General features: G+C 42.2%; 3 protein-coding genes across 3 annotated transcripts; all 3 read left to right on the top strand.

Annotated features, from left to right (window-relative positions):
* The first annotated feature begins 31,649 nt into the window (after positions 1-31,649).
* LOC135565117 (rho guanine nucleotide exchange factor 28-like) lies at positions 31,650-64,270 on the top strand. Its single transcript, XM_065011151.1, has 4 exons — positions 31,650-33,002; positions 60,826-60,953; positions 63,179-63,456; positions 64,093-64,270. The coding sequence occupies exons 1-4, from the start codon at positions 32,918-32,920 to the stop codon at positions 64,268-64,270; spliced, it is 669 nt and encodes a 222-aa protein (XP_064867223.1). The 5' UTR covers positions 31,650-32,917.
* A 62-nt stretch (positions 64,271-64,332) lies between these two features.
* LOC115112507 (rho guanine nucleotide exchange factor 28-like) lies at positions 64,333-109,460 on the top strand (the record flags this gene model as incomplete). The annotated part of the gene is made up of 26 exons (XM_065011150.1): positions 64,333-64,374; positions 64,605-64,716; positions 68,233-68,275; positions 81,251-81,346; positions 82,612-82,735; positions 85,317-85,470; positions 85,742-85,797; positions 88,864-88,915; positions 89,375-89,495; positions 89,592-89,716; positions 90,018-90,158; positions 90,350-90,600; positions 90,768-90,893; positions 91,136-91,253; positions 91,464-91,724; positions 91,994-92,070; positions 95,505-95,683; positions 95,934-96,022; positions 96,320-96,511; positions 96,645-96,773; positions 97,002-97,129; positions 97,624-97,671; positions 97,839-98,114; positions 103,238-103,489; positions 104,510-104,858; positions 105,359-109,460. Coding segments are annotated over 26 exons (3,738 nt in total), but the record flags the coding sequence as incomplete, so codon positions are not given.
* An 85-nt stretch (positions 109,461-109,545) lies between these two features.
* Positions 109,546-143,233, top strand: osmr (oncostatin M receptor). The gene is given in 18 exon segments (XM_065011791.1): positions 109,546-110,088; positions 110,254-110,420; positions 112,197-112,353; positions 112,937-113,230; positions 123,318-123,447; positions 123,629-123,777; positions 123,983-124,161; positions 124,335-124,482; positions 124,573-124,655; positions 124,801-124,973; positions 124,975-125,029; positions 137,053-137,236; positions 137,418-137,519; positions 137,651-137,818; positions 137,916-138,068; positions 138,824-138,905; positions 139,047-139,131; positions 139,362-143,233. Coding segments are annotated over 18 exon segments (2,958 nt in total). The 5' UTR covers positions 109,546-110,000; the 3' UTR covers positions 139,923-143,233.
* The last annotated feature ends 946 nt before the right edge of the window (positions 143,234-144,179 follow it).

The following is a 144,179-nucleotide window of genomic DNA, read 5'->3' as shown; positions in this document are numbered from 1 at the left end:
ATCACTTTACATGTTGCGTTATATATTTTATATGCAATGCCCACTGGACAAAAAGTGTGGATACGGCATACACCTGTGTATAGAACCCACTATATCACTGAGTACACCCTTCTGTAGTCTTTTTTTAAATGAAATCATACCAAATATTCAGAAAAGTGGATTGGCCGTGTAAGCACAAGCATATTGTCTCATTTGCATATTTTGTTACAGTATTTCAGAAAGATTGTAATATTTTTTATATATATGTATTTGTGTCTACATTCAACTGATAAAGCTTAATTTTGATATACAGTACCAGTCAAAAAATTTGGACACACCTACCATTCAAGGGTTTTTCTTAATTTTTTACTATTTTCTACATTGTAGAATAATAGTGAAGACATCAAAACTATGAAATTACACATATGGAATAATGTAGTATCAAAAAAGTGTTTTATATCTGAGTTTCTTCCACATAGCCAACTTCGTCCTTGATGACAGCTTTGCACACTCTTGGCATTCTCTCAACCAGCCACACCTGGAATTATTTTCAAACATTCTTGAAGGAATTCCCACATGCTGAGCACTTGTTGGCTGCTTTTCCTTCACTCTGCGTTTCAACTCATCCCAAACCATCTCAATTGGGTTTAGGTCGGGTGATTGTGGAGTCCAAGTCATCTGATGCAGCACTCCATCACTCTCCTTCTTGGTCAAATAGCCCTTACACAGCCTGGAGGTGTGTTGGGTCTTGTCCTGTTGAAAACAAATGATAGTCCCACTAAGCACAAACCAGATGAGATGGTGTATCACTGTTGAATACTGTGGTAGCCATGCTGGTAAAGTGTGCCTTGAATTCTAAATAAAGCAGACAGTGTCACCAGCAAAGCACCCCAACACCATCACACCTCCTCCTCCATAATTCACGATGGGAACCACACATATGGAGAGCATCCATTCACCTACTCTGAGTCTCACAAAGACATGGTGGTTGGAACCAAAAATCTCAAATTTGGAATCCTCAGACCAAAGAAAAGATTTCCACCAGTTGCTCATGTTTCTTGGCCCAAGCAAGTCTCTTCTAATTATTGGTGTCCTTTAGTAGTGGTTTCTTTGCAGCAATTCGAACACGAAGGCCTGTTTCATGCAGTCTCCTCTGAACAGTTGATGTTGAGATGTGTCTGTTACTTGAACTCTGAAGTCATTTATTTATTTGGGCTGCAATTTGAGGTGCAGTTAACTCTAACTCTGGGTCTTCCTTTCCTGTGGCGATCCTCAATAGAGACAGTTTCATCATAGCCCTAGATGTTTTTTTCGACTGCACTTGAAGAAACGTTCAAAGTTCTTGACATTTTCCGGATTGACTGAGCTTCATTTCTTAAAGTAATGATGGATTGTCATTTTTCTTTGCTTATTTGAGCAGTTCTTGCCATAATATGGACTTGGTCATTTACCAAATAGGGCTATCATCTGTATACCATCCCTACCTTGTCACAAGGTTGCAAGTTCAAATCCCTGAGTTGACAAGTCGTTCTGCCCCTGAACAGGCAGTTAACTCACTGTTCCTAGGCCGTCATTGAAAATAAGAATTTGTTCTTAACTGACTTGCCTAGTTAAATAAAAGGTAAAATAAAAATATATCAAATTAAAACAACACAACTGATTGGCTCAAATGCATTAAGAAGGAAATAAATTCCACAAATTAACTTTTAACTAGGCACACCTGTTAATTTAAATGCATTCCAGGTGATTACTTCAATAAGCTGGTTGAGAGAATGCCACGAGTGTGCAAAGCTGTCATCAAGGCAAAGGGTGGCTACTTTGAAGAATCTCAAATATAAAATATATTTTGATTTGTTCAACACTTTATTTGTTACTACATTATTCCACGTGTTATTTTACAATGTGGAAAATAGTTTTTTTTTTATTAAGAAAAAACATTGAATGAGTAGGTTGTCCAAACCTTTGACAGGAACTGCATATAAAGCGGAAAAAATTACATGTTAGAGTGTGGTGCCTGACCTTGTATACTATATTCAGCCTAACTATTCAGTAATGTCCATAATACTGAAATTGCCCTCATATTTTAACAGAAATGTATATTGATGTTGTACATCTACAATTCCACATCTATTTTCTGTATGATATAGTGGGATGTGTTTCTAATTGTCTGTGTGTTGTTCCACATGAAATCAATCACCTTTTTGACCTCACTCATGTTGATTTGAACAAGTGATGGGATGGGCTATGCAAAACTTATCAACTTTGACAACCTATATCTCCCGAATGGTTGGACATTCAGGTCTAAAATTCACATTCCGACTATTTCTACTATATGCAAACGTATGTAAAGTGTGTGTGTGTGTTTCTCTCTCTCTCTCGTCAGATTCTGTGGGGATGGAGTTGAGCAGAAGAGAGGTGCCTCTGTATGTGAGTATGTCCCATTATTGAGTTGTGTTCCACCACCATTTTTTTTAAATATTCAGAGCTGGTTCCAGCTAAAATTGCAGACGGCCGGGACATGGATTCGAACTAGAATTCCCGTCTATTGTTATATTTTCTAAGTCCACCACAAAATGGTTTGTATTGGAGTGAACAATGAGAGAAGAAAGAGTGGGTCTCCTCTCCTCCCTCTGTGACTTTGGCAGGTTTTGAGAAGGTCTGAGGCTGGGATGATGTTTATCACCATACACAAGTTTATGTTTTCGTCCCAAATGGCTTCCTAAATAATGCACTACTTTTGACCTGGGCCCATATAGCTCTGGTCAAAAGTAGTGCGTTATGTGGAGATGTATTATTTTGGAATCCATTTAGTAAAACTGATATGTTTAAAGTTTTGTCTCAAGCGTTTAACCCTTTGTGAGAGGGAAGTGATCATTGCCGCTACCTTGTTATCCACGGACTGAGGAGCAAACTGAAAAGGAAAGTCTTTGAAGCTAGTGGAAGTTCATAAAACAATGCTTCTATAGCGATAAAAAACTATGTTTTCGAAGCCGTCTTCAAGAAAAACCGTGATGAAGGCTTGCCTTCTTAAATAAAGGTTTAACGTGTTGGCCGAAACGTGTTGGTTTTTATGAATAAAGAAGCGCTTTTTTTAACATCCACTGCCCTTCAAGATCTGCTGAATTCATTTTCATTGCAACCCTTCATGAGAGCAAAGATATGGGTATGTTGAGGAAATAGTCATGGAATATTGATAGAAAGGTAAGGGTATATTGATTGAATGCAGACCTCTCGTATCTCCCTGAGTAAGGTCAAAGAAAGGTGAGGGGTTGAGGACTTCACTGCATACAGTATAACTACTGTCAGACTCAGACTTCTTATTTCCAAACTTGCATTTGCAATATTTAATGCAACATTCTAGCTTTCAACTCATTGATAAGCTAAAATTCAATAGATTTTTATTGCAATCCTCAGCGCTGGAGATATTTTATGTATTGTTTCTTAGCTCAAGAATGATTTTTAACATCCCTTGTAAACATTACATTCTATTGTACAGAATATTTATAGTATATCAACACACTGACTTTAATGTAACTATTCGAAAAGTTCATTTAAAAAAGTTAATAATTTATTTACTAAGGTGTGTTTTATTTGCTAGTAAACTTACATGACGAAGAAAAGCACTTTATTCTGGTAATGATTTGAAAAGTCGTTTTTTGTTTTTGGTCACTTTGAACAAATGATCAAATTTGTCTATTAGCTTAGCTTAAGCCTCAGCCGTCTCCCAAAAGGCACCCTATTCCCTACACAGTGCACTACTTTTGACCAAATCCCTATGGTAGTGCCCTATATAGGGAATAGAGTGCCATTGGGTGTAACATCAGTCTAATCATGATCGTTTTGGTTCTAGAGCCTTTTGTAGATTTCTGAGACTGAGTAAAGTGAATGAACCAACAATGTATGGTCATTTGAAGATGAAAGTTATATTTTGGAGCCTACAGTGGTTCGTCCTTTAAAAGTTGCAGCATACTGCGACGCAGTTTGAATGGTGCTGCAGAATTCTATGGCACGTTATTTAAGTTTGAACCACTGGTACCATTAATGCTAGTTAGTGCTAGTTTGACCACCAGAGGGCATCTTTGAGAAGCATTTGATAGCCTTCATTACATTTACATTTACATTTAAGTCATTTAGCAGACGCTCTTATCCAGAGCGACTTACAAATTGGTGCATTCACCTTATGACACCTTATGCCTTATTCACCTTATGCCTTCAATAGTGGCTGTGCTAGAGAATGCAGGCATGTGGGAGACCGGGGTTAAATTCCCCGACGGGGAGGAAGGAGTTGGCTGTCCTTGAGCATATCATTTCTACACCTTAATTTTCTAGTTATAGTCTAACCAATACCCAAACAGAGATTCAGTGAAAGTAAAAATCTAATTGATTTATCAAGACCAGTCCCCATGCTTGTCTCAGAGCAGCGCAAAACAGTGCTAAAATGGTTGTAGGCTATTGCTTCAAATCCAATTGCTTCTAACTTCAATATGCTCTTTAAAATAAATAAGACATACACCACTTAACAGCACATTACTCAACACTAGTGAGACTCATGTCGCCTACGGTTGGCCTACAGTATATCGAAACAATATAATGTGACTCTCCACCAATAATTACATATAGCGGATTGGAGGATTCTAAATTAAAACCAAAAGCTGCCTCATGGGTCTCCCAGTGGCGGCCAGCATGGGTATCTGTAGCAACGCATTTTGCATTGCGATGCAGTGACTTAGACAGCTGTGCCACTGGGGAGGCCCCATCCACAAATGATCAAAATACAGAGAGGTGTTGGTAAAGGTTTATTGTCCTGCTAATAGCTCATAATGGTCAATTATGATTCTGTACATGGTGTCCAGATCAGGATAACCAAAACATGTATTTATTCAAGAATATCAGAAAGAATGTTGGTACTTATTTATTTTGATCCAAAGCCATGAATGAGTGAGTCACTCAGCTTTATGTAGGTGCCGGCTATATGACTGTGTCATCAACTTGATAATATATAATGATATTTTGGAGGTTATTTGTTTGTTTTTTTAAATAAAAGAGAGCAACTGCAATCTGAATAAAGGCAAGAATAATATTTGCAAAGGTCAAAATATTTAGTTCTGTTTTTAGGGGCAGAGAAACGCTGGGCCAATTGTGTGCCGCCCATAAAGGCCAAAATATAGCCCTGCTAATAGCCATAATGGCACTGTACAACATGACCTTGTGCATTTGAAAGAGTATTTTTAGCATTATTTTATTAACGAAAGCAAAAAGATGCTGAAGAAATACAGTACTGTATATGCTTTTACATTTGGATAATAAAGCAGTTAAAGCATTTTGAAGATACAGTACATGGGCTTTGGTTGCTATCATGTTACAGCCTAAGCCATCTATGTGATTTGAATTATGCAAAACTGTCATTAAGAGTGGCTAATTTGAAGAATCTCAAATATGAAATACATTTGGATTTGTTTAACACTTTTTTGCTTACTACATTATTTCACGTGTTATTTCATAGTGTTGAAGTCTTCACTGTTATTCTACAATGTAGAAAATAGTAAAATAATAAAGAGAAACTCTTGAATGAGTAGGTGTGTCCAAACTTTGACTGGTTCTGTATATGTATATACAGTTGAAGTCGGAAGTTTACATACACTTAGGTTGGAGTCGTTGAAACTCGTTTTTCTACTACTCCACGAATGTCTTGTTAACAAACTATAGTTTTGGGCATTTACTTTGTGCATGACACAAGTAATGCATGACACAAGTAAGAAAAACTGAGTTTAAATGTATTTGGCTAAAATGTATGTAAACTTCCTACTTCAACTGTATATGTTATTTTGTGGGATTCTTTAGGGGTTGCTGCAGCACCCTCAGCACGCTTCCCTCCCGATCTATGGTTTCACACCCCCAGAGTTCCACCTTTGAGACTTCTGCACCTGGTGTCCTATAGGTTAGGCTGGGTTTATGTTGAGGGCACAAATGAGATTGTTTGATGTAAAAATTGGGTTTATAGTCTGGTTTTTAGGATAGACAGACAGTGTTGGACAGGAGAGTGTGTGAGAGAGTTTGGTGGAGGGAATGACAGCTGTGAGTGCCTGTGTTATGATGGTGGGAGACCAGGTCAGCTGGAGTGGAACAGAAACAGATACGGTGATTCCCCAGTGAGAGAGATACAGGGACAAGAGGTAGACAAAAGGGGCCCCTTTTGTCTACCTCTTCAATTCACCATTATACTGTATCTCATGCAACTTTAAATCCAGGAGCTATCCTGACAAGAATGGAAGACAACCAAGCCCAAAACAGTTGCTCTCCATTTGTCTTATAGGTCTCAAAGAATGACTCGAAACTTGAGAGAGATGGAGATAACTTGAATTTTCATGCAAATATACCATTCACATCAATCTAAGGTCTAATGTGAAAGTGTACACATCTCTAGTTATTTGGCGCACAGCTCCCAGATCAGTGGTCTTATTGTGTTTTGGCCTGTGAAGATCAGGGTAGATCAGAGACTGGAACATTCCTCTTTTTATTGAGTTGGGGGGGGAAAGATGTCTTCATAGAGTTTGCTGAGGTAGGATTTAGTGTATATCTTTACTAGATCATCCTAACTGTAATTTGATCATATCAAATACCTGTCTCGCTGTCTCTATCTTTCTCCCTTCTTTCTCTTCAACCTCTCCTCTCCTCTCCCCACCTCCAACCCCCCTTTGTCTCCCTTACCCCTCCCCTCAGGGGCAGGCCAAGGTGTTTGCATTGCTGCAGGCCCCAGACCCCTTGCCAAAGGAGGCAGAGATCTTCATCGTTCTAGAAGGTTCTACGCTTGCCCATGTGATCAGAGCCCAGAACGATGTCATGCTCTGCTTCATCGTGCCTGGTGAGAGAAACGGTGTAGAGTAAAGTTGTCCCTAGACACTGATCAGTTTAGCATTTCCCTACTAATGGTTAAGGTTAGGATTGGGGAGGAAAAACAAGAAACTTCACCATTGTTTTGTAGGTCATAACCTGGCTGAGACTGTCTCAGTCTGTGCTTACATCTACTCAGAGACCACACCTTTTACCTGTGTGGGAGGGTCCAGGCTCAAGTACGTCCAGGACGACGCCCAGGTAGGGTTGGCACACACACACACACACTCGAGCATGTGCACAAACATACACAGTTACACAAACACACACTAGCAACAGTCATTGAAATTTTTAAAAGGTTTTAAAAACAATTATAATAAATGCAACGGTTGGAACATTTGGATGAAGATACTCCAAACTGAATTTTGTAGAAATGATCAACTTTTATTATCCAGTCAATTGACTGAATTGAAGCACATAAAACATTTTAATGGCTCGGAGAAATAATGAATGAAGTTCAGGGATTTTGGTGGGAATTCAGGTATTACATTTCAGGTAAAATGTCACTATTGTTTTTTGTAGAATGTACTCATACTGTATATACATTTTCTTATTGTACCAGGTATGTTTGTGTGTGTGTAAAAATATAGACAATTATAGGTGCACAATTTGCATAAACATACGGTGTGTATTTGCATAGATGAATCAATTAACATAGAGGGGCGGAACAAAACACCAAACACTGAAGCCTGTCACATGCTTCCTAGTCGCTTATATTATGATTACATTTTGTGACGTATTTGTTCGTTTTGGTGTTCGGCAGGTTTTTTTCCGGCTGGTCGCGCACACAACATTTTTTTCTTGAGGCAAGTCGAAGTTCGGCAGCTTGAGTCTGTGCACCGTCACCGGTGATTGGTCAACAGTACTACTCCTAGTACAAGCATTTCGCTACATAACATTTGCAAACACATGTATGTGACAAATTAAATTTGATTTGATTTTGTAGTGGTGGGAACTGTGGACAGGATTCTTCAATTAAGTGTTTGTCAACGAGAGATCAATCAACGAGAGACTAGTTTTCATGCACATTTTTTTACTTGAGAAATACTTCACCAAAAACCTCAGTTAGATGTAAAATTGCACTACTAAGACCTATGCAAAAACTTGAATGAATTACAGATTTCTTGATTTAGCTGAGACTAATTCAGACTATTTTGAGGAAGTGTATACTGGCTATGTTGTTGCTACATCGTCTCAAGAGGGACATACCATAATATTGCGGGGGGTTTTTCTTCATGTTTTTCATTTTCTTGGAGCCATTTCCTGCAGTCATGTTAGCAAATCACCCTCGAGTGGCCTTATGGGTGAAAAGTTATTCATATTTTTCATAATTTCATGTTTAATCAACTTTTCCTTGTTTTTTTTTAACACTGACAATCCAGTGTTTCTACTGTATGTGAAATGGTTTCATAAAAGTGGGATGCAAAATTGAATACATTTCAACTATATATCTGACATGGTACAGGTGTCTTATTGTTTTATGCCCATAACCATGTGTGTGAGGTGTATTCTTTTGTTTCAAAGTAGATTTGTTTAAGACTACCAAGAAACACTCTGTGGGACCCTGATTTAGCCCACTGCAGAAAAAAGGTTTTAAAGGAGTATTTCCCAGGCACAGAAATTCGCTTAGCCAAGCGAGTTCTGTTAGGAGCAAACGGAACCTAGTATGCGGGCGCCTTTACTCTGTCTACCCTACCTGGACTCACTTGCACTATCTAGACTGCATCATTAATTTCTGTTGTTGTCAATTTCTCTTGCGTATTTCATCAAGTGGGTCAATGGCAGGATACCATCAGATAAAAAAATCTACGCGCTTGGCTCTCGATTATATCTATCTAAACACACCTTACATTGTTTGCGAGATCAGGCATAATATCACTATAATGCGAGTGTTCCTTTTTGGAAGTTTCTTTCATTTCAATTTGTAAACATTTCAACTGTATTAAATTATTTGTTTTTTCAATTCCACAAAAAAAATGAACACTGATCAAAATAAAGTTATCTTTCTTGTGATGTAATTGTCGAGACAGTGCGTTAAATCCCAACAAAACTTTAGCATTCATATACAGCATCAGGCAAAATTTTTGACACACCTACTCATTCAAGGGTTTTTATTTATTTATATATTGTAGAATAATAGTGAAGACACCCAAATTATGAAATAACACATATGGAATCATGTAGTAACCAAAAAGTGTTAAACAATCTAAATATATTTGAGATTCTTCAAATAGCCACCCTTTGCCTTGATGACAGCTTTGCACACTCTTGGCATTCTCTCAACCAGCTTCATGAGGTAGTCACCTGGAATGCATTTCAATGAACAGGTGTGCTTTGTTAAAAATACATTTTGGTAATTTATTTCCTTCTTAATGCGTTTGAGCCAATCAGTTGTGTTGTGACAAGGTAGGAATGGTATACAGAATATAGCCCTATTTCCTAAAATACCCAGTCTATATAATGTCAAGAACAGCTCAAATAAGCGAAGAGAAATGACAGTCCATCATTACTTGAAGACATGAAGGTCAGTCAATCTGGAAAATGTCAAGAACTTAAAAGTTTCTTCAATAGCAGTCGCAAAAACCATCAAGTGCTATGAAGAAACTAGCTCTAATGAGGACTACCACAGGAAAGGAAGACCCAGAGTTACCCACTGACGCAGAGAATAAGTTCATTAGAGTTACGATCCTCCGAAATTGTAGCCCAAATAAATATTTCAGAGTTCAAGTAACAGACACATCTCAACATGAACTGTTCAGATGAGACTGCATGAATCAGGCTTTCATGGTCGAATTGCTGCAAAGAAACCACAACTAACGGACACCAATAAGAAGAAGACACTTGCTTGGGCCAAGAAAAAGGAACAATGGACATTAGACCAGTGGAAATCTGTCCTTTTGGACTGATGTGTCGAACTGCTTTGCTTTATCTTGGCCAGGTTGCAATTGTAAATGAGAACTTGTTCTCAACTTGCCTACCTGGTTAAATAAAAGTGAAATAAAAAAAATAAAAAAATAAAAATGTGTGCAAATATTTGATTTTTGGTTCCAAATGCCGTGTCTTTGTGAGATGTGGATGATCTCCACATATAAGTTCCCACCATGGAAGAGGAGGTGCGGTGGTGTGTGGGTGCTTTGTTGGTGACACTGTCAGTGATTTATTTAGAATTCAATGCACACTTAACCAGCATGGCTACCACAGCATTCTGCAGCAATAAGCCATCCCATCTGGTTTGCGCTTAGCGGGACTATCATTTGTTTTTCAACAGGACAATGACCCAACACACCTCCAGGCTGGAGAATGGAGTGCTGAGGAGAATGGAGTGCTGCATCAGATGACCTGGCCTCCACAATCACCCGACCTCAACCCAACAGAGATAGTTTGGGACGAGCTGGACCGCAGGGTGATGGAAAATCAGCCAACAAGTGCTCAGCATATGTAGGAACTCCTTCAAGACTGTTGGGAAATAATTCCAGGTGAAGCTGGTTGAGAGAATCTGTCTGTCCAAACTTTTGACTGGTACTGTAGATTCAACAGAAAGACACTATATCCAATTGAGCCCATTTCAGCCATTACCGGTTTGTGTTGACAGGTCGTTACAAACATTTAGACGGTCGTAATGTAAATAGGTAAAAACGACCAGCACAAGCAAGAGTGTGAAGGAGTCGCAATCAATCAATCAAAACAGTCAACTTTGCGAGATACAGTGACAAGTGTATTTTGCACCCCTGAAACACAGGAAATAGATTGCTGAAAAAAATGTATCCTCAGGTGAGACATTGCTACACGCACATTGCTACACACACAAACACAAAACCTGTATGGTGATAAAAGCAGCTATGGTGGAATAATATGATCATTATATAATATTGTATGTGAAGCACTTTGCACTGCTACTATTGTATGAAATGTGCTATTTCACAAAAATATAAACGCAACATGTGAAGAAATAAAATATACCAGAAATGTTCCATATGCACCAAAAGTTTATTTCTCAAAAATGTTGTGCACAAACTTGTTTATATTCCTGTTAGTGAGTATTTCTTCTTTGCTAAGATAATCCATCCACCTGACATGTGTGGCATTTCAACAAAAGGATTAAACAGCATGATCATTGCACATGTGCACCTTGTGCTGGGGAAAATAAAAGGCCACTCTAAAATGTGCAGTTTTGTCATACAACACAATGCCACAGATGCCTGACGTCCGCATGCTGACTGCAGGAATGTCCGCCAGAGCTGTTGCCAGAGAATTGAATGTTAATTTCTCTACCATAAAACACCTCCAACGTCATTTTAGAGAATTTGGCAGTATGTCCAACCGGCCTCACAACTGCAGACCACATGAAACAAGCCACCTGAAAAGCTGATGAAACTGTGGGTTTGTACAGGCAAAGAATTTCTGAACAAACTGTCAGAAACCATCTCGAGAAGCTTACCTGTCTCCTCACCAGGGTCTTGACCGGACCGCAGATGGCGCCGTAACCAACTTCAGTGTCAAATGACCTTCGATGGCCACTGGCACCCTGGAGAAGTGTGCTCTTCAAGGAATAATCCAAGTTTCAACTGTGCCGGGCAGATGGCAGAAAGCATGTATGGCGTCGTGTGGGCGAGCATATTCAATGTTGTGAACAGAGTGCCTGATGGTGGTGGTGGTGGGGTTATGGTATGGGTAGGCAAAAGCTAGGGACAACGAACACAATGGCATTTTATCAGTGGCAATATGAATGCACAGAGATACCGTGACAATCTCTTGAGGCTCATTGTCGTGCCATTCATCCGCTGCCATCAACTCATGTTTCAGCATGATAATGCATGGACACAATTCCTAAAAGCTGAAAATGTCCCAGTTCTTCCATGGCCAGCATTCTCACCAGACCTGCCAGACCTGAGTATGTTTAGGATGATCTGGATTTACTTGTACAACATGGTGTTCCAGTTCTCACCAGTATCCAGCAACTTCGCACAGCAATTGAGGAGGAGTGGGGCAATATTCCACAGGCCACAAGATCAACTCGATGCGAAGGAGAAGTGTCATGCTGCAGGAGGCAAATGGTGGTCACACTAGATACTGACTAGTTTTCTGATCCACACCCCCAACTTATGTTAAGGTATCTGTGACCCAGTCATGTAGAAATCATAGATTGGGATCTAATGAATTCATTTCAAATGACGGATTTCCTTATATGAAATATAACTCAGTAAAATATTTGAAATTGTTGCATGTTGTATTTTTGTTCAGTGTAAATAAAGATTGATTTGATATTGTTGTCCCAACCCTACCCACAGGATCTGGCTGAGCACCTAGTAACCCACGGTCACCGCCTGAGCTCCAGCGACCACAGGGAGCTTAGCAGCCGCTTCTGCCTAAGCGAGGAGAGCTCTCGCTGGGCAATGGACCGCCGTGTGGCCCTGGCCATGGCCAACTTGGATATCCCCCACAGCTGGAATGTACTGGCTAGTCCATCTGGAGAGGGTGAGAGTGGGTTTCTTTACATGATACAACTACTAGGTCTAAGTTTCATGTGACATTTTTATTGCTGTCGTACAATACAAGCATCAACATAGAGAGCTGACTGCTAGGTCTAAGTTAAAGCATACAATAAAGAAAATAATTTACAAGTATGGCGTTTCAGATGTATCCACACATGCTACATAAGAATTCTTGTGTGGGATTATTTTGGATGAGTGAAAAGTTGGACAGAATTCTAGTAGTTCTTCTCATTGTTTTGTCTCAACCGTGTCCAAGACTCCAAAGAAGGTGAACTCTTCAACTTTTCTTTCCTCCTTCCATCCCTTTTCTTTATCCCCTTCCATCCCTTCTCTCTTTCCTCTGTCATTCAGTTCATTTTTGCATGCTTGCTGTCCAGCAGTCGGAAGTGGCCATGGCTACATGACACGTGGAGCTCTGTTAAATTCATCAATGCCAATTAACCAGCGTGTTATTTGATTAGGAGAGCTTCACAGACTGGAAGTAGCTCTAGGGTATAGGCAGGGTTAAATAAACATGTGCGTGTGCGCCTGCGTGTGTATTTGTCTCTGTGTGTGTGTATTTCACGTGGGTGTGTGTAGACCTCTAATGTAAATGACAAATCTCATTAAGGCGATAATGTAGTTATGGCAGTCTGTTTCATAGCAAAACGACACAAATGTCTTTCCATTAATTTCCACAGTTAAGTGATCTAATTGGGTAACATGGCCTATGACATCAGCCTATTACCACTGTGAGCAGAATATGAAAACCCCACTTACCCTCTGTTTGAATATTTAGGGTATATTAGGCATAAGTGAATATAGAATCAGTGGTAGAGGTTCACAGCTAAATCATAGTTTGTCTGTTGTTTCCAAACATAAAAAGTGGATATTGTAAAGTTATCCCCTCGACTTGAGACCACCTTTGAGGTACCAGCTTCATGCAAACAACCGGTGGTGTTACCAGGGAGAGTAACAGTTGTAGGGTTATGGGACCATATCAAATCACATTTTATTTGTCACATGTGCTGAATACAACAGGTTCAACTTACAGTGAAATGCTTACTTGCAAGCCTTTAACCAACAATGAAGTTTTTAGAAAATCCCGATAAGAAAAACATATAATTAAAGAGCAGCAGTAAATAACAATAGCAGGGGCTATATATGGGGGGTACTGGTACAGAGTCAATGTGTCAATGTGCTGGGGGCACCGGTGTCGAGGTAATTGAGGAAACGCCGAAAAAATATTACAAATTAGATCCATAATATCGACAAAAACATGGCAAACGTTTTTTATAATCAATCCTCAAGGTGTTTTTCAAATATCTATTCGATAATATATCAACCGGGACAGTTGGCTTCTTAGTAGGAAAGAGAGAAACAATGGAAACAATTACGCACAAATCACTCTGAGACCACCAGCTGACCACTGACGCAATGTTGTCGTTCAGGCTCATTTTTCAAAATAAAAGCCTGAAACTATGTATTGTGACACTAGACACATTAGGGAAGCCATAGAAAAAAGAATCTGGTTGATATCCCATTCACTGCTCAATAGGGACGCATAGGAACGCAGAGCTTTCTAAATAAGAGTCCCTTCCTGATTAAATTTTTCTCAGGCTTTCGCCTGCAATATCAGTTCTGTTGTACTCACAGACAATACAATACAATTTTAGAGTGTTTTCTATCCTAAGATGTCAATTATATGCATATTCTAGCATCTTGTCCTGACAAAATAGCCTGTTTACTTTGGGAATGTTATTTTTCCAAAAATGAAAAGTTTCAAGAGGTTAATGTCCCATTGGTAGGATATATGTGCTTTTAGTTCGTCCCATTAATTTTCTAGCGATTGAACATTAGCCATCAGCACGGAAGGCAAGGGCAGATTAGCCACTCGTCGCCTGATCCTCAAAAGGCATCCTTATCTCTTTCCGCGAAACCTACATTTCCTTTTCCAGCGAATCACAGGGATCTGGGTCTGGTCGGTTGTCTGTAGTATATCCCTCACGTCTAACTAATTGAAAAATAACTCCTCATCCAGTTTGAGGTGAGTAATCCCAGTTCTGATGTCCAGAATATTTTTTCGGTGATAAGACGGTAGCAGCAACATTATGTACAAAACAAGTTACGAACAGCGCGAAAAAACAAACAAAATAGCATGGTTGGTTAAAAGCCGATGAGACGGCAGCCCTACCCTCCGGCGCCATCTTGTTTGGTGCCAGTCAGGCAGTATGTTAGTGGGCCTTTATTAGGGTAAACTGTAAATTGCGTTAACTAGGTTAGTAGAGCAGAGATGTACAGTTTAGCAGAGGAGATCATTGGGACAAACAGCAGTGTTGGAAGTGGGTCTCTAATAAATCCCTCCTGGTCTTATCACTGGATGTTGGTTATTGAGGCTAATTGAAGTTACAAAGCTCTCTCTCTCTCCCTTACACCCTCTATCCATCTCTTTGCTCTCTCTCTCTCTCTCTCTCTCACTTACACCCTCTCTCTCTCCCTTGCATGCTCCATCTCTCTTTCCCCACCTTCTCACTCCTCTTCCATCTCCCCCCCTCTCTCTCTCTCTCAATTAAATGTAATTCAAGGGCTTTATTGGCATGGGAAACATATGTTTACATTGCCAACGAAAGTGAAGTATATAATAAACACAAGTGAAATAAACAATTCAAATTACCAGTAAATATTACACTCACTTCCAAAAGAATAAAGACATTTCAAATGTCATATTATGTGCATATTATCTCTCTCTCTCCCCTCCGCCTCACACCTCTTCCATCTCTACCTTTTTCCACAGAGTTGCGTCCCAGAGAATCCCCTCTTCACTTGGCTGTGCGCTGGGGTCTGTGTTGTCTGGCTGAGCTGCTGCTGTGCCAGCCGGGAGGACTGATGGCAGTGACTCTGCCCAACGAGGAGGGGGTCACCCCACTGCAGCTAGCACACAACAGAGGGCACACACAGCTTCTGGAGCTACTCACACAGTAAGATGTATACCATGACATTATATTATATCTGACTATTACTCTTATATACTGTATCATCTGTATACTATGAAAAAGGGTTAAGCAAGCATGCAGAGCCTCTGGGGCTGCTCACACAGTCATGCCCAATTCCAAATCGACCTCTAGCTCTATATCTTTTTGGAGAAATGTGAGGATTGAGTAGGTGGAAGCAACATAGCAAAAATGTGTAGGTATTAAATAGAAACTCCCTGAAACCTCCTCCAAATCAGATAAGCATGCAAAAAAATATGTGAAAGTAAAAAATGGGAATTTCTAAAGCGGTATGCCCTACCAATCTGGCCCACTCATAAATCATAAAAATAAATAATGATTAAGCCAGTCTTTCCAACCCTTGTCAGAATATTATTAGAATATGGAACAATAGGGACTAGCTCTTCTCTTTAAGGGTTAATTATAACCCTCATGTCTCTATTCCCAAGATGTGACAGGATCATCAATGGCACACTCCGACACTGAACACTGTCACATTCAGTCACACATAGTTGACTGTGTTGGTCTCTTAAGTCACATATTAAACTGAGGGGATCGCATGTGATCACCCTTTCAGCTGCTGGTCTAGTACATGTCCAAAAGTATGTGATTTGGCTATTTCAGCCAATCGAGCACACAGCCATGCAATCCCGATAGACAAACATTGGCAGTAGAATGGCCCATACTGAAGAGCTCAGTTACTTTCAACATGGCACCATCATAGGATGCCACCTTTCCACCAAGACAGTTTGTAAATGTCCTGCTGTGCTAGAGCTGCCCCGATCAACGGAAAGTGCTGTTTTTGTGAAATGGAAACTGCTAGGAGCAACAACAGCTCAGTCTTGAAGTGGTAGGCCAAAAAGCTCACAGAGTGCTGAAGTGCATAGCTCACTACCGAGTTCCAAACTGTTAATTGGGAGCTTCATGAAATGGGTTTCCATGGCCCAGCAGCCACACACAAGCAAAAGATCACCATGCGTTGGCTGGAGTGGTGTAAAGCTCACCGCCATTGGACTCTGGAGCAGTGGAAACGCGTTCTCTGGAGTGCTTCACCATCTGGTAGTCCGACGGATTAATCTGGGTTTGGCAGATGCCAGGAGAACACTATCTGCCCCCAATGCATAGTGCCAACTGCAAAGTTTTGTGGAGGAGGAATAATGGTCTGGGGCTATTTTTCATGGTTCAGGCTAGGCCCCTTAGTTCAAGTGAAGGGAAATCATAACTCTACTGCATAAAATGACATTCTAAACGATTCTGTGCGTCCAACTTTGTGGCAACAGTTTGGGGAAGGCCCTGTCCTGTAACAGCATGACAATTCCCACATGCACAAAGCAAGGTCCATACAGAAAAGGTTTGTCAAGCTCGGGGTGAAAGAACTTGACTGACCCCCAACTCCATCAAAAACCTTTGCAATGAATTGGAATGCCAACTGCAGGCCAGGCCTAATCGCCCAACATCAGTGCCCGACCTCACTAATGCTCTTGTGGCTGAATGGAAGCAAGTCCCCACAGCAATGTTCCAACTACTAGTGGAAAGCCTTCCCAGAAGAGTGGAGGCTGTTTTTATTTAACCTTTATTTAACTAGGCAAGTCAGTTAAGAACAAATTCTTATTTACATTGACGGCCTAGGAACAGTGGGTTAACTTCCTTGTTCAGGGGCAGAACAACAAATGTTTTACCTTGTCAAGCTTTCAGTTACTGGCCCAACGCTCTAACCACTAGGCTACCTGCCTGGATCAGCACAGGGGGGACCAACATGATTTTGGAATGAGATGTTCATTGAGCAGGTGTCAATGAATATACTTTTGGTCATGTAGTGTACTTGTCTCTCTGCCCTAACAATGAGAGTCATTGTCCACAAAGCATTACGGCAGGCTGTCAAACTCCCGCCTATTCCTCTTTTTGGATTGGTGGACACATCTCATTATTTGAAAACATTTTTGAATATTCGATAAGGTTTGTTAAGGTCAACCACCTGTATTCAAGTTGACCATGTGGTGTATATAACATGTTTGCTGTCCATTTCAATTAATTGAGTGTAAATTGTGTGTATTTTTTTGTTTTTGTGTGAGTACTGTTTGACAATCAAATTTCCCTTTGGCATAATTGATTGATTGAATTATTGATTGCCTGTCTTTCATCAGCCCCCCCAACCCCCTGGCCACACCGCCGGCCGGTCTGTCCCAGGTGTGGGCTGTCCACTCTCATCTGCTGAGGTTCTGTCACGACTCAGAGAACCTAACCCTGACTGTCCGACAGAACCCACAGTGGAACCACCAGCAGAACCGACAGGCTGATATTCTTCTCCTGAGAGACAGACTGAGAGATCACAACTTCCTCCGACAGGTCAGTAAAATTCCAATTGAAATGTCACATACACTGTTTATCTCCCAATAGGAGACCAGGGTTCAATCCCTGCGTCCACCCTTCCCATTGTTTCTCACTCTTGCCTGCTTCCCCATCTCATTTAAATACTGTCTGAATAAAGTGTTAAACACCTAAACATATATATTTTAAAAGACTTGATTTTTTTTTTTAGTTGAGAGCAGCAATGAACTGGGTTCACAGGATGACACAACTTAGAGTAAGTAAGGGGTCCAATCTCTAAAAATGAATTTACAAAATGGGACAAACATCCAATCGAAATACTGCATGCAGAGTTTTGCAAGACTGTATTGCAAGTGCAAAGGAAAACTCAAAATAACGCATGTAGAGCAGAATTGGGCCAATATCCCCTTCTCATTCGAATAGAAAAAAGAGCCATCAAATTTTTACAACCATCTAAAAACAAGTGACCCCAAAACATTCCATCACACAGCTCTACAATGCCAAGAGATGAAACAAGAGAAGAGTCCCCTCAGCCAACTGGTTCTGAGGCTCAGTTCACGAAACCAACCCTGTAGAGCCTCAGGACAGCACTCAGAAAATCTGGCCCAACCAAATCATCACAAAACAAAAAGAAAAATATATCACCTATATATCACCTATATATCAACAGACAGTACATGGTGGCAGACTATCTGACCACTGTGACTGATAGAAAACTGAGGAAAATATTGACTAGGTACAGACTCAGTGAGCACAGTCTGGCTATAGAGACCGGTCATCACAGACAAACCTGGCTGCCCAGAGAGGACAGGCTGTGCTCACTCTGCTCCAGGGGAGAAGTAGAGACAGAGCTGCATTTCGTATTACACTGTGACAAATACTCAGACCTAAGAGAATATTTCAATACAAAGAATTTGAAACTATAAAATATGAGGAAAAAATCAAATATTTATTGGGTGAATTGCCAAAATGTGCAGTTTTGGCAGCCAAATATGTGTCCTCCTGCCACAACCTGAGGGACAGCCAGTTTTGTTTTGTCTTTTATGTCATGTGTCTTCTCAGTCATGTTGACACTGGTCTACTACCATTGCTTTAATGTATTGATGTCTACTACCATTTATTTATATATAAATATATATTTTTCGATATGTATACTTTGAGTGAGTGAGTGAGTGAGTGAGAGAGAACCCCTAATAAATGATTGATGGAATAGATGCCAATCTGATGATAACATGATTGAACTGTTCTCATCTATTTGCTCTTAGATCAAGGCCCTGAGAAGAGAGCAGTCAGAGACCATACTGGAGAAAGAGGAACTAGTGGATGAACCAGGAGAGAATGGTACTTTAGTTTTTGGCTGTATCCCAAATGGCACCCTATTCCCTATATACTGCACTAAGGATGCATCATTAGTCTTTGTCTGTGTGATTTGATCAATCCATGCAGTCCAAAGCGCTTATTCAAGCTAACGCAGCCTGTTCCACTCTTAGTACACTCTCCAAATCCTAAACTTTGGGCAACCTACTCTGACTTTGCCAGAACAGAAGGGCCCAATCGAAAATCGACCCCTATATCCTATACATTTGTGGAGATCTGAATAGATTTGACAGGTGTAAACCGTATGGTAATAGCTCCATCTTGCCCTCTGATAGACAAGGTGGAAATCTCACCAATTTGATTTGATTAGGTGGCCTGAGAAGAGGGCAGTCAGAGACCATACTGGAGAAAGAAGAACGAGTGGTTGGGATTGGCTCAGATTGTTTGAATCACTGAACTGTATTGCCCTCCAATGGGATATAGGAGTACTACCAGTCTAAGTAAACCAAGCCCAAGCGGATCTAACTTATTTATATAGTCTGAATCTATCTAGGGCACAGTGAGGCAACTTTATCTTTATGCTCATGACCTTTATGTAAATTATACATTGCACAATAGCTCGAGTTTAGTGCTCAAGATGGGATTCATTCTAAAGTAGGCAATTGGGTGTGTTAGTTTAAACCCATTCTGCACTCATTATTACAGCTTGTAAATAGTATGCATTAAACCAGAGTGACTATTCCTCTCAAAGTTGGATGTAGAATATTCAAAAATATTGGATCAGGCCTGGTAGGCAGGCAGACAAATAGAGGTTTGAAGAATGTTTAGAGACCGTATGAACCCTGGGTCGTTCATACGGTCTCTAAACATTCTTCAAACCTCTATTTAACTGGATCAGGCCTGGCAGATAGACAGGGCAGGCCAAGTGTGAGTTCCAAATGGTACCTTATTCTCTATGTAGTGCACTTCGTTGTCAAGGGTCCATAGGGTCTCTAAATGTTCTCTAAACCTCTATATAACAGGATCAGGCCTGGCAGGCATACAGACAGGGAAGGCCAAGATTGAGTTCCAAATTCTCTTTGTAGTGTGCTACTTTGACAAAAGGCTCAATAGGGTGTCCTAAATGTTCTCCAAACATCTATATGATGTGTCTTTGGCCTCATTAAATTGAAGACTTATTTTATCAAAACAATTCTCTGTAATTATTATTACATGATTAAACTAATCATGTAAATGTAATTAACTAGGAAGTTGGGGCAACAAGGAAAATCTTCAGATTACAAAGCTATAATCTTATATAACTCTTCAGATATTTTAATATCTGATCAATTAGTCTTCTTATTAATTAATTATTCTTTACCTCACGTTAGTCTCATTCCGAACGTTGTAAATCGCTGGTTATCTGCACGAACCCAGCCTTTACTATGAATCATCCATACATCAATTGTCTTAATAATTTATTTACTAACTAAATAATCACAGAAATGCATAAACAAACACATAGTAGATATGGTTACAAGGAAATGATAGGGGAGGTTCCCTAGTGGGCTAAGCCGATATGACAGCTTGGTGGACAAAGGGAAGTGTGTATGGACTGAGAAGGGCGGGAAAGACAAGTCACTACACAGTTGGTAATTGTATTGAAATGATAAATCCTTTGCACATGAATGCTCACTCATTCGGGAATAATTGCAATCAATATATACTTACGCCTAGTGTGTTGTCGGGATCTCTGTTGGAATCGTCCGTCTTTCTGTTGGAAAGTTCATCCAAGCTTCTCTCTGCCTTCCCTGGAGTCTTTTGTGGTTAGAATGGATACTTCAGAGTCCCATTCAGAAATGTTCTTATAGGATAGATGTTTCGACGGTTGTCGGTCTTCGCATTCCAGGTCGACATAATTCCTAGCTGCAGACTAGTAATTAGTATCGAAGATTTGCTCTTATTCTGTCGGTATTTATAGTCTCAGAGTTGAACCATTTCCACCCGTGTAGCCAATGCTCCACGTGGTTTGGTTAGGAATTCAACAAGCCACTACAAACTTAGCTTATACTGAGGTTTTTGTGGTCTCTATTCAAACCTTCGCCCCCCCTCTGTGATCGAGGTTCACGTGGTCTGAAGTGGGTTTCTCCAGGTGGGGGTTTTATTCGGAACTGTAGAAAATGGCTCTCCCATGAGCCAGATCATGTCTGTGTTCATGGGGGCAGGCCAATGACTTAGCTAAACTTCAAAGGGAATACAATTCTCTCACATTAACTGTTTAAAATCACATGACATAATTTCACAAATAGTTTAATCTTTACTCTTTCATTTTATATAATAATTAGACAAAAACCTCATAACGGAGGCTCCTTTATAAACAGAGTTATGGTAATGTGGCTGTATTGTCTTTCATGAGGTCACAGCCTGAAACAAAACGGACCGGGTCGTAGCTGGCTACTCCACCGACCGTTTACACATTCTCCAAAACATGGATATTGTTCAGTTCTCAAGTTCTGTGGTGTAGAAGAAGTTCTTTTGTTTTACTGTGAAACTCTCTCTATACTGCCTGTCCAGGGGTAGAGAGTCTCCTCCAGGAATTTATGACCTGAGATAACAGAACCTGGGTGTATGAGAAGGAGAGAGAGGGGGAAGGTACTCACTATACCCACGTCATGATATATATATATTCTGATCAGTCTTGGCATACAGACAGGGCAGGCCCAGTGTGAGTTCAAAATGGTACCTTATTCTCTATGTATTGCCCTACTTTGACAAGGGTCCATAGTGTCTCTAAACGTTCTCCAAACGTCTATTTATCTGGATCAGGCCTGGCTGTTAGACAGGGCATTTCCAGTGAGAGTTCCAAATGGCACCTTTTTTGCTTTGAAGAGCACTACTTTGACAAGTGTCCACAGGGTCTGTAAACATTCTCCAAACCTCTATAAAACTGGATTAGGCCTGGCAGGCAGACAGGGCAGGTCCAGCATTAGTTCCAAAATGACATCTTATTCTCTGTGTAGTGTACTTCTTTGACAAGGGTTATTCGGTTCTCTAAACTTTCTCCAAACCTTTATAATTCTGGATCAGGCCAGGCAGGCAGACAGGGCAGGCCCAGTTTGAGTTCCAAATGGTACCCTATTCTCTATGAAGTGCACTAATATTACAAGGGTCCATAGGGTCTCTAAACGTTATCCAAACCTCTAAATAACTGGATCAGGCCTGGCAGACAGACAAGGCAGGCCCAGAGTGAGTTCCAAATGGTACCCTATTCTCTATGTAGTGCACTTCTTTGACAATGGTCCACAGGGTCGCTAAACGTTCTCCAAACCTCTACATAAATGGATCATGCCTGGCAGGCTGGCAGACATGAGAGGCCCAGGGTGAGTTCCAAATGGCACCTTATTCTCTGTGTAGTGCACTACTTAGACAAGGGTCCATAGGGTCTCTAAACATTCTCCAAACCTTTAAGAGACCTGATCATGCCTGGCAGGCAGACAGGACAGGCCCAGAGTAGCCTAGTGGTTAGAGCGTTGGACTAATAACCGAAAGGTTGCAAGATCGAATCCCTGTCATTCTGCTCCTGAACACGGCAGTTAACCCACTGTTCCTAGGCTGTCATAGAAAATAATAATTTGTTCTTAACTGACAAGCCTAGGTAAACAAAGGTTAAATAAAAAAGAGCGAGATCCAAATGGTACCTTATTCTCTGTCAAGTGCACTGCTTTGAAAATAGTCCATAGGGTCTGTATATGTTCTCCAAACTTCTGTATGACTGGATCATGCCTGGCAGGCAGAGCAAGCCCAGGGTGAGTTCCAAATGGCGCCCTCTGTGTAGTGCACTTTTTGACAAAGGTCCATACAGTCTCGAAAGTTCTCCAACCCTCTATATAACTGGATCAGGCCTGGCAGGCAGACAGGGCAGGCCCGGAGATGAGTCCCAAATGGTATCTTATTCTCTATTTAGTGCGTTATTTTGACAAGGGTCTCTAAAGTTCTCCAACCCTCTATATAACTGGATCAGGCCTGGTAAGCAGGCAGACATGGGAGGCCCTCATTGAGTTCCAAATTGCACCTTATTCTCTGTGCAGTGCACTACTTTGACCAGGGTCCATAGGGTCTCTAAACCTTTTCTAACCCTGTACATAACTGAATCAGGCCTGACAGACAGGGCAGGCATAGAGTGAGTTCCAAATGGCACCTTATTTTCTATTTAGTGCATTACTTTGACAAGGGTCCATCGGGTCTCTAAACATTCTCCAAACCATTATATAACTGGATCAGGCCTGGCAAGCAGACAGGGCAGGCCCAGAGTAGCCTAGTGGTTAGAGAGTTGGACTAGCAACCAAAAGGTTGCGAGATTGAATCCCAGAGCTGACAAGGTAAAAATCTGTCGTTCTGCCCCTGAACAAGGCAGTTAACCAACTGTTCCTAGGCTGTCATTGAAAATAAGAATTTGTTGAGTAATTTAAGCAATTACAACATGTGATTATGCATAGGGTCATGTATACGGGGCGGCAGGGTAGCCTAGTCGTTAGAGCGTTGGACTAGTAATCGGAAGGTTGCAAGTTCAAACCCCCGAGCTGACAAGGTACAAATCTGTCGTTCTGCCCCTGAACAGGCAGTTAACCCGCTGTTCCTAGGCCGTCATTGAAAATAAGAATTTGTTCTTAACTGACTTGCCTGGTTAAATAAAGGTAAAATAAAAAATGTACAAATGCCCAGTTGCCCATTGTCTTGTATACCATAACTGTGTTATAGCTTCACAACCCATTGCTATATTTTGGATAAAGAGTTACCTCTCTAACAGAACCACATAGGGTGTTCTTTAATGGAAGCCTCTCTAACATAATCCAGTTAGAATCAGGAATTCCCCAGGGCAGCTATCTAGGCCCCTTACTTTCAATATTTTCTAACGACATGCCAGTGTGCCTATGTATGCGGGTGACTCAATATTATACATGTCAGCTACTACAGTGACTGAAGTGACTGAAATACTTAACAAGGAGCTGCAGTTATATTCAGAATTGGTGGCAAGGAATAAATTAACCCAAATATTTCAAAACCTAAAAGCATTCTATTTGGGACGAATCATTCACTTAACTCTAAACCTCACCGAAATCTTCTAATGAATAATGTGGAAATTGAGAAAAGGTCATGGTCAAACCATATTAATACAACAATAGCTAAGATTCAGAGGGGTTGGGTTAAATGCGAAAGACACATTTCAGTTCAAGGCATTCAGTTGTACAACTGACTAGGTATCCCCATTTCCCTTTCCCTAAGATTGGGCGAAGTCTCTCCATAATAAAGCGCTGCTCTGCCTTCTTAACAGCACTATCAACAAGGCATGTCCTACAGGCCCTAGTTTTGTCGCACCTAGACTAATGTTCAGTCGTTTGGTCTGGTGCCACAAAGAGGGACTTAGGAAAATTGCAATCGGCTCAGAACAGGGCAGCATGACTGGTCCTTGGATGTACACAGAGATCTAACATTAACAATATGTACGTCAATCTCTCCTGGCTCAAAGTGGAGGAGAGATTGACTTCATCAATGCTTGTATTTGTGAGAGGTAATCAAATCAAATCAAATTGTATTTGTCACATACACATGGTTAGCAGATGTTAGTGCGAGTGTAGCGAAATGCTTGTGCTTCTAGTTCCGACAATGCAGTAATAACCAACAAGTAATCTAGCTAACAATTCCAAAACTACTACCTTATAGACACAAGTGTAAGGGGATAAAGAATATGTACATAAAGATATATGAATGAGTGATGGTACAGAGCGGCATAGGCAAGATACAGTAGATTGTATTGAGTGCAGTATATACATATGAGATGAGTATGTAAACAAAGTGGCATAGTTAAAGTGGCTAGTGATACATGTATTACATAAGGATGCAGTAGATGATATAGAGTACAGTATATACGTATGCATATGAGATGAATAATGTAGGGTATGTAAACATTATATTAGGTAGCATTGTTTAAAGTGGCTAGTGATATATTTACATCATTTCCCATCAATTCCCATTATTAAAGTGGCTGGAGTTGAGTCAGTGTGTTGGCAGCAGCCACTCAATGTTAGTGGTGGCTGTTTAACAGTCTGATGGCCTTGAGATAGAAGCTGTTTTTCAGTCTCTCGGTCCCAGCTTTGATGCACCTGTACTGACCTCGCCTTCTGGATGATAGCGGGGTGAACAGGCAGTGGCTCGGGTGGTTGCTGTCCTTGATGATCTTTATGGCCTTCCTGTGACATCGGGTGGTGTGGAGGGCAGGTAATTTGCCCCCGGTGATGCGTTGTGCAGACCTCACTACCCTCTGGAGAGCCTTACGGTTGTGGGCGGAGCAGTTGCCGTACCAGGCGGTGATACAGCCCGACAGGATGCTCTCGATTGTGCATCTGTAGAAGTTTGTGAGTGCTTTTACCGACAAGCCAAATTTCTTCAGCCTCCTGAGGTTGAAGAGGCGCTGCTGCGCCTTCTTCACGATGCTGTCTGTGTGGGTGGACCAATTCAGTTTGTCTGAGATGTGTACGCCGAGGAACTTAAAACTTACTACCCTCTCCACTACTGTTCCACCGTTGAGTGTGAGGTTATTTTACTGACACCACACTCCGAGGGCCCTCACCTCCTCCCTGTAGGCCGTCTCGTCGTTGTTGGTAATCAAGCCTACCACTGTTGTGTTGTCCGCAAACTTGATGATTGAGTTGGAGGCGTGCGTGGCCACACAGTCGTGGGTGAACAGGGAGTACAGGAGAGGGCTCAAAACGCACCCTTGTGGGGCCCCAGTGTTGAGGATCAGCGGGGTGGAGATGTTGTTGCCTACCCTCACCACCTGGGGGCGGCCCGTCAGGAAGTCCAGTACCCAGTTGCACAGGGTGGGGTCGAGACCCAGGGTCTCGAGCTTGATGACGAGCTTGGAGGGCACTATGGTGTTAAATGCCGAGCTGTAGTCGATGAACAGCATTCTCACATAGGTATTCCTCTTGTCCAGATGGGTTAGGGCAGTGTGCAGTGTGGTTGAGATTGCATCGTCTGTGGACCTATTTGGGCGGTAAGCAAATTGGAGTGGGTCTAGGGTGTCAGGTAGGGTGGAGGTGATATGGTCCTTGACTAGTCTCTCAAAGCACTTCATGATGACGGAAGTGAGTGCTACGGGGCGGTAGTCGTTTAGCTCAGTTACCTTAGCTTTCTTGGGAACAGGAACAATGGTGGCCCTCTTGAAGCATGTGGGAACAACAGACTGGGATAGGGATTGATTGAATATGTCCGTAAACACAGCAGCCAGCTGGTCTGCGCATGCTCTGAGGGCGCGGCTGGGGATGCAGTCTGGGCCTGCAGCCTTGCGAGGGTTGACACGTTTAAATGTTTTCCTCGCGTCGGCTGCAGTGAAGGAGAGTCCGCATGTTTTAGTTGCGGGCAGTGTCAGTGGCACTGTATTGTCCTCAAAGCGGGAGCAAGACATCCTGGTCCGTGACGGTGCTGGTTTTCTTTTTGTAATCCGTGATTGACTGTAGACCCTGCCACATACCTCTTGTTTCTGAGCTGTTGAATTGAGATTCTACTTTGTCTCTATACTGACGCTTAGCTTGTTTGATTGCCTTGCGGAGGGAATAGTTACACTGTTTGTATTCGGTCATGTTTCCAGTCACCTTGCCCTGATTAAAAGCAGTGGTTCACGCTTTCAGTTTCACGCGAATGCTGCCATCAATCCACGGTTTCTGGTTTGGGAATGTTTTAATCGTTGCTATGGGAACGACATCTTCAACGCACGTTCTATAGAACTCGCACACCGAATCAGTGTATTCGTCAATGTTGTCGTCTGACGCAATACGGAACATATCCCAGTCCACCTGATGGAAGCAGTCTTGGAGTGTGGAATCAGATTGGTCGGACCAGCGTTGAACAGACCTCAGCGTGGGAGCTTCTTGTTTTAGTTTCTGTCTGTAGGCAGGGATCAACTAAATGGAGTCGTGGTCAGCTTTTCCCGAAAGGAGGGCGGGGCAGGGCCTTATATGCGTAGCGGAAGTTGGAATAGCAATGATCCAAGGTTTTTCCAGCCCTGGTTGTGCAATCGATATGCTGATAAAATTTAGGGAGTCTTGTTTTCAGATTAGCCTTGTTAAAATCCCCAGCTACAATGAATGCAGCCTCCGGATATATGGATTCCAGTTTGCAAAGAGTCAAATAAAGTTTGTTCAGAGCCATCGATGTGTCTGCTTGGGGGGGAATATATACGGCTGTGATTATAATCGAAGAGAATTCCCTTGGTAGATAATGCGGTCTACATTTGATTGTGAGGAATTCTAAATCAGGTGAACAGAAGGACTTGAGTTCCTGTATGTTGTTTTGGCCACACCACGTCACGTTAACCATAAAGCATACGCCCCCGCCCCTCTTCTTACCAGAAAGATGTTTGTTTCTGTCGGCGCGATGCGTGGAGAAACCAGCTGGCTGCACCGTCTCCGATAGCGTCTCTCCAGTGAGCCATGTTTCCGTGAAGCAAAGAACGTTACAGTCTCTGATGTCCCTCTGGAATGCTACCCTTGCTCGGATTTCATCAACCTTGTTGTCAAGAGACTGGACATTGGCGAGGAGAATGCTAGGGAGTGGTGCACGATGTGCCCGTCTCCGGAGTCTGACCAGAAGACCGCTTCGTTTTCCCCTTTTTCGAAGTCGTTTTTTGGGGTCGCCGGCTGGGATCCATTCCGTTGTCCTGGGTGAAAGGCAGAACACAGGGTCCGCTTCGCGAAAGTCATATTCTTGGTTGTACTGATGGTGAGTTGACGCTGCTCTTATGTTCATTAGTTCTTCTCGACTGATGACAACATGGAACTTTATTCCACATCAAGTAACTAATGCAAGCAGTAAAATTAGATTAAAAAAAACAGATAAAAATGCACCTTATGGAAGAGCGGGGACTGTGAATAGACACAAACAAAGGCATAGACATATGCATACACACACACAAGATAACATATGCACTATCCACACACGTACACATGGATTTTGTGTTGTAGATATGTGGTAGTAGAGTAGTGGCCTGAGGGCACACACTTAATGTGTTGTGAATGTATTGTAATCTTTTTTAAATGTTATAACTGCCTTCATTTTGCTGGACCCCAGGAAGAGTAGCTGCTGCCTACCAAAACAGGATCCATAATAAATACAAATACCATGGCTAGAAGAAGATGTCTCTGTGACTTTGAAAGAGGGGTCTCAAAGGATAATAGAGGGTTTAAAGTGTGTGTGTGTGTGTGTGTGTGTGTGTGTGTGTGTGTGTGTGTGTGTGTGTGTGTCTCAGTCACCAGATCTCAACCTAATTGAACACTTATAGGACATTTGTTTTCCACCACCATCAAAAACCCAACGTTGTTGCCACGTCATTTCAACCCAAAAACGAATTGGATTTGCAAAAAGGAATCAACTTAAGGGCATTTTGTCTAAATACAATGACATGTTGAAATGTTTTGATTTATGTTTTGAAATCACTTTAAGTTGACAACTCAACAAAATGTAAATCAAAACTAGACGTTGAACTGACATTTGTACTTAGTGTCAAAACACCAAATAAATGGTGTTGGATCCCTCCAATAGAGTTCCAGACACTTGTAGAATCTATGCCAAAGTGCATTGAATCTGTTCTGGTAACCCAACACCTTATTAAGACACTATGTTGGTGTTTCCTTTATTTTGACAGTTACCTGTATGTCATAGAGCAGTCTTTGAACAACTACTGGACTTGTTTTGAATGGTTGTTTGAAATGTTATGATTTCTGTATGACATCATCATCATGCTTATTTTACCATTTCTTTGTCGAGGTTTGTATCCTGTCATCACTGCAGGCAGTACCGCTACAGTAGACAATGTGAGTAGTGACCAAGAAATACCTTTTATTCTTTGAGTATTACCTATATTATGACCCCAATGTCTTTACCTTACTCCATGTTACATGCTGTATATGAAAGTGAATTCAACCGGCTAAATGGTAGAATGTTGGGGATTTGTGTTCTGATTCAATATTCTACATTGTTAAATTCTGAAGTATTGTTAGGATGTTGAAGTTGGCATCAAACTGGTGAAAAGTGGCTTGTATGAGAGGTGTGTGTGCTCGTGTTTGTGTTCATGCTCATAGTGTGCTACATCCTTCAGGATAGATTTATGTGATGCAGGTGGTAGGAAATTGACTACACACACACACACACGTGCACGCACACACACACAAACACACAGACATGGGCGCGTGCACAACACACACACAGAGTCCAGGTACCATGCACAAACTTACTTCTCACTCCCATTTTTCTCAGTGTGTGTAGCATTGTGAAAAGCCTCTTTGTGTCTCCATTCAGGACATGGAGGAGCACCTCATGTTTTGTCTAAAAGAAGAAGAAGAATCACTGACATACTCTGGTAAGGGTTTTTATGTCTCATCAGATCACAGTATTTCTGGGCCCTTGTTCATAAAGCCTCTCAGAGTGCTGTTCTAGGATCTGCCCGTGTAAACGTATTCATTATAATCTAAAAGGCCAAACTGATCCTAGATCCTACTCTGAGACGCTTTATGAATACAGGGCCAGGTGTATCATGAAATAATTGACACAAAATGAATGTCACAGTGAATGTGGCCTATAGCTTCCTTCCTACCATAGATTATTATGTTTGTAACTGAACCTAGAAGGAAAAGAGAGTGAGAGTTGAAGTGTCAGACTTTGACGCTGCTCAAGTGAGGAGACCTCATCTGTAGGATCTAATTGGCGAACAGAAAAGGAAGATTTAAGCTAGCAGACTCCACAAGGGCACCATTACTGTACTATACTTCAGAAAACCACACACTTCTCTCTTTCGCGTACTCTCTCGCCACTTCTTTCTCTCTCTCTTCTAGTCTCTCTCCCTCTTTCCTTTCCTTGTCTCCCCTAGCCATAATCTCTCCACAAAATGTATGATCATGTTTCTGCTTGCTGGCCTCCACTGGGCCCTTCCACACATTTCCTGGAGTCCTTTTGCTCTGGATTAGCACAGATATGGGATCAGCTTCCCCTTCACCAGATTCTTACCTTTACCATTTGAAGAGAAAACACAAAACTCACCTTAGATCAGGGTCTAGTGGTACTGGGTTTGGCTGACCTTTGGTTGGAGACTGTGTGAACATCCTGCGAGTTAATGATTGGCTGGTGAACATCCTGCGGGTTAATGATTGGCTGGTGTGAGCTGCGTCCTAAATGGCCCCTTATTTCCTACATAGTGCATTACCAGCCCTGGACAAAGGTAGCGCACTATGCAGGGAATAGTGCGCTACCATTTAGGAATCAGACACATGTTTCTGGGTAAGAATGTTGTGGCTGCATGCTCAGGGCTCGGGTTTTAACATTTGGCACTGGCAGCTGTAATTGTAATATCCCGCGGTCTGTGTTGTTTTCACCCTGTATGGTTAAGCCATTTTAGTGACTAAAATGTGTGTGCATGTTTGTGTGTCGATGGTTGTGTGTATGTGTGTGCAAGCGTGCGTGCGTGTGTGTGTGTGTACATTTTATGTATGTGTTAACAGATTTACTAGTCTCTCTGTTCTTTGTATTGGTTACCACACATACACTATCACACACACAACTGTAGTGGAATAAAGTGGACACACATGCAATCCAATGAAATTCCTTATCACAAATACCAAACATGACATGTTCAAAATATTTGTCAGGCTCTCAAGCGTTACAAATGACCTCCAGTATTTTTGTTAACAAGTTTGTGGAGTATGACAAGTATCCACAAAGCGATATGTATACCTGAAATATGGTGCTCTGACTGCACTTAATTTGGTAGCTAATAGACAAACATTACTCCAATAGATGAAGGTTCAGTCAGGGGATGAGGAATCTGGAGTGTAGTTTTCATGTTCTTCCTGTTCCTCTTGATAAGCTGTCTCTTTATTGCTCTTTACCTCCAATTAACACATGCCGCTCTCTAACCCTCTGTCCCTATCCCTTTGCCCCCTCTTGCTACTACTCTCCCTCCTTTTGTTTGCTCTCATCCTCCTCTACACCTTGATTTTTCCTCACCCCCTCCACAGGGAAAGAAAGCGAGTTGTTAAAGTGCCAGACTTTGACGCTCCCTCTTTCCTCTCCTCGTCTCCTCTTAAGGTTTTTGTCTGAAGGTTTGTTGCAGCCAACTGTGGTGGAATAGAGTGGACACACATGGTCTCTGTTTTTAGCTCTCGATCAGACCTCCAGGGGGAGTACAAACTGTGTTTGGATATAGAATACTGCACTGGCAACTTGGTGTGTGTGTGTGTGTGTGTGTGTGTGTGTGTGTGTGTGTGTGTGTGTGTGTGTGTGTGTGTGTGTGTGTGTGTGTGTGTGTGTGTGTGTGTGTGTGTGTGTGAGAATCTCTGACAGTCTCTTGGTTTCTTTGTGCTGCTACTGCCTGTTTCCACTTTACTGACATGGCAATCTGCCTTGAAACCCCTCTGTTTCTCAGTCACTATCCTCTCCAAGAGCTTTCTTCCTTTCTGAAGACTGCTGAAGACTCTGGTTACGTCTACTTTGACCCTATGGGCCCTGGTCAAAAGTAGTGCTCTGTATCAGGAATAGGGTGTCATTTAAGGATACAGCCTCTCTCTGAGGATTCATTTAGAACATTTCTCTGTGCATATGTGTGGTGAGGCCGTGTGTTTAGTGAGTAGTGTTGTGCCCTGGGCTTGTGCAGTAGGGGGATGTGTAGTGTTGCCGTGTGTGTTGTGTTCTCTACACAGCGTTAACTCTAGGACTGAGATTCATTATTCTTATCTCTGACTCGTCTCACTCTGACCTCCTTGTCGATTCCTCAGGTCAGGACCAGCTGTCTGGCCCTGTGTTTGTCTTTCAAGATGGTCTGTAGGCGGGCACTCCTCTCTACTCTGTTTCTCTCTCTCTCCTTCGCCTTTAGTCATTTTTATCCCTGTCACTCGTTCCTCCTCCCCTCATGTTCTGGTCTCTCCCCCTCTCTGCTGAGTGTGGTGGGTGAGTGAGGGAAAAGGAAAAAAAGAGAGTCTGGACTGGAGAGGGTAGGATAGAGCGAGGGTTGGGGGAAGAAGGGATTAAAAAGAGAAAAGGAGGAGGAGAAGGAAATAGACTGGACGGGAGAGGGTGGGTTAGAGAGAGGGTTGGGGAAGAAGGGAGAAACAAGATAACAGAAGGAAATAGAGACTGGATGGGAGAGGTTAGGATAGAGCGAAGGTTGGAGAAAAATGTGAAAAGAAGGAAAGAAAGAGAGACTGGACAGGAGAGGGTAGGATAGAGCGAAGGTTGGGGAAGAAGGGAGAAAAAAGAGAAAATGATGAGGAGAAAGAAAGACAGGACGGGATAGGGTAGGATAGAGTGAGGGTTGGGGAAGAAAAGGAAAATAGAAAAGGAGGAAGAGAAGGTGAGAAAGAGAGACTGGATGGGAGACGGTAGGATAGAGCGAGGGTTGGGGAAGAAGGAAGAAAAAAGAGAGAAGGAAAGAAAGAAATAAAAAAGAGAGACGGGACAGGAGAGGGTAGGATAGAGCAAATTTTGGGGAAGAAGGGAGAAAAAAGTGAAAAGGTGGAGAAGGCAAGAAAGCAAGAGAAAAAAGAGACAAAGTGAGCAGTCTCGATATGCTAGATGATTTGGAGTTTTGAGGGGAAGAGGGTAGGAGGGGCGTTTGGAGTCAGGGAGGGGGAGATGTGGGAACATGCTGGCTCACTGCTGAAGTGTCAGTGTCTGCACTCTGCTGAGACTCAGACGGAAGGAAGGAGTAAACTGGTTCAACATCAGTCCAACCAAGACTCCTGAAGAACTGAAGAACACACTCAATGTACAAGAGATAGTCAGGAATATCCAACCTGGAGGAAAATTGAGGTTCAGTAAAATATGTTTATTTTTTTCATTAAAAACTAAGGTGTTTTGGTGTTAAAGCCTTGGTCAGGCTGCAGGGTGCTCTGAGACTCATAGACGAAACACAGAGTCATGGATTCATACTCTGACTCTCCTTTTAACTACTCCTGGCCCTCTTTCCCCAAGACGAGGATACACAAGAAGATGGACAAGCAAGGTAACACTGGGACTATTTGACATATTTTCATTTAATTTTATGAAACCTTTATTCATCCAGGTTGGTCCGGAATAAATTTATTTTCAAGAAAGACCTTGGAGTCTCCTGTGCTTTAACTATCCATTGATTGCAATTTACATTGATGGTTAGATGTGGTTCAATGGATTGTGAGAGGATCACTTTCCATGTGGACTAAATGCTTGAATTTGGAATCTTTTTCAGAATGTGTTTTCCCTTTCCAATATTTTCCCTCAGTGGAACATCTCCTTGAAAACAATCTGGTCACTGACATGTTGAGAGCAATGTCCAAAGATTTGTGACTGCACCCTTACTTTGTTGCAGAGTAAGACCAAGTTGAAGGGATAGTTCACCTAAATTACAAAATGACATATGGGTTTCCTTACCCTGTAAGCAGTCTATAGACAAGGTATAACAGCCGTCAATGCTTTGGTTTTGATTACCTTGATACTATCTCCAAATGCTATTTATTTTTGCCCCCAAACCCATTCCAGTCAATATCCCAGATATTATGTTCTGTTTGTAATTAGTTGGTATATAGCAGAAGCTGTGCAGTAAGTCTGTGTTTCCTTGCCTATCCTTCATGTCCCTAAGTCATACAAGGTTTACAGGAAAGCTTAGAGTGGTAGTCACAATGCTATATTCCACAAAGACATCAGCAGAATGAAGAATGATAATCAGTCTTTTTGGCAGTGATGTTTCAATGTTTTTTTCTTCTTCTTCTTACCCATATTTAGCTGTATACAGTTGCAGTGAGAGTGTGTTTGCTAATGATGTAACTAGGATACCTGACAACTAATAGTGGAATGTCAGACATTCTGTCTAGGATAACGGATTGGCTTGTATCTTGTGGACAGACATCTCCTGAGGCCAGATCACACGCACTTCCTATGATGGCAGGGAGAACATAAATGTTGCCCTCTGCGTGACTGTTGTACTTCATTGACAGTGACTGACACTGTCTGTGGCTACTCAACCCAGTTGAACTATTTGTGTTTTCTTACTATAACTGATTTCCCTGATCAGCTGCTTTACTGAGGAATGTTTTCTTGCAATGACTGTGATATTTGGTTGTCTTACCTCCCTTATTTTAGTTGAGTTTATTAATTTGACGCACATAAAAGCCATACATGCACATGAGTAAAATCATTGAGGATGACACACAATAAAGTCTGGGATTTATATCAATTGTGGTCATCTTGAGGCAAGATGACGAGGCAAGATCGAACATGTTTGAACACAGTATGGAGTGAGATAATAAAACATAAAAACAAAGAGGAGGAACATCTATCTCATCATTGCAGTTACACAGAAGACATCAAACTGTTTATTTTTAAAGCTGCCCAGAGAGGATGTAATGTTTATGGGCAGAGGCAACTCATTCCACGCTGTGATGCTCCAGTATACAAGTACCTTTCCTAGCATTACTCCTGAACCTGTATAAGCACACATTAGCAACACCTGATCTGGTGCTGTGATTTTGTGCATCCCTAACATTGGGAAAGTAATCAGTTAGATATCTGGGTGCAGAACCATAAATTCTCCTGTAAACCAAACCCAGTCTTATCTGGGACACCCTAACCTCAACATGCAGTAAGTTGAGTTTCTGAAAGCAGCTCCTGCCTTTGTGACTATGTGGACTCACCTTCAATACTACCCTGATCAGCTTATTTTGGATACCTGGAGTTTCCCCTTCAGAATTTTCAATAAGCCCCCAAACCAGGAAGCGTAGTCAAAATGGCATTGAATGAGAGCAGTGGCACGCACTCAAAGATTCCTTATCAAGCAGCTTGGACATTCTAGACAAAAACTTGTTTCTGGCATAAACCTTCCCTAGCACTTTAGTGACCATGTTCACACCCCCCAAGCAGAAGTAAATTAAAAGAGTTAAATTCATTGGCAACCTCTGCTTTGTCATATACCATCTCCGCCCTGATGCTCAGTCCAATACTGTTTAGTTTTGTTTTTCGTAGTAGTACTACAGCCTAGTTCCTTGAATGATTTCCAAAGCTTTTTAATGGTAATTTTTGTACTCAATGATTTTATCAGCAAAGTAACCTCTTAGCTTCATCCATCCTGCTCTGTGCTTCATTTCTGTGACGTTTACAGTGCATTCGGAAAGTATTCAGACCCCTTAAACTTTTCCACATTGTGTTACGTTACGGACTTCTAAAATTGATTAAATGTAAAAAAATAAAATAAAATAAAACTCGTCAAGCAACACACAATTCCCCATACTGACAAAGTGAAAACAGGTTTTTAGAATTGTTTGCAAATTTATTACAAATAAAAATAGATACCTTATTTACATAAGTATTCAGACCCTTTGCTATGAAACTCTAAATTGAGCTCAGATGCATCCTGTTTCCATTGATCATCCTTGAGATGTTTCAACAACTTGATTAGAGTCCGCCTGTGCTAAATTTAATTGATTGGACATGATTTGGAAAGGTACACACCTGTTTATAGAAGGTCCCACAGTTGACAGTGCATGTCAGAGCAAAAACCAAATCATGAGGTCAAAGGAATGGTCCGTAGAGCTCCAAAACAGGATTGTGTCGAGGCAGAGATTTCTTCAGCATTGAAGGTCCCCAAGAACACAGTGACCTCCATCATTCTTAAATGGAAGAAGTTTGGAACTAACAACACTGTTCCTAGAGCTGGCCGACCGAACAAACTGAGCAATCAGGGGAAAAGGGCCTTGGTCAGGGAGGTGAAGATGGGAGAACCTCCCTCTGTGGAGATGGGAGAACCTTACAGAAGGACAACTGTCTCTGCAGCACTACACCAATCAGGCCTTTATGGTAGAGTGGCCAGACAGAAGCCACTCCTCAGTAAACGTCACATGACAGCCAGCTTGGAGTTTGCCAAAAGGCACCTAAAGGACTCCCAGACCATGAGAAACAAGATTCTCTGGTCTGATGAAACCAAGATTGAACGGAGCAAAGTACAGAAAGATCCTTGATGAAACCCTGTTCCAGAGCGCTGATGACCTCAGACTGGGGAGAAGGTTCAACTTCCAACAGGACAACGACTCTAAGCACACAGCCAGGACAACATAGGAGTGGCTTCGGGATAAGTCTCTGAATTTCCTTGAGTGGCCCAGCCAAAGCCCATACATGAACCCGATCAAACATCTTTGGAGAGACCTGAACATAGCTGCGCAGCAACTCTCCCCATCCAACCTGACTGAGCTTGAGAGGATCTGCAAAGAAGAATGAGAGAAACTCCCCAAATACAGGTGTGCCAAGCTTGTAGCATCATACCCAAGAAGACTCAAGGCTGTAATCGCTGCCAAAGGTGCTTCAACAAAATACAAAGAGTAAAGGATCTGATTACTTATATAAATGGAAATGTGTTTAATTGTATACATTTGAAAACACTTCTAAAACCAGTTTTTGCTTAGTCATTATAGGGTATTGTGTGTAGATTGATGAGGAAAAAACAATTTTATCAATTTTAGGAAAAGGCAGTAACGTAACAAAATGTGGAAAAGTGAAGGAGTCTGAATACTTTCCGAATGCAGGAGAAAATCAGGCTGCTCTTGAGTGTTCTTACAACTCTTAAAACCTTTTTTGGGATAGGGGGCAGCATTTTCACTTTTAGATGAAAAGCGTGCCCAGAGTGAACTGCCTCCTACTCTGTCCCAGATGCTAATATATGCATATTATTATTAGTATTGGATAGAAAACACTGTGAAGTTTCTAAAACTGTTTGAATGATGTCTGTGAGTATAACAGAACTCATATTGCAGGCGAAAATCGGAGAAAAATCCAACCAGGAAGTGGGACATCTGAGGTTTGTAGTATTTCAAAGCTTTGCCTACCGAGTACCCATTGAGATATGGATGAGGTTGCACTTCCTAGGGCTTCCACTAGATGTCAACTGTCTTTTGAAAGTTGAATGAGGATTCTACTATAAAGGAGGGGCTCATGAGACCTGTTTGAGGCAGTGGTCTGGCATAGTACCTCGGTCTCATGACGCGCGCTCCCGACAGAGTTGCCTCTCGTTCCAGTGCCTTTTCTGTAGACAAAGGAATTCTCCGGTTGGAACATTATTGATGTTTTATGTTAACTAGTTGGATATAGGGGGCGCTCTTTTAATTTTTGGATGAAAAACGTTCCCATTTTAAACAAGATATTTTGTCACGAAAAGATGCTCGACTATGCATATAATTGACAGCTTTGGAAAGAAAACACTCTGATGTTTCCAAAACTGCAAAGATATTGTCTGAGTGCCACAGAACTGATGTTACAGGCGAAACACAGATAAAAATCCAATCAGGAAGTGCCGCATTTTTTGAAACCGCCTCATGCCAATGACTCCTCAAATGGCTGTGAAGGAGCTAGGAGTCCGCTTACGTTTTCCCCAAGGTGTCTACAGCATTGTGACGTCTTTTTAGGCATTTCCATTGGAGAATGGCTGTAAGAGACCATATAGGGTGAGTGGTCGCATGGTGTCTCCCGGAGAAAACCTTGCGTAAAATACTGAGGTAGCCATTTTTCCAATCGTTTCTTATGAGAAACCAACTGCCTTGACGGATATATTATCGAATACATATGTTAAAAACACCTTGAGGATGGATCCTAAACAACGTTTGCCATGTTTCTGTCGATATTATGGAGTTAATTTTAAAAAAGTTTGGCGTTATAGTTGAAGTATTTTTCGGTCTTTTCTCAGCCAAGCAGGATGAACAAACGGGACGTTTTTCACCTACAAAAATATTATTTTGGGAAAAAAGGAACATTTGCTATCTAACTGGGAGTCTCCTGAGTGAAAGCATCTGAAGTTCTTCAAAGGTAAATGATTTAATTTGGTTGCTTTTCTTATTTTTGTGAAAATGTTGCCTGCTGCCAGCAGAGCCTAGCATAGCATTATGCCATGATAAACTTACACAAATGCTTGTGTAGCGTTGGCTGTAACGCATATTTTGAAATTCTGAGATGACAGTGTTGTTAACAAAAGGCTAAGCTTGTGTTTGAATACATTTATTTCATTTCATTTGCCATTTTCATGAATAGGAAAAGTTGCGTTATGGTAATGCGCTTGAGGCTATGATTACGCTCCCGGATACAGGATTGCTCGTCGCTAGAGGTTAAAAACATCCTAACGATTGATTCCATACATCGTTTGACGTGTTTCTAAAGGACTGTAACGGAACTTTTTGAGTTTTTGTCTGGATTAAATGCTCGCGCCTCATGAAGATGGATTACTGGGCTGAACACGCTAACAACAAGTGGCTATTTGGACATTAATGATGGAACTTTATGGAACAAATCAGTCATTTATTGTCGAACTGGGATTCCTGGGAGTGCCTTCTGATGAAGATCATCAAAGGTAAGTGAATATTTATGGTGTTGTTTCTAACTTTGTTGATTCCAAAATGGTGGCTATTCCTCTGGCTCTTTTTGGTTCTGAGCGCCGTTCTCAGATTATGCTTTTTCTGTAAAAAAAAATGTAATAATCTGATACAGAGGTTGCATTAAGGAGAAGTCTATCTTTAATTATGTGAATAACACTAGTATCTTTTATCAATGTTTATTATGAGTATTTCTGCTAAAATCACCGGATGTTTTGGAATCAAAACATTACTGCGCGTAAGGCGCCAATGTAAACTGAGATTTTTGGATATAAATATGCACATTATCGAACAAAACATATGTATTGTGTAACATGATGTCCTATGAGTGTCATCTGATGAAGAGCATCAAAGGTTAGTGATTCATTTTCTCAGTATTTCAGCTTTTTGTGCTTTAGCTGTAAAGCATTTTTGAAATCGGACAAGATGGGTAGATTAACAAGATGTTTCTTTCATTTGCTGTATTGGATTTGTTAATGTGTGAAAGTTACATATTTCAAAAAAATATTTTTTAATTTCGTGCGCTGCCTTTTCAGCGGAATGTTGTCAAGGTGTAAGTAATCTTTAATGTATGATAATGTAATCCCATGTTTTGTTCTAGATGAACTCCACCAGAATAAGGTTAAATGCCAGAAGGGCTGGTAGTCCTGTCTAAATTGGGGGGTTTGCACAGCATGATCATGACTTGGCTGATAATAGGGGCCTCGAGAAGCCGGTATGGGGGCCTCAAGGGGATCAAATGGGCTGGTGTCTGTTAGAAATGCACGTGTCGATATCTGTAGTGTATGGAAAGAGTTTTGTAGAATCACAGTATTTTGGTGTCAAGATATTCTCTCTGTAATGATTTAAACAGTTCAGCTTTGGGAGAGATTAAGTTACTGCCATGTCTGTTTCATCACTGCTGAACTCTCTTCTCCTCCTGTTGCACTGCTGAATGTGATAGGCGATAACACACATTATTGCCTGATAATTGAGAATGATACTGTAAGATGATGCTGTAAGTGTTATTTCTGTTATGCATATGAAGATTAGGTGAATGGAATCCAGCCCACAGTGTATTCTTCTTAATATATTGTTAACTGCATAAACATGACTGGCGGACTAAATTATGATATATGTCCAATTTAAGTGTTCATTTTGTATATGCAAAGTGTGTGGAAGTCAGTTTTCCTGTTTGTTTTTGCACCCCTCCCATGCATCTGTGAGGTAACATCAGGTGTGCAAAAGGGTATTTCTTAATTATTTGTGAATTTGAGCTTTCCGACTGAGAAATATGTGAAAACGCTTAAACACACACATTGTAATGATCAGGATTATTTGACTGCACAGGTGTCATAGCACAGAATAGTTGCTTGGACTTTAGAGGTTGTTTGAACGATTGACCTATTCCCAAGAACAGTTCAATTGAAATAATTATAGTTATCTTTTATCCAAGATTTTGTTATTTTGCACTCTCCCATTTCAAATTCCATGATGTATGCTGGTCTTGAGCAATTGTAACTATTCACTCTATGATATTGTGATATTGATATTGTGACACTGTGTACTCATTTGATTTCACAGTCAAATCAGGTTTTTACAGTCTTGATAAATAAGCCCCACAGGTGATCATTGTTTAAATCTTGTGTTTTTCAAGGGGTTCTTTTCTCAAATGAAGCACAACAGCTTCTAAACAGAACAGAACCTTGGAAAAGGCCCGTGACAGCTCTGCCCCCTCCCTCTCTTTCTCTCTCTCCCTCCATCTCCATCTCTCTCCCGGGGGTCTGTAAGCTGGTTGGAGGGCACGCTCTGTTTTACTGGAAACTCTAGAAACCTGGCTCTAACTGCTGTCTTTGTCTTTGCCTCTGTTGGCTGTTGGTGCTCTAGTTGGGCTGATGCCCTCAACTGGAAAGTTCATGCTCATTCTACAGTGGGGCAAAAAAAGATTTAGTCAGCCACCAATTGTGCAAGTTATCCCACTTAAAAAGATGAGAGAGGCCTGTAATTTTCATCATAGGTAGTACACTTCAACTATGACAGACCTGTAACTTCTTCTTTAAGTGGCTCTTATGTCTCTGTATTAATGCCACCTGTTTGAACTTGTTATCAGTATAAAAGACACCTGTCCACAACCTCAAACAGTCACACTCCAAAGGCAACCTGTAGTCATTTAGACAGGTGGTCTGCTTGAAAGATGTTGGTATTACAGACTCAATCAGGGACATGTTGAAAATGTCAGTGAAGACATCTGCCAGTTGGACAGCACATGCCCGGAGCACATGTCCTGGTAATCCGTCTGGCCCCGCAGCCTTGTGAATATTGACCTGTTTAAAGGTCTTACTCACGTCGGCTACGGAGAGTGTGATCACACAGTCGCCTGGAACAGCTGATGTTCTCATGCATGCCTCAGGGCTGCTTGCCTCGAAGCGAGCATAGAAGTGATTTAGCTGGTCTGGTAGGCTTGTGTCACTGGGCAGCTCGCGGCTGTGCTTCCCTTTGTAGTCTGTAATAGTTTGCAAGCCCTGCCACATAAGACGAGCGTCGGAGCCAGCGTAGTACGATTCAATCTTAGCCCTGTATTGACGCTTTGCCTGTTTGATGGTTCGTCGCAGGGCATAGCAGGATTTCTTGTAAGCTTCCCGCAAAATGAAAGTGGCAGCTCTACCCTTTAGCTCAGTACGAATGTTGCCTGTAATCCATGGCTTCTGGTTAGGGTATGTACGTATAAGGGCACGACATCCTCGATGCACTTATTGATAAAGCCAGTGACTGATTGGGTGTACTCCTCAATGCCATCGGAAGAATCCCGGAACATATTCCAGTCTATGATAGCAAAACAGTCCTGGAGTTTAGCATCTGCTTCATCTGACCACTTTTTTTATAGACCGAGTCACTGGTGCTTCCTGCTTTAATTTGTGCTTGTAACCGGAATCAGGTGGATAGAGTTGTGGTCGAATTTACCAAATGGAGGGCGAGGGAGAGCTTTGTATGCATCTCTATGTGTGAAGTACAGGTGATCTAGAATTTTTTTCCAGTCTGGTTGATGATGACTTGATAATTTGAATGCGCTGTGTAGTGCTAAAGCAAAAACAAAGACGTGCACCCGTTTGAGTTCCCAGGATCAGGACTGAGAACCGCTGCTCTTCATTGGAAACTCTTAATCTGCATACACGCTTTAGCATACACGCATAGCTCTCTGTATCTGAGGACAGAAAACCTTACAAGAAATAGACTTCATTGTATTCTCTCTGTCACATGGATGACGCTGGAGAGACGAAGCAGGTACGGGGAGCCAAACATTTAATGAGGAACGGACATGGAACGAGACAGTAATAGCGTCAGCATACAAAGAAAAAAACGATCAATGTATCAGCAGGGAATAGAGCAGGGAAACTGACAAATATAGGGGAGGTATTCAACAGATAAGTGAGTACAGAGTTCAATATCGCTGAAGCGTGTGACGATGGAAGGCAGATGTGAGTAATTGATGCCAGGAATGCGTGATGCAGGGCAGCCTGGCGCCCTGTTAAAAATATCATGTGTCCAGCCTAGTAGCTGGTCATATGTAATTAACTTAGCTAGCTATCTATATAGTATGTAAATTAGCTAGCTACGTAAGTAGCTCATTTGAGTTCAAATGCACTGTGGCTAGTTACTGTAGCTAATAATACATCTGTCACGACTTCCACCGAAGTTGGGGCCTCCTTTTTCGGGCGGCGTTCTGCGGTCGTCGTCACCGGCTTTCCAGCTGCCACCGATCTACGTTTCTTTTTCTATTAGTTTTGTCTTGATTGTACACACCTGGTTCCCATTACATTATAATTATTTTCCCTATATAACCCTCTGGTTCCCAATATGTTTTGTGCGTGATTGGTCCTTGTTGAGTGTTATTAGACTGCTGTGTTGTGGTGTGTTTTCCCTGCGTGGAATTTTATGGTTGTTTCTTTTCGAGTAAAGTAAGTTATTTTACTCAGTTCTGTGTCCTGCGCCTGACTCTATCCTCACCGCTGCACAATGACACTTGACAGAATCACGCACCAACTAATATGGAGTCAGCCGGTGCACCCAGTCCTCCGGTACCAGTGGAGGAAGGCTCACCATGGAGCGATGGGAGAGAGGGGGTTTTCCCACGCCCCCATCAACTTCACCCCGACCAACACCACAACCCATTCCGCTGTCCACTCCTCCTTCACCTGGACCCAGTGGGATTCGGCTTTTGCTCCCGAGCGCATATGATGGGACGGCTGCCGGGTGCCAGGGGTTCCTGCTCTAGTTGGAGCTCTACCCGGCTCCCTCGGGATACAAGAGCATGTCCGCCCTCATCTCCTGTCTGTCGGCGAAAGCGCTTGAGTGGGCCAACGCTGAATGGGGAAGTATAGACGCAATGAGGAACGCTTGTTCCATCTCAGACAGAGGATGAGGAGCGCACAGGAATTCGCACTGGACTTCAGGACCCTGGCTTCCAGCATGGGATGGAATGAGAGGGCCCTGATCGACCATTACCGGTGTAGTCTACGTGAGGACGTTCGTCGGGAGCTGGCCTGCAGGGACACCACCCTTACCCTCGACCAGCTGGTGGATTTATCCATCCGGCTGGATAACCTGTTTGCCACCCACGGACGTCCGGATCGGGGTCCGTCCATTCCATCTCCCAGCACCTACGATCCTACACCTATGGAGCTCGGAGGTGCTGCTCTAAGGGTGACCAGAGGGGGGAGGGGGCGTTTCCTGCACTACCTGTGGCCGCAGAGGACACACTGCTGGTGGGTGCTGGAGAGGTTCCCCATGAAGTCGAGGCAGCAGGCAGGGCACTGGTGGATCATCCCAGGTGTGTAGGCACCCAACTCACCCAGAGCTTCCTGTTGTGCACGTGTGTATTTATAGAATTTCCTGAGTTTTCCCCGCATTCCTAGAATAAGGCGCTAGTAGATTCAGGCGCAGCTGGGAACGTTATTGACCGTTCGTTTGCTCTTAGATTAGGGATCCCTATTGTTCCTGTTGATGTGCCCTTTCCTGTACATTCCTTAGATAGTCGTCCTTTAGGGTCGGGCCTGATTAGGGAGGTCACAGCTCCACTATGTATGATAACGCAGGAAGGTCATGAGGAGAGAATTAGTCTCTTTCTGATCGATTCTTCTGCGTTTCCTGTGGTGTTGGGGCTTCCCTGGTTGGCCTATCATGACCCCACTATTTCGTGGCAACAGAAGGCCCTCAAGGGAGGGTCACGTCAGTGTTCAGGGAGGTGTATAGGTGTTTCCATAGGTGAAACTACGGTGGAGAGTCCAAACCAGGTCTCCACCATGCACATCCCCCCTGAATATGCCGATTTGGCTCCGCCTTCTGTAAAAGAAAGGCGACTCAACTACCACCCCATCGACTGGGGGATTGTGCGATAAATCTCCTGGTAGACGCAGCACTTCCCAGGAGTCACCTGTATCCTCTGTCACAGGAGGAGACGGTGGCTATGGAAACATATGTCACCGAATCTCTGGGACAGGAATACATTCGGCCTTCCACTTCACCTGCCTCCTCGAGTTTCTTTGTGAAGAGGAAGGATGGAGGTTTACGCCAGTGCATTGACTATAGGGGTTTAACCTGTTGCTTCTACTCGGGACGCTTGCGTCCCAACTAGAGCTCTGGAAATGCAAATGCGCTACGCTAAATGCTAATAGTATTAGTTAAAACTCAAAAGTTCATTAAAATACACATGCAGGGTATCGAATTAAAGCTACACTCGTTGTGAATCCAGGCAACAAGTCAGATTTTTAAAATGCTTTTCGGCGAAAGCATGAGAAGCTATTATCTGATAGCATGCAACACCCCAAAAGACCCACAGGGGACGTAAACAAAATAATTAGCATTTCGGCGTTACACAAACCGCACAATAAAATAGAAAACATTCATTACCTTTCACCATCTTCTTTGTTGGCACTCCTAGATGTCCCATAAACACTATTTGGGTCTTTATTTCGATTAAATCGGTCCATATAAAGCCTAGATATCGTTATATGTAGACTGTGTGATAAACTAAAAAAACATTGTTTCAAAACGTAACGTCATTTTTTAAAATTCAAAAAGTCGACGATAAACTTTCACAAAACACTTCGAAATACGTTTGTAATGCAACTTTAGGTATTAGTAAACGTTAATAAGCGATAAAATTCATCAGGAGGCGATGTAAAGATCATTAGCTGTCCGTCTGGAAAAATGTCCGGCTAGAAACTCAACGAAAATATCCGGTCCTAGACCGGAGGAGATACGGTGTCCTGCATGTGTTTGACCAAGAAAAAACTCGAAGGGAAATGACAAGACTCTAGACACCGTGTGGAAGCTGTAGGTACTGCAACCTCAGTCAATTAATTGTGGTTCACCTTTATCAATGGGATCAAGTAGCGCATGGATATATTTTCCCATTTTCAGTGATCAGTTTTTCCTGTGCTTTTCGATGTAAATGCCGTTCTGGTAAAGCCACAGCAGTGATTTAACCAGTTTTTTAAACGTCTGAGTGTTTTCTATCCACACAGACTAAGCAAATGCATATACTATATTCCTGGCATGAGTAGCAGGGCGCTGAAATGTTGCGCGATTTTTAACAGAATGTTCAAAAAAGTAGAGGGTCGACTTAAGAGGTTAAATCAGATCACGGTGAAGTATAGTTACCCGCTGCCTCTCATAGCCAGTGTGACCGAGTCATTGAATGGGGCGCGCTTCTTCACCAAATTGGTTCTCAGGAGTGCATACAACCTGGTGTATATCCAGGAGGGGGATGAGTGGAAGACGGCATTTAGTACCACCTCTGAGCACTATGAGTACCTCTTCATGCCTTACGGGTTGATGAATTCTCCACCCATCTTCCAATCCTTTCCAGACGAGATTTTCAGGGACCTGCACGGGAAGTTGTGTATATAGATGACATTCTAATATACTCCGCTACATGCGCCGAGCATGTGTATCTGGTGCTCAAGGTGCTTGGTCGACTGTTGGAGCATGACCTGTACGTTAAGGCTGAGAAATGTCTGTTCTTCCAACAGTCCGTCTCCTTCCTAGGGTACCGCCTGTCCGAGTCAGGGGTGGAGATGGAGAATGACCGCATTTCAGCCGTGCGTAATTGGCTGACTACAACCACTGTAAAGGTGGTGCAGCGGTTCTTAGGGTTTGCCAACTACTACCGGAGGTAGTTGTGTGGTTGTGGTCAATAGTTGTGGTCAATGATTTTGGTCAAAGTTTGTGGTCAGTAGTTTTGGTCAGTAGTTTTGTGGTTGTGGTCAGTAGTTGTGTTTTTGTGGTTAGGAGTTGTGCTCAAGAATTTTGTTCAGTAGTGTGGTTATGGCCATTAGTTGTGTGTTTGTGGTTAGTAGTTATGGTCAGGGATTTTGGTCAATGTTTGTGGTCAGTTGTTTTTGTCAGTAGTTGTGTGGTTCAGTAGATTTGGGGTCACTAGTAATCTGTTTGTGGTAAGTAGTTGTGTGTTTGTGGTCAGTATTTATGTGCTTGTGGTCAGTATTTGTGTGCTTGTGGTCAGTAGTTGTGATCAGGGATTTTGGACAATACTTGTGGTCAGTTGTATTTGTCCGTAGTTGTGGTCAGTAGTTGTGGTCAGTGGTTTTGGTGAGTAGTTGTGGTCAGTTGTGGTGTGGTTATTGTAAGTAGTTGTGTGGTTGTGGTCAGTAGTTGTGTGGTTTTGGTCAGTAGTTTTGTGGTTGTGGTCAGTAGTTGTGGCCAGTAGTTGTGTGGTTTTGGCCAGTACTTGTGGTCAGTAGTTGTGTGGTTTTGGCCAGTACTTGTGGTCAGCAGTTGTGTTGTTTTGGTTAGTAGTTGTGTGGCTGTGGTCTGTGATTTTGATTAATGTTTGTGGTCAGTAGTTGTGATCAGTATTTGTGTGGTTCAGTAGTTCTGTGGTTGAGGTTAGTAGTTTCATTGTAGTTGTCAGTGGTTTTGGTCAGGAGTTTTGTTCAGTATTTGTGTGGTTGTGGTCAGGAGTTTTTCTTCTGAAGATGTGGTCATTGGTTGTGGTCAGTAGCTATGGTATGTTGTGTTGTTGGGGTTAATATTTGCGGTCAGTTGTTGTGGTTGTTGTCAGTAGTTTTGTGGCTGTGGTCAATAGTTTTGGTCAGTGATTGTGGTCAGTAGTGGTGGTCAGTAGTTTCAATGTTTAGTAGTTGTGGTCAGTAGTTGTGTGGTTATTGTAAGTAGTTGTGTGGTTGTGGTCAATGATTTGTTAAATGTTTGTGGTCAGTAGTTAAAAGATATCAAAAAGTTGTATGTAAGCCCACTGGTCCGAGCCAGTCTACACATTTTAAAGTTTGAATAGCATTTCTTAAGGAGTAGCCTGTTAAACAATTATTATTATTATTATTATTATTATTATTAATCAGAAGTAAGTTGAAGATGTAAGTATTTTGAAGATTTAAGTGGGGGGTTTTGCTTTGCAAACACCACAATAATAATAATGGATGGAGGGATTAACATATGAAAGGAGGTTGAACTGGACTGATTGGTACGATAAAGGAATCAATGTATTGTTGAAGGGAGGTTGTGGGGGGATTGGTAGTAGTTATTGCTGTTCTGATTTCAGATTTGAATATAATAGAAGTAAAGCAAGGTGTCATACCCTTTACATTTTTTGTCTACGAAACGTTGTTGGGAAAAGTGGTCAAGGTAGACGAAGTCACAATGTTTACTCATTGTCTCATGCTTAGAATGTGCTCCACCGTTATTATAATTTGAAAGTTCTAAAAAGTTCCATGGCAGTTATTCAACAGTGGGAAGTTACCTAAATTAGTTGATGTGGTTACTAAACAGCTGTACCTATTGACTGGTAGTAGATATTTCCGTTCTTATTTCAGATTTGAATAGCAAAGAAGGAGACAAAGGTGTCATACCCTTTAAGATTTTGCTACATTGTTAGGAAAAGTGGGTACGGTAGCTGATTTTCGTCAAGTTACTGTGTTTGCTCATTGTCTCATGCTTAAAATGTGCCATCCCACTGTTATAATTTGAAAGTTTTGAAAGGTTTCATTGTCTAACTTGTTCGGAAAGTGGTCAAAACGGCAGTTTTGTATAGAAAAAGTTGTTGATGCCATTACTAAAACAGCTGTATCGTGAGATCTGTGTAATATATTTCTGTTCCAATTCCAAACTTCAGTGTAAATTAAGTTTGATTTTAGTTGAAGTTGAAGTTTGATTTTGGTTGATTGATAGGATAGTCTGAACATGTGAGAGTTGTGTTGTGTGGTTGTGGTCAGTAGTTTTGGTCCGTAGTTGTGGTCAATCATTTTGGTAAGTGTTTTAGTAAGTACTTGTGTGGTTCAGTAGTTGTGTGGTTGTGATAAATAAGTGTGGTCAGTCATTCTTGTCAGTAGTTGTGGTCAGTAGTGTTGTGGTCAGTAGTTGTGGTTTATTAGTTGTGGCCAGTAGTTGTGTGGTTGTGGTCAGTAGTTGTGTGGTTGTGATCATTAGTTGTGTGGTTCAGTAGTTGCGTGGTCAGTAGTTGTGTGTCTGGAGTTGTGTGCAGTAGTTATGGTCTGTAATTGTGATGTTGCGGTCAGTAGTTGTGTGGTTCATTAGTTGTGTTCAGTAGTTGTGTGGTTGTGGTCAGTAGTTGTGGTCAGTAGTTTTGGTAAGTAGTTGTATGGTTGTGATCAATAGTTGTGGTCAGTAGTTGTGTGGTTGTGATCAATAGTTGTGGTCATTAGTGTTCAGTAATTTTACGTAATTATGACATAACATTGAAGGTTGTGCAATGTAACAGGAATATTTAGACTGATGGATGCCACCCGTTAGATCAAATACGGAGCGGTTCCGTATTTCACTGAAAGAATAAACGTCTTGTTTTCGAGATGATAGTTTCCGGATTCGACCATATTAATGAAGGCTGGCATTTCTGTCTGTTATAATTAAGTCTATGATTTGATAGAGCAATCTGACTGAGCGATGGTAGGCAGCAGCAGGCTCGTAAGCATTCATTCAAACAGCACTTTTGTGCGTTTTGCCAGCAGCTCTGCTGTTTATGACTTCAAGCCTATCAACTCCCGAGATGAGGCTGGTGTAACGATGTGATGTGAAATTGCTAACTAGTTAGCGGGGTGCGCGCTAATAGCGTTTCCAACGTCACTAGCTCTGAGACTTGGAGGGGTTGTTCCCCTTGCTCTGCATGGGTAACGCTGCTTCGAGGGTGGCTGTTGTCATTGTGTTCCCGGTTCAAGCCCAGGGAGGAGCGAGGAGAGGGACGGAAGCTATACTGTTACACTGGCAATACTAAAGTGCCTATAAGAACATCCAATAGTCAAAGGTTAATGAAATACAAATGGTATAGAGGGAAATAGTCCTATAATTCCTATAATAACTACAACCTAAAACTTCTTACCTGGGAATACCTGGGAATATTGACTCATGTTAAAAGGAACCACCAGCTTTCATATGTTCTCATGTTCTGAGCAAAGAACTTAAATGTTAGCTTTCTTACATGGCACATATTGCACTTTTACTTTCTTCTCCAACACTTTGTTTTTGCATTATTTAAACCAAATTGAACATGTTTCATTATTTATTTGAGGCTAAATTGATTTTATGCTTGTATTATATTAAGTTAAAATAAGTGTTCATTCAGTATTGTTGTAATTGTCATTATTACAAATACATTTTAAAAATCGTCGGTATCGGCTTTATTTGTCCTCCAATAATCGGTATCGGTATCTGCGTTTAAAAAAAATCATAATCGGTCGACCTCTAGTTGTGATCGTTAGTTGCGTGGTTCAGAAGTTGCTTGGTCAGGAGTTGTGGTCAGGAGTTGTGTGCAGTAGTTTTGGTCTGTAATGCTGATGTTGCAGTCAGTATTTGTGTGGTCGGTAGTTGTTTGATTGGGGTCCGTAGTTGTGTGCTTGTAGTTAGTAGTTGTGGTCAGTCGTTATGTGGTTGTGGTCAATAGTTGTGGTTCAGTAGTTGCATGGTCAGGAGTTGTGTGCAGTGGTTATGGTCTGTAATTGTGTTGTTGCCATCAGTAGTTGTGTGGTCAGTTGTTTATACAAAAAAATATATGTTTTCTCTGTAATTTTGTGGCATCCAATTGGTAGGTACAGTCTTGTCTCATTGTTGCAACTCCCATACAGACTCGGGAGAAGCGAAGGTCAAGAGCCATGTGTCCTCTGAAACATGACCCTACCAAGCCGCACTGCTTCTTGACACAATGCCCGCTTAACCCAGAAGCCAGCCACATCAATGTGTCGGAGGAAACACTGTATACCTTGCAGCAGTGTCATTGAAAAATATATATATATTATTATTATTTATTTTTTTACCCCTTTTTCTCCCCAATTTCGTGGTATCCAATTGTTTAGTAGCTACTATCTTGTCTCATCGCTACAACTCCCGTACGGGCTCCGGAGAGACAAAGGTTGAAAGTTATGCGTCCTCCGATACACAACCCAACCAAGCCACACTGCTTCTTAACACAGCGCGCAACCAACCCGGAAGCCACCCGCACCAATGTGTCGAAGGAAACACTGTGTACCTGGCAACCTTGGTTAGCGCGCACTGTGCCCGGCCCGCCACAGGAGTCGCTGGTGCGCGATGAGACAAGGATATCCCTACCGGCCAAGCCCTCCCTAACCCTTACGACGCTAGGCCAATTGTGCGTTGCCCCACGGACCTCTAGCAACTGTGATGCAGTGCCTTAGACCATTGCGCCACTCTGGAGGCCTGTATGTATGTGACCAATACAATTTGATTTTATATGATTTGAAATATGAAGAATTGTAGTCAGTGGTATGTTGTGTTTGCCCCAAAAATAACATTTTGTATTCAGGACATAAAGTTAATTTCTTTGACACATTTTTTTGCAGTTTTACTTTAGTGCCTTATCGCAACCACGATGCATGTTTTGGAATATTTGTATTCTGTACAGGCTTCCTTTTTTTCACTCTGTCATATCAGTAAGCATTCTGGAGTAACGATAATGTTGTTGATCCATCCTCAGTTTTCTCCTATCACAACCATTGCCCTCATGATGAAATCCCTGAGCGCTTTCCTTCCTTTCCGGCAGTTGAGTTAGGAAGGACACCTGTATCTTTGTAGTGACTGGGTGTATTGATACACCATCCAAAGTGTAATCAATAACTTCACCATGCTCAAAGGGATATTCAATGTTTTTTTGTTTTTTGTCCCCATCTACTAATAGCAGTGGTGGAAAAAGTATCCAATTATCATACTTGAGTAAAAGTAAAGCTGCCTTTAATAAAGAAAATTACTCAAGTAAAAGTCACCCAAGAAAATTCTACTTGGATAAAGGAAGGACAGTATTTGGTTTAAAATATACTTAAGTATCAAAAGTAAAAGTATAAATAATTTCAAATTCCTTATATTAAGCAAACCAGATGGCACCATTTAAAAAAACATTTTTTTACGGAAAGCCACGGGCACATTCCAACATTCAGACATAATTTACAAACGAAGCATGTGTGTTTAGTGAGTCCGCCAGATAAGAGGCAGTAGGGATGACCAGGGATGTTCAGTTGATAAGTGCGTGAATTTGACTATTTTCCTGTCCTGCTAAGCATTCAAAATGTAATGAGTACTTTTGGGTGTCAAGGAAAATGTATGGAGTAAAAAGTACAATATTTTCTTAAGGAATGTAGTGAAGTAAAAGTAGTCCAAAATATAAATAGTAAAGTACAGATACCCCAAAAAATTACTTAATTAGTACTTTAAAGTATTTTTACTTAAGTGCTTTACACCACTGACTAATAGGTGCCCTTTGCGAGTCATTGAAATACCTCCCTGTTCTTTGTGGTTGAATCAGTGTTTGAAATTCACTGCTCGACTGAGGGACCTTACAGATGTATGTGTGGGGTGCAGAGATGAGGTAGTCATAAAAACATCCTCCCGAGTCAAATAATTTCCTACATTTAGTGTATATTTGTACTGCAAGAAATGCTTAATTCTGCAGGAGTTAATATTAAGGCTATGCGAAAGGTTATAGACCTAGAGTCAGTGTCCATATTTCAGTTTTCATTTGACCCTTCTGAACAGTAAGCTACAGTTCCCTTGACGTGACATAGGCCTGTTTGATGTCTTGTGACTGTCTAATCTGTATAGCAATTCGACAGTCACAATCATCTCACATAACATAGCCAGCACCGCTATCATCCTCTTTTAACACTTCAAACATTACTTTTCTGGCTGTACCTTCTCTTTATTTTCAACACTCATTTCACAGCTTTTCTCTTATTGAATTAAACTCTGACATTGTCCTTTTTGCCTCTGTGGATGACATTAACTTTTTCTGCCCATTCCCAAAATCAAATGGCAATTGTCATGTGGGCTATTTGGCTCGTGTACAGTTAGGCCCTAAAGTTTAGGCTTACACACTAATGCCAGATAGCCTAAAATAATGAAAGAAAAAACTAAATGTAGCCTAAAGACATAAATTGCACAAGAATTACACATTTATGGATTTTTTAAGGTATTGTTTTCTTTGTATTCAAACTGACTGCCACCCACCTGCCCACATAATATTTCATGACCCTAAACCTTCCCGACCAAGCATATTTAACTGCGGAACTGTGGGTTATGAGTCAACCCATGTATCACTACCCTATATGGAACCAATTTTAGTTCAGTGAACAAGAACTCCTGGGGTTATGATCAAAGAACCCTACAACATGTGTTCTATATAGAATCATTAGGGGTGCTATATATGAAGCCAACAAAATAACCCTATTTGGTTCTATCCATAACCTTTTTTTCGAAGAGTGGGGTTGTGGTCAAATGTCTACACTGCAGTTTTTGCGTGTAAAATTGAATGAAGTGCGATAAGAAGTTACAGGTTGAAATATGAAGCAAGTGAACGGATACAGGTTATCTCTATCTAATCAGAGCAGCAGGATCAATTTACAGCCTGCGCTTCTCTTTACAGACAGGCAAACTAGCGGTTGAGTTATTTCGAGCATGGGGCATGATCCTGGGAAGGAGGACAAAGCTAGTGAGCATTTATACATTTTCTCTGTATCATTCCAAGGATGTTGATTTATGGTCTGGTCTGGATCAAATCTGAATCAAGCATAGACATCTATGTTCGGTTCAGATTTATTCTGAACCGGAACAAATTACAGACATCTTTGTTTCACAAGTTTGAACAGCACAGTACAGTATAGTACAGTAGAACACAGCAGTACAGTAGAGCACTACATCACAATTCAGTACACAGTACAGTAAAGAAAGGTATTATATACTACAGTATAATACAGCAAATCAAAATCAAATGTATTTACATAGCCCTTCGTACATCAGCTGATATCTCAAAGTGCTGTACAGAAACCCAGCCTAAAACCCCAAACAGCAAGCAATGCAGGTGTAGAAGCACAGTGGCTAGGAAAAACTCCCTAGAAAGGCCAAAACCTAGGAAGAAACCTAGAGAGGAACCAGGCTATGAGGGGTGGCCAGTCCTCTTCTGGCTGTGCCGGTTGGAGATTATAGCAGAACATGGCCAAGATGTTCAAATGTTCATAAATGACCAGCATGGTCAAGTCAGCACCTCAGGAGTAAATGTCAGTTGGCTTTTCATAGCTGATCATTAAGAGTATCTCTACCACTCCTGCTGTCTCTAGAGAGTTGAAAACAGTAGGGCTGGGACAGGTAGCACGTCCGGTGAACAGGTCAGGATTCCATAGCCGCTGGCAGAACAGTTGAAACTGGAGCAGCAGCACGGCCAGGTGAACTGGGGACAGCAAGGAGTCATCATGCTAGGTAGTCCTGAGGCATGGTTCTAGGGCTCAGGTCCTCCGAGAGAGAGAAAGAAAGAGATAATTAGAGAGAACATTAAATTCACACAGGACACCGGATAAGAGAGGAGAAGTACTCCAGATATAACAAACTGACCCTAGCCCCCCGACACAAACTACTGCAGCATAAATACTGGAGGCTGAGACAGGAGGGGTCAGGAGACACTGTGGCCCCATCCGATGATACCCCCGGACAGGGCCAAACAGGAAGGATATTACCCCACCCACTTTGCCAAAGCACAGCCCCCACACCACTAGAGGGATATCTTCAACCACCAATTTATCATCCTAAGTATAGCCCACAAATATCTCCGCCACGGCAAACCCAGGGGGGAGCGCCAACCCAGACAGGAAGATCACGTCAGTGACTCAACCCACTCAAGTGACGCACCCCTCATAGGGATGGCATGAAAGAGCACCAGTAAGCCAGTGACTGTAATAGGGTTAGAGGCAGAGAATCCCAGTGGAAAGAGGGGAACCGGCCAGGCAGAGACAGCAAGGGCGGTTCGTTGCTCCAGAGCCTTTCCGTTCACCTTCCCACTCCTGGGCCAGACTACACTCAATCATATGACCCACTGAAGAGATGTGTCTTCGGTAAAGACTTAAAGGTTGAGACCGAGTCTCTCACATGGGTAGGCAGACCATTCCATAAAAATGGAGCTCTATAGGAGAAAGCCCTGCCTCCAGCTGTTTGCTTAGAAATTATAGGAACAATTAGGAGGCTTGCGTCTTGTGACCGTAACGTACGTGTAGTTATGTCGGCAGGACCAAATCAGAAAGATAGGTAGGAGCAAGCCCATGTAATGCTTTGTAGGTTAGCAGTAAAACCTTAATCAGCCCTTGCCTTAACAGGAAGCCAGTGTAGGGAGGCTAGCACTGGGGTAATATGATACATTTTGGTTCTAGTCAGGATTCTAGCAGCCGTATTTAGCACTAACTTAAGTTTATTTAGTGCTTTATCCGGGTAGCCGGAAAGTAGGACATTGCAGTAGTCTAACCTAGAAGTAACAAAAGCATGGATACATTTTTATGCATCATTTTTGGGCAGAAAGTTTCTGATTTTTGCAATGTTACGTAGATGGAAAAAAGCTGTCATTGAAACAGTCTTGATATGTTCGTCAAAAGAGATCAGGGTCCAGAGTAACGCCGATGTCCTTCACAGTCTTATTTGGGACGACTGTACAACCATCAAGATTAATTGTCAGATTCAACAGAATATCTCTTTGTTTCTTGGGACAAAGAACAAGCATCTCTGTTTTGTCCAAGTTTAAAAGTAGAAAGTTTGCAGCCATCCACTTCCTTATTTCTGAAACACAGGCTTCTAGCGAGGTTATAGCGAAATTTGGGGCTTCACCATGTTTCATTGAAAGGTACAGCTGTGTGTCATCCGCGTAGCAGTGAAAGTTAACATTATGTTTTCGAATGACATCCCCAAGAGGTAAAATATATAGTGAAAACAATAGTGGTCCTAAAACGGAACCTTGTGGAACACCGACATTTACAGTTGATTTGTCAGAGGACAAACCATTCACAGAGACTAACTGATATCTTTGCGACAGATAAGGTCTAAACCAGGTCAGAACTTGTCCGTGTAGACCAACTTGTGTTTCCAATCTCTCCAAAAGAATGTGGTGATCGATGGTAGCAAAAGCAGCACTAAGGTCTAGGAGCATGAGGACAGATGCAGAGCCTCGGTCTGATGCCATTAAAAGGTAATTTACCACCATCACAAGTGCAGTCTCAGTGCTATGATGGGGTCTAAAACCAGACGGAAGCATTTCGTATACATCTTTTGTCTTCAGGAAGGCAGTGAGTTGCTGCGCAACAGCTTTTTCAAAAAATGTTGAGAGGAATGGAAGATTTGATATAGGCCGATAGTTTTTTATACTTTCTGGGTCAAGGTTTGGCTTTTTCAAGAGAGGCTTTATTACTGCCACTTTTAGTGAGTTTGGTACACATCCGGTGGATAGAGAGCCGTTTATTATGTTCAACATAGGAGGGCCAAGCACAGGATGCAGCTCTTTCAGTAGTTTAGTTGGAATAGGGTCCAGTATGCAGCTTGAAGGTTTAGAGGCCATGATTATTTTCATCATTGTGTCAAGCGATATAGTACTGAAACACTTGAGTGTCTCTCTTGATCCTAGGTCCTGGACAACTGAGCTCAGGAGGAATAGGCAGATTTAAAGAGGAGTCCGTAATTTGCTTTCTAATTATTATTTACCTTTATTTAATTAGGCAAGTCAGTTAAGAACAAATTCTTAACTGCCTACGAACAGTGGGTTAACTGCCTGTTCAGGGGCAGAACGACAGATTTGTACCGTGTCAGCTCAGGGGTTTGAACTTGCAACCTTCCAAGTACTAGTCCAACACTCTAACCACTAGGCCGCCCCAGGGTAGCCTCAAAGAAGTTCATGAATTTATTACTGCTGATTGGTGTGGCGCCATTTCCGTTACAATTTTCTGGAAGCTTGCTTCAGAGCTTGGGTATTTTCTGTATACCAGCGGGTGCAACTGCATCTAGGGTATTGCGCAAGGTGAAATTGAGTTCCTCAGTTAGGTGGTTAACTTCTTGCGGCGAGCCATCCCGGATCCGGGATCGTGAATACAGCCTTAAGCTCATTACCATAACGCAACGTTAACTATTCATGAAAATCGCAAATGAAATGAAATCAAGATGCTAGCTCTCAAGCTTAGCCTTTTGTTAACAACACTGTCATCTCAAATTTCAAAAATATGCTTCTCAACCATAGCAAAACTAGCATTTGTGTAACAGTATTGATAGCTATTGATAGCTAGCATTAGCATTTAGCGTTAGCATTCAGCAGGCAACATTTTCACAAAAACCAGAAAACCATTCAAATAAAATCATTTACCTTTGAAGAACTTCGGATGTTTTCAATGAGGAGACTCTCAGTTAGATAGCAAATGTTCAGTTTTTCCTGAAAGATTATTTGTTTAGGAGAAATCGCTCCATTTTGTGCGTCACGTTTAGCTACTAAAAAAACCTGTCTCCAGGATTGTGTAAATCTATCCGCAAGCTCATTAGCATAACACAACGTTAACTATTCATGAAAATCGCAAATGAAATGAAATCAATATGCTAGCTCTCAAGCTTAGCCTTTTGTTAACAACACTGTCATCTCAGATTTTCAAAAATATGCTTCTCAACCATAGCAAAACTAGCATTTGTGTAACAGTATTGATAGCTATTGATAGCTAGCATTAGCATTTAGCGTTAGCATTCAGCAGGCAACATTTTCACAAAAACCAGAAAACCATTCAAATAAAGCTCTCAGTTAGATAGCAAATGTTCAGTTTTTCCTGAAAGATTATTTGTGCAGGAGAAATCGGTCCGTTTTCTGCGTCATGTTTGGCTACCAAAAAAACCCGAAAATTCATTCGTTAAAACGCCAAACTTTTTTCCAAATTAACTCCATAATATCGACTGAAACATGGTAAATGTTGTTTAGAATCAATCCTCAACGTGTTTTTCACATATCTCTTCGATGATATATCGTTCGTGGAAGTGTGCTTTCCCCTCTGAATCCCATGGGAAAATGCCTGCAGCTGAAGTTTACGCACCAATTTAGACAAAGGACACTGGGCGGACCCCTGGCAAATGTAGTCTCTTATGGCCAATCTTCCAATGATATGCCTACAAATACGTCACAATGCTGCAGACACCTTGGACGAACGGCAGAGAGCTTATGCTCGTTCATGGCACATTCACAGCCATATAAGGAGACGATGGAAAACAGAGCCTCAAAAATTCTGCTAATTTCCTGTTTGAGGTTTCATCTTGGTTTCGCCTGTAGCATGAGTTCTGTGGCACTCACAGATAATATCTTTGCAGTTCTGGAAACGTCAGAGTGTTTTCTTTCCAAAGCTGCCAATTATATGCATAGTCGAGCATCTTTTCGTGACAAAATATTGCGCTTAAAACGGGCACGTTTTTTTATCCAATAATGACATAGCGCCCCCATAGGTTGAAGAGGTGAACTGATTTTTGTCCTCTGACGTCCTTGGGTAGGCAGAGGGAGTCTGGAAGGGCATAAAGGAATCTTTGTGTTGTCTGAGAATTTATAGCACAACTTTTGATGCTCCTTGTTTGGGGTCTGAGCAGATTATTTGTTGCAATTGCAAATGTAATAAAATGGTGATCCGATAGTCCAGGATTATGAGGAAAAGCATTAAGATCCACAGCATTTATTCCATGGGACAAAACTAGGTCCAGAGTATGACTGTGACAGTGAGTAGGTCCAGAGACATGTTGGACAAAACCCACTGAGTCGATGATGGCTCCGAAAGCCCTTTGGAGTGGGTCTGTGGACTTTTCCATGTGAATATTAAAGTCACCAAAAATTTGAATATTATCAGCTATGACTACAAGGTCGATAGGAATTCAGGGAACTCAATGAGGAACGCTGTATATGGCCCAGGAGGCCTGTAAACAGTAGCTATAAAAAGCGATTGAGTAGGCTGCATAGATTTCATGACTAGAGCTCAAATTGAAATGTGCTATCGTAAATGTTAGCAACACCTCTGCCTTTGCAGGATGCATGGCGGATATAGTCACTAGTGTAACCAGGAGGTGAGGCTTCATTTAACACAATAAATTCATCAGGCTTAAGCCATGTTTCAGTCAGGCCAATCACATCAAGATTATGATCAGTGATTAGTTCATTGACTATAACTGCCTTTGAAGTAAGGTATCTAACCATAAGTAGCCCTATTTTGAGATGTGATGTATCACGATCTCTTTCAATAATGGCAGGAATGGAGGAGGTCATTATTCTAGTGAGATTGCTGAGGCGAACACCGCCATGTTTAGTTTTGTCCAACCTTGGTCGAGGCACAGACACGGTCTCAGTGGGGATAGCTGAGCTGACTACACTGACTGTGCTAGTGGCAGACTCCACTAAGCAGGCAGGCTGGCTAACAGCCTGCTGCCTGGCCTGCATCCTATTTCATTGTGGAGCTAGAGGAGTTAGAGCCCTGTCTATGTTGATAGATAAGATGAGAGCACCCTTCCAGCTCGGATGGAGTCTGTCACTCCTCAGCAGGCCAGGCTTGGTCCTGTTTGTGGGTGAGTCCCAGAAAGCGGGCCAATTATCTACAAATTCTATCTTTTGGGAGGGGCAGAAAACAGTTTTCAACCAGCGATTTAGTTGTGAGACTCTGCTGTAGAGCTCATCACTCCCCCCTAACTGGGAGGGGGCCAGAGACAGTAGAGAACAGTAGAGCTGTAAAGTAAAGGTCAAGTATAGTGTACTGTATTGTACCCTACCTTACTCTAATGGACTCTCCTCTACTGAACTTTACTGTACTGGACCTTATTGTACTCTACTGAATTAAAATACACTGTACTCTACTGTACTGAATAAAACAGAACTGTACCGTAGTGTACTGTGTTCTACTGTACTCTACTGAATAAAACTTGACTGTCCTGTACCGTACCATGCTGTACTGTACTCTATTTTGCTCTAATGTACTAAACTGTGCCGTACTGTAATGTGATGTTCAAACTGTTTAAACATTGCCTGGACATTTGTATTAATTCAGATTTGGATCTGGGCCACAACGACCAAATGTGTACTTGTTTGGGAGCTGAGCCCATTGGAATAATTCCCAACATGCTTTGCTTTGTTTGTATTTACATTTACATTTTGGTCATTTAGCAGAAACTCTTGAGGCTATCTACATTTTAAGGTAGTACATTTTCTTCTTCTTCATTGGCTTATTGCTCCCAACTCATAGGAATCCCCACCCAGTTGACTCCTCTAAAATGGCAATGTCCATGCTAAAACATGTTATATCCATGATGAGTCCTCTATCTTCATGACAACAGGCACAACCCCGAAATGCCATGTGAATCAACTTATGTCAGTGCATTCGTAACAACCTAACCATTACGAAAATGATTTTAGATCAAATAAGCCTCACGTAGCAAATTAGCAATTACATTTCTATTGACCAAATTCTACACTTATTGACCTCCATTCAAAAAATATTATTATTTATTTTGGTGGACAGACTTTGGGCTGCGTAAAACCTTTCGCTTCGCCTCTTCCGCTATGTGTTATGCTTGAATTTGACCCAAAACCAACGAGGTAGTCTGCCGCAGTGTTGAGAGCGGTTATATGAAACCAATTGGTATATCAAGCAAAGGTCTTAAGCGTGCCAGCCCGTTCTTAATTGACACTGATCAAAAATATAAACGCAATATGTAAAGCATTGGTCCCATTTTTCATGAGCTGAAATTAAAGATCCCAGAAATGTTGCATAAGCACAAAAAGCGGATTTCTCTCAAATTTTGTGCACAAATTTGTTTACATCCCTGTTAGTGAGCATTTCACCTTTGCCAAGAGGTGAAATGCACCTGACAGGTGTGGCATATCAAGAAGATGATTAAACAGCATGATCTTTACACAGGTGCACCTTGTGCTGGGGACACATACAAAAAAGGACACACTAAAATGTGCACATATGTGACAAGTTTTGAGGGAGTGTGCACTTGGCATGCTGACTGCAAGAATGTCCACCAGAGCTGTGTCCAGATAATTTAATGTGAATTACCATAAGCATCCTCCTCCTTTGTTTTAGAGAATTTGGCAGTGCGTCCAACCGGCCTCACAACCGCAGACCACATGTGCAACAATTTTACCTGTTTCATATAAGGAAATCAGTCAATTGAAATGAATTAATTAGTCTATAATCTTTGGATTTCATGGGAATATAGATATGCATCTGTTGGTCACAGATACCACAGATAAAAAAAAGTAGGGGGGTGGATCAGAAAAGCAGTGTCTACTGTGACCACTTTTTCCACATGCAGTGCAACACATCTCCTTAGCATAGAGTTGATCAGGCTGTTGATTCAGGATATCGTCACGATATCTTTGTGCATTCAATTTGCCAACGATAAAATGCAATTGTGTTCATTTTCCATAGCCTGCCTGCCTGCCTGCTTGCCTGCCCATACCATCTTTTGAGACATTTTTTTTGCTGTACTGTGCTGTCCAAACTTGTGAAACCAGACCCAATCTGAACCAATCATAGACATCTACTGTATGTTTGGGCTAAAGCAAGGCCGTTCTGGCCGTTCTATGTCAGTTGACGTTGAAATCAAGGCCGGTCTGGACCGCACCAAAAAAAAAGACCAAATTAAGAAAGGGAACCAGTGACCCTGTTGTGCACAACCTTCTGAGCCATTAATATCAATATCATGTTGGTAGGAGGCCATAGATGAGAGGAGAAGGGAAGTGAGGAGAGGCCACCTACATTATTGCGGTACAGCCCTAGTCTGCGTTGGAGTCATGCAGAAACACTGGGTGTCAGGCTCCTGTTCCCAAACAAAGACAAGCTACCGTGCAGGATGTATGATGTCACATCCTGTGTTTGTGAAACATGACAAGGCATTTCTTTGGAAACCACATGGAAAAACAGGACTTTCACATATTGAGAGGAACATTCTGTAGTTACATACTGTACTAATGTACTAAACTGACCGTAACTGATGCCTTTAGTGTTTATATTTGTTTTTTATATTGTCAGTGTTGTGTTTGTCCTCTTTGAAGTACCCTGTCAGCCCGGAATGAATTGCCCCTTGAGATTAATGAAGTTGTATTGTACTAGTAGGAAAGGTAACTAATAATGTAATATAAAATGTTCCCCCTCTCTCGGTGTGTAGAGAAGAGCCAGTCAATGAGGAGGGCCCAGGCTCTGTCCTCTACTCTGGCTGCTGCCTCCAGACTCTCAGCCATGATCCACCAACCAGGGAAGGACCAGATGCACACTAATGCCATGCTGGTGGACCAGGTGAGTTGTCATACCCAGGTTTTTAGGGCTCCGGGCAGCCGAGCGGAAATGGAGGAAAACTCGCCTCCCTGCGGACCTGGCATCCTTTCACTCCCTCCTCTCTACATTTTCCTCTTCTGTCTCTGCTGCTAAAGCCACTTTCTACCACTCTAAATTCCAAGCATCTGCCTCTAACCCTAGGAAGCTCTTTGCTACCTTCTCCTCCCTCCTGAATCCTCCTCCCCCCCCCTCCTCCCTCTCTGCAGATGACTTCGTCAACCATTTTGAAAAGAAGGTCGACGACATCCGATCCTCGTTTGCTAAGTCAAACGACACCGCTGGTTCTGCTCACACTGCCCTACCCTGTGCTCTGACCTCTTTCTCCCCTCTCTCTCCAGATGAAATCTCGCGTCTTGTGATGGCCGGCCGCCCAACAACCTGCCCGCTTGACCCTATCCCCTCCTCTCTTCTCCAGACCATTTCCGGAGACCTTCTCCCTTACCTCACCTCGCTCATCAACTCATCCCTGACCGCTGGCTACGTCCCTTCCGTCTTCAAGAGAGCGAGAGTTGCACCCCTTCTGAAAAAACCTACACTCGATCCCTCCGATGTCAACAACTACAGACCAGTATCCCTTCTTTCTTTTCTCTCCAAAACTCTTGAACGTGCCGTCCTTGGCCAGCTCTCCCGCTATCTCTCTCAGAATGACCTTCTTGATCCAAATCAGTCAGGTTTCAAGACTAGTCATTCAACTGAGACTGCTCTTCTCTGTATCACGGAGGCGCTCCGCACTGCTAAAGCTAACTCTCTCTCCTCTGCTCTCATCCTTCTAGACCTATCGGCTGCCATCGATACTGTGAACCATCAGATCCTCCTCTCCAGCCTCTCCGAGTTGGGCATCTCCGGCGCGGCCCACGCGTGGATTGCGTCCTACCTGACAGGTCGCTCCTACCAGGTGGTGTGGCGAGAATCTGTCTCCTCACCACGTGCTCTCACCACTGGTGTCCCCCAGGGCTCTGTTCTAGGCCCTCTCCTATTCTCGCTATACACCAAGTCACTTGGCTCTGTCATAACCTCACATGGTCTCTCCTATCATTGCTATGCAGACGACACACAATTAATCTTCTCCTTTCCCCTTCTGATGACCAGGTGGCGAATCGCATCTCTGCATGTCTGGCAGACATATCAGTGTGGATGACGGATCACCACCTCAAGCTGAACCTCGGCAAAACGGAGCTGCTCTTCCTCCCGGGAAGGACTGCCCGTTCCATGATCTCGCCATCACGGTTGACAACTCCATTGTGTCCTCCTCCCAGAGCGCTAAGAACCTTGGCGTGATCCTGGACAACACCCTGTCGTTCTCAACTAACATCAAGGCGGTGGCCCGTTCCTGTAGGTTCATGCTCTACAACATCCGCAGAGTACGACCCTGCCTCACACAGGAAGCGGCGCAGGTCCTAATCCAGGCACTTGTCATCTCCCGTCTGGATTACTGCAACTCGCTGTTGGCTGGGCTCCCTGCCTGTGCCATTAAACCCTACAACTCATCCAGAACGCCGCAGCCCGTCTGGTGTTCAACCTTCCCAAGTTCTCTCACATCACCCCGCTCCTCCGCTCTCTCCACTGGCTTCCAGTTGAAGCTCGCATCCGCTACAAGACCATGGTGCTTGCCTACGGAGCTGTGAGGGGAACGGCACCTCAGTACCTCCAGGCTCTGATCAGGCCCTACACCCAAACAAGGGCACTGCGTTCATCCACCTCTGGCCTGCTCGCCTCCCTACCACTGAGGAAGTACAGTTCCCGCTCAGCCCAGTCAAAACTGTTCGCTGCTCTGGCCCCCCAATGGTGGAACAAACTCCCTCACGACGCCAGGACAGCGGAGTCAATCACCACCTTCCGGAGACACCTGAAACCCCACCTCTTTAAGGAATACCTAGGATAGGATAAAGTAATCCTTCTCACCCCCCTTAAAAGATTTAGATGCACTATTGTAAAGTGGCTGTTCCACTGGATGTCATAAGGTGAATGCACCAATCTGTAAGTCGCTCTGGATAAGAGCGTCTGCTAAATGACTTAAATGTAAATGTTTTTAACCAGGTAGAATATGGTGGACCAGGTGATCTGCCACAATGAGGTTACAACCAGGTAGATGCTGGTGGACCAGGTGAGCTGTCATAACCAGCCATAACCAGGGATTGGACTGCTTTTGTCCCAGACACTGACCTCTCACCTGTGCCCCTGCTCAGGTGGATGACCTGGATATAAAGTACCGTTCTTCAGTGGAGGAAGAGGTGAGCTCTGTACCACAGAGGAACAACCCTGCCTGGGACTCCTTCTTTGGAAGTCTCCCTGGCTCCATGGCTCCTCACAGGGACCAGGCCTTCCCCCTTCCTTCCTCTCCCTTGGCCTACCCCTTTCCTTTCTCTGGTGGTGGAAATAGGGGGAGGATACAGCCGTCCGTCTCCCTCTCCTCTGGGCTCAGTCACAGAGGAACCAGTCAGCCTGAGAAGACCTGTGTACTGAGGTAAGTACCACACCCAAACACCCGCGCTCTGCTCTACCATGCTTGGTTAGTTATAGTTAAGTAAGGTCAAAAGCCGACCCAAAATATTTTTGGGGGTTTCATAATATGTTACTGTTGCATACTTACTGGGGTCTCAAAGATCTCCATGTTAATGTATTTTACAATGTAATTCCTCTAAAGGTGTCAATCAAAAACCAAAACTAACTTAAATGTAAAATAAGCTTTCTGGTCCATTACTGTATCCAGCACAGTAGCTGTAACAGCAGTAGGGATGAAAGTCACAGGAAGTCACAATGAACCATTCTCTTTGGTCAAGATGCCGAGGTGAGCAGACACTGAACAGTGCAATCATTCTGCATCCAAGGACTTGTGGTTTCAGCTTCTTTTACGAAAGACCTAATGCAATATGCAATAAAATGCAAATTAATTACTTAAAAATCATACAATGTGATTTTTCTGGATTTTTGTTTTAGATTCCGTCTCTCACAGTTGAAGTGTACCTATGATAAAAATTACAGTTTAAGATTAAGTAGGAAAACCTGCAAAATCGGCAGTGTATCAAATACTTGTTCTCCCCACTGTGTGTATGTATATGTGTGTGTGTGTGTATATATATATATATTCTTTCTCTCTCAGTTCCAGTCTGGAACCAGTAGAGTGTGACAGTTGGGAGGAGGCCACCCTGTGCCAGACTCCCCCCTCCCTCCCCAACTTCTCATCTCCCTGGCAACGCTCCGACCTGCATACTATCTCTGGGGACGAGAGGGACTCCTTTGACAACTCGTTGCACTCCGTAAGAAGTTTGTTAACCTAAAGAAAAGGAGCCCTGAAACCTGAAGGATCTGGAGAAGTATAGGAGTGGGCCAAAATCCCTGAACCAACCGTACACACTCTAACAATTCACACACACCTTCCAAGGTATTTCACACACATACACCCCGACTCCACGTACACACCTGCCAAGTTACTTCACAGATATACACTCAGACTGCACACACTCACCTGCCAAGGTGTGATTGTATTGTGCTGTTATAGTTGTCCCCACATTCGGTTACTGGTTAAATGTGGCTGAAAGCATCACTTATTTTCTCTAATTTTAGTGATACTCCCTTCCCTAATAATCTATGTTTCTTGTGTGTTTCGCTCAGGATCAGTCAGACCCACAGCTTCGTCTGCGCTCTTACTCCTACTCCTCCCCCAAGACCCAGCTTTCACGCCCCCTGTTCACCCGAGATGCAGCGATCTCTGACCTGACAGAAGGTCAGTCACCTTTAACCCCTGACCCCTGACTTCTCTCTTCCCAGGGCCATCCGCCATTTGTCAGACAGAAGCCTGTTTAGGATAAGTTGCAGCTGGGTTCTCTCCGTAGCTCTTCAGGACCTGGGGTCAACACAGTGAACACTCGCTGTGTGTGTGTAACTCCTACTCAGTGCATTCAGCAGCAGTGGCTGCTCCCTTCTTCAGGCTCTCTCTCTCTCTCTCTCTAAACTCTCTCCTCAACCCAGTTAGTAAGTACAGTCTTGAACAGCCCTTTTTGAAACACCGGTCCCCCGAGTTCTGCTATATGAATCTATGGTTGCGCTTGCTGATGTATGGGGCTGACCATATCGTCACTATTGTTGCAGTGATGTAGCCTGGGTGCCTGACTTCTATATTCAGCAGTCTATGAATCTATGGTTGCGCTTGCTGATGTATGGGGCTGACCATATCGTCACTATTGTTGCAGTGATGTAGCCTGGGTGCCTGACTTCTACATTCAGCAGTCTTAACAACATCATTATCATATCAAGACAAACTGGCTGAAACAGGAACTAGACTGGTGCCCAGGCTATGGTGGGAGTGTAGCTATGGTTACAAAGTGCATGGTCCTATCAGAATCCTATTTTGAATATAAATCTCACATTAACTTGAGGCCAGTCTAATACAATGATAACAGGATATGAAATGAACATGGGCTTGTCCCAAATGGTACCCTATTCCTATTTAGCATAGGGCACTGGTTTATACTACTGTACTATATAGGGAATAGGTTGCCATTTGGTATGCAGTACATGTGTTTTGTACCTTGAGGCTTGACAGTAATTCTCTTTGAGGGTTGGTTTGGTTTTGTTTCGTGGAAATGCTTTTGGTTCTTTATGGGGAGATGGTTTTGTTTCTCTCATGGGGAAATGTTTTGGAATTGCTACCGTTTGTCTGTTACCTTTTTCTCCTCCTGTTCTCTCTTTCTGTGACCTGTTCTTCCTCAGCAGCTCTTTCCTGTGTGTGTTTCTTCTCACTCTGTAGGGGTCTGCTGGACCTGGGGCTTTATAGATGTCCTAGTTTACCTCCCAAATGGCACCCTGTTCCCTATATAGTGCACTACTTTTGACAGGTCAATGGAAGTGCACAACACACTCGCCTGCCAAAGTTTAACATAGACAGATGTGTGATTGTATTTGTAGCCCTAATGTTGACCTTTTTCTTCACAGATGACATACTCAAACTGTCAATGTTTGTGTCAATCTAAGTAACAAAATTAAAAAATCCCCATCAAAATCCATCACTTTATTAAGCTATAGATATATATTTTTGCATGGACTGGTCTAAATCCACTGCATCCGCCTATGTCGGCCTTCCGCATCTGCGGTGGAAGGTGGCCGAGCTACAGTGGTGTTTAAGAACATGAGATCCCGAATATCACAAAAACGTCTCATCTCTTTAAAAATATGAATTTCTCACAAACACGATCGTGTTCTCCGTTTTGTTCTACGACCCCCACAAGTGTCACTGGACTCGTCTGACGGTAACCAGCTACCGGTTAATAAAACATTATGGAAGTATGAAGGTACAGTTGAAGTCGGAAGTTCACATACACTTAGGTTGGAGTCATTAAAACTCGTTTTTCATCCACTCCACACATTTCTTGTTAACAAACTATAGTTTTGGCAAGTCGTTTAGAACATCTACTTTGTGCATGACACAAGTCATTTTTCCAACAATTGTTTACAGACAGATTATTTCACTTATAATTCACTGTATCACAATTCCAGTGGGTCAGAAGTTTACATACACTAAGTTGACTGTGCCTTTAAACAGCTAGGAAAATTCAAGAAAATTATGTCATGGCTTTAGAAGCGTCTGATAGGCTAATTGACGTCATTTGAGTCAATTGGAGGTGTACCTGTGGATGTATTTCAAGGCCTACCTTCAAACTCAGTGCCTCTTTGCTTGACATCCTGGGAAAATGAAAAGTAATCACCCAAGACCTCCACAAGTCTGGTTTAGCCTTGGGAGCAATTTCCAAATGCCTGAAGGTATCACGTTCATCTGTACAAACAATAGTACGCAAGTATAAACACCACGGGACAACGCAGCCTTCATACCACTCAGGAAGGAGACTTGTTCTGTTTCCTAGAGATGAACATACTTTGGTGCAAAAAGTGCAAATCAATCCCAGAACAACAGCAAAGAACCTTGTGAAGATTCTGGAGGAATCAGGTACAAAAGTATCGATATCCACAGTAAAACGAGTCCTATATCGACATAACTTGAAAGGCCGCTCAGCAAGGAAGAAGCCACTGCTCCAAAACCGCCATGAAAAAGCCAGACTACGGTTTGCAACTGCACATGGGGACGAAGATCGTACTTTTTGGAGAAATGTCCTCTGGTCTGATGAAACAAAAATAGAACTGTTTGGCCATAATGACCATTGATATGTTTGGAGGAAAAGGTGGAGGCTTGCAAACCGAAGACCACCATCCCAACCGTGAAGCACAGGGGTGGCAGCATCATGTTTTGGGGGTGCTTTGCTGCAGAAGGGACTGGTGCACTTCACAAAATAGTTTTACTGCCTCATGATGCCATCTATGTGGATATATGAAAGCAACATCTCATTCCATCAGTCAGGAAGTTAAAGCTTGGTTGCAAATGGGTCTTCCAAATGGACAATGACCCCAAGCATACTTCCAAAGTTGTGGCAAAGTGGCTTAAGGACAACAAAGTCAAGGTATTGGAGTGGCCATCACAAAGCCCTGACCTCAGTCCCATAGAACATGCGAGGCAGAACTGAAAAAGTGTGTGCGAGCAAGGAGGCCTACAAACCTGACTCAGTTACACCAGCTCTGTCAGGAGGAATGGGCCAAAATTCACCCAACTTATTGTGGGAAGCTTGTGCAAGGCTACCCAAAACGTTTGACCCAAGTTAAACAATGTAATGGCAATGCTACCAAATACTAATTGAGTGTATGTAAACTTCTGACTGACTGGAAATGTGATAAAAGGAATAAAAGCTGAAATAAATCATTCTCTCTAATATTATTCTGACATTTCACATTCTTAAAATAAAGTGGTGATCATAACTGACATTAATCAGGGAATCTTTACTAGGATTAAATGTAAGGGAAAAACGGAGTTTAATTGAATTTGGCTAAACTTCCGACTTCAACTGTAGGTTTGTAGCATCAAAAAAGGGGGTTAAATATGTGTCCAAAACACAAATATTTCCTGAGCTTCTTATATCCCCTAGATGTAGGACAGACACTTCAAAACCTTATTCCTTATGATTTATATTTTGACTGTCTGTTTTGCCATTTATGAATGTGATCTTCAATACATTTCAGTGCACTACTTAGAGTATTATCTGCCCTGGTCAAAAGTAATGCACTATATGGGAAATAGGGTGCCATTTGTGACGTATAAATTAACTCTGCTTCTGGTGTTTATTAGTTGATGGGGACTCCTGGTGAGTCTCACTTTCCTTGTTACTCACATTACTGTCATTCATTGTTACCCTTCCAGAGCATAGAGACTTCAACTTGACTGAGACACCCAGAGAGAAGAGGTATGGACAATCTTTCATTCTACTGTATTTATTTTAGAGTCTTTGCAATGCCCCACCTCTCTAGTGTGTGTATGCATGCGTGCTTGTTTGTGTGTGTGTGTGTGCGCATTTGTGCGTGTGCCTGTGTGTGTGTGTGTAACACGGTCTTAGTTGCCTCTCTAGTTTAGCCCTGTGGTCAGTGACTGGCTGGGCAGGATGTGACATACTTCCCTGTTACATGGCCCACGGGTCAGAATAAACTCGGATTACAACCTCAAAATAACCCCAAATACAACACACACACAGACACCACAAACAGGGCTTTCCTAAACATCTGAACTCATACACAACTTTTTGAATGCTGTAGTTTTGGAAGTGATACTAATACAATAACAACATGCATCATCATTTGAAACAGATATAGTTGTTGATTTACTTGTAATTATTTACTTGTCCATAATATTTTATTTATCTGTGTGACATTATCAGATTGTTTGTAAAGAGTCTTTTCCATGTGTTTTTCTTTTTTAAATCATTCATGATGACTCATACTTGAGTCTCAGTTCATCTCACTAACGTCTCATAACGTCTCGTTGAAGAAACATTAATGCATTGCTAACAGCACAGAGAGCATATGGGATGATGGTATAGCTAGTTAAACTACATACATTATCTCAGTTAATACACAGACAGTCTTACTCCGTCTCTACAACATCGACATTCTAAAATGGTATTCCATTTTAACACAGACGGATGATGTCCATATTATTGCCAATATGCAAGTCTTGCTAAGTGGATGGGTCTCTACAGAAGGTGTAAACTGTTCAGCCAAATGGTTACTTGCATAGTAGCAATATATGAAATAGATGGTATCAATATAAATAAAATAATATGCAGTATGTACAAGAACAATATCAATAACAATATCAGTGATAGACGAGGTAGTTACATTCATAAAATCAGGGGTAAAGTGGCTGAGCATCAGGATTTTAAAAAATTAGTAGCAGCAACGTATGGCGTGTGTTAGGAGAGATTCATTTGAATAGAGGCAATGCAGATTGTACTGATGACTGGTCCGTCCGAACCACGCATGAACAAGGGAATCTATATTAACAGAGCCTGTTAATGTCCTGCCCTTGACTTTGGTTTAGGGCATGTGATGTCCATAGCTTTTTTGGCGCAAAACTCCTAGGTGTGTCCAGTCCAGGTGGTGCTTGTACAGGCTGAACATCTATGGGAGGAAGAATGTCAGCATTGGGCAGCAGCTGAAACCTCGTCCAGACTGAGTACGAACACTCCTTGGCGACAACATCACCAGGTTCCAGAGAATCGAAGATGTAAAACAGGGAATAACAACAAATCTGAAGACATTACAACCTTGCAAAACATCAATTCAGCTCCCAAGTTTATATAAGAAGAATAACCTCATACGATGCAATGAAAATTATTGCCGGTACTGGTTGATCTGTGGCAGCGGCCTGAAGTATTGAGTCAGGTGTTGTTGCCAGCCGTAGCTTTCCACCAGCACCGTACCATCCTCCAATCCAACCAGCTATGGGATGGGGACCCCTGTGACAGTGCTGTCCTTCACAACACCATGACGTGCCTTCATAAATCAAGTTGTTGACTTGTTGTGGTATTCCTTCCCAGCAGACATCAAACAAGCCGCACTTGCGAGGAGTTAAAAAGTAGATGGGACCTGGCTGCATAGGGTCAGAAGGATAGAGCACCTGCAAACAACAAAAGAACAGTAAGACAAATTATAATTAATTGTCTCACCCCTGTCAGTCTGTCTTTACGCAGCTCAGTAAAAGGGATGGTGCCAACAGAGCTCTAAGGAAACTTTGCAGTATTTTTTTTTTTACATTATTTGCTCAGGAAATGTTTTGTGTTATTATGTACAGCCGGGAAGAACTCTTGGCTATTAGAGCAGCGGTAACTCACCAGAACGACCAGCATTACGACCAGGAATAATGACGTTCCCTGGAGCAGATCCTTAGTTCACTCTCCCCAGAGCAATTTAACTTATTCCAGAGGCCGACCCAAAATATTGCAGGCGGAGGAGTCACTTGAGGTGGCCTGCTTGTTCGACTTAGGAGTATATTACTCGCTAATGTTCAGTCTTTGGATAATAAAGTAGATGAGCTGAGAGAAAGGATTTCTTTCTAGAGAGACATCGGGGCATGTAATATACTTTGTTTCACGGATACATGGCTCTCTCGGGATACTCTGTCGGAGTTGGTAAAGCCAGCAGGATTCTCAGTACATCGCTCAGACAGGAATAAATATCTCTTCAGGAAGCAGAAGGGCGGAGGGGTGTGTTTCATAATTAGCGACTCATGGTGTAATTCTAAGAACTCAAGTCCTTTTGTACACCCGACCTCGAATACCTTACAATCAAATGCCGACCATATTATCTCCCAAGAGAATTCTCCACCGTCATTTCCACGGCCATTTACATCCCCCATCAAGCCGATACCACGACCGCCCTCAAAGAACTTCACTGGACATTATGCAAACTGGAAACCACATATCCAGAGGCTGCATTTGTTGTATCTGGGGATTTTAACAAAGCAAATTTGAGTACTAGGCTGCCGAAGTCTATCAATATACCGACTGTACTACTTGCGCTGCTAAGACTCTCGACCATTGCTATTCATACTCCGGAATGCTTACAAGGCCCTCCCCCGCCCTCCTTTCGGCAAATCTGACCACGACTCCATCTTGCTCCTCGCTTCCTATAGGCAGAAACTCAAACAGGAAGTACCCGTGCTAAGAACTATTCAAAGCTGGTCTGACCAATCGGAATCCATACTTCAGGATTGTTTTGATCATGTGCGCTGGGATATGTTCCGGGTAGCTTGCGAAAATAATGTAGGTGCGTACACGGATATGGTGACTGAGTTTATAAGGAAGTATATAGGAGATGTAGTACCCACTGTGACTATCAAAACCTACCCTAACCAGAAACCGTGAATAGATGGTAGCATTCACCGCATTTAACCATGGCAAGGTGATGTGGAATATGGCAGAATATAAACAGTGTAGTTATTCACTCCGCAAGGCAATCAAACAAGCTAAACGTCAGTATAGAGAAAGTGGAGTCGCAATTCAACGGCTCAGACAAAAGACGTATGTGGCAGGGACGACAGACAATCATGGACTACAAAAGGAAAACCAGTCACATCGCCAAGAACAACGTCTTCGTTTTCGGACAGGCTAAACACATTCTTCACACGGTTTGAGGATAACACAGTGCCACCGACGCGGCCCGCTACCAAGGACTGTGGGCTCTCCTTGTCTGTGGCTGACGTGAGTAAAACATTTAAACATGTTAACCCTCGCAAGGCTGCTGACCCAGACAGCATCCCTAGCCGCGTTCTCAGAGCATGCACAGACCAGCTGACTGGTGTGTTTACTTGCATGTTTAATCTCTCCCTATCCCAGTCTGCTGTCCCCACATGCTTCAAGATGGCCACCATTGTTCCTGTAGCCAAGAAGGCAAAGGTAACCGAACTTAATGACTATCGCCCCGTAGCACCCACCTCTGTGATCACGAAGTGCTTTGAGAGACTAGTCAAGGATCATATAACCTCTACCTTACCTGCCACCCAAAACCCACTTCAATTTGCTTACTGCCCCAATAGATCCCATGCCCCAGTACTTTGTATCTGGCCATTTTGAACCTGTAATCGAACCCACAAATGCTGATGCTCCAGATACTCAGCTAGTCTAAAGAAGGACAGTTTTATTACTTGTTTAAAATTAGAACAACAGTTTTCAGATGTGCTAACATGATTGCAAAAGGGTTTTCTTATGGTCAATTAGCCTTTTAAAATGATAATCTTGGATTAGCTAACACAACGTGCCATTGGAACACAGGAGTGATGGTTGCTGATAATGGGCCTCTGTACGCCTATGTAGATATTCCATAGAAAATCTGCTGTTTCCAGCTACAATAGTCATTTACACATGAATAATGTCTACACTGTATTTCAATTGAATTTGATGTTATTTTAATGAACAAAAAATGTGCTTTTCTTTCAAAAACAAGGACATTTCTAAGTGACCCCGAACTTTTGAACAATAGTGTACATATGCAAACTATGCAACCTGTTTTTGCTCTGTCATTTTGGGGTATTGTGTGTAGATTGATGGGGAAAAACTATTTTATCCATTTTATGTACTAAGGTACAGTAACTTATGGTATTGTTTTAAGATGGTCATAAAATTAATAATTTAGCCATTTGATTTTGAATTAGGCCTTTATTGCTGTAGCCCATAGAAATGCATTGAATATCTTGAAAAACCATGAACAAAGGCTCCAAAAACACTAAAGTACATAATTTTAGAAATGGCAAAACCCTCAGTATAGTGATGCAGGTCTTTAGATGTTGTATACGGACACACCCGGCCTGCACAGCTGTATAGGGGAAATGGCTTGAGTCGCACAAAATGGAATATAACATTGCAGATATAGTTCGGAATGAAACAAGCACAACATCTAAGGAACTCCATCACTATACTGAGAGCTTTGTCATTTCTAAAAGGGCGTTATTAGGGTGTTTTTCGAGCCTTTGTTCATGTTGGATGAGGAAGTGAATCATAATAAAGGTGTCTAGACCCTTCTATAACATGCCATTTACATGTAAAATAATTGTAAAGGGAACTGCAGCTGCAAAGTTAAAACACCCTATCACCCAAATATTGTTGCTTTAAAGGGTAGGAAGCATTTCTAGTTTTACCTCACCAGTGTGTGGTCAAAGACTTAGTAACTTATACTTAGTAAGTTGTAGTCACAATCTGGTTACTTATAAGTACAAACATAATGTTTTTGGGTTATTACATATTTATTAACTTATTTCCGTATATCTTCTAAAATACCCACAATGCGCTATTTCTCAACATCATGTGGAGGATCTACTCTGGGTTACTGACTTCATATGCTTGCTCAGTAGCTAACTCAAGCTAGCTAATGTTAGCCACACCTCATGCTCTTCACACCTCATGCTCGGTATTATCTTGTGGGAACCCGCTCTGGTGCCTTTTTGCCTTAGGATCAAAACGAAGGAGAAAATCATATCTGCTTGCTCTAATTGTACTAGGAGTCCTCATCGGTTCTCCTTTTATTTATTTGTATTTTTCGCCATTGTTCTCTGTGAAAAAGGCTACGGTAGTTTTGTAACTTTTTCAACCTTGGCTTAGTGCTGCACGCTAGCTGACTGAGCAAAGCGGATTTAACTTTATTAAGAAAACAGCCCTAATGTTGGAAACAAACATCATTATGTTGTCATCCAAAATCGCATTTATTTATTTTCCTAGCTGTAGCACACAATATTTTACATATAGCATTTATTTTAAGGGCGAACAAGTTTTGTCTGCTTCATGTTTTCATTTTTGCCATGGAACAAATATCGTGATACTCGTATCGTCACATCCCTATCTGGAATCAATCTATTTTTCTCACTATATAGCTAGTTAACGGATTTCCCTGACTCTCCCTAGGCCCGGTGAAGCGTTCGTGAGCCCCTCACTTTGATAACTCGGCCTGTGCTCTATTAAAAGTGTTGTCATTGAATTGGCCCTAGCCTTAAATCTGTATGTCTCTGCTCTCTCTTTGTTTTTGATCTGTGGTTATGTTTTAGTTGTGTTGTGTCGTGTGGTCTGCAGTAGTTGGGCTCTAGGCTGGTAGGGCAAACGTTAGCAGGCTAGTTGGCTAGCAACCTTGCAAGTTGTTTTGTAACAATAAATTCATGAAGTAGTTGCTTGTAAGAAAATGTAATTGAAACCAGTAGTCATACAATTTAGTTTAATTTGAAGTTACACATTGTAAATTACTGTATTTTTGTTGGAGTTTATATTATAGGGAATAAGCTGGCTTGCCGGGTCCTCTATATTACATCACACCCCAGAAAAACATTTTCCGACATGACGTTGGCATTCTTCAGAATTCTGATTGGCTTTAAATCAAATCAAATCAAATCAAATTGTATTTGTCACATACACATGGTTAGCAGATGTTAATGCGAGTGTAGCGAAATGCTTGTGCTTCTAGTTCCGACAATGCAGTGATAACCAACAAGTAATCTAACTAACAATTCCAAAACTACTGTCTTATACACAGTGTAAGGGGATAAAGAATATGTACATAAGGATATATGAATGAGTGATGGTACAGAGCAGCATACAGTAGATGGTATCGAGTACAGTATATACATATGAGATGAGTATGTAGACAAAGTAAACAAAGTGGCATAGTTAAAGTGGCTAGTGATACATGTATTACATAAGGATGCAGTCGATGATGTAGAGTACAGTATATACGTATGCATATGAGATGAATAATGTAGGGTAAGTAACATTATATAAGGTAGCATTGTTTAAAGTGGCTAGTGATATATTTACATCATTTCCCATCAATTCCCATTATTAAAGTGGCTGGAGTTGAGTCAGTGTCAATGACAGTGTGTTGGCAGCAGCCACTCAATGTTAGTGGTGGCTGTTTAACAGTCTGATGGCCTTGAGATAGAAGCTGTTTTTCAGTCTCTCGGTCCCAGCTTTGATGCACCTGTACTGACCTCGCCTTCTGGATGATAGCGGGGTGAACAGGCAGTGGTTCGGGTGGTTGATGTCCTTGATGATCTTTATGGCCTTCCTGTAACATCGGGTGGTGTAGGTGTCCTGGAGGGCAGGTAGCTTGCCCCCGGTGGTGCGTTGTGCAGACCTCACTACCCTCTGGAGAGCCTTACGGTTGAGGGCGGAGCAGTTGCCGTACCAGGCGGTGATACAGCCCGCCAGGATGCTCTCGATTGTGCATCTGTAGAAGTTTGTGAGTGCTTTTGGTGACAAGCCGAATTTCTTCAGCCTCCTGAGGTTGAAGAGGCGCTGCTGCGCCTTCTTCACGACGCTGTCAGTGTGAGTGGACCAATTCAGTTTGTCTGTGATGTGTATGCCGAGGAACTTAAAACTTGCTACCCTCTCCACTACTGTTCCATCGATGTGGATAGGGGGGTGTTCCCTCTGCTGTTTCCTGAAGTCCACAATCATCTCCTTAGTTTTGTTGACGTTGAGTGTGAGGTTATTTTCCTGACACCACACTCCGAGGGCCATCACCTCCTCCCTGTAGGCCGTCTCGTCGTTGTTGGTAATCAAGCCTACCACTGTTGTGTCGTCCGCAAACTTGATGATTGAGTTGGAGGCGTGCGTGGCCACGCAGTCGTGGGTGAACAGGGAGTACAGGAGAGGGCTCAGAATGCACCCTTGTGGGGCCCCCGTGTTGAGGATCAGCGGGGAGGAGATGTTGTTGCCTACCCTCACCACCTGGGGGCGGCCCGTCAGGAAGTCCAGTACCCAGTTGCACAGGGCGGGGTCGAGACCCAGGGTCTCGAGCTTGATGACGAGCTTGGAGGGTACTATGGTGTTCAATGCCGAGCTGTAGTCGATGAACAGCATTCTCACATAGGTATTCCTCTTGTCCAGGTGGGTTAAGGCAGTGTGCAGTGTGGTTGAGATTGCATCGTCTGTGGACCTATTTGGGCGGTAAGCAAATTGGAGTGGGTCTAGGGTGTCAGGTAGGGTGGAGGTGATATGGTCCTTGACTAGTCTCTCAAAGCACTTCATGATGACGGAAGTGAGTGCTACGGGCGGTAGTCGTTTAGCTCAGTTACCTTAGCTTTCTTGGGAACAGGAACAAAGGTGGCCCTCTTGAAGCATGTGGGAACAGCAGACTGGTATAGGGATTGATTGAATATGTCCGTAAACACACCGGCCAGCTGGTCTGCGCATGCTCTGAGGGCGCGGCTGGGGATGCCGTCTGGGCCTGCAGCCTTGCGAGGGTTAACATGTTTAAATGTCTTACTCACCTCGGCTGCAGTGAAGGAGAGACCGCATGTTTTCGTTGCAGGCCGTGTCAGTGGCACTGTATTGTCCTCAAAGCGGGCAAAAAAAGTTATTTAGTCTGCCTGGGAGCAAGACATCCTGGTCCGTGACTGGGCTGGGTTTCTTCTTTATGTAATAACTCGAAAAATAGAAAAGTGAGGTGTAACTTTGAATTGGGACCTTTGATGCATACACTAAAGCAAATATATCTGTTACATGTGGTTACGTTTATGCTTCACGCACACCTGTCCCCTATTCCCACTGATGAGTATTTGTATATACAGTGAGGGGGGAAAGAACAACTGACAAAGAAATGATAAGTCTATCATTTTAATGGTAGGTTTATTTGAACAGTGAGAGACAGAATAACAACAACAAAAATCCAGAAAAACGCATGTCAAAAATGTTATAAATTGATTTGCATTTAAATGAGGGAAATAAGTATTTGACCCCTTCTCAATCAGAAAGATTTCTGGCTCCCAGGTGTCTTTTATACAGGTAACGAGCTGAGATTAGGAGCACACTCTTAAAGGGAGTGCTCCAAATCTCAGTTTGTTACCTGTAAAAAAGACACCTGTCCACAGAAGCAATCCATCAATCAGATTCCAAACTCTCCACCATGGCCAAGACCAAAGAGCTCTCCAAGGATGTCAGGGACAAGATTGTAGACCTACACAAGGCTGGAATGGGCTACAAGACCATCGCCAAGCAGCTTGGTGAGAAGGTGACAACAGTTGGTGTGATTATTCGCAAATGGAAGAAACACAAAAGAACTGTCAATCTCCCTCGGCCTGGGGCTCCATGCAAGATCTCACCTTGTGGAGTTGCAATGATCATGAGAACGGTGAGGAATCAGCCCAGAACTAGAGGGGAGGATCTTGTCAATGATCTCATGGCAGTTGGAAATATAATTACCAAGAAAACAATTGGTAACAAACTACGCCGTGAAGGACTGAAATCCTGCAGCGCCCGCAAGGTCCCCCTGCTCAAGAAAGCACATATACATGCCCGTCTGAAGTTTTCCAATGAACATCTGAATGATTCAGAGGACAACTGGGTGAAAGTGTTGTGGTCAGATGAGACCAGAATTTGGCATCAACTCAACTCGCCGTGTTTGGAGGAGGAGGAATGCTGCCTATGACCCCAAGAACACCATCCCCACCGTCAAACATGGAGGTGGAAACATTATGCTTTGAGGGTGTTTTTCTGCTAAGGGGACAGGACAACTTCACCGCATCAAAGGGATGATGGATGGGGCCATGTACCGTCAAATCTTGGGTGAGAACCTCCTTCCCCCAGCCAGGGCATTGAAAATGGGTCGTGGATGGGCATTCATTACGGCCCATCATTACGCACACCTGTCACCATCATTACGCATATCAGCGCTTCATTGGACTCATCTGGATTCCATCACTTATTGATTGCCTCCCCTATATCTGTCTATTCCTCAGTTTCATCCCCATGTCAGCATGAATGTTGTTTTTTTGTTCCCTTTGTCCAGACGCTGTCCTTGTTTTGTTTCATGTCGGTTATATATTAAATGTTCACTCCCTGTACTTGCTTCTCGTCTACCAGCATCTGTCCCTACAGAATGCTGACACCATAATTGGAAGCATCAGGGAGTTTTTTTGTTGGTAACGTTGGATCCGGGTGCCCTGCCGAAGGAATCTGGGGGTGCCTCAGCTGGTTCGTCAGACTTCCATGCCTGGGCTGGCTCGAGAGGTTTTTCTTACCTCGGTTGGTTCAGCAGGCTCCCATCCCAAGTCATACCTCAGCCGGCTCGTCGAGCTCCCACGCCTCGGCAGGCTCTCAAAACTGGTGACTCTAAAACAACGTTTAATGGCTGTGATTGGCGATAACATTGTTGTTACTCCACAATACTAACCTATTGACAGTGAAAAGAAGAAAGCCTGTACAGAATAAAAATATTCCAAAACATGCATCCTGATTGAAATACGCCACTAAAGCAACGTTTTGGTTTTTGCCCTGACACTACAAAGCTGATGATTATTTGATTATTTGAAGCTGTGTAGTGTAAGGGCAATTACCAAAATGTACTTCCCTTGGGGTCCCGAGGACCGAGTTTCATAAACTCTGCACTAAAGTAATGCTGCAAAAAATGTGGCAAAGCAATTCACTTTTTGTCCTGAATAGAAAGTGTTATGTTTGGGGTAAATCCAATACACTTTACTGAGTACCACTCCACATATTTTCAAGGATAGTGGTGGCTGCATCATATTATGGGTATGCTTGTAATCGTTAAGGACAGCGGAGTTCTTCAGGATTTAAAAGATATGGAATGGAGCTAAGCACAGGTAAAATCCTAGAGGATAACCTGGTTTTGTCTGCTTTCCACCAGACACGGGGAGATTAATTCCCCTTTCAGCAAGACAATAACTGGGGTTGCTTTCCAAGAAGACAGTGAATGTTCCTGAGTGGGCAAGTTACAGTTTTGACTTAAATCTTCTTGGAAATCTATGGCAAGACCTGCAAATGGTTGTCTAGCAATGTTAAACAACCAATTTGACAGAGCTTGAAGAATTTCGAAAATAATAATGGGTAAATGTTGCACAATCCAGGTGTGTAATCAGTTTTTGTAATCCGTGGCTCTATTGGAGGTGGAGTGGTTTCACCTCTTTTCCTCCATCTCCATCTCAGTGTGCTTCATTCTATAGCTTGACGACTCCTGATATATCCAGGAGTGATACGTATACATTTTGTCTTCATCTGTTATTGTCTAGTACTGTTTCTTTGCTAACTAGGTCAATCTACTTTAGTAGGCTGCCTGTCTTCCCATTAGCCTACTTACTGTGTGAACTGCAGACTGCTATTAACTTGCAGATGATTGTTGACACATCAACCAGGATTAAGGGGTATGGCAATTTGTGACTATTGTTTTGGTGGCTCAATCTACAAGGCATTCAAAGTTGATCACCAAACATTTCTGTAAAAAACAACAACGATAAAGCCTTGCGTTCCTAATGATTATTTTTTGCGCTGTTGGCAGTAGGTGCATTTGATTCAGCAGCCCTAGCGCCGAGGAGGTAAAGTGTTCCCATTTTAAACCATTTCATGTGTCTGAAGGTAGAACAAAATATTTGTTTAACTATCCCAAGATAGACCAGAGCCTTTCGTTTCCAATGAGAGCAAAGGAATCATAGTGGGCAGAACACGGTGGGCAGAGCCAAGCACGAGCTAGTGAGATCCTATTGGCGCATTCTAACATTTATTTGCATATGTTCGATAGGGAAGGACTACTCTGTAAAGAGTATGTGTGAAATAACTAAAAACAATTTTTTGAAACTTTGGAAAAGGTCAAGTCTACAATGCAGTCCACTCTGTTTTGTACATATTATAGTTTTGGAAACAGAAAACTGTATGGAGATCGAATGTTTCATTGATGAGAAAATTTGAAGAATGTCAGCCAAAATCCATCTCCTCCCAGTGCCGGCCACTGGGCTTCCACTATTCACCATATTTGGTAGTGGAAATACCAATTGGATGCTTCACATTTATTTCTAGTGAAATGTCTGTCTCTTTCTTCTATCTGTGTTATACCTGGCAGGCCCAGAGAGCAAATCAAGTGCACCTATAGGCCTACCGCTGGTCATTCAGATAGCGAAGATCACTGTTTCTCCACAGTTTCCTTGCGCCATGGGCTGTAAAAAGAACAGCAAATTTGATACTGTAGGATTTAAAAACATTTAAAACCATGACTAGAGACTCAATTAATATAGCAAAAAATATGCTGTTTTTATATGTTCATTTTTAAGTTGTTATTCAGCACTGTCAACAATTTGTTCATCACTTTTATAAGCCATAAAATGCACGTTCTCCCTACTTTCACTAAGGCTACAACCAGCTCTGCAGCTGCAATGAATGAGTAGAGCAAAGTGTTTCAATAAGCTTGGGTTGTTATTATTAACACCTTGTCTATTTTTTCACATCAAGGAATATTTCACTTTCTCTGGTCATACGAGTAACAACATGAATTGGTGCATGTGGCAGAAATAATGCAATGCGACTTGAGTTTCACCAACAGCTGGAAGACTGTGTCCCCTTTTCTGAGATGAGGAGGAAGGGAGAGAGGAGGGACGGTGAGTCGGGTGAGAGGCAGCCTCCCTGCTGCGCTCTCCCTCCCTCCCATCAGATGCAGGCCATCAGTCCAGTAAAAAAAAATTAAAAAGCAAATTATTACGCTCACTCAGCTGTGCCTCACAAGTAATACAACAAATTATCCATACCAGTGTGATCATATACTTAACATTTTGAAATGTAATTTAAAAATGGTCTGAGAACAACATTGGCAGGGCAGTTCAATCATAGCCAATATATAGTGATAATGTATTGGGCTTATAGCCTACTGCACAATGTCACGCCCTGACCATAGAGAGCCTGTTATTCTCTATGTTGGTTAGGTTGGGGTGTGACTAAGGTGGGTCATCTAGGTGATTATATATCTATGCTGGCCTGGTATGATTCCCAATCAGAGGCAGATGTTTATCCTTGTCTCTGAATGGGGGATCATATTTAGGCAGCCATTTCCCCTTTTGTGCTTTGTGGGATCTTGACTATGTATAGTTGCCTGTGAGCATATTTGTAGCTTCACATTTAGTTTTGTTTGTTTATTGTTTCGTTTTGCTTTGAGGTTCACATAGCAATAAAGATGTGGAACCCAGATCACGCTGCGCTTTGGTCCAGTTATTATGACTGATGTGACACACAATCCTTATTGCTATAGAACTGTTTTTAGTAGATTAATATTGCATAGGTTTATGTTTTTTAAGTCATGTTTAAAAAATCTGAGCGGTACTCAAAGTGATCATGACTCAGAAAAGGTTGGTGACCAATGCTCTAATCAAATCCAGACATATTTAAATGTAATATGCTTCAGAATGACAGTTATGGTTTTGGCTGGAAATACCGGGAAAGGTGATTTATTCTCAGGATGGAACATTTGTAAAATACCTGGAAAATATTCAACCCTAGCGTACATGTGCTTAGACCACCAGGGCATGAGGCCTGTGCAGTAGCTTCAAGATCTGTGGAAAAGGGTTCAAGACAGACCTGGTAAGCAGTGACCTCCAGAACTCAGTCATTCAGTGTGTTTCACCATAGGGATGTGGGTTTCCGTAAGAGGGTCCAGTCTGCTGAGGACGAAGGCAGCTCGTCATCATCACTCCAACACCTCACCCTCTCAGAGTTCCTCAAAGAGTATGTCCCATTTCACTAATCTGGCTCCCATGCCACGCATGAGTAGCGCAAGACCCACCTATAATAACCCATTAACCCTGGCCACCATTTTCTTGGACTAAGCCTGGTATGCTCCTGGGTGAAGTTTCCACTGGTTACAGATCTAGGATCAGATTACCCTCAGCCAATCTTAACCTTAACCATTAGTGGGGTAAAGGCGAAACTGACCTATGATCAGTGTCTAGTGGCAACTTCACCTTACTCTGTCTTGTTCACCCGATCTCATTTTTTTTAAACTAATCTAATAACTCAATATGACACCTACCTCTTTACAAAACTGAACCATACCGCAACTTCTTAACTAGCCACGATACATACAGTTTTTTTTATATCTATATATTACTTTATTTTACCTTATTTTACCAGGTAAATTGACTGAGAACTCATTAGTTACAGGGGAGAGGAGTAACCCTTCATCGCTACTTTGTCCATCTGAAGACAGGTGGAGCTCCTCCCTGATGTCAACTATGATTCTAGCCAATGGCAGGATAGTTAAGGAACCTCAAATGGCACCCTATTCCCTATGTAGTGCCCTACTTTAATTTATTTTTCATTTTACCCTTATTTTACCAGGTAAATTGACTGGGAACACATTCTCAGTCAACTTAATGACCAGATCCCAACGGGCTTTTGTCTAAAAGTAAGGCACTATATATGGAATAGGGTGCGATTTGGGAGGCAGCCCTTTTCTTTGAAGTCTGTTACACCAGATGTTATCAGTATGGCTCAGTTCTGCTTTGACATGGAAAGACTGTGTATTGCATTGCATGTACTCTTAACTGTCCTCCTGCCTCTAACAGAATACCTATCACCTGGAATGTCTACTCTACCTACCAGTAGTGTTATGAATAGCTGACATTATGTGTCAAGGTCATGCCTTGAATAGCATCGATGCATAATTTAAACTGTTGGGTTATTTCCAAGTATGTTCCAAGTAAGAGTGCTGGTCTTTTTGACCAGGGGTGGCCAATCCTGGAGGCCAATCAATTTATCATGGTCTTCAATCTCTACACCCTGAATAGTTTTACTCAGGTGTTAAGGTGTTTGAGTTGACCACTCCTGGTCTAGATTAATGAGATAAACCTAGCTAGCCTTGTCCCAGATCTGTGTGTGCTCTTGCCAACTCCATGGCTCACTGTCAAGCCAGAAACAGACTGTAACCCAGGCTAAAACCTAGCTTTACTGTACTATGGAATGTCATACTGAAATTATTTTCCTAAAAACAGGATTGAGGACGAGGAGTGGGATAAATACATAATTCCCTCCAAAGTTGAGTCAGAGAAATACAAAGTCAGCAGAACCTTCAGCTTCCTGAAGAGCAGGATGTCCAGCCCACGTAACAAGATCAAGGTGAGAGCTCCGGGGTGAAGTTTCCCCTAGCTACAGATCTAGGATCAGCTTCCCCTCCCCCAATCATAACCTTAACCATAAATAGCAGAAATGCAAGAATGACCCAAGATCAGCATCTAGGGGCAAATTCAACCTACGTACACCCAAGTGAGATAGACAACAAACACTCTGTTGGTTATTCTCCAAGTTACAACAAAATATACTGTAGTACTACAGCAAAATCCAGTTCTTGGGTTAAAAGTTTAAGATAATCCACACTAGACGTGCTACTGGACCTGTTGGACTCTCCCACACAAACCTTTAAACACCTCTGTCAGGATTACTATTCTGCTGGGAGCCATTGTTTGGGAATGGTGCCTTTGCTCGGGGAAGGGAAAATTCCCTTTCCATACATCTTAGTAACAGGACACAATGAAAACATCCTCTAAAATAATCTACAGACCCCCAGCGCAGGGCCGGGATCCAAAACACATCCCATTATACTCAATCAGTAATATACCCATGTACACTGAAAAGAACACAAAAATCCAATAAACTTTTATTTGTTGCATGCTTCCTGAACAACAGGTGTAGACTAACAGTGAAATGCGTACTTAAGGGCCCTTCCGACAATGCAGAGAGAAAGAGAAAAAATAGAAAAATAATAACACGAGGAATACAATGACAAACAATAACTTAGCTATACATACAGTTGAAGTCGGAAGTTTACATACACTTTGGCCAAATACAATTAAACTCAGTTTTTCACAATTCCTGACATTTAATCCGAGTAAATATTCCCTGTTTTAGGTCAGTTAGGATCTCCACTTTATTTTAAGAATGTGAAATGTCAGAACAATAGTCGAGCATGATTTATTTCAGCTTTTATTTCTTTCATCGCATTCCCAGTTGGTCAGAAGTTTACATACACTCAATTAGTATTTGGTAGCATTGTCTTTAAATTGTTTCACTTGGGTCAAACATTCCGGGTAGCCTTGCCACAATAAGTTGGGTGAATTTTGGCAGAGCTGGTGTAACTGAGTCAGGTTTGTAGGTCTCGTTGCTCCTTCCTCGCTCAAACTTTTTCAGTTCTGCCCACAAATGTTCTATGGGACTGAGGTCAGGGCTTTGTGATGGCCACTCCAATACCTTGACTTTGTTGTCCTTAAGCCATTCTGCCACAACTTTAGAAGTATGCATTGGGGTCATTGTCCATTTGGAAGACCCATTTGCAACCAAGCTTTAACTTCCTGAGTGATGTAATGAGATGTTGCTTCAATATATCCATGTCATTTTCCCCTCTCATGATGCCATCTATTTTGTGAAGTGCACCAGTCCCTCCTGCAGCAAAGCACCCCCACAACATGATGCTGCCACCTCCGTGCTTCACGTTTGGGATGGTGTTCTTGGGCTTGCAAGCCTCCCCCTTTTTCCTCCAAACATAACAATGGTCATTGTCACCAAACAGTTCTATTTTTGTTTCATCAGACCAGAGGACATTTCTCTAAAAAGTAAGATCCCCATGTGCAGCTGCAAACCGTAGTCTGGCTTTTTTTTATGGCGGTTTTGGAGCAGTGGCTTCCTCCTTGCTGAGTGGCCTTTCAGGTTATGTCGATATAGGACTTGTTTTACTTTGGATATAGATACCTTTGTACCTGTTTCCTCCAGCATCTCCACAAGGTCCTTTGCTGTTGTTCTTGGATTGATTTGCACTTTTCGCACCCAAGTACGTTCATCTCTAGGAGACAGAACACTTCTCCTTCCTGAGTGGTATGACAGCTGTGTAGTCCCATGGTGTTTATACTTGCGTACTATTGTTTGTACAGATGAACGTGGTACCTTCAGGTGTTTGGAAATTGTTCCCAAGGATGAACCAGACTTGTGGAGGTCTACAATTATTTTTCTGAGGTCATGGCTGATTTCTTTTGATTTTCCCATGATGCCAAGCAAAGAGGCACTGAGTTTGAAGGTAGGCCTTGAAGTACATCCACAGGTACATCTCCAATTGACTGAAATAATGTAAATTAGCCTATCAGAAGCTTCTAAAGCCATGACATCATCTTCTAGAATTTTCCAAGCTGTTTAAAGGCACAGTCAACTTAGTGTATGTAAACTTCTGACCCACTGGAATTGTGATACAGTCAGGCAACCTGGTATCACACCAGAGAACACACACAGGAAATAAACCTTTTAGCTGTGAGGACTGTGGAAAGAGTTTTACGACATCTAACCATCTTATTGTACACCAGAGAACCCACACTTAATTATGTGAAATAATCTGTCTGTAAACAATTGATGGAAAAATGACTTGTGTCATGCACAAAGTAGATGTCCTAACCGACTTGCCAAAACCAGAGTTTATTCATATGAAATTCCTGGAGTGGTTGAAAAAGGAATTTTAATGACTCCAACCTAAGGGTATTTAAACTTCCGACTTCAACTCTACATATTACTGTGCAATAGAATATGTCACTGTCTACACAACAGTAGCAGGTAATAGCAACATCTGACTGTGCCTTAATCTCTCTCTCAAGTTCTCTCTTCCTCACTAAAACACCCCCCACCCATGGCTTTGGCTTCTCTGGGGCTTTCTGCACTGCAGGTGAAGGAGGGAAAAGAGAAGACTGGAAAGGAGAAGACAGGAGCAACTAACGTACACCAGTTTGTGCCAGTCTCTCCCTCAGGACCCTCTGGGCTGTCTGTATATGTGGCCTGTGACAAGCCTTTCCCTGGGAAAGAGTTTCTGCAGTGTACCAGTGAGTACTGTACTTTTTGTCGCTCTCTATTCCCTGTAGGGGACTATTGCTCAGGTCTTTGGCCATGTCTAATAACAAGGCAATTTGATAGCAATTCCAATCCCTTAATTAAGATTGCTAATTATAATTTTTTTAATCAAATCTTTAATGCTAACATGGAGGATAGTTTGGTCAAACTCTGTGCACAATTAGCTCTGCTGAGCACTAGTATCTGATTACTGTGACAATTAACATACTGAGTGAAAGTCATAAAATGTCACTTCCTCCCTAGACTGCTCTCTGAGTGTCCATAAGGGCTGTCGTGACTCGACTGCAGCCTGTGGGAAGGTATGGGTCACCTACTGAACATATTCTTTCACCTTTGACCCCATGAGTACTGTATATCACTGAGAACTAATGCTACATTCATGCCATGTGTTCAGAAATACAACTTCTAAATTCAGAGCAACAAGTTGTTTGCGTTCATGTGCTTTGAATTCAGAGAGAATGACAATTGACTAACACCTGACTAGTTACTTCAACCATAAACGAGAATTACGGCTAACATGCTCGCAAACAAACAAATTATAGTGTTCTAAAACATATGTATGTAAATGTTTTTGATGAATAACATTTTGTTGTTTATAATTAACTGCTGAAAACATTTTGTCATCAACGGTAATTTCCTTGGTAGGCGATATCAGAGTTCAACATGTCGGAGAAGTGGGAGTACTCTGATCTTATCCGAGTTTCCGATTTGTAATTAAGAGTTGGAGGGCCATTCAAATAGATTTTTTTACCCTTGGAAACTACAATTTCCGAGTTTCAGACATGTTTTGAACGCGTCATAAAGAACATGGAGACCTATGCTAGGATCCTATTCACACTATAGCTGAACTGGGAGAATACATGGCATCCAGTCTAGCTTTGTCTTGTAAATGTACTCGCCAGTGTCGATTTTAGCATGTACATCTTGGTGTGGCAAACCAAAAAATGCATGCCAGCAAAGCCACTACACAACACAACACTAAACAATACATTAATTGCACTATAACGGTGAGAAACGGTGCCAACAAACTGTTAGGGCCTGCATAGAGCTGTCCAAACAGCAGTCCCAACTTACCACTGCTACACCTGGCTATCAGCGAAGCCTTGTCTAGCAGGGCAACAGTTCATTCAGCCTTATTTACTGCCTTTAAAAAAACATAGCTGATATGGCTGATTTGCTTAAAACCTCTTAAAGGATTAGCCCCTTTTTTCAAATGTTCGCCTAAAATGACATACCCAAGTCTAAGACCCTGGAAGCAAAGATATGCATATTCTTGGTACCATTTGAAAGGAAACTTTGAAGTTTATGGAAATTTGAAAGGAATGTAGAAGAATAGAACACAGTAGATCTGGTAAAAGATAATACAAAGAAAAAAAAACGTTATTTTGTATTTTTTTGTACCATCTTTGAAATGCAAGAGAAAGGCCATAATGTATGATTCCAGCCAGGGGCAATTTAGATTTTGGCCACCAAATGGCATCGGTGTATGTGCAACGGTTTAGACTGATCCAATGAACCACTGCATTTCTGTTCAAAATTGTGTCATACCTTTTCATGTTCTTAATTATGCACTCTCCTCAAACAATAGCATGGTATTCTTTCACTGTAATAGCTACTTTAAATTGGACAGTGCAGTTAGATTAACAAGAATTACAGACCATTGCTCGTATTTCTTGGCCCAAGCAAGTCTCTTCTTATTATTGGTGTTCTTTCGTAGTGGTTTCTTTGCAGCAATTCGGCCACGAAGGCCTGAATCACACAGTTTCATCTGAACAGTTGATGTTGAGATGTGTCTGTTACTTGATCTCTGTGAAGCACTTATTTGGGCTGCAATGGTTTTTGCGACTGCACTTGAAGGAACTTTAATGCATTAAGAAGGAAAGAAATTCCACAAATTAACTTTCAACCTCTTGGAACTACCCATCCCGGATCCGGGAGAATTGTCAGCAACTACACTAATTAGCATAGTGCAACGGTCAAATAATCTTACTAGAAAATATTCATATTCATGAAATCACAAGTGAAATATAGCGAAACACAGCTTAGCCTTTTGTTAATCACCCTGTCGTCTCAGATTTTGAAATTATGCTTTACAGCGATAGCAAGACAAGCGTCTGTGTAAGTTTATCGATAGCCTAACATAGCATTATGTCCAGCTAGCAGCAGGAAGCTTGGTCACGAAAATCAGAAAAGCAGTCAAATTAACCATTTACCTTTAATGATCTTTGGATGTTTTCACTGACGAGACTCCCAGTTAGACAGCAAATGTTCCTTTTGTTCCATAAAGATTATTTTTATACCCAAAATACCTCTGTTTGTTTGTCACGTTATGTTCAGAAATCCACCAGAAATAGCGGTCACGACAACGGCGAAAAAAAAATCCAAATTATATCCATAATATCGACAGAAACATGGCAAACATTTTTTATAATCAATCCTCAAGGTGTTTTTCAAATATCTATTCGATAATATATCAACCGGGACAGTTGGCTTTTCAGTAGGACCGGGAGGAAAAATGGCTACCTCTCTTTTACGCAAGAATCACTCTGAGAGCCATCAGCTGGCCACTTACGCAATGTGCTCGTTTACGCTCATTCTTCAACATAAAGGCGTGAAACTACGTCTAAAGGCTGTAGACACCTTAGGGAAGACGTAGAAAAAGGAAAAAAATTGAAAACATTTTTAAAAAATGGTCCAAAACACACTTTTTACGAGGTAAAATGTATTTTTTAAATTTTGAAGATTTCACGTTTGAGACCTGACTTTCTGACCATTTCATATATGAAATCCTACGGCGCAGTGCGCTCGCCAGCTTTTGTATTTTTGGTTTATAACACCTGGCATTTGACATGTTCATCTTGCAATATGTTTTTGACCACCATCCAATTGAGTGGTATTTGCGATTGTGTGTATGGTTGGCCCAAAGCCAATAGATGCCATTCATTTTTGTCCATTTCATGGGGTTCTTCCTTTACCAACCCCTACGCTCTGTATTTTCCACTGGCTGCCCCACCAGCACAGAAAGCACTGAGCTAGGCTGAAACACCAGCATTTTGGAGCTGCCTTACCCATGAAAGCAAAAAAGACACCTAGTTTGTGTGCGGCTTTATTAACACAATTATTATTTCATTTTTTATATTGTTTGCAAACTGATATGTGACACATATTAATGGCAAAATAACATGCCCCACCTGCCCTGAATGACGCGTCGCCACTGCATATGATAAACTACAGATTTATCGGGACCACCCCCATACTGATAAGTCAATCTCATGTGCAAATTAGAGAAGGCTATTAGATGTACTGATAATGAACTACTAAGTAAGTGCTACTAATAAATCTTGATTTGATTATCCTGTCCTCAGAGGCCTCTGGAGAAGAATGTGGCGATGTTAAAGTCCAAATCTCTCCCACACAGTAAGTTTGCCATTCCTCCTCTCCTCTACTATCTCCATTCATCAACATCCTCCTCCTCTTCTCCTTCATCTCTCCTGCCTAGTAAGTTAGGTATACCTTCTCCCTTCCTCCCTCCTCCTCTCTGATAATGTGTTAAAGTTTAATGGGGGCCAGGTGCGTGTGCCTGCAGTGTGAGAACATTGAGCATTTCTCACACACTGAATGAATGCGCCATTGCGCTATAACTACAGTGTGAGGTTTTGTCCCTGTTATGGGTTTTGTGACACAGAGGTCAAGTTAAGAAGTCAAGGTCAGATCAGGTGACTGAAGGAGACATTCTCAGTTTTGATCATTTGAAACACAATTAGTAGAATTGTTGTTGTTATATACAACTCTAATGGAGCTGGATGAATGTTGTCATCTTTGACATGTTCCCTCTTCTCCCCCCTCTCTCCTGTCCCCCCACCCCGCCATATTCAGTGATGAGGGAGGGTTCCCCTGCCTCCCTCACCTCTTCCTCCTCCCTCCTCACCATGCTGCCAAGAGGCAGAAAATATATGACTGCTCCCCTATCTAAGAGCCCCTCTGAGTCTACAGACCGGTGAGTACACACACACACACACACACACACACACACACACACACACTGCACAGGTCTCTCCAGCTTCATTAATAGATCCCGTCTCGCTCTCTCTAGGAGGCTGAGGGATGCTGTGGGGGTCAGTGTGGACAGTGACGTGTGGAACAGCTGCTCCCTTAATGAAGAGGGGTTACAGGTCACAGGGACCACATCATCCACAGACTACCATCTCACCACACAGGGTAATGGCTTGAACTGTACAACTGCACAACACCAGGGTATTAGAAGGACCAGACCTGTTAAAGTACATCATCAACACATACTGTAAACATACAAAACAGACAAGATTCAACAGCAGAAGTGTGTGTTAAGTTTCTCAGATGGAGCCTTGTACAAGCCAGAATGGCCCATAGGGCAGGATCTGTTTCTGTTCCATCTCCTGTTTCTGTAGTGTGAGGCAGCTGAAAGCACAAATACACCCCTGGACAGGACGCTAGTCTATTGCAGTGCCTTTCCTAATAGAATTTGACCTATCTCCATCAGAGTCGGTCGATACCCCCCTGCTCAGCGACCTATCGGCTGACCTGGTGGGGTTTGAGGTGGAGTCCTGGAGTCTGGCCGTCACAACTGAGTTCTGCAGAAAACACGACAAACACACCGTCAAACGTCAGGATGTCATCTACGGTGTGTTAGTGTGTGTGTGTGCATGTGTGAGAGTGTGTGTAAGGAATGGCAACACATTTCAGTGTCTCATATCTACGGTGTGTTGATGTGTGTGTGCGCATGTGTTTGTGCATGTGCACCTGTGTGCGTGTGCGTGAACAAGCATTTATACATAATCCTCTCTCTGTCTGTCTCTCTCTCTCCCCGTGTAGAGCTGATGCAGACAGAGTTGCACCACATCCAGACACTGACGGTGATGTCCGAGGTGTTTCGTCGAGGGATGCTGGATGAGCTCCAACTGGACTGGGAGTGTGTGGCTCGCATCTTTCCCTGTCTGGATCCTCTCCTGCTCTTCCACAGGAATCTCTTCGGATCTCTACAGGAGCGGCGATATGCTTCAGCCCAGCCCGGACACCCACACAACTACTGCATCCACAGTATAGGGGATATACTGTTGCAACAGGTTGACACCCACACACAACAACAGATGCAAGCACATGCATGTATGCTTATTACTCACAAATGCACATTCACTGTTAACATACAAACACAAACACCACATCATACAAACACCACATTTACACACTTCTGGACAACTCAAGGCCTATTCATATTCCCTATTTCTGTTAGTTCTCAGAAGACAACGCTGTGAAGATGAAGCAAGTGTACGGAGAGTTTTGTAGTCACCACACGGAGGCTGTCAAAGTCTTCAAAGAGCTGCAGCAGCAGAACAAGAAGTTCCAGGTGTTTGTCAAAGTATGTTTCTGATGGAAGCTTTCTTTTTTAGTCCAACTTGGTTTTTATGTTTGGTCAATAATGTCCTTAAGGAGGGACTGAACAGGATGATTTTACCTTGGTTTTGTGTGTGTTATTACACTTTTCTTATGACTACCGATGCCACTGAGGCCGTTTTTAACTGGAAAAGTTGTTTGGCAACTGCTCCTGTTTAAAATGTCTATCTTTCACTCAACACACACCAGTTGTTGTCTCTTCTTCAGCAACAGAGTAACAACTCTCTGGTCAGAAGAAGGGAGGTGCCAGAGTTCATCCTGTTAGTGACTCAGCGCATCACCAAGTACCCTGTACTACTGGAGAGGATACTGCACTATACACCCGGTCAGTTACAAAGAGGGGGGAAGGAGGGAGGGAGAGAGAGAGAGAGAGCAAAATTGAGAGAGAGAGAGAGAGAGAGAGCGAGCATAAAAGCAAGAGAGGGAGAGAGCATGAGAGAGAAAGTATGTTCTTCTTTGCACTATGTATACAACTATACAATGAAACTTTGTCAATTATGCCAGTATAGATCGTTTTTGTTCCTTCTACCTCCAGAGGGCAGTGAGGAGCACACTGAGCTGTCGCGGGCACTCACTCAGGTGCGTGACATCATCACTGCAGTGGACACGAGTGTGAGCAAGTACGAGAAAGCCCAGGAGCTGCAGGAGGTGTTGAGTCGCGTGGAGAACAAGAGCCTTTCCAAGCTGAAGAGCGGCGAGGTGTTCCGCAAGGACGACCTGCTAGGAAAACACCAACAGAGGGAGCTGCAGCACAAGGGACTTGTCTACTGGAAAACCGCTACGGGACGACTGAAAGGTAGGGTGAGGTCACTGTGTGTGTGTATAACATTATTTATTTTTTCTGTTCTTTTTTTTTTTTAAGGAATGTGGCAGTCCCACTCTTTTTATATGATAGGATAGATCAAGTGGAAAGATGGAGGAAAGAGTTTCTGAAATAGCAGTGGGCCGATTTCGAACCCATGCTGCAGCGGAATGCATTCCAGAGGCAGTGGCTTATACTGCGGCACCAACCTAGGTCGCAACAGTGTCTATTCTAACACTCTCCCTCACCCACTCTCTCTGCAGACATACTGGCTCTGCTGCTGACTGATGTCCTGGTGTTCCTGCAGGAGAAGGACCAGAGACTCATATTTGCTGCCGTGGTATGCCGGTTTGGTCAATCTCGTTACATTACACTTCATTCATTATTTCATTGCCTCGTGCCTTATCTGCAATTAGATTACATCCCTAAAAAATCCCCCAAAAAGTAACAAAAAGGATTCGTTAAAGGGATGCTTCGGGATTTTGACAATCAAGCCCTTTGCCTACTTAAGATGAATTCATTAGTGTTAGCATGCTAGCATGATTGGCTCGCGAAACTACCTCTAACTGGCATCGCGCATGCCCCGCCCACCAGAGGGTCTGTCTTTTTTAGCCATCTATTTCCTGTGTTTGAGGGGTGCAAAATCCACTTGTAACACTGGCTTGATTGCTTCCATTTTACTCCTGCGACTCTTTCATTATTTTGCTTGTGCCTGTCGATTTTTCCCATCAATGTTTGTAATGACCTCTCAAACACATCCTTGTAATGGCTGAAATGGATTCAATGGGATACATTGGCTTCGTCAGGGATCTAACGTACCATCTCGACACTTACATTACCGTTCAAAAGTTTGGGGTCACTTAGAAATGTCCTTGTTTTTGAAAGAAAAACAAAATAATTTGTCCATTAAAATAACATCAAATTGATAAGAAATACAGTGTAGACATTGTTAATGTTGTAAATGACTATTGTAGCTGGAAACGGCATATTTTTTAAATGGAATATCTACATAGGCATACAGAGGCCCCTTATCAGCAACCATCACTCCTGTGTTCCAATGGCACGTTGTGTTAGCTAATCCAAGTTTATCATTTTAAAATGCTAATTGATCATTAGAAAACCCTTTTGCAATTAAGTTAGCACAGCTGAAAATTGTTGTTCTGATTAAAGAAGCAATAAAACTGTCCTTCTTTAGACTAGTTGAGTATCTGGAGCATCAGCATTTGTGGGTTCGATTACAGGCTCAAAATGGCCAGAAACAAAGCACTTTCTTCTGAAACTCGTCAGTCTATTCTTGTTCTGAGAAATGAAGGCTATACCTTGCGAGAAATTTTCAAGAAACTGAAGATCTGGAACAACGCTGTGTACTACTCCCTTTACAGGTCTCTCCAGAGATGTTCAATTGGATTCAAGTCCGGGCTCTGGCTGGACCATTCAGAGACTTGTCCCGAAGCCACTCTTGCATTGTCTTGGCTATGTGCATAGGGTCTTTGTCCTATTAGACTGGGCCAAAGGTTCACCTTCCGAGGTCTTGAGCGCTCTGGAGCAGGTTTTCATCAAGGATCTCTCTGTACTTAGCTCCATTCATCTTTCCCTCAACCTGACTAATCTCCCAGTCCCTGCTGCTGTAAAAACATCCTCACCACATGATGCTGCCACCACTATGCTTCACCGGAGGGATGGTGCCAGGTTTCCTCTAGATGTGATGCTTGGCATTCAGGCCAAAGAGTTCAATCTTGTTTTCATCAGACCAGAGAATCTTGTTTCTCATGATCTGAGAGTCCTTTAGGTGCCATTTGGCAAACTCGAAGTGGGCTGTTGTGCCTTTTACTGAGGAGTGGCTTCCGTCTGGCCACGCTACCATAAAGGCCTGATTGGTGGAGTGCTGCAGAGATGGTTGTCCTTCTGGAAGGTTCTCCCATCTCCATAGAGGAACTCTGGAGCTCTGTCAGAGTGACCATCGAGTTCTTGATCACCTCCCTGGCAAAGACGTTTCTCTCCCGATTGCTCAGTTTGGCCGGGTAGCCAGCTCTAGGAAGAGTCTTGGTGGTTCCAAACTTCTTGCATTTAAGAATGATGGAGGCCACTGTGTTCTTGGGGACCTTCAATGCTGCATAAATGTCTTGGTACCCTTCCCCAGATCTATGCCTCGACACAATCCTGTCTCGGAGATCTACGAATGTGCCATTCCAAATCATGTCCAATAAATAGAGTTTACCACAGGTGGACTCCAAGTTGTAGAAACATCTCAAAGATGACCAATGGAAAGAGGATGCACCTGAGCTCAATTTCGAGTCTCTTAGCAAAGGGTCTGAATACTTATGGAAATAAAGTATTTCTGTTTTTACTTTGTAATACATTTGAAAACGTTTCTAAAAACCTGTTTTCACTTTGTCATTATGGAGTATTGTGTGTAAATTGATGAGGAAAAATATTTATTTAATCAATTTTTAGAATAAGGATGTAATGTAACACAATGTGGAAAAGGGGGAGGGGTCTGAATACTTTCCAAATGAACTGTACATGGCATAAGAGCAATTTAAACTCTTCGGGCTTGTGGGCAGTATTTTCACGTCTGGATGAAAAGCGTGCCCAATGTAAACTGCCCGCTACTCAGGCCCAGAAGCTAAGATATGCATATAATTGGTAGATTTCGATAGAAAACACTCTAACGTTTCGAAAACTGTTAAAATAATGTCTGTGAGTATAATAGAACTGATATGGCAGGCAAAAAACTGAGAAGAATCCATCCAGGGAAAATAAATTGAGGTCACTCTCTTTTCAATGGGGTTTCTCTATGGATCTAGATTTCTCTGGCTCTTGCTTGCAGTTCCTATCACTCCCACTAGAAGTCAACAGTCTTTAGAAATTGGTTGATGTTTTTCCTTTGAGAAATTAAGAAGTAGGGTTGTTCAGAACGAGGGTCGAGTCTAGTGTACTGTTGTGGTTGGGGCACGCAACCTGAAAGCACGCTCCACTTTGTTTTCGTCCGCTTTTGAACACAGTAATATCCCATCTTAAATTTGATTGATTATTTACGTTTAAAAATACCTAAAGTTGTATTAGAAAAGTTGTTTGAAATGTTTGGAACAAGTTTACAGGTAACTTACATATTTTGTAGTCATGTTGCACGAGTTGGAACCAGTGTTTTTCTGGATCAAACGTGCCAAATAAATTGACATTTTCTGAATTTATCGAACAAAAGGACCGTTTGTGATGTTTATGGGACATTTTGGAATGCCAACAAAATAAGTTATTCAAAGGTAAGGCATGAAATATATCGCTATTTCTGAGATTTTGAAATCTGACATGTTGGCTGGATTAACAACAGGTGTAGCCTTAATTTGGTGTATTGCATGTGTGATTTCATGAAAGTTTAATATTTATAGTAATTTAATTTGAATTTGGCGCTCTGCCATTTCACCGGATGTTGTCAAGGGGTTCCGCTAGCGGAACGTCTAGCCGTAACAGGTTTTAAAGGGGTAAACTGTGATTGGTACTATCATTTTAATTTCATGTATGGTCAGTCCTTGCATCCATAGTTCCGTCTATTAATTTTAAGAGTGTATACACTTCTCCAGCCCCATCATTTAGCTGTTTACCAAATAATTTTTTGCAGAACTCTGGTACTTCACAGAGAACAGGCTAAAAAGGAGAACGAAAAAACGAAGAACTATTCAACTAAACAGGGAGCCAGGGAGAACCGTCAGTCAGACAGGACGCCAGTAGTGTTCTTTCCCGGAAAATGACCTTATTTAAACTGTCCCTCTCCAGGACCAGAAGCCCCCAGTCATCCCCCTGCAGAAGCTAATTGTGAGAGAGGTAGCCAATGAGGAGAGAGGGATGTTCCTAATCTCTGCCTCCTCAGTGGGGCCTGAGATGTACGAGGTTCACACCTTCTCGAAAGAAGAGAGAAACGCCTGGATGAGACACATACGACGGGCCGTAGAGAGGTGAGGAGTGTGTGTGAGTGTTTGTGTGTTAATAATATAACAATAATAAGCCATTTAGCAGACACTTTTATCCAAAGCGACATACAGTCACACATTTTACATAATGGTGGCCCCAGCGGGAATCAAACCCACGACTATTGGCGTTTCAAGTGCTATGCTCTACCGACTGAGCCAAACAGAGCGTGTGTGTGTGTGTGTGTGTGTGTGTGTGTGGATGATTTTGTCCCTAATCCCCTGTGCTGTGTGTTAGTTGTCCTGAGGAGGAGGAAGAGAGAAGTGTTGAGACTGAGGTCAGACGGAACACTGAGCTGAGAGTTCAGAAGATCTACAAACTCCAAGGTAAGACATCAGTCATCCCTACACATTCATCATGGACTTAACCATTCTCATTTCAGACACTTTGTAGCGTTTTCCCCCCCCCAAAAAATTATCTGTGAGCCAGGAGAAACTGTAGTCCATTGTTTGGTTTTCTTATAAATAGCCATTACAAACTTCAGCTGACTTTATTACCATAGATTACATTTTCTCCTGGCCAATAGACCAATTTCAGGTTGAGGAACCATCCAATATTATGTTGCAATTTACAGGACTTCCATTTAAACTGAGTGTGATCCATGATCTGTATTGTTCTTTCAGACACCCTGGCAAGTCAGGACCAGCGTATCTGCAGTGGTCTGGAGGAGAAGCTACAGCTGTATGCCGAGCTGACAGAGTTAACCCTTCATACACCAGAGCCCCTGCCACAGCACCACCTACTGGTCCAACCAGACCCTGATGCTCAAATGCCACCGCAGACCACTGCACTACTCACAGCTGCACTCAAAGAGGGTGAGAACCACACACAGGAGCACTACGCACAGCTGCATCCTCTCCTTTTATATTAGAGAGTATATTGAGAGATATCTCTTCTCTCTTTCCTCGCTCGCTCTCTTGTTCTCTCTCGCGCTCTCTTTGTATGTAGCGGAGAAGCTGATGTCTACCTTGCAGGCCAATGAGGCCCACACTGAGCCCAGCCACAGCCCCCCTGTCAGAGTCCCAGAGTACTGCAGCTACAACAGCCATTACAGGATCCAGGAGTCACCCGCTGAGTGTGAGTCAATACACTAACCCTAATAACCCCCAAACTCTAACCCTAACCACAACCCCCAACGACTATGGAATTACCCATGAATCGCCTACAGAGAGTGAGTATGAGACACAACCACACAGTAAAGGAATAGTTTACCCCAAAATAGAAAGAATGTCAAAAGTGTTCGATTCTACTATAATCATGAACTGTTTCTTTAAATGGACTGTTTTTGGTGTCCTCTTACTGTAGTGGACTATCCGAGCAGTGTGAGCTCGGCCTCTCTGGTGTCGGATGGTGAGTGGGCAGGGCCAGACACCATCTTGTGGCACTCTATAACCGAGCTGAGGAGAAGAGACACCAATGGAGAACCAATGAAGGTGTGTGTGGATAGGTGTGGGTCCTTGTGGGGACCTAAAATCCCAAAAAGTCAAACAAGAAAAATTATCTTGGGGACATTTCTCATGTCCCCTTGATGACAAAGGCTATTTTTAGTTTAGGGGTTAGGGTTACAATTAGGATTAGATTTACAATTAGGATAAGGGTTAGTGGTTAGGGTTAGGGTTAAGAGTTTGGTTTAGGTTTAGGGTTTAGATTCGGGTTACGGGTTAAGGTCAGGGGTAAGGGTTAGGTTTAGTGTTAGATGTTAAGGAAAATATAATTTTGAATGGAAGTTAATTTTAGGTCACCACGAGGGATAGAGAGAGAGAGAGAGAGAGAGAGAGAGAGTGTGTGTGTGTGTGTGTGTGTGTGTGTGTGTGTGTGTGTGTGTGTGTGTGTGTGTGTGTGTGTGTGTGTGTGTGTGTGGCAAAGGAGTGCCAACAGATTTCATCGTTTTGTCTGTCCTCTTGTAATGGCATATTTTATCCTGCAGGTGGCAGAGAGTGTCCAGAGCCTGACCCAGCTGCTCTATAGTCTGCAGGTGAGAAACGTCACACACTCTTTAACCCTAGTGCCCAAACAACCACCTGGCGGTAGCATCCCTTAGCCTGGAAGGCCATCACCAAATTACTTAAACCGATTTTGATCAATTCAGATCCGCCTACACCAAAGGGTCTGTTTGTAAATACCATGTATTGGTGTGTGCAGGCAGCTGTGACCATCCAGGACAGCTGGTATGAGGTTCAAAAGCTCCTCCTACTGGAGCTAGAGCACCCGCTCCCACACACCCCCTCCTGTCTCCATGGCAATGTGGCCCAGGAGCAGGAGAAACAGCGGAGTACTGAGAAGAAAAAGGAGGAGGTAGAGAGGATGAGTGTGGAAAGGAAGAGAGAGGAGGTGGAGGGAATTCAGAAGCTACAGGGGAGGCTGAGACAGGACCAGCAGCGCTGGGAGAGAGAGTGCCTGGCCAGGGAGAGACAACAGGTAAGCACTCACAATACATAATCTTGTCATAACACTGACTTTAGAATTACATAGGGTGACATCGTACTGTCATCTGATAGGAGATTTAGGTCAAAGAGAACACTACGTAAGCCCCTCATACCAGTCAAAAGTTTGAACACACCTTCTCAATCCAGGGTTTTTCTTTATTTTTACTATTTTCTACATTGTAGAATAATAGTGAAGACATCAAAATTATGAAATAACACATATGGAACGATGTAGTAAACAAAAAAGTGTTAAACAAATATTTGAGACTCTTCAAAGTAGCCAACCTTTGTCTTGATGATAGATTTGCACACTCTTGGCCTTCTCTCAACCAACTTCATGAGGTAGTCACCTGGAATGCATTTCAAATAACAGGTGTGCCTAGTTGAAAGGTAATTTGTAGAATTTCCGTCCTTCTTAATGCGTTTGAGCCAATCAGTTGTGTTGTGACAAGGTAGGGGTGGTATGGAGAAGATAGCCCTATTTGGTCAAATACCAAGTCCATATTATGGCAAGAACAGCTCAAATAAGCAAAAATAATCGACAGTCCATCATTACAGACAGGTCAGTCAATGCAGGAAATTTGAAGAATTTTAAAAGTTTCTTCAAGTTCAGTCACAAAAACCATCAAGCGCTATGATGAAACTGGCTCCCATGAGGGCCGCCACAAGAAAGGAAACCCAGAGTTACCTCTGCTGCTGAGGACAAGTGAATTAGAGTTACCAGCCTCAGAAATGCAGCCCAAATAACAGACACATCTCAACATCAACTGTCAAGACTGTGTAAATCAGGCCTTCATGGTCAAATTGCTGTAAAGAAACCACTACTAAAGGACACCAATAAGAAGAAGAGACGTGCTTGGGCCAAGAAACACGAGCAATGGACATTAGACTGGTGGAAATCTGTCCTTTGGTCTGATGAGAAATTTGAGATTTTTGGTTCCAACCGCTTTGTCTTTGTGAGATGCAGAGTAGGTGAACGGATGTTCTCCGCATGTGTGGTTCCCAACTGTGAAGCATGGATGAGGTGAGGTGATGTGATGGTGTGGGGGTGCTTATTGAGTGAGACATATGTTATTAACAGAACCAGCTAGTTATTTGCAGTCTATTCTTTTTCAAATAAGAATGAATAACAATAGAACTTGATCAACATTTTTACATGTTTAGTTGACCTCTTCTATCTCTACAAGTTGCCAAAAAATGCATAACATTTGATGGTATTGTCAAATTATTATTTAAATTTGTTGGAAAGCAATAACAGGGTGGAACCAGTTGAGGATCCTCAGAAGAGGAAGGGAGGACCATGAATTTCATCAAAAAATGTAATTGTAAAACATTTAAAAAGTTGTCCTTAGATATAACTATACTGAATATATTTACGTCACCAAACAATTGATTAAAACACACTATTTTGCAAAGAAGGTCTACAGTAGCCCCAAACAGCACACTGTAGAGTAGCACAATTATCTAGCTGGAGGACAGATGAGTAGGTGAATGGATGATCTCTGCATTTGTTGTTTCCACTGCGAAGCATTAAGGAGGAGGTGTGATTGTGTAGGGATGCTTTGCTGGTGACACTGGGATTTATTTAGAACTCAAGGCACACTTAACCAGCATGGCTACCACAGCTTTCTGCAGCGTTACGCCTTCCCATCTGCTTTGTACTTGGGACTAAGAGCTATTTGTCCAAGAATGAGAGTGATGGAGTGCTGCATCAGATGACATGACCACTACAATCACCCAACCTCAACCCAATTGAGATGGTTTGGGATGAGTTGAACCGCAGAGTGAAGGAAAAGCAGCCACCAATTGCGCAGCATATGTGGGAAATCCTTCAAAACTGTTGGAAAAGAATTCCAGGGGAAGCTGGTTGAGAGAATGCCAAGAGTGCGCAAAGCTGTAATCAAGGCAAAGGTTGGCTACTTTGAAGAATCTCAAATATATTTAGATTTGTTTAACACATTTTTTGGTTGCTACATCGTTCCATATGTGATTTTTCATAGTTTTGATGTCTTCACTATTATTCTACAATGTTGAACATAGTAAAAATAAAGAAAAGCCCTTGAATGAGTGGGTGTGTCCAAACTTTTGACTGGTACTGTAAGAATGACATAGGGTGCCATAGCACATTATGTTCATTTTAAGCCTTTATTAAAACCTCTTAGAGCTCCTCCCCTACTTTGTGCAATTTCCGCCTGAAGACATACCCAAATCTAACAGCTCAGGCACAGAACCAAGGATATGCATATTCTTGGTACCATTTGAAAGAAAACACTCTGACGTTTGTGTAAACGTGAATTGAATGTAGGAGAATATAACACAATAGATCTGGTGTAGATAAAACAATGGAAAAATTATTATTATTTTTGTATCATCTTTAAAATGAACAAGATAAAACAAACATTCAGATAGGATGATGGGGACAATTTCAGTGAAATATATAAGAGGGCAAAGTTTCAGCAAAGTTTCAGAATGATAACTTCCAAAATGAGTGTGCTACATGACATTTATCATGAAGTCACCCAGTGTCACGAATCCCGCTTCCTGAGTCTGTGTTTGCCTGTGTTTCTGTCCTGGAGTGTGTTTCCGGTGTCCTGGAACGCACCCTGTCTGGTTGCCGGGCGAATTAGCTTGTTGGGAGATCGATGTTCACCCGCACCTGTATCCCATCAGTAATCTGCACACCTGTCCTCTCCCCTTCAAAAGCTCTGACCTGACATCCATTCCCTGCCGGATCGTTAGCCATGAACACCATTCACCCGGAACCCATACCCCATCCCTGTCTGCTCGTCGCCAGTGTGTTGTTATCCATTGGATCTGCCTATCCACTCCCATCAACCCACCTCCGCTGCCCGCTCCTCCACCCGGAACTATCTACCTCCACGTTCTCATTGATTAATAAATACTCACCATCTTTATACTCACCTTGTCCTGGTCTGCTTCTGGGTCCAATTCTGGTAAACCTTGACACCCAGGTGTCCCACACAAGTAGCCCAAATGTACCCAAGTGGCCAAATTGGTGAACGTATACATTTTGAAACAAATAACTATATACAAAATACCAAAATGGTATTCTAACACACCTAACAAAAAATATAATTATTGATAAAAAAATATGAAAAAAAAAATATATATATATATATATATACATTTACAAAATAACATGGGTAACTATTTACACACTTTCAATATTTGGAAGACCCTCAGTCCTCTATCAAATCAAATCAATTTATATAGCCACAGCCTAAAACCCCAAACAGCAAGCAATGCAGGTGTAGAAGCACGGTGGCTAGGAAAAACTCCCTAGAAAGGCAAAAACCAAGGAAGAAACCTAGAGAGGAACCAGACTATGAGGGGTGGCCAGTCCTCTTCTGGCTGTGCCGGGTGGAGATCACAGTGGTTGTAGAGGGTGCAACAGGACAGCACCTCAAGAGTAAAAATGAACAGTTTAGCGTTCCATAGCCGCAGGCAGAATAGTTGAAACTGGAACAGCAGCAAGGCCAGGGGGACTGGGGACAGCAAGGAGTCATCATGCCAGGTAGTCCTGACCTATGGTCCTAGGGCTCGAGTCCTCCGAGAGAGAGAAAGAGAGAATTAGAGAGAGCATACTTAAATTCACACAGGACACCGGATAAGACTCTCATTCGGAGTCAGTGTCATTGTGAAAGAAAATGTTCAGTTAGAATAGTTTCACATATGAGCCCTTATTCAACAGGTATAATAAACAGATATATATATGGAGTACAGGGAACATAAGGTTGAATATATTACCTGCTAGATCTACTGTCTCTTTTATATTATGACATTTCAGCTAGATCTACGGTCTCCATTTCACTTTGGCCATTGTTGTGGGCCTGACCTCCCCTCAACAGCCTCAAATAGGTTATTTCATGTGGGTTGGGGTGGGGCGGCAGACACACGCATCTCACATTTCATGACATTACATGTTTATATATTGCTTCTAAAATAAAATAAAAATCACAAATAATATTTTATATTATTAATTTCAAACATGGGCATTAGCATGATAAGAACTTACCAGTCCAAAACGATGTCCTCTCCCGTTCAAAAAATATTCCTCCACAATCGCTAAATGAATCGTCCTACAACAATCTCTGTCTCACTTTCCCAATCAATTTATTCTAAAATTGTGTGTGCATATGTATATCTAGACTTAGATTTAGCTTTCCCTGACTTAGTCGCCAAACTGATTGATATATAAACAGCTGAATCTGCGAGTTTACCAAACAATGCAGTGCGTAATATGTGTTTCTCCTTCCGGTATGAAACTTCAATAGCGAATGACTCTCTTTACGCTGGAGCTTACTACATGGGTTGATCTTGCAACACATAAACTTGACCTATTGCCGTATACCTCAGCTCCATGGTTATCTACCTAGCTAGATTTCAAGACGATCAGTGGTCATTGGGTTAAAAGACAGTCAATCAACGAAACAGCGGGCAAATCATTGGTGCACAATGATGTCATGACTTGTTGACTTCAAATCGGTTTCTTTCAGTCAATACGTCACGCGAAATGGCCCATCAGGTTTGATTGTGTTACAAACAAACCAGTTGATTGCAGTGAAACCAAACATGACTGAAAAAGTCACGTTCTATGTGGGTTATTTACCTGGAATGTGTCGTCGAAAATGGAATGAGACGGAATTCACGACACAAGCGGTTCACAAAATGTTTCGTGTTAGGCTATAAAAACGGATTTTATCAAACGAAAGATAATTCATTGTGTAACAATGAGCATTGGAATTGCAAACAGACGAAGATCGTCAAAGGGAAACTATTTTAATGGAGTGATTATGTTACGCCTGTGCTGGTTAAAATTCTTGTTTTTTATGGGGCTCTATGCTCAGATAATCACATTGTATTCTTTCGCAGTAAATCTTTTTTGAAATCTGACAACACAGTTGGATTAGCAAGATTCTAGGCTTTCTATACATGTGAGACACTTGTATTTTCATGAATGTTTACTATGACTATTTATGTAGCGATCACCGAATGTTGTGGAATTTCAGCCCGCTAGCGGGTTCCGTGTGCAGAGAGGTTTTAACTTGCTATCATCCCATCTCTCTGATGCCAATACTATTCTTCTGCATATAGGGGGAGAAGGTGAGTCTGTTGAAGCAGCGCGAGCGACAGTGTCACCTGGAGGCTGAGAGCCTGCGCCGAGAGCGGGAAGAGCTGGAGCAGCAGCTGTTGGAGTACCAGAAGAACCTAGAGAGGCTGAGGGAGGGTCAGAGGAGCATGGAGAGGGAAAGGAACAGGGTGGAAGCCGAGCACAGGCTGCTCCAGAGCTGGAGACACAACCGCCAGAGCTCCCTGCCTATTATGATATCGCTGGACCTGGAACAGGTGGGTGGTAACCTTCCCAAGGCTAATTGGTGCAAATAAGCCTGGAAGAACAATGACTCAAATCTGGCCTATGTGGGAGTACATTTTTTTAAATAATAATAATATCTGAACATGCAAGTCATGGCTCTGATTCAGAAAACGTGTGTGTGTGACAGTAAAAGCATTCCCCTAAATTTGAGATGCTAAACAGTAGTTTGCTGACTTAATGTCAATATAGCCTTGCTTGCTATACATCGAAATCTGTGTGGTCAATGTGTGTCAATCTTGTGGGAGAAAACAAATTATCCTAATAAAAATGACAAAATGGCCTCAAACAGCTGAAATCTCCTTGTTGCATCAGACGTGATGTTCGAGGGAAGGTTTGGAAGGAGGTGGTTGATTATGGCCCAATAATACCAGGACAGACCTCTAGCGACCAAACTACCAGTCACCAGTCGTTTTCAATGGGGGCAGGAAACACAAGGATACATTCAGTGACTTAGCAGTCGGCGACTCTGAGCTCGGTGACAACGTGACTGTCCGATAACCAATCAGAGGAGGGAGGGTCTCCCTAGCTAGCTTTTGAAACCATGCTTTTGACACCTTGATGTTCTGCATGCTGTTTGGATATATACACCCACAAAGGAAGAGCTTGAAGATTCATTACTCATTTGTAGCTTCTGGTATAATCAATGGCTATGGATCAGGACTTTTTCTACTGGACTGGGACTTTTTTCCATTCTTTCTTTGGGTTAACGAAGGTCAGGATTGACACGTTGATCTACCAGACCTTCCGAGCATTGGGTGGAAGTGTCTGGTGAACAAAATTAGGTGGGTGGGGAAGGTACAAGGAGGGAAAGGGGAGGTGGGGGTTGAGACAGAAAAGGAAGGAGTGAGTGAATAAGTGTGACAGAGAAAAATTGGAAATATGAACGAATGTGAAGGTTGGTAGGATTGTGTGTGTCTGTGTTTGTGAGTGTGCTCTGCTGAGATTTACAACTACTTTCTTCTCCCCACCCTTTCCCGCTCCTCTCCCCTCAGGTGTCCAACCACAGTCGGTCAGGCAGCCTGGACGGCAACGAGGCTGCTCTTCTTCATTCCCTCCAACAGAATCGTCTCCACCACAACCAGCACCAGCACCAGAGCCTCCACTCTGGCCTGAGAAAGAGCCAGGACAGCCCCCTCCATAGCGCCAACCTGAGCCTCAGGCCCAGCCTCTATTACAGCCTCAACACTCTGCTCAGCCAGGCCCACAGTAAACCATCCACAGAATTACTGACACACCAACACTACGCTCACCCCCAGCACAGTCACCTCCAGTCAGGAAGCTCCCCAAACAACCCCTTTAGGAGCAGGTTCACCACAGGACATGAGGGGCCCAACAACAACAGTGAGTATGATGCTGTCATAGACAGCAAATCTTTGTGGATCTCAGAGGATTTTAAGCCAGGGGTTCTCAAAGTGGGGTCTGTGGGTACTGCAGACAGATATTTTTATTTATTGTTATCATTTATTATATGAACATTACTAACAACATATTAAATTAATTCTGGCCAAGGGACACGTGGAATACGTTTAAAGAATGTTATACAATGTAATATTATTAATCTATAATTGATGTTCTTAACCCTGGGCAACAAGGGCCTGGGAGGCTCACAGGGATATTGGTGGATCCACAGTACTCCACCAATTATGTATTCCCCCCAAGTAAAAAAAATAACCCATAAATGCACTGTAATTTAAGCTTTAAAACAACATAAAATATTTGTAAGAAATATGTCTGGCCATTCTGATCTACCCAAATGCATATGGGAAGGGGCAAGAGGTTGATGCAGGTGCAAGGGGTTGATTTGGGATTGGCTGATAATGTTCCTTGTTTTCTTCTGTTAGATTTCAGCCCTCCACAGGACAGGCTGACCCTGGGGTTGTTGGGTTCATTGGGGTCAGGGGTCACAGGCCTGGGTCTGTACGAGGAGAACTTCCCCACCTCGGCATCCCTCACTCCTCTCCTCACCCCACAGGCCTACTTCTCTTTGAATGGAAAGAACAGTGAGGATGGGGGAGAGGAGAACATTGTGTACCTCTGAGGAATGACAAGACTGATGGAGTGATGGGAGAGAAGTGTGCAGTGCCAACTGCCTTATGTACATCTATCAATGTACCCCCTCTCTGCCTTTGTGTGTGTGTGTGTGTGCATGTAAATGTTTTTTACCAAAAAAATGGGTTTGAGTTTTCGTCCGGAAGCGACGAAACAAAAAAGCATTACATTTTTATCTGTATTGTACTGTATTGTTTGCATTTTAATGTAGGCCTTTAGGGAAGATATGCCATTTGAATGTTTATACTGAAACATTTAAGTTCATAGCTTGTTTGATAAGATTAGTTCAGATTTTCTCAGGGGACACCACTTTGGGCCTTGACCCCAACTTTAGGAACCACTGTACTAACCTCCCTCTCTGCTTGCTCCCTCTCTCATCTGCTTCCGCCTTGCAGCCTGCCTTAGCCTCACATCACTGTCTGTATCAGTAGCTCACTCTATGAAGCAAAGTTACAACTTTGTGTTTTTTTTTCTCCTGCTGAGGTAGGCTCCGTTTAACGTTAGCTTCTTACTTCATCCTTCCAGCTGGCTAAGTAAAACTAGCCAGAGCCCTTCAACTTACTGCAATAAGTCTCTGCCAGCAGATGGCCACCTGACTGACATATCTATAAGCGACTATTTACCAGTTGTGCACTCATTCTCTGATAATCATTTTTTGTTTGGGGGGTGTCTGTAGACACGGCTGGAGTGCGGGACAGTTAAATTGCCTTTAGTCCGACATCTCGCAAACACTGTCAACATTGTCTCTAGACTAGTTTCTTATTGAGCCGATTGCAAGCTGGGGTAGTTAATTTCACGTCGCTCTCGGCCTGTGCCGCGAAAGGGCAGAGTTAACCGTTTGGGAGAGTGGAGAATGAGCTGCTACAAAGGCAAATCCAGGCGTACATAATGGACAAACCACTGTCCATGATTCCACTCATTCGCAAAGAGGCAGGCGTGATTGGAATTCAGTCAGATCAATGATATAAGCATTCTGAGCTTTGATCAACGCTGGGAGCAATATTTAGATGTTGACCCGTAATAGAGCTTTATACACTGAGTATACCTGTAATAATGGAGCTGTGAGTCGGGAAGCAGGTGCAGTTGAAACATTTCCATATGGCTACACTCTGGTACACAAGAATAATACTAACTGGTGAGTGAACATAGGAGAGTGACTTAAAGGGGAAGAAATTATGAATGAAGTCCAGATGTGAATCATAATGATTAACAGGTGCAAGTAATGATGAGTGCCAGGTGTGCGTAATGATGAATCCCAGGACCGATGGTTAGTATTCCGGCGACGTTGCATGCCAGAGGCGGGAGGAGCAGGAGAAGATGTGACAATACCAAACATTAGGAACACCTTTCTAATATTGAGTTGCACCTCCTCTTTTGCCCTCAGAACAGCCTCAATTTCTTAGGGGCATGGACTCTACATGGTGTCGAAAGCATTCGAAAGCATTCGACAGGGATCCTGACCCGTGTTGACGCCAATACTTTCAGTTGTGACAAGTTGGCTGGATATCCTTTGGGGGGTGGACCATTTTTGATACACGGAAAACTGTTGAAAAACCAAACAGCGTCGCAGTTATTGACACACTCAAACTGTTCAAAGGCATTTTAATCTTTTGTCTTGCCCTCTGAATGGCATGCACACAATTCATGTTTAAATTGTGTCAAGGCTTAAAAATCCTTTGTTAACTTACCTCCTCTTCATCTACATTAATTGAAGTGGACTTAACAAGCAACATCAATAAGGGATCATAGCTTTCACCTGGATTCACCTTTTTATTCTATGTCATGGAAAGAGCAGGTGTTCTTATTGTTTTGTATACTTTTTCATTTTTTGGTCCTCATATTTAGCTACTGCCATGACTGAAAGTATGATCTTTAAGAAAATACAGGTGTATATTGCCAATTTTTTAGTTCCTGTATGTAATCAGAAATAAGTGCCTGTTCGTACACACTGTTAGAAGTAAACCTGCCTGGAAGAACCTTTTTGAGCGGAACCTTTCCAGTTCAGAGGTTGTTTGAAGAACCCCTCTTCGAGGGACCCCTGTGTAAAGGTTCAAACCGGAACCTTTTTGTGATGGGAGGGGTTCAAATCTGACTCAATTTAATAATATATGATAGGGCCTCTCGAGTGGCGCAGTGGTCTAAGGCACTGCATCGCAGTGCTAGATGCGTCACTATAGCCCAAGTTCGATCACGGGCTATATCCCAATCGGCCATGATCAGGAGTTCCATAGAGTGGCCCAGCGTCGTCCGGGTTAGGGGAAAGTTTGACTAGGGGGCTTTACTTGGCTCATTGCGCTCTAGCGACTCCTTGTGGCGGGCCGGGCACCTGCAGGCTGACCTCGATCATCAGGTGAACGGTGTTTCCTCCGACACACTGGTGAGGCTGGCTTCCGGGTTAAGCGGGCGGGTGTTAAGAAGCGCGGTTTGGCGGTTCATGTTTCAGAGGACGCGTGATTTGACCTTCACCTCCCGAGCCTGTTGGGGAGTGGCAGCAATGAGACAAGATTGAAATTGTTACATATATATATATATAGTAGATGTGGCAGCCTATTTGAAGATTGGAGGCGTGGTTTTTTGGGCACCCATGAGATTAAATGTTATTCCTGTTCAATCATGTTAAGTTTGTACACTGCAAATTTCAAATTTCCTTCAATATTTATGCATGTTACATATTCTAATATAATATTAATAAGAATTTCATCATAATAATATAAACATAGCTGATTACATATAGTAATAAATTGTAACTATTCCAACTTTGGGAATTGCATAGGCTCTCGAGGAACTCCTAAATCTCTGTACGCCTCAATGAAGCTACAAAACTGTCAGTGTTCAACTTTAACATGTGATGACAATAGATATGAACAGGAATGACATTTAAAAAATATATAAATCTTATAGCCACGCCCTTACTAAGCCATGCCTCCACTACATGGTTCCTCCAGGAACCTGTTGTTACATTGCAACGTTAAAGGTTCCTCCAAGGATCTTTCAACTAACCAAAGGTGCAAATATGAACTATTGACTAGCAATGATTCCTTGAGGAACTCCAGGTGATCCTTGAGGATCTCCGGGGTTCCTCGAGTCACCATTAATTCTAGGAGTACAGTATGTGTTTTATGTAATTAACCCTCTCTTTAGTGGATACTCAAACCAATTTTCCTTTGTGCACAAAAGCTCCTTAAAACTATAGGTATTTTAATTTGGTGCACTTTGTGTTATTGTGCTTCCCTTGTCAAAACTAGTTGCACTTTTATGATGGTCTTAATTTCCCTCGTTGAAATACAGGATTGCAGGGCACTCCCATAAGAGGTTAGGACACACTCTCATAAGTGTTAAAGGTGTAGTTTGTTCAAAAACTATATTTTAGTATTTTGTTCACTAATCAGCTGTTAAAAAAGTCAGCAGTTAAGTTTAAGATAAAGCACTTTCAGTGCACAGCAAAAAAATGTAACAAAACAATTAACTGACGACATGCACATTTTGGGGGGAGTTTTTGGGATCTCTGAGTTTTTATCTACTAGGGGCCTTGGGAAGATGTGGGGGGGTGCTGTGATTTTGTTGTTGTTGTTGCATGCGCTATAGATGGCTATATATCGGTCCGCTAATACAGGACTAGTAAAGGCCAAGTGCACTACTTTTGTGGAAATGTTTATTAATATTTTTATTTTTATCCTGATTCTTTGCAGGGTGCTGCAGCACCCTCAGCACCCATACTCTACTATGTGCCAAATGTCCATTGTCAAGATGTAGTTTGTTTAATAGAGCTTGCTTATTACTCTAAAGAGAAAATACAGATTACGTGTTGGTTTGTTTGTTATTTATTGTGACGTATTCATGCACTGTCAGAGTGGTGCCATATTAACAATATACTATAAAATGCATAACCAACAATTGTATAGCATTTTTATTTTGTGTGAATAGTTCAGTTTTACATAGGCTCTACCTCATAGTAACTAGCCATGTTGTCTTGTTCCCATTCGTGCCAGGATACTATCAATATAATAGCTTATGCAATTACTCAGTAATAATACATTTTCAACATCATGACGTCCTCCCCAGATCATTTACTGACCTTAGATCAGTTTCCAGGGGCAACTTCATGCTACTCACACCATCAACAGGCTGCCATTGGACAGATTTCGTCCTGAAGGCTGCTTTACCACAGTGCCCTCTAGTGTCCCCCCATCTCATACTCAAACAACCATATTATTGCTCAATACTGAGCCCGTCAGCTGACAATGACAGTGCCCAATGTTAATATCATAACTACTTCTGACTCATTCCTGGATGCCAACTCACAGTCAGTCAGCGTGGACTGTGAATGAACACCGGTCTGCAGGAACAGAGGCTACAAGAACCTTCAACATTAGACCCGTACTTTTACTAGTATCATTAGTTTGAACAGCAGAGTTTGCTCTGAGAGGTTAGAGGATGCACTGCGGTATATCCTGGTTTATTCATGTGCTTCTGTTCCTTTTAACTTCCTCTGTATATCTAAATGGATCCTGCTTGGAATCAGGTAAGACCTTTCTTGTATGAAGTCAAAGGTCAACTCAAAGTTGTATAGTATTGTAAGTGTACATAGCAATTAACAGTCAGATTAAATGTATGATCTACACAGAAACAGATGGGATTGTTAAATTGAGAGCATGCCTATAAGTTAGCTAGCTATATGTTGTTTTAGCAGGCAGTAAACCTCCTCAGCCAATAATCGCTGAGCTGCGGGCTAATGTTGCTACACAGAGCCTTGTGGTGAAGTGGCTGGTCAATCACACTGGTTTAACAAGGGAAAGCGGTGATACTTATGAAATACAGGTCGGACGCACTGACAACCTCACTATCGTTCACAACGTGAGTAACAGTTCAGGCCATTTGTCCAATTAATTGATTATGTATGTGTTTGTTTCCAAGGAGAACCATTGTCTTGTATTACTGTGTACAGTGATTTCGGAAAGTATTTAGAACCCTTAACTTTTTTCACATTTCGTTACGTTACAGCCTTATTTAAAAATTGACTGTTTTTCTCCCTCATCAATCTACACACAATTCCTCATAATGACAACGCAAAAACAGGTTTTTAGATGGTTTGCAAATGTAAAAAAAAAAAAAAAATTTAAATTAAGTATTACATTTACATAAGTATTCAGACCATTTACTCAGTACTTTAATAAAGCACCTTTGGCAGTGATTACAACCTCAATTCTTCTTGGGTGTGACACTACAAACTTGGAGCACCTGTATTTCGGGGGTTTCTCCCATTCCTCTCTGCAGATCCTCTCAAGCTCTGTCAGGTTAGATGGGGAGCGTCACTGCACAGCTATTTACAAGTCTCTCCAGAGATGTTAGATCGGGTTCAAGTCTGGGCTCTGGCTGGGTCACTCAAGGACATTCAGAAACTTGTCCCGAATTCACTCTTGCGTTGCCTTTTGCTGTGTGCTTAGGGTCGTTGTCCTATTGGAAGGTGAATCTTCGCCCCAGTCTGAGGTCCTGAGCGCTCTGGAGCAGGTTTTCATCAAGGATCTCTCTGTTCATCTTTCTCTTCGATCCTGACTAGTCTCCCAGTCCCTGCCGCTGAAAAACCTCCCCACAGCATGATGCTGCCAGCACCATGCTTCACCGTGACGCTTGGCATTCAGGCCAAAGAGTTCAATCTTGGTTTCATCAGACGAAAGAATCTTGTTTCTCATGTTCTGAGTCCTTTGGGTGCCTTTTGGCAAACAATTGGTAGTTACAGGAGAGGCGAAGGTCGCGAGCCATGCGTCCTCCAAAACACAACTCAACCAAGCCGCACTGCTTCTTGACACAATGCCCAATTAACCCGGAAGCCAGCTACACCAATGTGTCGGAGGAAACACCAGACACCTGTCGACCGTGTCAACGTGCATGCGCCCGGCCCGCCACAGAAGTCCCGAGAGCGAGATGGGACAAGGACATCCCTGCCGGCCAAACCATCCCCTAACCTGGACGATGCTGGTCTCCTGGTCACCGCCGGCTGCGACAGAGCCTTAGACCACTGCGCCACTCGGGAATCCCATTTTTTGGTAACTTCCCCAGATCTGTGCCTCGACACAATGCTGTCTCAGTCCTCTACTGACAATTCCTTCGAGCTCATGGCTTGGTTTTTGCTCTGACATTCACGGTCAACTGTGGACCTTATATAGACAGGTGTGTGCCTTTCCAAATCATGTCTAATCAATTGAATTTACTACAGGTGGACTCCAATCAAGTTGTTGAAACATCTCAAGGATGATCAATGGAAACAGGATGCACCTGTTCTCAATTTCGAGTCTCATAGCAAAGAGTCTGAATACTTATGTAAATATTTGCAAACATTTCTAAAAACCTGTTTTATTGTGTGTAGACTGATGAGGAATTTTTTTATCCATTTTAGAATAAGGCTGTAACGTAACGAAATGTGGAAAAGGGGAAGGGATTATTTTCTGAATCCACTGTATGTACACAGAAAAGGACTTGACAGCAAGACAATAAACAAAGACATGACAGTAGGACAATAAACATGACAAGATAAATTAATAGATTAAATTAAGTTAAAATCAGTACTACCAGTCAGATTTGACTGTTCTGTTGTTTTCATAATGTGTTTCATTTCTGATTTGCATCATATAGAGCAAAGTGAGTAGCTGTCCTTTCGGTAGTAACTCCACGTTAACATGGACCTGGGTGTCTACTCTGCCTTTACAATGTGCTGACCATTCAATCAGAATACGACGTTTCTGCAGCCATGCAGACCCAAGTGACTGGAGCCAATGGAAGACAAATTATGGTGAGAAATGTAGTTGTTCATGTCTGTTAGAAAAGGCTATGCTTCTAACACTTGTCATGTTATCAGATCTGTGTGCGTTGCCATGTTTAAGAAAGAAGACCTCTTCCTTTTCCTCTTCTCTTTGTAACTATCATCTCATCAAAGTTGCTCAATCAAGACTCTTGCTAGAGGCTGGGGATTTTTACTTGATTAATTTTGTCATTTTTATGTAAAAGAGGCTAAACTAGTCAAGTTTAACCTCATCCCCAGGCTTATTGCACAAATGAATTGGACTGAAGTTTCATATTGTAACTTCAAATGTTTGTTTTGGGTATGCTTGGAAATAGTACAAAAATAAAATTATGTTAATTGGTGAAACAACAGACATGATAGGCCCAGGTCAAGCTACCATACAGCAGATAGGGTCACATGCCTGCTCACTGCAGCCTTGAATAATGAGATATAGACTTGATTATGTCATGTTTAAAATCACATGGGTACGTACATCATTCATATCAATATTTGTTACATATGAATAAACATTTTAGGAAGAGTAGCCTCAATTGGACCCCTAATAATCTATATCTCCAACTTCCCCAACCAGGTGCCCAAGACACAGTGGACAGAGTTTGGAAAAAGACCAAGATGTTTCCCTACCAGCAGGTGTTAAAGGAAGGCTCCACTATCTTGTTCTGCTGTGTCCCTCCTAGAGGCATCCACGTCACCAATATGACCTTCAACTCCACCACCAGCTACCCCCTGATCAACATCACTCACAGAGTCACAGCCATTGCTGTCCACAACCTAAACATCACACAAGCATCCGGCTCCGGGGTGTACTCCTGGTGTGAGGATACAACAGAGAAGAGGAACAACTACTGCTCCAACTTCATCAGCTGTTAGTATGGAGGAGTGTTTTCTCTCCCATCTTGACCTCTGTCATAAGGCCTTCATAGCAATGTTATAGCAGATTTAACAAACGTTAAAGCACTTCTCCTAGGCATACGTTAGCCGGGTCATTGTGGTGCCTTTTGGACCTCCTAACTTTTACGGAAAAATTATAAATACAATATATATATACATTTGAAGTCGGAAGTTTACATACACTTAGGTTGGAGTCTTTAAAACTTTTTTTTCAACCACTCAACCAATTTCTTGTTAACAAACTATAGTTTTGGCAAGTCGTTTAGGACATCTACTTAGTGATTGACAAAAAAGAAAATTCCAACAACTGTTTACAGGAATTGTATCACAATTCCAGTGGGTCAGAAGTTTACATACACTAAGTTGACTGTGCCTTTAAACAGCTTGGAAAATTTGAGAAAATGATGTCATGGTTTTAGAAGCTTCAGATAGACTAATTGACATAATTTGAGTCAATTGGAGGTGTACCTGTGGATGTATTTCAAGGACTACATTCAAACTCAGTGCCTCTTGGTTTGACATCATGGGAAAATCAAAAGATATCAGCCAAACCCTCAGAAAAATAAATGTAGACCTCCACAAGTCTGGTTCATCCTTGGGAGCAATCTCCAAATGCCTGAAGGTACAACTTTCATCTGTACAAACAACAGTACACAAGTATAAACACCATAGGACCATGCATCCGTCATACCGCTCAGGAAGGAGACACATTCTGTCTACTTCAGATGAACGTACTTTGTGCAAATCAATCCCAGAACAAAGTGCAAATCAATCCCAGAACAATAGCAAAGGGCCTTGTGAAGATGCTGGAGGAAACAGGTACAAAAGTATCTATATTCAAAGTAAAACGAGTCATATATCGACATAACCTGAAAGGCCACTCAGCAAGAACGAAGCCACTGTTTCCAAACCGCCATTAAAAAAAAGCCAGTCTACGGATTTCAACTGCATATGGGGACAAAGATCATACTTCTTTTGGAGAAATGACTTCTGGTCTGATGAAACAAAAATAGAACTGTTTGGCCATAATGACCATCGTTATGTTTGGAGGAAAAAGGGGGAGGCTTGCAAGCCTAAGAATACCATCCCAACAGTGAAGCACGGAGGTGGCAGCATCATGTTCTGAGGGTGCTTTGCTGCAGGAGAGACTGGTGCACTTCACAAAATAGATGGCATCATGAGGACAGAAAATGATGTAGATATATTGAAACAACATCTCAAGACATCAGTCAGGAAGTTAATGCTTGGTCACAAATGGGTCTTCCAAATGGACAATGACCCCAAGCATACTTCCAAAGTAGTGGCAAAATGGCTTAAGGACAACAAAGTCAAGGTATTGGAGTGGCCATCACAAAGCCCTGACCTCAATCCAATAGAAAACTTGTGGGCAGAACTGAAAAGCGTGTGAGCAAGGAGGCCTACAAACCTTACTCAGATACAACAGCTCTGTCAGGAGGAATGGGCCAAAAATCACGATCTGAAAGTGTTAACAATACATGTACAGCATATATCTATATTTAGATTTTCTAAGACATCAAATGTCCCTTAACCCATAACACTAATTTGTCCCCCTTAAAATAATTATAAAACAATGATTATTGAGTGAAACGTATGCTATTATCAGAACCAGCCTATTTTTCTCAAATAATAGTGAATAACAATAGAACTTGGTCAACCTTTTTACATGTTCAGTTGACCTCTTCTATCTCTACAAGTTGCTAGAAAATGAGTTGTCTACAAGTTGACAGAAAAAAAAACATTTGATGGTATAATAATAATTTGATGGTATTAATATTATTGGTATTGTATGAATTATTATTTAAACAGGGTGGAAAGCAACAACAGGGTGGAACCAGTAGAGGCTCCTTAGAGGAGGAAGAGGAGGACCATCCTCCTCAGTGAATTTCATAAACATGTCAATTGTAAAACATTTAAAAAGTTGTCATTTTTAGATAAAACTATACTGAATATATTCACGTCACAGAACAATTGATTAAAACACACTATTTTGCAAAGGTCTACAGTAGCCTCAACAGCACTGTATGATGTAGCCGGAGACAGTTGAGAAGGTGAACGGATGATCTCCGCATGTGTGGTTCCCACTGTGAAGCATGGAGGAGCAGGTGTAATGGTGTGGCCGTGCTTTGCTGGTGACACTGTCTGTGACTTATTTAGAACTCAAGGCACACTTAACCAGCATGGCTACCACAGCATTCTGCAGCGATACACCTTCCAATCTGCTTTGCTCTTAGTGGGACTACCATCTGCATCAAAACTATGAAATAACACATGGAATCATGTAGTATCCAAAAAAGTGTTAAACAAATCAAATGTTTCTTGGCCCAAGCAAGTCTCTTGTTATTATTGGTGTCCTTTTGTAGGGGTTTCTTTGCAGCAATTCTACCATGAAGGCCTGTTTCACACAGTCTCCCCTGAACAGTTGATGTTGAGATGTGTCTGTTACTTGAACTCTGTGAAGCATTTATTTTTGAGGCTGGTAACTTGTCTTCTGAAGCAGAGTTAATGCTGGATCTTCCATTCCTGTGGTGGTCCTCATGAGAGCCAGTTTCATCATAGCGCTTGATGGTTTTTGTGACTTCAAATTTTCCGGATGGACTGACCTTCATGTCTTAAAGTAATGATGGACTGTCATTTCTCTTTGCTTATTTGAGCTGTTCTTGACATAATATGGGCTTTGTCTTTTACCATTTTATTTTTACTAAATACCACCCCTACCATGTCAAAACAGAACTGATTGACTCAAATGCATTATGAATGTAAGAAATTCCACAAATTAAATTTTAGCAAGGCATACCTGTTAATTGAAATGCATTCCAGAATGCCAAGAGTGTGCAAAGCTGTCATCAAGAAAAGGTTGGCCACTTAGATTTAACACTTTTTTGGTTACTACACCGAATCAAACTTTATTTGTCACATGCTCCTAATACCAGAAGTGTAGACTTTAACGTGAAATGCTTACTTACAAGACCTTAACCAAACAGTGCAGTTCAAGAAGAGTTAAGAAAATATTTAGCAAGTAGACTCAAATAAAAATAATAATAAAAAGTAACACAATAAGAAAAACAATAACAAGGCCATATACAGGGGGCACCGGTACCGAGTCAGTGTGCGGGGGTACAGGTTAGTTGAGGTAATTCGTTGGTTATTACTGCATTGTTGGAACTAGAAGCACAATCATTTCGCTACACTAGCATTAACATCTGCTAACCATGTGTAAGGGACAAATAAATTTGATTTGGATTTGATTTACATGTGGGGTGAAGTGACTATGCATAGATAATATACCGCGATAATTAACAGTGCGTAGCAGCAGTGTACAAAAGGAAGGGGGTCAATGTAAATTGTCCGGTGGTGATTTATTTGTTCAGCAGTCTTATGGCTTGGGGGTAGAAGCTGTTGTGGAGCCTTTTGGTCCTAGACGTTGTGCTCCGGTACCTCTTGCCGTGCGGTAGCAGAGAAAACAGTCTATAACTTGGGTGACTGGAGTCTCTGACAATTTTATGGGCTTTCCTCGGACACCGCCTATTGCATAGGTCCTGGATGGCACGAAGCTTGGCCCCAGTGATGTACTGGGCCATACGCACTACCCTCTGTAGCGCCTTATGGCCAGATGCCATACCAGGCGGTGATGAAAACGGTCAGGATGCTCTCGATGGTGCAGCTTGTAGAACCGTTTGATGATTTGAGGACCCATGTCCTGCAATAAAATGCTTAATTAATCTCTTAAAAGTCATACCATGTGATTTTCTGGATTTTTGTTTTAGATTCCATCTCTCTTAGTTGAAGTGTACCTATGATAAAAAATTACAGACCTCTACATGCTTTGTAAGAAGGAAAACCTGCAAAATCGGCAGTGTATCAAATACTTCTCCCCACTGTATACCTGCTGGAGTGCGTGCTATGGGTGGGTGTTGTTATCGGGACCCGTGAGCTGAGATAAGGCAAAGCTTTACCTAGCATAGACAATTAGATGACCTGGAGCCAGTGACGAATATGTAAAGATGGCCAGCCGACTAGAGCATACAGGTCGCAGTGGTGGGTGGTATAAGGGGCTTTGGTAACAAAATGGATGGCACTGTGATAGACTGCATCCAGTTTGCTGAGTAGGGTATTGGAAGGTATTTTATAGATGACATCACCGAAGTTGAGGATCGGTAGGATAGTCAGTTTTACTAGGATAAGGTAGGCGGTGTGAGTGAAGGAGGCGTGTTGCGAAATAGAAAGACTCTAGATTTGATTTTGGATTGGAGATGTTTAATATAAATCTGGAAGGAGAGTGTACAGTCTAGCCAGACACCTAGGTATTTGTAGTTGTCCACATATTCTAGGTCAAAACCGTGCAGAGTAGTGATGCTAGTCGGGCGGGCGGGTGCGGGCATTGAACGGTTGAAAAGCATGCATTTGGTTTTACTATTGTATAAGAGCAGTTGCAGGCCACGGAAGGCGTGTTGTATGGCATTAAAGCTTGTTTGGAGGTTTGTTAACAGTGTCCAAAGAAGGGCCAGATGTATACAGAATGGTGTCGTCTGCGTAGAGGTGGATCAGGGAATCACCCGCAGCAAGAGCGACATCATTGATATATAAAAAGAAAAGATTCAGCCCGAGAATTGAACCCTGTGGTACCCCCATAGAGACTGCCAGAGGTCCGGACAACAGGCCCTCCGATTTGACACACAGAACTCTGTCTGTGAAGTAGTTGGTGAACCAGGCGAGGCAGTCATTTGAGAAAACAAGGTTATTCAGTCTGCCGATACGAATACGTTGATTGACAGAGTCGAAAGCCTTGGCCAGGTCGATGAAGACGGCTGCACAGTACTGTCTTTTATTGATGGCGGTTATGATATCGTTTAGTACCTTCAGCGTGGCTGCTCTCAGACAATACGAAAGAGAGGTTGAACAGACCGGTAATAGAGATTGCAACAATGGCGGGGATCATTTTAGACAGAGGGTCCAGATTTTCTTGCCCTGCTGATTTGTACAGGTCCAGGTTTTGCAGCTCTTTCAGAACATCTGCTATCTGGTTTTGGGTGAAGGAGAAACTGGGGAGGCTCGGACAAGTTGCTGCAGGGGGTGCAGAGCTGTTGACCGGGGTTGGGGTAGCCAGGTGGAAAGTATGGCCAGCCGTAGAGAAATGCTTATTGAAATTTTCGATTATCATAGATTTATCAGTGGTGATCATGTTACCTAGCCTCAGTACAGTGGGCAGCTGGAAGGAGGTACTCTTGTTCTCCATGGACTTTACAGTGTTCCAAAACATTTTGGACTTAGAGCTAGAGGATGCGAAATACTGTTTTAAAAAGCTAGCCTTTGATTTCCTGACTGACTGCGTGTATTGGTTTCTGACTTCCATGAACAGTTGCATATCACGGGGACTATCCGATGCTATCGCAGTCCGCCACAGGATGTTTTTGTGCTGGTCAATGGCAGTCAGGTCTGGAGTGAACCAAGGGCTATATCTGTTCTTAGTTATACATTTTTTGAAAGGGGCATGCTTGTTTAAGATGGTGAGGAAATTACTTTTAAAGAACGACCAGGCTGAGGATGAGGTCAATATCCTTCCAGGATACCAGGGCCAGGTCGATTAGAAAGGCCTGCTCGCAGAAGTGTTTTGGGGAGCATTTGACAGTGATGAGGGGTGGTCGTTTGACCGCGGACCAATAGCGGATGTAGACAATGAGGCAGTAATCGCTGAGATCCTGGTTGAAAACAGCAGAGGTGTATTTGGAGGGCAAGTTGGTCAGGATGATATCTATGAAGGTTCCCATGTTTATGAATTTAGGGTTGAACCTGGTGGGTTCCTCGATAATTTGTGTATAGATTATAGGACTGCAGGAGTGTTAAGCATATCCCAGTTTAGGTCACCTAACAGAACAAACTCTGAAGATAGATGAGGGGCAATCAATTCACATATGGTGTCCAGGGCATAGCTAAGAGCTGAAGGGGGTCTATAACCAGGCTGCAACAGTGAGGGACTTATTTCTGGAGAGATTCATTTTAAAAATTAGAAGCTCAAACTGTTTGGGCATAGACCTGGAATGTATGACAGAACTTTGCAAGCTATCTCTGCAGTAGATTGCACCTCCTCCCTCTTTGGCAGTTCTATCTTGATGGAAAATGTTGTAGTTGGGTATATAAATCTCAGAATTTTTGGTGGCCTTCCTAAACCAGGATTCATGCCAAGGACATCAAGGGTTGGCGGAGTGTGCTAAAGCAGTGAGTAAAACAAACTTAGGGAGGAGGCTTCTGATGTTAACATGCATGAAACCAAGGCTTTTTCGATTACAGAAGTCAACAAATGAGAGTGCCTGGGGACACGCAGGGCCTGGGTTAACCTCCACATCACCCGAAGAACAGAGGAGGAATAGGATGAGGGTTCAGCTAAAGGCTAACAAAACTGGTCATCTAGTGCGTTGGGGACAGAGAATAGGGAATGGGGCGTCAGGGTAGCCTAGTGGTTAGAGTGTTGGACTAGTAACCGAAAGGTTGCAAGTTCAAATCCCCGAGCTGACAATGTACAAATCTGTCGTTCTGCCCCTGAACAGGCAGTTAGCCCACTGTTTCTAGGCCGTTATTGAAAATAAGAATTTGTTCTTAACTGACTTGCCTAGTTGAATAAATAAAAAATAAAAGGAGCAGATTTCTGGGCGTGGTAGAATCAATTCAGGGCATAATGTGCAGACGGGTATGGTGGGGTGCGGGTACAGTGGAGGTTAGCCCAGGCACTGAGTGATGATAAGAGAGGTTGCATCTCTGGACACGCTGGCAGTAAACTAAAACAATGATAATTATCCTAAACAACAGCATACAAGGCATATAGACTTTGAGAGCGAGGCATAAAGAAATCACAGATGTTGATTGGGAGAGCTAGCTAAGACAACAACGGGCAAGACAACAACAGATTATTGTAGTTGTAGTAATTTTGTTTGCTTATTATTTGATTCTCAGAAATCTATTTGCATTGCTTATAAGGGCACAAGGCGAGACCCAGATGCAGACATGGGAGGCAGGTGGTCTGAGTTTTTGATATTTATTAATCAATCCAAAAGGGGTAGGCAAGAGAATGGTCGTTGACAGGCAAAAGGTCAAAACCCGTTCAGAGTCCAGGAGGTACAGAGTGGCAGGCAGGCTCGAGGTCAGGGCAGGCAGAATGGTCAGGCAGGCGGGTACAGAAAACAGGCAAGGGTCAAAACCGGGAGGGCTAGCAAAAAGAGAATAGAAGCAGGAGTACGGGAAAATGCGCTGGTTGACTTGAAAGACATACAAGACAAAACTGGCACAGAGAGATAGGAAACACAGGGATAAATACACCAGGGAAAATAAGCGACGCCTGGAGGGGGAGGAGACGATCACAAGGGCGGGTGAAAGAGTTCAGAATATGACATTGCTTGTTATAGCCTCCTCCTGTTAGCTAGCTTGCTAAAACTGAACCTCATTGGTTAGCTTTTAGCTACATGCAAAATCATACTCATTTCATGCATGGTGGCTAGCAATGACAATCCATTTGTACTGTAGCTATGGGTTGGGATTTTGGTTCATTATGGCTGGGGGCAGTATTGAGGAGCTTGGATGAATAAATTGCCCAAAGTAAACGGCCTGCTCCTCAGTCTCAGTTGCTAATATATGCATAGTATTATTAGTATTGGATAGAAAACACTCTAACGTTTCTAATACTGTTTGAATGATGTCTGTGAGTATAACAGAACTCATATGGCAGGCAAAATCCTGAGGAGAAATCAAAACAGGAAGTGAGAAATCTGAGCTTGGTATGTATTCACCACAGTTCCCATTGAAATCCCCTTGAGATATTAATGATGTTGCACTTCCTAGGGCTTCCACTAGATGTCAACCTTCTATAGAAATTTGAATGAGACTTCTACTGTGTTGTGGGACTGAATGAGAGCAGAATCTATCAGGTGACTGGAAGTCAGCCATTTTCTGATCACGCGCATTCCTCATGGTATCCACTTGCGTTCCATTGCTCATCAAGACACAAAGGAATACTCCAGTTGGAAGTTTATTGAAGCTATATGTTAAAAACATCCTAATGATTGATTCTGTACTTAGTTTGAAATGTTTCTTCGACCTGTAATATAACTTTTTGAAGTTTTTGTCCGACGTAACGTTGACCAGAATGAGCGTTTGGATATGTATACCAAACGCGCTAACAAAAGGAGGTATTTGGACATAATCGAACAAAACAAACATTTATTGTGGACCTGTGATTCCTGGAGTGATTTCTGATGAAGATCATCAAAGGTAAGGGAATATTTATCATGTCATTTCTTGTTTATGTTGACGCCAACATGGCGGCTATTGTAACTCTTTTTCTGAGCGCCGTCTCAGATTATTGCATGGTTTGCTTATTCCGTAAAGTTTGCATTAAGGAAAGACATAATCAATCAGTCTTTTTGGAACTAGTGAATGTAACGCGCCAATGTAAACTCATATTTTGATAAATATGAACGGTATCAAACAAAACATACATGTATTGTGTAACATGAAGTCCTATGAGTGTCATCTGATGAAGATCATCAAAGGTTAGTGATTAATTTTATCTCTATTTGTGCTTTTTGTGACTGCCATCTTTGGCTGGAAAAAATGGCTGTGTTTATTGTCGTTTGGTGGTGACCTAACATAATCGTTTGTGGTGCTTTTGCTGTAAAGCATATTTGAATCGGACACTGTGGTGGGATTAACAACAAGATAACCTTTAAAATGGTATAAAATACATGTATGTTAGAGGAATTGTAATTATGAGACTTTTGATGTTTTGAATTTGGCGCCCTGCACTTTCACTGGCTATTGTCATATCGATCCCGTTAATGGGATCTCAGCCCTAAGAAGTGTTAAGAGAGCTAGCTAGCTACATGTCTAAACAAAAGACATCCCATCAAGATAGCCAGTTGTGTCTGGGGGTGATTACAGCCATCTATTGTATTCATGGACATGTGTACATGTCTAAACAATAGTGACCTATCCATTTAGCTAGATGTGGCTGGGGGGTGGTTATAGCATTTCTTTCACATGACCAATCAATGTCTGGGTAAGCATCATCTAATAATTATAAAATATTTATATCATATTTTTATCTGGACACTTTCAAAATCAGATTAGGATATAGGCCAAGGACTACATAAAGTATATTTTTACCTTAAAGCACTTTTAGTCTGGAAAGCTTTGGTTGTTTACTACACTACCTTAGTCACTCTGTTTAGCCTGACATGAATCCTTAAAGAGATGGGTGGGGATAAGTCTTAAGAGGGTGTTAACAATGCTGAATAGGTGTAAACAAAGAGGAGCTTTCCGGTAGATGTACCAAAACATTCAAGGGGGGCTATTTTTTTATTAAAGGATTTACTACAAACTAACAGGGTGGAAAGTGAAATCAAAGACACACAGAAAATCTTAAATATAATAATAATAAATACAATAATCATGAAAAAAGGATAATAAGAGAGATTTTCAGTAGGATTATAAAAAATGAAGAAAGATTTTGAATATTATATTTTGAATGGCTTATTTCTCATAATTTAGAAGTTGATGAATAGCGGGGACGTGGCAAAAATGCCTTCGTCCACTAAAAACAAAATGCATCAAATTCTATTTGAGATTCATAGCTTTATGTTTTATGCTGAACGACACCCAATTTTATATTTAAAGGCCTTTGGAATCCACATTTACACTAAATAAGAGGTGATATTTCCTGGGGACAGAAAAGGCACTGGATTGTAGGAATGACCTATTCAAGTAAATATGTTTCATGACTGTGTTAAGTTAGTTGCTCCATTCTAATTCCACATACGCCAATGCAGGCGGTCTTTCCAAACAGCTCTTACACTAAAAGGGCATTATTATAATTTGCACAATTTCACAGTATTATTCTAACTTCATAGTTTGGATACATATATACATACACAGGAAATCACGTTTTGACTGCACTGGGCCTTTAAGACAACTTAATTAAGCAAGAACATACATTTTCTTCAAAGAAATTTACTTTTTCTCGTTCACCTCACCACTACTTTATGTTTGTGATCTAGTTTCTCCCCAGAGGCCGGAGAACCTGAGCTGCTGGACTGAGGACCTGAGAACTGTTATCTGCACCTGGAACCCTGGTAGACCTGCTAACCTGTATGAACCCTACAAACGCACACACACCCTTCACATAAAGTGAGTCCACACACACACATGCACACACACACACACATACACACACACACACAAACTTGTATAGCTCCACCCACCAGCTTCCTCTGGTGTTCTCTCTCAACAGATAATTAGCACGTGGAGGCATAATGATCATACTGTGTCAGACACATCTCTTACCTCTCTCGCCACTGTGTTTGTGCAGGAACACTGTTGAGGATCCTATCAAGTGTGGTGAGTGGTTCTGCAGGTTCCAGGCTGTCCCAGGCTTAGAGTGGTATCATGTCTCAGTGATAGTCAAAAACCAGCTAGGAGAGGAGAAACAAAGCTACAGCTTCAACATCACTGACAGAGGTGAGGACAGGAAATACTGAGATAAATGTCATACAGCTCTTATATTACAACACTGTTTATGGCTAACATTCGATGAGTAATGTTGGTGTCCACCCACAACATTGGAAAAAAGTCTCCTTTTGCTCCTATACCACCGTTAGTGTCACAATGTTTTGATCATCAGTGGTATCTAGATCTATTGTATTTGCATGCTGTGTGTGTGAAGTGTTCCCAGTTCCAGAGGGAGTGAAAGTGAGTCCAGGGGTGACAGAAGCCAACGTGTCCTGGGTTGTGAGGGGGAACCTGTCTGGGGTGGAGCTCTTCTGCCAGGTCACAGCAGACCCAGTAGAGCCTAGGAGACCGACACACCTGGCTGCAGCAGCAGACCTACAGAGCACATCCATGGTGAGAAAAACAATAATTGACAGGTGACAAAATGTAATTATCAATATAGCTCACACTAGCTCATCAGCTCAACTGTTTTCCATTGCAAAATGTTTTGCTGCAGTTTGCATTAATGAATGTTCCACATGGGTCTGATATAAACCCAGTGACATTCTGTCTTGTGGCTGTGTTAGCATCAGGTGTGCAATGGAGGCTCGGACGAACGTTGTGATGTCAGCCTGGAGCAGCTCTCGCCCAACACCCGTTATGCCACCCGGGCGCGCTGTGCTGTGAGAGGGAACCTAGAGGGAGAGTGGACACAACCCACGCACTTCACTACTTGTGAGTCCTATCATAGTGGAGTGGTGAAGTTATTTATTTTTGAAGGTTTATTGATGGGTTGATGAACCCACTTCCTGCTTCTTTGTGCAGACCCCCTGGTGAGGCTGGATGTGTGGAGGAGGGTCAGATCGCTGTCCCATGGTCAGCGCAACGTCACTCTGCTCTGGACCCCGGTGAGGCCTTACTGCTGGATGAGATGAAGGAGAGGAGACAAGGAGAGAAAGACAGTTCAGATTATTGGTTTATTGAGTGTTGAACGCGGTCTTACATTGTGCTGATCAAATCTCAGCACATGAACATCTCTATCTTTCTCCTCAGCAATTAAGTGGCTCGTCATCTAGTGTTAAAATCCAGGGCTACAAGGTACGCTGGAGGCAGGAGGGGTGCCAGTGGATCCTGTGGAAGGACAGAGAGCAGACACAGACTGAGATCTCCATTGGCCCAGGGCAATGTGACATGATCATCCAGGCTGTTATTCAGCCTGGCTCCTCCCCCAGGCCACATCACCATACCTCCGGTGGAGAGAAAAGGTCAGTTATCAACACCTGTGGCAATAGAGGGCTCGCAGTTGCGTCACAAATCAACTAGCAAACACACCAGGCGCCATGTTGGATGACCAGAGTCAATATGATGGAAGTCCTCCAATCGTCTACAGAATGGCTGCGTTTTGCTACCACCGGAAATTTCTGGAAGATTGCCTTTTATTTAATCTCTCTAAGGACCCCCAGAAAACAGAGGCAGTGGGAGAACCTCATTCAAGTAAGTAAATATATATATATTTTTTAAACTATGTATTATAAGATAGCTACAGGAACTTAATGTGTAGGCTAACCCAAATGAGCTGTTAGCTTTACATGCGGCATAGCTAGCTAAGTGAATTAAATATCACCATCTAACAATGAGCTTATCATTGTAACTTAAACACAAGCTGGAAATGCATTTGTAGCTTGGTAGCTAGCTAGCTAACAGCCACTGGATAGGGTGAAAGGATTAGCTAGCAGTTCCAGCTGTCAAAGAAGGTTGAGTAGGCTACTCTGGATAGGGGGTGGGTACCTTTGTGGGAGGACGTTACGAAAACATTATCCACTTCCAGTCCCTAGTGAGAAACTATAAGGACGAGAGATATAGAAACATTCAGTACTGTATCATTTGAGTATAATGCAGTCTGTTTCTTTATGATGTTTTCTGTCCTCAGATACAAAGCACTGATACAAAGTTTTCTGTCCTCAGATACAAAGCACCTCAGATACAAAGCACTCTTCACCCTGTCGGTGAAGAGGTCCCAATGAATGTCCCAAGAGAATAAAGGGACATCCTTGTATACCAAGGGTTACATGTGTAATGTTAGCAAATTGTGTAAACGAAAATACAGTTCTAAAGTCTGGAGCAGGCCAACCCTGCTGGGTGGGCAAGCTTGGGTTCCAGCTCTGCACTAACACACCCGATTCAGTTTATCAAACCTAAAAGGGTTGATTATCAAGTGTGCTATTTCTGGGCTGAAATAGAAGTATGCTCATCAAGTAGATCAGGGAGAGAGGTTGGCCACATCTGGTATTGACTTTCTTTGGTAACACTTTACATGACACCCAGCGTCATAACACGTTATGACACGGTCATAGCCGTGTCATAATATGTCATAACAGCTAACATAACTTGTCAAAATATGGTCATAACACTCTCATTTGACATATAGTGCCAGTCATGATGACAGCTTTGCACACTCTTGGCATTCTTTCAACCAGCTTCATGAGGAATGATTTTCCAACTGTCTTGAAGGAGTTCCCACATATGCTGAGCACTTATTGGCTGCTTTTCCTTCACTATGCGGTCAAACTCATCCCAAACCATCTCAATTGGGTTTTGGTCGGGTGATTGTGGAGGCCAGGTCATCTGACATAGCACTCGATCACTCTACTTATTGGTCAAATAGCCCTTACACAGCCTGGAGGTGTGTTTTGGGTCATTGTCCTGTGCAAATCAAATAATAGTCCCACTAAGCTCAAACCAAATGAGATGGCGTATCGCTGCAGAATTCTGTGGTAGCCATGCTGGTTAAGCGTACCTTGAGTTCTAAATAAATCACAGACAGTGTCACCAGCAAAGCACCCCCACACTATCACACCTCCTCCTCCTTGCTTCATGGTGGGAACCACACATGTGGAGATCATCCGTTCACCTACTCTGTGTCTGACAAAGACACGGAGGATGGATCCAAAAATCTCAAATTTGGACTCATGTGACCAAAGGACAGATTTCCACCTGTCTAATGTCCATTGCTCGTGTTTCTTGAGCCAAGCAAGTCTCTTCTTCTTATTGGTGTCCTTTAGTAGTGTTTTCTTTGCTGCAATTCGACCATGAAGGCCTCCTCTGAACAGTTGATGCTGAGATGTGTCTGTTATTTGAACTCTGTGAAGCATTTATTTGGGTTGCAATCTGAGGTGCATTCAACTCTAATGAATGTATCCTATGCAGCAGAGGTAACTCTGGGTCTTCCTTTCCTTTGGCGGTCCTCATGAGAGACAGTTTCATCATAGCACTTGGTAGTTTTTGCGACTGTACTTGAAGAAACTTTCAAAGTTCTTGAAATGTTCCGTATTGACTGACCTTCATGTCTTCAAGTAATGATGGACTGTCGTTTCTCTTTGCTTATTTGAGCTGTTCTTGCCGTATGTACTTTCTGCTCCATTGAAGGCTATTTTCTGTATACCACCCCTACCATGTCACAACACAACTGATTGGCTCAAACGCATTAAGAAGGAAAGAAATTCCACAAATTAACTTGAAACAATGCACACCTGTTAATTGAAATGCATTCCAGGTTACTACCTCATGAAGCTGGTTGAGAGTGCAATAGTGTCAAAGCTGTCATCAAGGCAAAGGGTGGCTACTTTGAAGAATCTCAAATATAAAATATGTTTTGATTTGTTCAAAACTTTTTTGGTTAATACATGATTCCATATGTGTTATTATTCTACAATGTAGAAAATAGTACAAAAAAAATTAAGAAAAACCCTTGAATGAGTAGGTGTATCCAAACTTTTGACTGGCACGGTATATTGTTATTTTGTGGCTGGTTATGACACCTACATAAGAGTGTCAGAACCTACCAATGTAGTAATTCTATGGCTGGCTATGACACCTCCATACGTGTCAAAACCCACAAAACCTACCACACAAGGCAAAACATTCCATTACACCATAGCCTACTTGTCAACAGTATGTTTATGTCATATAAAATTTTCTGAAATTATCATTGTAATTGCACATACAATGATGTCAGACATGCACCTACCCTAATGCTCTGTTGCTGATGACTGGGATGAATGTAGGAGCAGATTTCAGGAAACCCTCTTTTTTGACTGATACTATCATAAGGACATGTACGGGAGGCCTATCTCGCTTATATAATTATGATGGTCATAATGCTTCTTCATCAGAGTGCAACAAATGTTTGTTGTTGAATGTATCAAGGCACAAGGCGAGACCCAAATGCAGACACAGGAGGGAGATGGTTGGAGTCTTACAATGTTTATTAATTCAAAGGGGTAGGCAAGAGAATGGTCATGGTAAAAAGGTCAAAACCAGATCAGAGTCCAGGAGGAATAGAGTGGCGGGTAGGCAGGAGAACAGGAAAAACGCTGGTTGACTTGGAAACTTACAAGACGAATTGGCCCAGAGAGACAGGAAACACAGAGATAAATACACTGGGGAAAACAAGCGACACTTGGAGGGGGTGGAGACAATAACGAGGACAGGTCCAACTGATCAGGGTGTGATACCCCATGGAGCACTCGAGAGAAGAGAGTCCCGTGGCAGAACTGGGAAGAGTGTTCCGGGCATACTCCACCCAGACCAGTTAACGGCTCCAGGTAGTGGGGTTGGTTGAGACCAGGCACCTTAAGATGGTCTCCAGGTCTTGGTTGGCTCGCTCCGACTGACCATTAGTTTGGGGATGGAATCTGGATGACAGGCTGGCCGATGACCCAATAAGGGTGCAGAATGCCTTCCAGAACTGAGACGAGAACTGAGGATCCCGATCGGAGACCATGTCTACCCAGAGTCCATGGATCCGGAAGACATGCTGCACCATAAGCTGGGCCGTCTCCTTGGCAGAAGGTAGTTTGAGGAGAGGGATGAAATGGGCGGCCTTGGAGAACCGGTCGACTACCGTCAGAATGACAGTGTTGCCATCAGACGGAGGGAGCCCAGTGACAAAGTCCAGAGATATATGAGACCAGGGACGACGAGGAACCGGTAGTGGCTGTAGGAGGCCAGAAGGAACTTGTCGTGGAGTCTTGTTTTGAGCACACACAGTGCATGCAGTGACGAAGGCAGAGACATCAGGGATCATTGTTGTTCCCAAACTGCCGTAGCCCAGGAGAGCGCCCTTCCCGACATTAGCGTAATTATATACGCTATCTTAGATCGGTCTGAAGAAAATGAAGATGGCTGTAGCTCAAAAATAAGTGAGTACTGAGAAAGAAAACCCTGGCAGGCACCAGGATTCCCCGAATATCGCTCTGGACCACAGATAGGGAAAGATATTACTGGGTGATTGGGGTTTTTCAGAGGTGGCAGACAGTCTCTGAGCTAACTCCCTGATTTGCTCCATAATAGCCTTTAACCCATGGTTGTGGCGTTCCGTCAAGGAACTGAGCCCTTCCAGTGTGGCGGAGCTGGTCCAAGTCTGCTGGTTCTGTCAGGCAGGCGGGTACAAAGTCCAGAAACAGGCGAGAGTCAAAACCGGGAGGACTAGAAATAGGAGAATGGAAAAAGCAGGAGAATGGGAAAAACACAGGTTGACTTGGAAACATACAAGACGAACTGGTACAGAGAGACAGGAAACACAGGGATAAATACACTGGGGAACACAAGTGACACCTGGGGGGTGGAGACAATAATCAGGACAGGTGAAACTGATCAGGGTGTGACAGAACGCTGTTGAATGCCGAAACCTGAACTAAAGACCTCGGTTAAAAAGCTGACAGTGTTTTCATATGTTTTTATTTATTTTGGAATCTGCGGCTCTTAGGCTAAGTTGCTGTGAGCGCTGCTGTCTGTCCCAGGATCCTGTCAGATTCCGCATAGGGGGAGAGACACAAATACCCAGCTAACCTAGTTGGCTCGGCGGTCTCAAATGGAAGCCGCTATTGAACGTTTCCAGCACTGCAGGAGCTGTGTTTACTTTGCTTTGTTCCAGGACAATGTGGACCCGTGCTGACTTTCAATGTAGCAACTGCTTGCTTGCGGAGGATTACAGGAGTGAAGCAGCTACTCTTAGCAAGCAAGTAGCAAACCTACACAAGCTACTGGGGAACCCACGGCCGCCTACTTTTTCATTTTCTTCCACCCCAGTAGCAGGACTCCGCTCTGGTCTGGTGGCAGTTTGGCCGCCGTTTCAGCTCTCCACAGCCGACTGGCCGGCACTCGACAGGGTTTCATACCTGAAGAGGTCTCCCCTTTCCTGGAGAACGGAGCTGTTCTCGACCCAACCCACCAACAATAGAGGTACATCACTCACTGTGGAAATCAAAGAAAGCGTGGTAGCAATACATGGTTATAACATCTACCGAAAAGACAGAAATTCGGTCTATATTCAGAACCACCTTCCCGTAAAGCTTAGAGACAAACTAATGTTAAATACTGTTGAAGCAATATGGCTCTACAGGTTCATCTCCCTCACTTAAAGCCCAATCTTGTGGGAAGCTGCTATAGACCACCAAGTGCCAACAATCAGTATCTGGATAAAATGTGTGAAATGCTTGATTATGTATGTGATATCAACAGAGAAGTATATTTTCTGGGTGATTTAAATATTTACTGGCTATCATCAAGCTGCCCACCCAAGAAAAAACGTCAAAGTGCCTGCAACCTGGTTCAGGTTGACAGTCAACCTACCAGGGTAGTTAAAAACATCACAGGAATTAAATCAACATGTATTGATCACATCTATACTAATGCTGCAGAAATTTGCTTTAAAGCAGTTTCCAAATCCATAGGATGTAGTGATCACAATATAGTAGCCATATCTAGGAAAACCGAAGTTCCAAAGGCTGGGTTTAATATAGGTCATACAAGAAGTTTTGTAGTGATTTACATGTTGATGGTGTAAAGAATATTTGCTGGTCTGTGGCGTATAATGAGGAGCAACCAGTAGCTGCACTTGACAGATTTATGAAATTGCTTATTCCAGCTACTAATAAGCAAGCACCCATTAAGGAAATGACTGTAAAAACTGTTAAATACCCTTGGATTGATGAGGAATTGAAAAAGTGTATGGTTGAGAGGAATGAGGCAAAAGATATGGAAAGTAAATCTGGCAGCCCAACTGATTGGCAACGCACAGCAAATTAAGAAATCATGTGTCTAAACTAAATAAAAAATAATAATAAACTATACTATGAAACAAAGATCAATTATATAAAGAATTATAGTAAAAAGCTTTGTGGCACCTTAAATGACATTTTGGGGAAAAAAGACTCATTGAATCACATGGCTCATTCATCACAAAGCCCACTGATATTGCCAACTACTTAAATTTTTCTTTCATTGGCAAGATAACTTCTCTAGGGTAGGGGGCAGCATTCTGAATTTTGGATGAAAATCATGCCCAAATTAAACGGCCTGCTACCCGGGCCCAGAGGATTTGGATAGAAAACACTCTAAAGTTTCCAAAACTGTTAAAATACTGTCTGTGAGTATAACATAACTGATTTGGCAGGCGAAAACCTGAGAAAAATCCATTCAGGAAGTAGTTTTTATTTGTTGGTTTTGTAGTTTTCTATTCAATGCCATTACAGTATCCATTGACTTAGGACTCGATTTGCAGTTCCTATGCCTTCCACTAGATGTCAACAGTCTTTAGAAATGGTTTCAGGCTTGTATTCGTATAAATGAGGGAGTAAGACCAGTCTGAATGAGTGGACCCTGATGTGTCACAGAGCTTTTTCATGCGCAATCCCGAGAGTGCATTTCTTGTTTACCTTTTATATTGACAACGTTATTGTCCGGTTGAAATATTAGATCATTTAGGCTAAAAACAACCTGAAGATTGAATATAAACATCGTTTTTTTTCTGCCTGTTTTGACTGCGTTTGAGCCTATGGATTACTGAAGAAAACGCGCAAACAAAACTGAGGTTTTTGGATATAAAGAGACTTTATCGAACAAAAGGAACATTTATTGAGTAAATTAATGTCTTCTGAGTGCAACCATATGAAGATAATCAAAGGTAAGGGATTAATTTGATCTCTTTCTGAGTTTTGTAACGCTTCTGCTTGGCTGGTTACGGTTTGTAATAATTTGTCAACTGGGTTATGTTCTCAAATAATCGTAAGGTATGCTTTCACTGTAAAGCATTATTTTAAAACTGACACCGTGGTTGGATCACAAGAAGTTCATCTTTAAACATATGTAAAATATGTTTTGTTTTCTGAATTTTTATAATGAGTATTTCTGTATTTGAATCTGGCGCTCTGCAATCTCACTGGATGTTGGCCAGATGGGACGCTAGCATCCCACATACCCCAGAGAGGATAAGGAGACTTAGGGATGACATGCCAGCAACAAACGCTGACACTACACATCCAAGTAAATCTGACAAAATTTTGGAAGACAAGAATTGTACTTTTGAATTCTGTGTGGAAGGAGTGAAAAAAATTATTGTTGTCTATCAACAGTGACAAGCCACCGGAGTCCAACAATCTGGATTGAAAATGACTAAGGATAATAGCAGACGATATTGCCACTCCTATTTGCCACATCTTCAATTTAAGCCTACTAGAAAGTGTATACCCTCAGGCCTGGAAGGAAACTAAAGTCATTCGGCTTCCCAAGAATTGTAAAGCCCCCTTTACTGGCTCAAATAGCCGACCAATCAGCCTGTTACCAACCCTTAGTAAACTTCTGGAACAAATTGTGTTTGCCCAGATACAATGCTATCTCATAGTAAACAAATTGACAACAGACTTTCAGCACGCTTATTCGGAAGGACACTCAACAAGCACAGCACTTACACAAATGACTGACGATTGGCTGAGAGAAATTGATGATAAAATTATTGTGTTGGCTGTCTTGTTAGACTTCAGTGCAGCTTTTGGCATAATTGATCATGGAAAAACTTATGTGTTATGGCTTTACACTCTCTGCTATAATATGGCAAAAGAGTTGTATAACAGAACACAGAGGGTGTTCTTTAACAGAAGCCTCTCAAACATAATCCAGGTAGAATCAGGAATTCCCCAGGGTAGCTGTTTAGGCCCCTTGCTTTTTTCCATTTTTACTAATGACATACCACTGGCTTTGCATAAAGCTAGAATGTCTATGTATGTGGAGACTCAACACAATACATGTCAGCTACTACAGCAACTGAAATGACTGCAACACCTAACAAAGAGCCGCAGTTATTTTCAGAGTGGGTGCAAGGAATAAGTTAGCCCTAAATATTTCTAAAACTAAAAGCATTGTATTTGGGACAAAACATTCACTAAACCTTAAAACTCAAATAAATCTTGTAAAAAATAATGTGGAAATTGAGCAAGTTGAGATCAAATCGGATCCAATTGTATTAGTCACATGCGCTGAATACAGTGAAATGCTTACTTACGAGCCCCTAACCAACAGTGCAGTTTAAAAAAATACGGATAAGAATAAGATATTAAATTAAGAAGTAATTAAAGAGCAGCATATATAACAATATATACAGTGCCGGTACAGAGTCAACGTGCGGGGTCACCGGTTAGTTGAGGTAGTATATACAGTATATGTAGGTAGTTAATTAAAGTGACTATGCATAGATGACAACAGAGAGTGGCAGTGGTGTGGAGAGGGGGGGGGTCTTATGGCTTAGGGTAGAAGCTGTTTAGAAGCCTCTTGGACCTAGACTTGGCGCTCCGGTACCGCTTGCCATGCGGTATCAGAGAGAACAGTCTATGAATAGGGTGGCTGGAGTCTTTGACAATTTTTAGGGCCTTCCTCTGACACCGCCTGGTATAGAGATCCTGGATGGCAGGAAGCTTGGGCCCAGTGATGTACTGGGCCGTTCGCACTACCCTCTGTAGTGCCTTGCGTTCGGAGGCCAAGCAGATGCCATACCAGGCAGTGATGACACAAGAGGTCTCTTCACAGTCCCCAAGTCCAGAACAGGCTATGGGAGGTGCACAGTACTACATAGTCATGACTACATGTAACCCTATTCCATATCAAGTAACTGATGCAAGCAGTAAAATTTGATTTAAAAACAGATTAAAAAAACACTTTATGGAACAGCGGGTACTGTGAAGCAACCCAAACATAGGCACAGACAGACACATTTATACACACACACGATTACATACGCGCTATACACACATACACATGGATTTAGTACTGTAGATATGTGGTAGTGCTTTAGTAGCGGCCTGAATTACACAGTGTGTTGTGTATGTGTGTCAAGTAAACTGTTACCCTTTTTTTGTTCACCTGAAATAATCCTTTAGTAATAATAGCCTTCTTGTTACTAACATGTCTAACCTTTACATATGAGTTATCTTGCTGTACATTTTGACATTTATATGAGTGTTGATTCTTTGAAGGGAACTTTTTTTAATTGCTGCCTTAAAACTATTATTCAAGATAAACTAGTGTCAATGTTGATTAATCACAGATCACCATCCTGCAATAAAGAGGGGAAGGGAATCTTGTTAATTTCTCTGTTTCTATGTTGCATTCTCAAATGAACATTACAACCCTTTTTGTTCAGTTCTAAGCTCTCTAGTTTTGAGTGTCAAACATTTTTTCAGGATACCAGCCATGTGAACTCATTTTACAGCTGATAATGGGATGTAATGCCAATGCAACCATAGGTCTACAGCAGTGCTTCCCAACTCCAGTCCTCCAGTACCCCAAACAGCACCCTACAGCAGTGGTTCCCAACAGCACACATGTTGGTTGTAGACCTGGGCAAACATACCTGATTCAACTCATTGAGGGCCTGATGATTAGTCGACAAGTTGAATGAGGTGTGCTTGTCCAGGGCTACAATACAAATGTGTACTGTCAGGGGTACTCGAGGACCAGAGTTGGGAACCACAGGCCTACAATATGATGGCATTAGCCTTATGGGCATTTGCAATGCACCCCTTGACATTGTGCATCTGAAGCAGAGAATAGCTGAACTTATACACTGTATCTCAACAATATATAAACAATGTGTATCTTCTCAATATAAAAATGATACCAGTAGACAATGTATGAGGCTAATCATTATACTAGATGTTGTACATGCCTTGTGCTGACATAGAAAAGCCAACCCTTGCAATCTAGGTAGTGAAATGTATGGAAGCAGGAGATAATGGGATTCTAATCTTAAAACACACACACAACTTTTACCACTTAGTAAAGCCAGATACTTTTCTCCCAGAAGGTCTGAGTGGCACTTGGAGGTTCTACTGTGATAATGAAGATGCTTTGCATAAGACTACCACAACAATTACATTGTCTATGCTACATGTGTTTAAAATATAAAGAAAGAAAATAGTTGGGCTATAAGAAATCATTTTTATTCAATGGGGCAAAGCAGAGATGACAAAATACTTTTAATTTCACCCATACAACAATATAGCCTATTATTAAAGTACAGTATGTTTACAATATCATGAACAATACTTTTTACATGTTGTTCCAAATTAAATGTTATATATTCATGTGGTTTAAGGGGCACTTTTATTGTGATGACAAGTTGAAGTTGCTCTACTCAAATGGCACAACCGATTCATTCAGATTGACCAAAGCACAGCCAATGACACCGTCTCCTTCCATATTTAGAAAAGGGCGAAGTAGAAGTAAAAACTGATGCTGCTGCAGCATTGCTCATCTTCACCGTGGGAATCCAGTCGACATAGGTGTCTTGATAGAGGTCAGCTGGTGAACCTACCATAAAGAAATGAAAAGCACACCAGCTGTTAGAATATCACTTTTTCAGGTCAACTATGCCATCAGGGCTCTTGATTATTTTGGTTGTGTTTAATTCATTCAGGCGTTTTGGTGTCATATAAAGATTCAATCTATTGTTGGGCTGGAACAACCAATAGGCAACACAGCAGGTTGTCTTATCCCATTGAGGCATTTGTCCCATGCTGTGATGTCCATACATTTAACCTCCTCAGTTGAATAAAGTTCAAATCATCATTGGTTCAGTGCAACTGAATGTTTTTGGGACAATAATGTCCTCCTCCAGGGTAGATGGACGTCATATTGTACAATTTGTGTATCCCCTTTTCATAGGCCTAGATTACATGGTTGCATTCAATGACAAGGTTGTTTTAATTGATCTGTTGTCAGTGTCAAATCAAATCACATTTTATTTGTCACATGCGCCGAATACAACAGGTATACCTTACAGTGAAATGCTTACATACAAGCCCTTAACCAACCATGCAGTTGTAAGAAAAATACGTGTTAAGTAAAAAAATATATATTAAAGAGCAGCAGTAAAATAACAGTAGTGAGGCTATATACAGGGGGTACCGGTCAAGAGTCAATCAATGTGCGGGTGCACCGGTTAATCGAGGTAATTGAGGTAATATGTACATGTAGGTAGAGTTAAAGTGACTATGCATAGCTAATAAACAGAGTAGCAGCAGTGTAAAGGGGGAGGGGCAATGCAAATAGTCTGGTTGTCAACAGAGTAGGCCTAGGCCTCTACCCTGTGATTTCCTGTATTAAAAAATATTCTGCTAGTTGTTTCCAGTCATATAAAGTATAGTAAAATTGCATGTTTATCAAACGCCACATTTTTCTTGTGCAAAGGAAAGAAACGACTCTGATATAGCCTATAGGTCTGCACCACCAAGCTCTCAATTATGACTATCCAATCTACTCAATCAAGGAATAGTAGGAATAGTAGGCTTACATTAGTATGCAAGTGCAATGATAGATGCATGCAATGCTTTATTAAAAGGTGAATTTTTTGGGTGAAAAAGTTGCTTCCCCAAAACTTGAAACTCATGCACTGCCTATGTTTGAGACACATGCTAATAGCTAGACTACAAGCTTTCTAGCTAGCTAATTTTGGCTAACTTGGTCTTGTTTTTAACACCTGGTTAGCATAGCAGCTAACAATTAAACTTGAAATCAGACTTACCAGTGATGAAACGATTGGAGCAGACCCAGTAATGACAGCTGTCTGGGTTCAGGTCTTGACATGCAAAACAGTTTCTTTGCTTTTCTGACAGTTCTTGAGTCTTATCTCCTCGGTGTACATTTTTTTATGCACTGTTATCATGCAATTTGGGGTAGCTACTCAGCTGTTGATGTCGTAAGAATTCATGCGGTGGTCTTCCAACATGGCCGCCAGGAGGTACCATACGTCAACTGCAAGCCCTCTATACCTGCCTGCTTTGTGCCAACACCTGTTCCAAAACGGCTGTACCAACATATTTTACAATTCTTGTGCTGATACCTGTGCTGATAACTGAGCCAACATTCTTGTCTTATTGCTGTTACAGTTGTACACAGGTTGCTCTTCTTTGGGCCTACAGCAGTTCTGGGTGTGAGACTGTCTCTAGCTCTCTTATTGTCTTTTGTCCAGAGTATCATTGGAATGCCACGCGTGTGAGTGGGAGTGCCAGCGGAGGCTTCCACCTCATCTGGAAAGAGCAGGAAGGTGTCACTTGTGGGCACACTGTGGAGTGGTGCACAGTAGGAAGCGGAGTTTCCTGCACCCTGCAATGGAGGAGGGTGCCAGTGGGAAACACATCAGTGTCCCTACCAGCAGGTATCACACAACAGGTTTACACACACCACCATTACCCTTTTAGGTAACATCGTACATGAAGTCGCTGTGTAGTAATACTGTGATTACAGTAGTAACAAAGAAAAGGGAAACTGTCCAAAATCAATTTAAACTTAAAACCTACTGGCACTACCTTTTTAGTTACAATATATATATTTTGCAGGAGATTTTAAAGCGGGTCATAGGTACACCTTTGATATATATGGCTGCACTGACGAAGGAGACAAACTACTGGAGATCCTCACTGGCTACTCCCAGGAACTCAGTGAGTGGGTTACGTTGTGATTATGTATTGTGACAAGTAAGAAATGGGTTGTGAAAGTGGTAGGGGATGTCTCTCTCTCATGTTCAACCCCTTCCCCTCTCTCTCTCTTCCTCCTTTCTCTCAACCTATAGAGCCTGTCCAGTCTCCCAGTCTGGTTGAGCCCATTCGAACAACTTCCTCTTCTGTGACACTGGAGTGGCATTACCATGAGGATGACCACTCTCACCCAGGGTTCATCACTGGTTACTTGGTAACCGTGCACAAGACAGGGTCTCAGAGGTCACCAGGTCATGTGCCAAGTGGGTATCATCAATGTCAACATGGGTAACAAGCAATTCAATTTAAAAGAAGTCATGAAAGGATTTGTTCCTCTGACACAGTGTTTCCTGTATCTAGGTCCTTTTACCAAGATGGTGGCAGACCCCCACAATAAGTCTCTAACCATAGTAGGACTGCAGGAGCACCAGAAGTACACCTTCCATCTGAGTGCACTCACTAATGTTGGACCAGGCCCGCATACTACTGTAACTGTCAAGACCCAGACAATCCGTGAGTCAAACTCCGGCTGGAGCACTCTAGGGGCAGGGGCAGACTGGGTCATATTGAAATGTATTAATTAAAACCTCTTAAACGTTAAGTCCCTTATATTGGGGACTTTGAGTGGTTCTGGACTGATTTCAGACCAACTTGTCTGTGTACAGAACGTTCTGTGAACGGCACAGCACACCGTAAAAGCTCTGGTTGTCCCGCTTCACATGCCGCTCTGTCATAAGTTATATGAAATGGTGCCAATTTTGCACTGTCACTAAGTATGATCATATTTATTTGACAATTAAAAGAGAAGTGGCAATATTATAGTAAGTTATTTATAATTTGATTGTTACTATATTTAGAAAGCATTTCAATCATTTCATGCCCTATACCCCCACTTTTGTTGAAGAGGAAAAAATTCATATGGTGTACTTTGTGTCCTCAAAGTGAATACACCTCCGCAATGTATATATATTTTTTACCAGAAAGGAGAGATTTTGATCTTTCTGGCAGTACAATAATTACTAGGTATTGTTTATGGCTCTCTCAAGATAAATAATAACTTTTGGGTATGTCTATTTAGGTGGAATTCTATATTTTGACATAAAACTTTACCTGTAAAATAAAGCCTAATGTCCCGTAGGCACACAATTATGTGGTGTGTTGCTCACTCTTTTTAAATCTGAAAGCACATTTATATTTTAGATCATGACATTCTGAGCCCAGTAGTAATGACCCGGTGTTACAGTATGTGCTGCTGTGTCCTGTGACAGCCTCTATTCTCCTGGCTAAGATCTTAACTCCTCTACTGCTGCTGTTGGGGCTCGCCATCCTCCTGTGTCTATTCTGGAAAATGTGAGACGCTTTAAACACTATCCATTATCACGTACAATTTATTTTTCAAGATATACATTGGTCCTCCATACCACTATGTCATCCTTAACAGTCAAAGTGTAATGTGAACCCTGTCTAACCTCCTCTGTGGCTATCCTCCAGGCTGAGGAGTTGTATAGTGGAGCTGTTTGGGTACCCAGCTGGGATGAACATCAAACCAATTGAACTGGACCGCCACATACATGAGGTACTGTGCAGTTCTATACAGGCTTTCATATGTCTCATGTGTCTGAAGTTGATGAGTACTGCCTCTTTGTCCGTGGTGTTTTCTCTCATTTGGATTTACCTTAAACAGATGGCAATAAACGGATGTACAATATGTTATAGTCACAATTATTGTTTTGCAATCTGATAGAATGACTGTGCAACTTCTCGCCTGATTCCATTCATCCTCTATTCTGTCCATCACATCTACAGACCAGTGAAAGGCTGCGGTGTCTCAAGGTGGGGGACTGTGTCTGCAGTGACATAGAGATCCTGAGCGTCAGGCCAACCATGTCAGAGAGGATGCCTCTCATTCACCCCAAACTCCCCCGCCTTTCTTCCTCTTCCACCACCATTCCCTCCTCTTCATTCTGCCCTGTGCACCCTTCCTCCTACTCTTTATCCATGTCTTCCTCCTTGCCCTCCCTCTCACCTTCCTGCCCATCCTTTTCTACTCAACACCTGCACCAAAAAGGGTACTGTCCACAGTCACCCACAGAAGCCTGGGATTGCTCAGTACAGACAAGCCTCACCAACAGAAGTTATTTCCCCTCTGTGGGGGCGGAGCAATCCTTTGAGCTGAAACCAATCAGAGTCACAGACAGCAGTGACTTCTCCAGCTCACCAATCAAGCTCTCCAATCTCATCACCAACGAGCCTTCTGAGGGGCCGCAGTTACGACCAGGGGCATTATTGGAGAATATTGATGGATACATTACCACTGACTCATTAGTTAAGTCAATGACTGTATATATGAATGGACAAAGCCATTGATTACATGACACCATTCATTCCTATGTGAAGACTTAATAGCGCACTGAAGCCAAATTTAGTCAGTCATGTAGACATAACATGCTCAGTTTGAGCTACTCCTGGAAGTGACTTTGCTGGTTAGCGTAGTGCTGCCCCTCTCATTGAATAACTCAACTTGAAGCCCGACCGGTGTTGGCTGCCATTAGCAATTAAATTATACTTCTAAATCAAATTGTATTTGTCACATGCACCGAATACAACAGGTGTAGACTTTACCTTGAAATGCTTACTTACGAGCCCTTAATTTTAACCAACAATTCAGTTAAAAAGTGAGAAAACAATGTAACTAAGAAAGAAAAAAATGGAAATAGTAACACAATAAAAGAACAGTAACGAGGATATACAGGGAGTACCGGTACCGAGTCAATGTGCAGAGGTATGAGGTAATTGAGATCAGTGGTGTACAGTAGTACTTAAGTCGTTTTTGGGGGTATCTGTACCTTACTTCACTATTTATATTTTTGGCAACTTTTACTTTTACTTCACTACATTCCAATAGAAACAAATGTACTTTTTACTCCATGCATTTTCCCTGACACCCAAAAGTATGTGTCACATTTTGACAGGAAAATGGTCCAATTCACACACTTATCAAGAGAACATTCCTGGTCATCCCTAATGCCTCTGATCTGGCGGACTCACTAAACACAAATGTTTTGTTTGTAAATTATGTATGAGTGTTGGAGTGTGCCCCTGGCTATCTGTCAAAAAAAAAATTGCAGTCTGTTTTGCTGAATATAAGGAACTTGAAATGATTTGTACTTTTATTTTTTGATATATTTTCGTGATTACTTTGACTTTTGATGCTAAAGTATATTTAAAACCAAATACTTTTAGACTTTTACTAAAGTAGTATTTTACTGGGTGACTTTCACTTTTACTTTAGTCATTTTCTAGTAAGGTATCTTTACTTATACTCAAGTATGACATTTGAGTACTTTCTCCACCACTGATTGAGATATGTAAATGTAGGTAAGGGTAAAAGTGTCTAGGCAATCAGGATAGATAATAAACAGCATAGCAGCAGCGTATATGAAGAGAGTGAAAGTGTGTCTAAGTGTGTGTTTGTGAGGCATCAATATGTATGTGTGTGAGCGTGAGCGTGTGTGTCTTGGAGTGTCAGTGTAGTAGGTGTGAGTGTGTACAGAGCCAATGTAAGAATGTCAGTGCTAAGTGAAGGGGGGGTATAATGCAAATAGTCTGGGTTTTCCATTTGAATAACAGTCTTAGAATCAGATCAGGAGCCTGGGCCAATTGTGCACCGCCCTATGGGACTCCCGATAACGGCCGGTTGTGATACAGGCCGGGATTGAACCCGGGTCTGTAGAGACGGCTCTAGCACCTCTGCGCCATTCGGGAGGCCCCGGGACAGAAGATTTTTATGTGCTTCAGCACTCTGTGGTCCCGTTCTGTTAGCTTGTGTGGCCTACCACTTCGTGGCGGAGCCGTTGTTGCTCCTAGTTGTTTCCACTTCAATATAAATAGCACTTACAGTTGACCAGGGCAGCTCTAGCGGGGCAGAAATGTGATAAACTGACTTGACGAACTGACTGACAATGTTTCTCTATGGAGATTGCATGTCTGTTTGCTCGATTTTATATACCTGTCAGCAACGGGTGTAACTGAAATGGCCGAATCCACAAATTTGAAGGCGTGTCCACATACTTTTGTATATATAGTGTACATCTATATCTATACATCTATATCTATGTATATATAGTGTATTATTTTGTTTACACAAAGACAGACCACGAAGATTGCTATTTTTCCATTCCCTATAATGTGGGTCCTGTTTTCTGCAAACAATGCCTAAAGTACCCCGTTATTCAGTGGGAGGGGACAGTCGTTTCCCCTGAGTTAAGTAGTCAGTCTGATTCTGAAAGGTCAAGGGTCAAGATCTGTTGGTGGGATATTTTGCTGGGAAGATGACAAGATGATGTTTGTACAACGTGTAGGGTTCAAATAACACTTTAAATCATTTGAGCTGCTCTGACAAAAGAGGGTTACACCAAAGTTTTTACTGTGGTTTTTATGTTATGGTGATGTCCTGATTTGTACTAGTGCCATGCAGCCCAGAGTACTTCCATTATTTGAACCTGGACTGTGTGTTGTGTTTAGGGCAATGAATAATGTGCATAATGCATTCTATTTATATTGTGAAACTATATCTCATGTAAATAGACTCATTCACTTTCTCAGTTAAAGTATGTTAAATCCATTAGTCATGTTAAATCCATGCCAACATCACTACCACACCATCAGCTCCCATGCTCTTAAGCAAATATGATTGTCTGTAGAAATGTATACGTTAGCATTTTGAGGACCTCCAGATCTACACAGCTTACTCAATACTCATGTTACTCATACTCCTCTCTCCACATTGTCAATCTGCAGTGCAGACTTTTGAAAAGGCTGTGGTTGTGAAACCGAGAGAATGTTGCCTCAACAGGCTGATTAGCGCACATCCTCTCAGTATCAAATGGATGATCTAAGGGGAAATGGCTCAATACAAACCGCTGGGGTGAATGTGAATCGTAAATGCAACTTCAATAATATCTTTTTAAGGTCTATCTAAGCTACTGTATACTCTCACATAGGGGCTAGGCTTGAGGGTTAATTGTAGCCTAGATTATTTTTTAAACAGCCGTTACAGTTCATAAACCAAATAAATAAATTCAAGTGTTATTTGTCACACGTGCCGAATACAACAGGTGTAGACTTTACCATGAAATGCTTACTTACGAGCCCTTTACCAACAATGCAGAGTTAAAAAGCAAGAAAAAAAATGCAAATAAAGAAAAAAAGGGAAATAGTAACTCAATAAAATAACAATAGCGATGATATATACAAGGAGTACCGGTACCGAGACAATGTGCAGGGGTATGAGATAGTTGAGGTAATTGAGATAATATGTACACTACAGTTAAAAAGTTTGGGGTCACTTAGAAATGTCCTTGTTTTTGAAAGAAAGCACTTTTTTGGTCCATTAAAATAACATCAAATTGATCAGAAATACAGTGTAGACATAGTTAATGTTGTAAATGACTATTATAGCTGGAAATAACAATTTATGGAATATCTACATAGAAGTACAGAGGCCCATTATCAGCAACTATCACTCTTGTGTTCCAATGGCACGGTGTGTGAGCTAATCCAAGTTTATCATTTTAAAATGCTAATTAGTCATTAGAAAAACCTTTTGCAATTATATTAGCACACTGAAAACTGTTGACCTGATTAAAGACGCAATAAAACTGGCCTTCTTTAGACTAGTTGATTATCTGGAGCATCAGCATTTGTGGGTTCAATTACAGGCTCAAAATGGTCAGAAACAATTAACTTTCTTCTGAAACTCGTCAGTCTGTTCTTGTTCTGAGAAATGAAGGCAATTCCATGCGAGAAATTGCCAAGAAACTGAAGATCTCGTACATAGACTCATTCATTTTCTCAGTTAAAGTATGTTAAATCCATTAGGCATGTTAAATCCATGCCAACATCACCTCCACAACCATCAGCTCCTTGCTCTTAAGCAAATATGATCGTCTGTAGAAATGTATCCGTTAGCATTTTGAGGACCTTCAGGTCAACACAGTGTACTCAATACTCATGCTACTCTCTCCACATTGCCCATCTGCAGTGCAGACTTTTAAAAAGGTTGTAATTGTGAAACTGAGAGAATGTTGCCTCAAAAGGCTGATTAGCCAACATCCTCTAGGTATCAAATGGAAGATCTGAGGGTAAATGGCTCAATACAAACCGCTGGGGTGAATGTGAATCGTAAATGCAACTTCAATCATATCTTTCTCAGGGCTATCTAAGCTACTGTATACTCTCTAATTTCGAGGGTTAATTGTAGCTTACAAATAAATCAAATGTTATTTGTCATATTGGGCGGCAGGGTAGCCTAGTGGTTAGAGCGTTAGACTAGTAACCGAAAGGTCATATCCCCGAGCTGACAAGGTACAAATCTGTCGTTCTGCCCCTGAACAGGCAGTTAAACCATTGTTCCTAGGCCGTCATTGAAAATAAGAATTTGTTCTTAACTGACTTGCCTAGTTAAATAAAGGTTTAAAAAGAATGTAAAATACCTTACTGTGAAATGCTTACTTACAAGCCCTTAACCAACAATGCACTTAAGAAATAAGAGTTAAGAAAATATTTACTAAATAAACACAAGTGGAAAAAATAGAATCAAATCAAAAAGTAACACAAGAAAAT

Source organism: Oncorhynchus nerka, linkage group LG27 (assembly GCF_034236695.1).
Source record: "Oncorhynchus nerka isolate Pitt River linkage group LG27, Oner_Uvic_2.0, whole genome shotgun sequence".
NCBI classification, from domain to species: Eukaryota; Metazoa; Chordata; class Actinopteri; order Salmoniformes; family Salmonidae; genus Oncorhynchus; species Oncorhynchus nerka.
This window is presented reverse-complemented; position numbering and strand designations above follow the sequence as displayed.

Excerpts from the sequence above, each read along its gene's own strand:
- LOC135565117 (XM_065011151.1), top strand. The coding sequence starts at position 32,918 with ATGGATTCATACTCTGACTCTCCTTTTAACTACTCCTGGCCCTCTTTC. Across the intron at positions 60,954-63,178 it reads ATGCCATGCTGGTGGACCAG|GTGGATGACCTGGATATAAA; the intron begins GTGAGTTGTCAT and ends GCCCCTGCTCAG. Across the intron at positions 63,457-64,092 it reads GAGAAGACCTGTGTACTGAG|TTCCAGTCTGGAACCAGTAG; the intron begins GTAAGTACCACA and ends TTTCTCTCTCAG.